General features: G+C 45.3%; 3 protein-coding genes, 1 long non-coding RNA gene, 1 other non-coding gene and 1 pseudogene across 9 annotated transcripts; 5 read left to right on the forward strand and 1 right to left on the reverse strand.

Annotated features, from left to right (window-relative positions):
• Positions 1 to 3,258: 3,258 nt before the first annotated feature.
• On the forward strand, positions 3,259 to 12,370 carry LOC103216850 (coiled-coil domain-containing protein 74B). Of its 5 annotated transcripts, none has more exons than XM_073019571.1 (8): positions 3,299 to 3,770; positions 8,349 to 8,393; positions 9,421 to 9,531; positions 10,330 to 10,468; positions 11,285 to 11,480; positions 11,563 to 11,642; positions 11,718 to 11,774; positions 11,975 to 12,370. In XM_073019571.1, the coding sequence occupies exons 1-8, from the start codon at positions 3,521 to 3,523 to the stop codon at positions 12,108 to 12,110; spliced, it is 1,014 nt and encodes a 337-aa protein (XP_072875672.1). In that variant the 5' UTR covers positions 3,299 to 3,520; the 3' UTR covers positions 12,111 to 12,370. The 5 variants fall into 5 exon arrangements, with proteins under 5 accessions (XP_072875675.1, XP_072875672.1, XP_007962758.3 ...); XM_007964567.3 differs by having other exon boundaries at positions 3,304 to 3,770; positions 9,481 to 9,531; XM_073019572.1 differs by lacking the exons at positions 3,299 to 3,770; positions 8,349 to 8,393 and adding an exon at positions 8,408 to 9,329.
• Positions 12,371 to 17,357: 4,987 nt separating this feature from the next.
• LOC103216847 (uncharacterized) lies at positions 17,358 to 26,030 on the reverse strand. Its single transcript, XM_073019575.1, has 5 exons — positions 25,677 to 26,030; positions 20,585 to 20,676; positions 19,977 to 20,107; positions 18,888 to 19,062; positions 17,358 to 18,142 (listed from the first exon to the last, which is right to left on the reverse strand). The coding sequence occupies exons 1-5, from the start codon at positions 25,782 to 25,784 to the stop codon at positions 18,037 to 18,039; spliced, it is 612 nt and encodes a 203-aa protein (XP_072875676.1). The 5' UTR covers positions 25,785 to 26,030; the 3' UTR covers positions 17,358 to 18,036.
• Positions 26,031 to 26,204: 174 nt separating this feature from the next.
• LOC103216852 (uncharacterized) lies at positions 26,205 to 58,481 on the forward strand. Its single transcript, XR_012094152.1, has 9 exons — positions 26,205 to 26,495; positions 27,654 to 27,746; positions 30,957 to 31,105; positions 33,319 to 33,423; positions 35,592 to 35,704; positions 41,348 to 41,454; positions 44,751 to 44,935; positions 58,191 to 58,301; positions 58,390 to 58,481. It is a non-coding gene; the product is annotated as an uncharacterized lncRNA (long non-coding RNA).
• A 5,984-nt stretch (positions 58,482 to 64,465) lies between these two features.
• Positions 64,466 to 109,859, forward strand: LOC119620157 (POTE ankyrin domain family member G-like). The gene is made up of 9 exons (XM_073020241.1): positions 64,466 to 73,535; positions 73,568 to 74,048; positions 78,423 to 78,537; positions 78,696 to 78,867; positions 81,692 to 81,800; positions 83,135 to 83,272; positions 85,757 to 85,827; positions 108,196 to 108,365; positions 109,610 to 109,859. Exons 1-9 carry the CDS (start codon positions 73,265 to 73,267, stop codon positions 109,640 to 109,642), a joined length of 1,560 nt encoding a protein of 519 aa, XP_072876342.1. The 5' UTR covers positions 64,466 to 73,264; the 3' UTR covers positions 109,643 to 109,859.
• On the forward strand, positions 84,535 to 84,641 carry LOC119623440 (U6 spliceosomal RNA). The gene has a single exon (XR_005239694.2). It is a non-coding gene; the product is annotated as a U6 spliceosomal RNA (small nuclear RNA).
• A 13,137-nt stretch (positions 109,860 to 122,996) lies between the features above and the next one.
• LOC140712547 (large ribosomal subunit protein uL23 pseudogene) lies at positions 122,997 to 127,488 on the forward strand (annotated as a pseudogene).
• Positions 127,489 to 142,441: the final 14,953 nt, after the last annotated feature.

Genomic DNA, 142,441 nt, shown 5'->3' on the forward strand with positions numbered 1-142,441 from the left:
CCAGCTACTCGGGAGGCTGAGGCAGGAGAATAGCGTGAACCCGGGAGGCACAGCTTGCAGTGAGCTGAGATCCGGCCACTGCACTCCAGCCTGGGCGACAGAGCGAGACTCCGTCTCAAAAAAAAAAAAAAAAAAGAGAAAATGCAGACAGAGGCAGGCAGCCACTGCTGCAATCTCCACGGCTATGTTTGCAACCTCCCCCGTCAACCCTCACCCCCTCCCTGGGGACACACCTTCCAGGAGGTTTTTATGGATCAGCACCTCCTCCTGCCTTCATTTTTCTTTTCTCCTTGGGAACCAGATGTTTAGGACTAGGACATTCAAAAGCAACCATACATCAGGCACAGTGGCTCATACCTGTAATTTCAACACTTTGGGAGGCTGAGGCAGGAAGACTGCCTCAGCCCAGCAGTTTGAGAACAGTCTGGGCAACATAGCAAGACAAAAAAAAAAAAAAAAAAAATTAGCCAGGCATCGTGGTGTGTGCCTGTAATCCCAGTTACTAGGGAAGCTGAGGCAGGAGGATGGCTTGAGTTCAGGAGTTTCAAGCTGCAAGTGAGCTATAATCGTGCCACTGCACTCCTGCCTGGATGACTTTCTCTCCACTCAGGAGATCCTCACTCCCAGCAATAATATTGCTGCCATTCATTCCACTATCAATAAGCCATAATTACTGAATACATGTTGCTATAATTATTTTGAACACCCTGTCATCTGTTAAAAATAAGAACAAGATTATGTTTTATCTTCATTTATTTCTTCTCTAATGCACTTCCCTTTCTTTAGATCCAAATTTCCTATATCATTTTCCTTCTTTTTTTGAGGCAGGGTCTCTCTGTTGCCCAAGCTGGAGTGCAGTGGTGCAATCATGGCTCACTGCAGTCTCAGCCTTCTGAGTAGGTGGGACTGCAGGTGTGCACCACCATGCAGGCAAATTTTTTAGTTTTTTGTGGAGACAGGGTCTGGCTATATTGCCCAGGATGGTCTCCAACTCTCAGGCTCAAGAGATCCTTCTGCTTTGGCCTCTCAAAGTGCTGGGATTACGGGCATGAGCCATGCACCTGACTTCATTTCTGTTGTGTTTTTGACTTCTTACATTTTCTTTTTGTTTATTGAGACAGAGTCTCACTCTGTTGCTTGGGATGGAGTGTAGTGGCAGGATCTCAGCTTGCTTCACCTCCTAGGTTCAAGTAATTCTTTGGCCTCGGCCTCCTGAGTAGCTGGGATTACAGACATGTACCACCATGCCTGGCTAATTTTTTTTTTTTTTTTTTTTTTTTTTAAATGGGAGTCTCACTCTGTTGCCCAGGCTGGAGTGCAGTGGCATGATCTCGGCTCACTGCAAGCTCTGCCTCCCGGGTTCACGCCATTCTCCTGCCTCAGTTTCCCAAGTAACTGGGACCACAGGTGCCCACCACCACGCCTGGCTAATTTTTTGTATTTTTAGTAGAGACTGGGTTTCACCATGTTAGCCAGGATGATGTCGATCTCCTGACCTTGTGATGCACCCGCCTCGGCCTCCCACTAATTTTTGTATTTTTAGTAGAGATGGGTTTTCACCATGTTGCCCAGACTGGTCTTGAACTCCTGACCTCAAGTGAGTTGCCCACCTTGGCCTCCCAAAGTGTTGGGATTAGAGGTGTGAGCCATTGTGCCCAGCCAACTTCATGCATTTTCTTTCTTTTATTTTCTTTTTTTGAGACGGAGTCTTACTCTGTTGCGTAAGCTTGAGGGCAGTGGCATGATCTCGGCTCACTGCAACCTCCACCTCCTGGGTTCAAGTGATCCTCCCACCTCAGCCTCCCAAGTAGCTGGAATTACAGGTGCATGCCACTACACTAGCTAATTTTTGTATTTTTTAGTAGAGATGGGATTTCACCATGTTGGCCAGGCTGGTCTTGACCTCCTAACCTCAAATGATCTGCCCAACTCGGCCTCCCAAAGTGCTGGGATACAGACATGAGCCACTATGCCTGGCCTTCACATTTTCTTTAGATTATTTCTTAGAGTGTCTACCTCTACTGTTCCCATTATCAGTCTGTAATGTCATGTTGTCCACTTTTTTCCATTAAAGCCCTTAGCATATGAATAATAGTTGTATTCCATTTCTTGGTCTGATAATTCCAACATCTCTGCCATATTTAAGTCTGGCTCTGATGTTTGCTGTGTCTTCAAACTGTGTTTTTTGTTTTTTATTATGCCTTACAAGTTTTTGTTGAGGGCTGGTCATGCTGAACCAGGAAGGGGCAAATGGACTTTCTGTGTGAAGTTTTATGTTGGTCTGGTTAGGGGTTGTGCCATGTGTGTTGTTTGTTAACTGTAGGTGTCAGAGGCTTAAATCTCTGGTGTCTTAGTTTTTGTCTCCCTGTTGTCTTTAGGGTTTCCTAGAGATTTCTCAAGCTCTGAGATGAGCAGTTCTTTCGCTTGTATCCCGTTATTATACAGGAGCCCTGTCGATGTGGCAGTAAGATGTGGGAAAGGGGAGCCAGAGCAGGCTGGGGTTAGGTTATGTTCTCTTCCTCCAGGTTTGTTGGTATCTGGTAAAATCACGATTGGCCTGGCTGTGTTTTTTTTTTTTTTTTTTTTTTGAGGGCAGGCCTTGTTAAAAAAAAAAAAAAAAAAAAAGACGTATTTCTTTTTATTTTTATTATTTTTTAATTAATTTAATTAATTTATTGTGAGACAGAGTCTCACCCTGCCGCCCAGGCCGGAGTGCAATGGCGCAATCTTGGCTCACTGCAACCTGCGCCTCCCAGGTTCAAGTGATTCTCCTGCCTCAGCCTCCCGAGGAGCGGGGATTACAGGCGTGAGCCACCGTGCCCGGCCTCTTATTTTTAGGCAGCATCTCACTCTGTCGCCTAGGCTGGAGTTCAGTGGTGCCATCATAGCTCACTGCAGCCTCCACCTCCGGGGTTCCAGCGATCCTCCCGCCTCAGCCTCCCGAGTAGTTGAGACTACAGGGGCCAGCCACCTTGCCCGGTTTTTTTTTTCTTTTAATTTTTACAGAGACGGGGTCTCACTTTCCATCCAGGCTGGAAAGGATGCCTGGGTGCCTTTTTTTTATTATTATTTGCTTAATTATTTTTAGACAGAGTCTCGCTCTGCTTCCAGGTTGGAGGGCTGCGCACCGATCCCGGCTCACTGCAACCTCTGCCTCCCGGTGCACGCGACTCTCCTGCCCCAGCCTCCCGAGCAGCGGGGATTGCGGGCGCCGCCTCCACCCCGCTAAATTTTGTATGTTTAGTAGCGTCGAGGTTTCGCCATGTTGGTCAGGCTGGTCACGAACTCCCGACCTCAAGTGATCCGTCCGCCTCGGCCTCCCCAAGCTCGGGGGTTACGGGCGCGCCCCCGCCGGGCCGGACGCCGCGGAAGTCGCTCCTCAGCCGGGAGGAGCAGCCAAGGCCCCGCCCACGCCAACCGCCTCGTCCGCCGCCGCGCGGTTTCCACGGTGACGGCGCCCGGCGGGGCTGCCGGGCCAAGCCGGGTGCAGCGGCCGCGGGAAGGTCCCGGCGATGGCGAGATGAGCGTTGCGGGGGTGGTGGCGGGGACGCGCCCCCCCAGCTCGCCCACCCCGGGCTCCCGGCGCCGGCGCCAGCGCCCCTCCGTGGGCGTCCAGTCCGGGAGGCCGCAGAGCCCGCAGCTCCGGCCCAGCGACCCGCAGAAGCGGAACCTGGACCTGGAGAAGAGCCTGCAGTTCCTGCAGCAGCAGCACTCGGAGATGCTGGCCAAGCTCCACGAGGAGATCGAGCACCTGAAGCGGGAGAACAAGGGTGAGCCGGGCAGGACCCAGGCCAGCGCTTCCTCCCCAGCACCCCGAACGCCGCCGCCCCCGCAGTGCAGAAACACAGCCGTGAACTCCAGCACAGGCCCGGGCTCGGGGACACGGGACAGACCCCAGCACAGGTCCGGGCTCGGGGACACGGGACAGACCCCAGCACAGGTCCGGGCTCGGGGACACGGGACAGACCCCAGCACAGGCCCGGGCTCGGGGACACGGGACAGACCCCAGCACACGCCCGGGCTCGGGGACACGGGACAGACCCCAGCACAGGTCCGGGCTCGGGGACACGGGACAGACTCCAGCACAGGTCCGGGCTCGGGGACACGGGACAGACTCCAGCACAGGCCCGGGCTCGGGGACACGGGACAGACTCCAGCACACGCCCGGGCTCGGGGGACACGGGACAGACTCCAGCACACGCCCGGGCTACGGGGGACACGGGACAGACTCCAGCACAGGCCCAGGCTCGGGGACACGGGACACACTCCAGCACAGGCCCGGGCTCGGGGACACGGGACAGACTCCAGCACACGCCCGGGCTCGGGGACACGGGACAGACTCCAGCACACGCCCGGGCTCGGGGACACGGGACAGACTCCAGCACAGGCCCGGGCTCGGGGACAAGGACAGTCTCCAGCACACGCCCGGGCTCCGGGGGACACGGGACAGACTCCAGCACACGCCCGGGCTCGGGGACACGGGACAGACTCCAGCACAGGCCTGGGCTCGGGGACACGGGACAGACTCCAGCACAGGCCTGGGCTCGGGGACACGGGACAGACTCCAGCACACGCCCGGGCTCGGGGACAAGGACAGTCTCCAGAACACGCCCGGGCTCCGGGGGACACAGGACTCCAGCACACGCCCGGGCTCGGGGGACACAGGACAGACTCCAGCACAGGCCCGGGCTCGGGGACACGGGACAGATTCCAGCACACGCCCGGGCTCGGGGACACGGGACAGACTCCAGCACACGCCCGGGCTCGGGGACACGGGACAGACCCCAGCACAGGTCCGGGATCGGGGACACGGGACAGACCCCAGCACAGGCCCGGGCTCGGGGACACGGGACAGACTCCAGCACAGGCCCGGGCTCGGGGACACGGGACAGACTGCAGCACAGGCCCGGGCTCGGGGACACGGGACAGACTGCAGCACACGCCCGGGCTCGGGGACACGGGACAGACTCCAGCACAGGCCCGGGCTCGGGGACACGGGACAGACTCCAGCACAGGCCCGGGCTCGGGGACACGGGACAGACTCCAGCACACGCCCGGGCTCCGGGACAAGGACAGTCTCCAGCACACGCCCGGGCTCCGGGGGACACGGGACAGACTCCAGCACACGCCCGGGCTCGGGGGACACGGGACAGACTCCAGCACACGCCCGGGCTCGGGGGACACGGGACAGACTCCAGCACAGGCCCGGGCTCGGGGACACGGGACAGACTCCAGCACACGCCCGGGCTCCGGGACAAGGACAGTCTCCAGCACACGCCCGGGCTCCGGGGGACACGGGACAGACTCCAGCACACGCCCGGGCTCGGGGGACACGGGACAGACTCCAGCACACGCCCGGGCTCGGGGACACGGGACAGACTCCAGCACACGCCCGGGCTCGGGGACACGGGACAGACTCCAGCACACGCCCGGGTTCGGGGGGACACGGGACAGACTCCAGCACACGCCCGGGCTCCGGGGGACAAGGCAGTCTCCAGCACACGCCCGGGCTCCGGGGGACACAGGACTCCAGCACACGCCCGGGCTCGGGGGACACAGGACAGACTCCAGCACAGGCCCGGGCTCGGGGACACGGGACAGACTCCAGCACACGCCCGGGCTCGGGGACACGGGACAGACTCCAGCACACGCCCGGGTTCGGGGGGACACGGGACAGACTCCAGCACACGCCCGGGCTCGGGGACACGGGACAGACTCCAGCACAGGCCTGGGCTCGGGGACACGGGACAGACTCCAGCACAGGCCTGGGCTCGGGGACACGGGACAGACTCCAGCACACGCCCGGGTTCGGGGGGACACGGGAAAGACTCCAGCACACGCCCGGGCTCGGGGACACGGGACAGTCTCCAGCACACGCCCGGGCTTGGGGACACAGGACAGACTCCAGCACACGCCCGGGTTCGGGGGGACACGGGACAGACTCCAGCACAGGTCCGGGCTCGGGGACACACGGGACAGACTCCAGCACAGGTCCGGGCTCGGGGACACAGGACAGACTCCAGCACACGCCCGGGTTCGGGGGGGCACGGGACAGACTCCAGCACAGGCCCGGGCTCGGGGACACAGGACAGTCTCCAGCACACGCCCGGGCTTGGGGACACGGGACAGACTCCAGCACACGCCCGGGTTCAGGGGGACACAGGACAGTCTCCAGCACACGCCCGGGCTCGGGGACACAGGACAGACTCCAGCACACGCCAGGGCTCGGGGGGACACGACAGACTCCAGCACACGCCCGGGCTCGGGGACACACGACAGACTCCAGCACACGCCCGGGCTCGGGGACACACGACAGACTCCAGCACACGCCCGGGCTCGGGGACACACGACAGACTCCAGCACACGCCCGGGCTCGGGGACACACGACAGACTCCAGCACACGCCCGGGCTCCGGGACATGGGACAGACTCCAGCACACGCCCGGGCTCGGGGACACGGGACAGACTCCAGCACACGCCTGGGCTCAGGGACACGGGACAGACCCCAGCACAGGTCCGGGCTCGGGGAGACACAGGACAGACTCCAGCACATGCCCGGGCTCGGGGGGACACAGGACAGACTCCAGCACACGCCCGGGCTCGGGGGATCACAGGACAGCAAGACCGCCCCGGGTCCTGCCATGCCGAGCTGTCCCCTCCTCCCGGAGGGAGACCCGCGTGGCCCTGGGCAGTGCCGACCCTGTCCGCCTGTCTCCTGGGGCAGCATCATTTCAGCTGCTGACTCAGCCAGTCCTCTTCTCTCCAGGCAGGGTCAGACCCACCTGTTAAAAACTTTATAGAGGGGGCTGGGCGCGGTGGCTCAGGCCTTAATCCCAGCACTTTGGGAGGTCGAGGCGGGTGGATCACGAGGTCAGGAGACCGAGACCATCCTGGCAAACACGGTGAAACCCCGTCTCTACTAAAAAAATACAAAAAATTAGCCAGGCGAGGTGGCAGCACCTGTAGTCCCAGCTACTCGGGAGGCTGAGGCAGGAGAATGGCGTGAACCCGGGAGGCGGAGGTTGCAGTGAGCCGAGATCGCGCCACTGCACTCCAGCCTGGGCGACAGAGCGAGACTCCGTCTCAAAAAAACAAAACACAAAACAAAAACAAACAAAAACTTGGGAAACGTGCCCAAGTGTGAGTGCGCAGCTCAGTGAATTTCCTCCAGCTAAACACATCAGATCAGGAGCGGGCATGCCCCCCACCGCTTCGCCTGTGCCCACACTGTCCTCGGGCTAGGCCTTCCCAACTGCACCCTTAGCAGCTCCTCACCCCCATGGACCACCCCCCCCCCCGTCCACCCCACCCACTCCCCCAGCAGAACGAGGGTCTGCCAGGATGTGGCTTCGCTCCTCGCTTCTGCTTCAGGAGGGCTCCAGCAAGGGCAGTAGTGCCCGCAGCTGCCTCTCCCGCTCCGCTCCCTAGTGCTGCTTCACCTGAGTGCCAAGTGTCCCATCACCAGGCGTCTGTTTTGTCAGGACCCCTCTTCCCCATGTCTTCTTGAGCCTGAGGACCCCCCTTCCCCATGTCTTCTTGAGCCTGAGGACCCCCCTTCCCCATGTCTTCTTGAGCCTGAGGACCCCCCTTCCCCATGTCTTCTTGAGCCTGAGGACCCCTCTTCCCCATGTCTTCTTGAGCCTGAGGACCCCTCTTCCCCATGTCTTCTTGAGCCTGAGGACCCCCTTCCCCATGTCTTCTTGAGCCTGAGGACCCCTCTTCCCCATGTCTTCTTGAGCCTGAGGACCCCTCTTCCCCATGTCTTCTTGAGCCTGAGGACCCCTCTTCCCCGTGTCTTCTTGAGCCTGAGGACCCCTCTTCCCCGTGTCTTCTTGAGCCTGAGGACCCCTCTTCCCCGTGTCTTCTTGAGCCTGAGGACCCCTCTTCCCCGTGTCTTCTTGAGCCTGAGGACCCCTCTTCCCCGTGTCTTCTTGAGCCTGAGGACCCCTCTTCCCCGTGTCTTCTTGAGCCTGAGGACCCCTCTTCCTCATGTCTTCTTGAGCTTCCCCCCCAGTCCCTGATGCCCACAGGATCATGACCCCGCCAGGGTCAGGGGTTCTGGAATTCACTTCTGTACCCCTAAAGCCCAGGCCCTGCCTGCTGTGTTGATGCCCTCCAGTCATCTCAGATGGATGAGGCGGGTATGCCGGGTGGACTCTGCCGGGAACAGGCAGGGGCATTCCTGGCCTGATGCCCACGGCAAAGGTGTGGTGGAGCGTGGGACCCATGGGGCAGGGCCCAGCCAGCCAGTGGGGAGCCAGGACTCTGCAGGCTCAGCGGCGAGGCCAGGCTGTTCTCAGAACGGCTGTGGTTTCACAAGCACTGAGCAGAGCCTGTGCTTGCTTCCAGATCTCCATTACAAGCTCATAATGAATCAGACATCACAGAAGAAAGGTGAGAACTGGGCCCTTCAGTGCCTGAGGGGATGCTCCTGCCACCCAGGGAAGTGCCTGCAGACTGTCCTTGCCCACCTGGCTGCACTTGCCCCTGTATGCCAACCCAGTGGGGACAGGTTCTGGGGTACCTGGACAGATGCCGCTACCTCTAGCCGTGGCTGGATGGTGTTATGCAGCCAAACACAGCTCGTGCTGCTCTCAGTAAGCCCAGGGCCTGAGATCATCGCAGTGGGGAGTGGGCACAGGGTGCACTCCAGACCCTCCCTCCTCCAAGCAGAGCTGAAATGGGAGGGACCCCCTGAGACAGCCCTTGCCCTGCTAGGTCTTTAGCTCAGATTGCTGCTGTGGCCAGGCCCAGGATTTCCAGTCCTGTGACTCTGAGTCCTGACATCCTGTGGGAGGGGCTCTGGACACACTCCATCCAGGGATCCCTTCCTGCCGCCTGGGCAGCAACCATGGGGACAAAGGGAGGAAGCAGAGTCCTGTTTCCTTGCCACTTGTCCAAGGCACTTCCCATCCCAACAGTGGCCCCACCCAGCCCAGGATTCTGGGTTGTGGTCTCGAGCACACTCCTGGTTATTTTTGGGACCGGGGATGACACCAGGACATGTGACTGGTGGATGGAACCAGCCTGGGAACATCACAGCTGGGGCAGTGCCTAGGGCTCCCCCTTCCCAGGCAGACACGGAGAATGGGGCCGAGGGAGGGCCCTTCCCTAGCCGCTGCAGCAACTCCAGTGAGCTGTTCTGGGCAAAGTGCGGCCCAGCCAGCAGCCTCAGCCCTGTGGTGCCGGGGGCCGTGACGGGACACAGGAAGGGGACACAGGAAGAGGCCATGCTCTCCCTCGGGACCTGCTGTTCCATGTGTCCCAAGCCCTCCGGCTTTCCAGACGGCCCCTCAGGAAACCACCTTTCCGGGGCCTCTGCTCCCTTGGGTGCGTGCTGGGTCTGCGTCTGTGGAGTGTGGGTAGAGCCGGGAGGACACAGCCCTGCCAGGCTGAAGGAGGGCCCCTCACGGACACACAGGCCAGGAGGCAAGCACGGGCGTCTTGCGGGTGGCAGCACCGACGCTGTGCTCTCCTGCAGACAGCCTCTCCACGTCCAGCTTCCCGTCTGTCAAGTCCATCTCTAACTCAGGTGAGCAGGCTGGCGTCCACGCGCTCACAGGGGTGAGTGTCCCACGGGGACCCCAGCCTGGGTGGCCACTAGGGGTGCTGCCCAGGCCCCCTCTGCTGGGCCAAGCTCAAGGATTTGGGGGTGAAGGGGCAGCGGAAAAGAGCCCTGCGAGTTGAAGCCACCAGGAGGGGATTAAGCGGGGGTGGGCAGGACCGGGGGCCAGACACAGGGCAGTAAGGCCTCACGGCAGGCACCCCAGGCGAGGCAGCAGGCAGGCCGGAGGGGCTTCCCCGGGTGGCCTTCTAGGGAGGATGTACCCTGGCTGCCCAGCAGGAGCCCTGCTTGGCTGTATTCCTGCCACAAGAAGGCAGGACACAGGAAGGATGGCACTGCCCACAGAGCCCTGGGCTCATGGCACCTTCTGCAAAGTGAACCGGGAGCAGAGAGCCTCTTTTCCCCACTGTGCCTCCGCTGGAGGCCAGATGAACCCAGGCGCTAGATGGGCCTTGTCCTTGCCGAGGAAACCCACGCAGGCTGGGCCCAAGCCTCTCGTGCGGTTTCATGTTACCCAAAATGGGGCCAGCCTCCACTATCTTGGTTGTTCTAGTGTTCACAGGCACCACCCATGGGCTTCACCCTCAGCAGCTCATTGATTCCCCCCAGCACCGTCCAAGGCAGGCTCCCTTTACAGAGGAGGAAACTGAGGCAGGGGCAGGGGCTTCTTGGGTACACACAGCTGATCCTGGAAAACTTGGGCAGTGACTGTTGGTGCCTGCAGTGACCGGCCTTGTAGGGTCTGACTTGCAGCCAACTCTCAAGGCCAGGCCAGGCCCCAGCCCGGCTCCTTCAACAAGCAAGATTCGAAAGCTGACGCCCCCCAGAAGGCAGACCTGGAAGAGGAGCCCCTACTTCACAACAGCAAGCTAGACAAGGTTCCTGGGGTGCAGGGGCAGGCCAGGTAAGGCTTGGGTGTTCGGGGGTGCAAGGGCAGGCCAGGTAAGGCTTGGGTGTTCGGGGGTGCAAGGGCAGGCCAGGTAAGGCTTGCCTGCACCCGAAGGGCCCCGTGACTACATTTATGAGGCTCGCGCCCTGCAGTCAGCCAGCTGCTCTGCCCCTAGCTCCAGGGGCCTGTCTCCAGGACTCATGACAGCGGATGGCGGCCACGCTGTACCCATCGGTGGGCGCTGTCTTCCTCCCTCCCCCGGCGGTCCTGTGCTGACCTGAGCCCACAAGAGGGGCCAGTAGCAGCCGCCAAACCACTTTCTCAGAGAAAAGTAATGTTCTCACCAAGAAAAGTGAGTTGCGCTCCTGCTGCCCCTTGGCCACAGCCTGCCTTTGGAGGGCACTAGGCCAGCAGGACAGAGCAGGACCAGGTTCTGATGATCCCTGAGTTTCTGGGACCGCCCTGGGATGCTAGAGTGCACACTTTAGCAGCGCAACCAGCAGGACAGGCTCCTGCGTCTCTGCACAGCCCGAGACCAGGCCTGGAGCAAGATGCCCCGCTGGGTGTGGGGTCACGACCAAGAGCAGCCTGGCAGCTAGCTGGTTACCCACTGAAGCCCATCTGACCCTTAGGGCACCTTCAGAGGGGAGAAAGGGACAGGCCGCAGTCCCAGAGACCCCCACCTGGTGCCCAGAGCACCCTGCCGAGTGGGAGAAGGGAACCAGGCCCTCTTCCCCACATGGGCCTGGACGCTGCCTGGGGAGGTACGCTGGGGGAGTGGTTAGACACACGTGGGCAGGTCACCTCTGGCTGTTGCAATGACTCTTTCAGAAAGGAGAAAGCAGAGGCCTCTACCGCAGGCGCGGCCTGTATGGGGAGCAGCCAGCACCAGGGCAGGCAGATGATGGGGGCGGGGGCACACCCCCCAATGAGCCTGCCCCTTCACCTGCGAAAACCCACCACACTGAAGCAGTGCGAAGTGCTCATCCGCGAACTGTGGAACACCAACCTCCTGCAGACCCAGGAGGTGAGGCCCTGGGTGGTAGGGTTGGCCCTGCGCGGTCTGGCTCTGCCACAGGCCCCACCACGCCCCTGCCCCTGCCTTTCAGCTGCAGCACCTCAGGTCCCTCCTGGAAAGGAGCCAGAGGCCCCAGGCGGCCCCAGAGGAGGCTGGGTCCAGCTCTCCCAGGTGAGTGCCTGGTGCACCCCTGCCCCACCCCCGGGCACCTGTCCACAGCTCACTGCGGACTCTTCCTTCACCCAGGGACCAGGAAGCCATGCATTTTCCTAAGGTCTCCACTAAGGGCCTCTCGAAGAAATGGTGAGTCCCATGGGCATGGGGACAGTGGGGCAGCCCTGCAGCCTGGGCCCCAGGGAGGGAGTGGGGAAGGGACGGTGGCGGTGCAGAAGCAGAGCACGCAGAGGCCTCTCTAGGTCCCGGTGAGGGCCATGCAGGCCCCACTCCACCACCACTCCACTCCCAGGGATGCCCACAGTGACAGTCCCTGTACCCGCCCCCAGCCTGCTTCTGAGCCCCCCTGTGGCGCAGCGTGCCGTCCTGCCTGCCCTGAAGCAGACCCCGAAGAACAACTTTGCCGAGAGGCAGAAGAGGCTGAAAGCAATGCAGACACGGCGCCTGCGCCGCTCAGTGCTTTGAGCCTCCCACATCTGGTCAGTGCCAGGCCCACCGACCTGCAGCTGGAGACTGGTTCTCTATAGCATTTCCTGGTACTTCACTACTTTTAGGCCTGGCTGAATTCCAAGATAGATGACACTTAAAATAGATAAAGTACTTGATCTCTAAACTAACCATTTATTTTCTGTTATTTTGCTATTTAGCATTTACATAAAAAGCACATGATGAAGTAGGTATCGCTTTACCTGTTGAAACTGAAAATAAAGCTTCTTTACTTCCAAGTTGTATGCCTGGTTCCTCACTGGCTATCAGGCGTCGTGTCCCTTCCCATTCCCAGCCCCTGGCTCCTAGCCCAGCCCCTGCTCTCTGCAGAGACCTGCCTGGGCAGCCCAGTCTTGCTCATCCTGGGACCTGCCAGCGGCCCTGGGAGAGGCGCATTGGCAGAGCCGTGCACATCCTCCCTGGAGGTAGGAGGGCATTTCTGGTCCCCTGGCTGGGCTGGAGCTGCGTTCCAAACACATGATCACTCTGGTCTCCTGCCCAGACTCCACGCTCCTGGGGGCGAGAGGCCGTCCTCTCCTGCCCTGACACAGCACCACAAAGAGGTCCAGCCAGGCGGGCCTCCTCCTTGGAGAGCCGTCTCCAGAACAGTGTGGACATGCCCGCACCACCCCTTCCACCACAGCACAGCCATGTCGTCGGGAGTGGGGTGGCCAGCTTAGCGCCCACCCTCACCCAGCCACAGTCTTCCCAAGCCCATGGCCCCACTTCCTTGGCTTTAATCTCAGCCTCTCCCTGCTTCAGGGAGCAGGAACTTTGCCAGGAAGCTGGGGGATGAACCAGGCCAAGGAATGGGATGGTGTGTTAGAAAGGAGAGCTGAGGCTCGGGGCCAGAGTGGACAGTGCCGGCCCCAAGGCTGACAGCATCCTGACAGGACAGCAGGCCCAGGTTCATGGAGAGGGGGACACAGTGACAACTCCTGACACACACAGGAGTCACAAGATTATAACAATCACAGATGATGGGGTAGTTCGCATAAAAAGGGAGGACCTGATCACCAAAGGGCTGCTGGCCGGTGCCCAGGTGAGCGGGCAACACAGGGAGGCACTCGCTGCATGGGGGCCCCGCCCACTGCCAGGCTCTCTCTGGGTGGTGCAGCACGTGGTGTTCTGAGGACGCGGGTCCTGAGGGCCTCGCTCTTCATCCATCACAATGGGGACACGGCCCTTACACAAGTGGCACAGGGGTGCTGGCAGCACGATCCCTGATGGCCCTGCTCCCTGGGGGCCCACAGTGCCCAGCAGGAATTGCCACAAGGGCCGAAGCCCAGCTGGTGCCAGGGAGCTGGCAGCAGCCATTGGCCAGCCCTGCCTCCGACAGGCAGCCTGTGCCCTGGACTCAGGGGCTTCTCCAGGGGGTGCCCCACTTGCCCAAAGCAGTGCAGCCTGAACCCCAAACTGTGAGCAGAGAATCCCATGTGTGTTTGAAGGGCTTCCTATGTCCTCTGTGTTCTCCTATAGAAAGGAGCAGGGGTGTGTCGAGCACACACAAGACGCTCTAACACCCTGAGCGCACCCTGATGCTGCTGAGACAGACCCGGATCCTGGACAGGCCGCGGTGAGAGCAGCCCGAGGACGGTGGCTGGGGACCGTGTCCGGCTTTGTGGAGGAAGTCACATGGAACACCTTCTCCAAGACGACGGCCATCGCCCTGCAGGCAGCCCGCTCCACCGCGCCCGTCTCAGTCTGTGCAAGTGTGGGATTTCACTTGGCAGATCCCCAAGGCAGAAGAGAAAAGGAGGAAAGTTAACCTAACTCCAGGCTCTCCATGGAAGCCAACACCTAGAAGTGTCTGACAGGAGGCGTGTGTCCTTGGCCCCGATGAGGCTGCGGGCCATCCCTGCAGTCCTGGCTAGGTAGCCGGGAGGCAGGCCTGGTGGGTGCTCCGGGCACAGGTGTTGAGCAAGGTGGTAACTGAGCGCTTGTCCGGGAGCTGTGGCAGCCTGGAGGTCACGCAGTGGTGCACCGACCTGAGGAAGGGCTTGGTGCCTGCAACAGAACAGTGGACGTGAGCCTGAGGCAGTCGGCACCGCACCCAGGCCCTGCACACCCACCCTGCAAGCAGGATTGGCTGAAACACCAGGAGCCGCCCTGCACGCTGCCTGCCTGGCTGTAGGGCTCTCCTCCCAGAGCCTCATCATCAGTGAAGAACTGAATCTGAATAGAATTTGGAGCCCAGGGCTTTGCCTCTGACAATCTTGGGGACCTAGCCCTGGCTCTGCTGTATGCCAGCTCTGGGCTCAGGGAGACTGATCCCTGTCAACGTGGCTCTCTGGTGCCATGTCACCTAGATGGGGCCCTGTGTGCCCAAGCTACTAGTAGGACACGTCAGCTGTGCTGAGCTCCCTAGTGGGCTCTGGGAAGAGCAGGGTCTGTCCTTGAGCCGCAGCTTTCTCACCCCTCAGCCACTGAACACAGCCACCCTGGACAGCTGACCTGACACAAGATGAAGGGGCAAAACGACACAGGAGAGAACAGAGACCCTCTCTCTCTGGTGGACAACCTGCTCCTGTCAGCACACGGCGAGCCAGAAAGGGGATGGAAGGGCCTGAGCTGGGAGGGGCTGGAGTGCACAGAGGCTGTCCCTGCTGCACAGGGAGCCTGGTTTTCCCGAACGACCCCTGCCTGCCCTGAGCCCCCAGACAGCTCCTCTGGGTCTGCCCACTGTACAGCCACTGTCGGTCCATCCATCGCGGACTCTGGGCACGGCAGTCGGTGGGCACGTGGTGGCACACTTGGGAGGTCCTTGTCGTCTGCAACACACGAGGCTGTACCTGTGACTGGACAAGCCCCGGCCTGCACTGCCTTACAACTCTGCTTCCGAACAGGACTCTTCACACCCGAGGAGGTTCTGGTGAGGCTTGTGGCAAAGCCTGGAGGTCTCTCTGACTCTCAGATTTCCAAACCTGAAGCCCGGAGTGCCCTGCATTGATGGGTACCCACAGGTCCTGCCCACCACCTCCCTAGGGCCACAGGCAAGCAGAGCCACATCTGTGTTGGGGAGATGAGGGTGCGTGGGCTCTGGCGGCGGGGGCAGGGACACGGCTAGTCTGTCCTGGGCTCGGTGTATGTGAAGACAGGGCAGCCAGCCTGCGGAGCGTGAACACAGGGCGGGGTCTGGGCACGGTGCCCTCTGGCTCAAACGGCAGAGGCCTGGGGCTGCGGTCAAGGTTTGCTAACCAGCGCCAGCCTGACGCTTCTGGACACTCGCCCAACTTGCAGATCAAGTGGACGGCGCCATTGTAGCTGCAGTGAGAAGGGTCCAGGTTTATCATGCACTTGGGGTCCAGCCTGGCCACCTTGCCTTGCAGCACGCTGGGGGTGCTCTGCCGCTGGTCGTCCTCAAGCCTATGCTTCTGGGTGCATACCACGGGACCTTGAGAAGGCAGCATGGTGACCACACTGGGCACATATGGCCCAGGGCTGGCCAGCCGCCCTCCACAAAGCCCAGCCCAGCTGGATGTACGTGATGAGTGGGCCGTGGATGACAGTCTTGGCTGAAGCAAATGCGCGGGGAATGGCTGAAGACAGGTGAGCGGATGTTGGCCAGGATGGCATCCAGGAGCTGCTGGCACAGGTGCTGCTGTTTGGTCAGCGGCACCGGGGCAGTGGGTTGGAGGCAAGATGGGCATGGTCAGCAGCCCAGGACCTGAGGGTTCTCCATTTAGGGGGCCTTCCCACCCCAGGCCCGTCCTCACTCACAGCCTGATTCCCAAGGCCGGCCTCTCAGCCTCCACCCTTGTGCAGACAATGTTGGCCGATCCTGGGTGTAATCCCCCACCCCCACAGCCCCTGACTCCTCTGGGCCGGGTGGCAGAGGCACCCATGGGGGCCGCAGACAGATGGGGACTTCTCCCATGTTCCCACCCAGCACAGCAAACCTGGCCCGGAAGAGGCCTGGTGGGCAGGGTCTCAGGTCAGGCCCAGCCCCCACCCAGCCGCCCTGACCTGGAAGGACCCTCCTGCGGTGCTTCCAGGAGCTCTTGGGGGAGCCAAAGTTCCCCTAGGGGTCCCCAGCATCCCACTCACCACTGCCATGTCATTCTTGAGTTTCTCCAGGGTGATGTCACACTTTGGCAAGGTCTTCAGGGGACCTGCAGAGAGAGGGAACTTAGGCTGAGCTCCGTGCTGGAGGGCTGGGAGACATGGCTGGTCTCAGGCTCAGATGTGGGATCCCAACCACCGCCACTGGGCCTCCGCCCTCAGACACCTCTGCAGGAGCTCCCTTCAGCTGACCAGTTGTTCCCAGACCCAGAGTCTAGGCAGGCGGCCCTCACCCTCAGGAGCTGCCCATCCCTGTTGGCAGTGAGGCAATGGGTCAAGAGAAGGGACAGTGGCCAGGCCCCTGACCAGGCTGGGAAGGCCTCAGTCACATCTAGGCCAATCCCTGTCCCACCCAGTCCTATAACCCTAAGGATCAACTCAGGGAGGCCCGGAGGACCGCCCAATAGTGACTGGCACTCTATCCAGACAAGCAGAACAGAGAGACGCTTCTAGATGGGGGTGCGGGGACAGCCTGAGTTTAGATGAGAGGGAGGTACAGGCCAATGCCCATGCAGTTCTGAGGTGCTGCCTGAGCTCACAGCAGCCTGTGGCCAGTGGCCCTGCCTTCCGCCTGCTTCTCACCAGCACTGTCTTGTTTCATTTTCATGACAGCACACATGGGCTGCAAATGGGGTAACTGAGATGCAGCTGCCTGCCCACAGTCACTGGGAAGTCAGGGGCAGAACTCCAGGTCAGGTTCAGGCCCATCACAGCCAGCTGATGGTCAGGCCACTGCAAGCTGGGCCCCCAGCTACTGGCTGGATGAGGCCTGGCTGTGATGGGCCAGCATGAGGGCCACAGCAGTGGTCAGGAGTAGGGCAAAGGCTGGGCACTGGCCAAGATGAAGCCTGGACTCAAAGGCCCAGCACACACGAGTGGAGCCTTGGAGGCCTCTGTCCAGGGCCCAAAGAGCTGCCTGGTGCCTTTGCTAAACCCACATCACCACCAAGTGCCCGTCCACAGCTGGGCCACCCCTGCCCTTGGGGACCGTCCGTGGGCTGTAGGCAAAGTTCACAGCTTAGAGAGGCCTGTCGCAATGTCTAGATGGCTCTTCATCTTGCTCAGGTCCTTTTTTCTGTCTGGGACAGCAGAGGGGACACTAAGACACGAGCCCAGTGGCATCCCCAGGGCGCTGGCCCCCACCCCGGCCGCAGCCCACCTTCGTTCTTGTCGATCTTGTTGACCATGCGGTGCGGGGGACTGATGCGCTTGGACAGCTGCTTCAGCGTGTCCAGGTACTGCTGCTCCTCGCCCGGCTCGAGCCGGCTGGACTCATGACAGAGGTCACTGCAGGACTATGGGCAGGTGAGGCCACGGCCCTAGACCCTCAGGCGGGGAGCTTGGGCTCTGAGGGCCCCAGAGCTCGCACACCCGGTATAAGCTGAGGCCTCGTAAAGGTGAGGGGCGACCTTAGCACCTCGACCCGCCAGGCTGTGTACAGCTCACATTATGGAGCTGTGGGTCCCGGGCCCGACTTACCAGGTGTGTGTAAAAGTCTAGGGGAGGGGACGCTAGAGTTCTGTGCGGTGTGGGACTGGGCAGGAAGCTACGGGGGACGGAGAAGGGCTGGAGCTGCAGCCAAGCGGGAGAAATATGGGTGCCAGGCCCAGGCAGGACAGCCACTGAACTCACTGTGCAACAAACCACAGTGGTGACCGCTCCCCATCCTCCTTCCCGTGCCAGCTGGGCGGGGATCTCACCCAAAACAAGGGGTTGGGAAACAGGCAAGACCAGCACCCCGAGCACAGGCTCAGCATGGGCCAAGAGCACACACAGCTGGCGGACGTCCTGCTTCTGGAAGGTGATGGGATGCCAGCGAGATTACAGTGGACACTTCCTTCAGCTAGAAGCCTAACGAGCATACTAGCTGGATCTGCACCAGCTGAAAACACCGGCTGCTGAGTCCAGGAGTTTGAGACCAGCCTGGGCCACCTAGGGAGACCTTGTCTCTACCAAAAAAAAAATAAGAAAAAGAAAAAGCTGTTTCATGGCTGTTCACTTTCAAAATACCAAGAAAAGGAAAGAAAACGGAAGTTTGGCCGGGCACAGGGGCTCATGCTTCTAACCCCAGTACTTTGGGAGGCCAAGGCAGATGGATCAGTTGAGGTCAAGGGTTAAAGACTAGGCTGGGTGCGGTGGCTCACGCCTGTAATCCCAGCACTTTGGGAGGCCGAGGCGGGCGGATCACAAGGTCAGGAGTTCAAGACCATCCTGGCTAACACGGTGAAACCCCGTGTCTACTAAAAATACAAAAAATTAGCCGGGTGTGGTGGCGGGCGCCTGTAATCCCAGCTACTCGGGAGGCTGAGGCAGGAGAAAGGCGTGAACCCGGGAGGTGTAGGTTGCAGTGAGCCGAGATCGCACCACTCACTGCACTCCAGCCTGGGTGACAGAGCGAGACTCCGTCTCAGAAGAAAAAAAAAAAAGAAGAGTTAAAGACTAGGTTGGCCTGTCTCTACTAAAAATACAAAAGAAAAATTAGCTGGGCATAGTGGCACGTGCCTGTAGTCCCAGCTACTTGGGAGGCTATGGCAGGAGAATCTCTTGAGCCCTGGAGGTGGAGCTTGCAGTGAGCCAAGATCACACCACTGTACTCCAGCCTGGGCAACAGAGTGAGACTCTGTATTAAAAAAAAAAAAAAAAGAAAAAGAAAGAAAGAAAAAGAGCAGTTCTCATTTTCCTACTGGGCTGAACCTGCAGTGTTTCGATGAAGTGACGTCCTGGACAGGGCAGGGACGGTCCGAAGAGGCAAGAGCAGCAGCTTCCACTGGCTGGGCAGTCACTACGCACCACCGCCAGGCTGGCTGTCCACACACGCCACGTCCTTCCTCTGCAGGAGACACCAGGGCAAGGCAGCCCCCCAGCAGGCCTGAGGACACGTGGAGACACACAGGTAGGTGTGGCAGAGAGGCTCCAACCTTATCACACAAAGTGGGCAGCTTCCCCCAGCTGTAAGTAAATGTGAATTCCGTGGTGTGTTTCACACAAGACTCCAAGTAAGAAGGTGATGGGCAGGCGCGGTGGCTCATGCCTGTAATCCCAGCACTTTGGGAAGCCAAGGAGGGCAGATCACCTGAGGTCAGGAGTTTGAGACCAGCCTGGCAAACATGGTGAAACCCCATCTCCACTAAAAATACAATAACCAGCTGGGTGTGGTGGCACGCACCTGTAATCCCAGCTACTCAGGAGGCTGAGGCAGGAGAATCACTTGAAACTGGGAGGCAGAGGTTGCAGTTAGCAGAGATGTTGCCACTGCACTCCAGCCTGGGCAGCAGAGTAATACTCTGTCTCAAAAAGAAAATTTTAAAAAAATCTAGCCTATTTGTTTAAAGGAGATGTTAATAATTCATGCTCCCTTGAACCTCTTCAGTTTTTTGCTTTTGACAGGAAGGTTCATTAACACACACAATCAATTACTAAAAGAAATATTATCAAGCAGTAAAACCTCACATTCTATTAGCAAACAAAAAAATTCAACTTAACACTATCATTCTCAAACTCAAATATCCAGAAGTCAATTTAAGTAATTCATGTCTCCTTGGCAAGAGTGTATGGATGATACCTTTTCCTGGTGATAGTAAAATCTATTCATTTTCTTACCTCACCCAGTATCAGCTTTTATACTTTTACTGATAAAGCCCACAATACACATACTGTATAGAAATCTTGAGCTCTTAATTAAAAGGAACACACAGAGTTATATCTAAATCATTTGCTACAATGATCTAAACCCACTTTATTTACATCTTAGTATTAATCAGAGGGCAAAAACTCTTACATTACCTTTATTTTCAAAACTGGAGCCAGTGTTGCTCTCTGGCACAGGCAACATGTGTTCATAACCCCATGATACTATGTGTTTATCCCCAAGCAAACAGGAGGGAGATCCAGGCCCTACTTCCAAAAGCAATAGCCTAAGGGAGAGAAGGAAAATCAAAGACACCGAGATGATTCATTTTAGCAAGAATGTACCTGCCACCCCAAAGAGCAGAAACCACAATCTTAAAACTAAGATGTATAATATTTTATATGAGTATTATTCACAAAAGATATTCACTATATTTTTAAACAAAAAATTACAAAGCCATTTTTCTTAAAATGATACAATAAAATTGTATCTGTGTGTAAAATGTATCTATTTTGTGTGTGTGTGTGTGTGTGTGTGAGAGAGAGAGAGAGAGAGACGGAGAGTTATGAATTAGGAAGCATATGTACCAAAACATTAGGAGTAGTTATATTTGGGTAATGAGATTACGAATGATTTTCACTGTCTTCTTTATACCTTATCAATCATCAGCTCAAAATTTACAATCAGAATTCATTATCAGCTATTGTTTGTTTGTTTATTTATTTATCTGTTTTGTGAGACAACGTCTCACTCTGTCACTCACCCAGGCTGGAGAGTGCAGTCGCGCGAGCTCAACCCACTGTAACCTCGGCCTCCAAGGGTCAAGCAATCCTCCCGCCTGAGCCTCCTGGGTAGCTGGGACAAATCAAAGCTGAGTTTTCTTCAGTTCAAAACAACTTGTTACAATTACGTTGTTTAGCCTCATGGTAATCAGAAAACAAAAATCAATAATAGACACCCTAAAATTTAAAGTAAGAAATTAAAACACACTACCAGAAAAAATTACCTCACTACAAATAAAGACAGGAAGGAAGGGAAGGAGGAAAGAAAAGAAGGAAAGAGAGCGAGAGAGATCTGAGAGAAAAGAGGAAGGGAGAAAGAACAAAAGAAAAAAGAGAGAGCAGCAAAACAACCAGAAAACCAGTAAAAAATGGCAGTAGTATGTTTTTACCTGTTAGTAATAACTTTGAATATAAATGAATTAAATTCTCCAATTAACACAGAGTGGCTGAATGGATTAAAAGACAAGACCCAATTACATACTGCCTACAAGAAACTCAGTTCACCTATACGCATACATAGACTGAAAGTGAAGAGGTGATAAAAGATATCCCATACCAGTGGAAACAAAAAAACCAGAAGTAGCTGTACGTAGATTATATATACTTTCAGTCAAAAAAAGAAAAAATGAGATAATTATAAAATGAGAAAGAAGTAAACAGCAGCATAACAATTGCAAGTGCATATGCAACCGGCACTCAAGCAACTAAATACAGAAGCAAATATTAACAGACCTTAAAGGACAGATGGACGGCAATACAGTAACAGAATACCTCAACACTCCACTATAATCAACACCCCACTATCCTCAATGGACAGATCATCTAGACAACAAAACACCATCAGTTAAACTGTACTCTATACCAAATGGACCTAACACTTACACAGCTTTCCACTCTGCAACTGCACAATGCACATTCCACTGAATAGTATATGGATTATTCTCCAGGATAGACTATGCGTTAGGCCAAAAAACAAGTCACAACACATTTTTAAAAACTGAAATCATATCAAGTATCTTTCCTGACCACAGTGGAATAGTACTAGAAATCAGTAGCAGGAGGAAAAACTCTACAAATATATGGAAATTAAAATACATGCTCATGAACAACCAATAAATAAAAAATTTATTGAAAAAAGAATAGAAACACAACATAACAAATCCTGTGGGATGCAGCAAAAGCAGTTGTAAGAGGAAAAGGGCATAGCTATAAACGCCTACATCAGAAAAGTAGAAAGATCTCAAATAGCCAACCTGACAGTACACCTCAAGTAATGAGAAAAACGAGAAAAATAAAATGCTAAAATTAGTAGAAAGAATATCATAAAGATTAGAGAAGAAATTTTAAAAACAGAAACAAAAAGTACAAAAAGTCAATGGAACAAAGAGCTGGATCTTTCAGAAAAAAATCAAAATTGACAAGCTTTAATTAGTCTAAAGAAAAGAAAAAGAAAACAAAATCATAGATGAAAAAGGAGACATTACAATTGATCACACAGAAACATGAAGGATTCTAAGAGAAGACTAAAAACACCTATGTAAAAACAAGTTGAAAAATCTAGGAGAAGTGAATAAATTTCTGGACACATAACAAATTCCCAAGATAGAATGATAAATAAAAAACCTGAGGCTGGGCACAGTGGCTCACGCCTGTAATCCCAGCACTTTGGGAGACTGAGGCGGGTGAATCACAAGGTCAGGAGATTGAGACCATCCTGGCTAACACGGTGAAACCCCCTCTCTACTAAAAATACAAAAAATTAGCCGGGCGTGGTGGCGGGCACCTGTAGTCGCAGCTAATTGGGAGACTGAGGCAGGAGAATGGTGTGAACCCAGGAGGCGGAGCTTGCAGTGAGCTGAGACCATGCCACTGCCCTCTAGCCTGGGCGACAGAGCAAGACTCCATATCAAACAAACAAACAAACAAAAAACAACCTGAACAGACCAATAATGAGTAATGTAATTAAAGCAGTAATAAAAAGTCTTCCGTCAAACAAAACACAATCATGGTTTTACTGCTGAATTTTACCAAACATTTTTAAAAGAGCTAATACCAATTTTACTCAAAATATTCCCCAAAAAAATGAACAGAAAGGAAGTCTTCAAAACTTGTTCTATGAGGACAGCATGACCCTGGTACAAAAACCGGACCAGGAAATAACACAAAAAGAAAACCACAGGCATTTTAAATATCCCTGATGAACACAGATGCAAAAAAATCCTCAGCAAAATACTTGAAAATTGCATTTGACAACACAATAAAAAAATGATCTGCCTTGATCAAGTGGGATTCATCCCAGGAATATGAGGATGATTCAATAAAACACAAATAATTAAATGTGCGACATCACATTCAGCGAATCAAGAGCAAAAACCATATAATCATTTCAGCAGATGCGGAAAAAAATAAAAATCAACATTCCTTCATGACCAAACCCGAACAACATAAGTACAGAAGGAACATATCTCGCGCAATAAAGGCCATATATGACAAACCCACAGCTAACATCGTAATCCACGGGGAAAGGTTAAAAGTGCTTCCTTTAAGACCCGGAACAAGTGTGGCTACTTTTACACCACTTTTATTCGTCACAGTACCGGAAGTCCTAGGTAGGGCAATTAGACAGGAGAATGAAATAAAAGGCATCCAAACTGGAAAAAAGGAAGTCAAACCATCTCTGTTTGCAGGTGACATGATCATGTGCACATATATATACACACATATATATAATCGTAAAGATTCCACAAAATCACCTACTAGAAATAATTTAGTCAAGTTGCAAGATACAATATCAACATATAAAAATGAGTAGCACACCCATGTACCAATAGTGAAATATCTAAGAAAGAAATCAAGAAAGCGATTTCATTACCAAAAAAATTATATTTAGGGATAAACTTAACCAAAGACAAAAGATCCCACAATGAAAACTATAAAACATAGATGAAAGCTATTAAAGCAGACACAAGTAAATGGAAAGATATCCCGTGCCCATGCACTAGAAGAATATTCATAAAATATCTGTATCACCTAATGTGATCTACAGAATCAATGCAATCCATGTTAAATTACAAAAGACATTCTTCATAGAAATAGAAAAAAAAATCCTAAAATTCACATGGAAATGCAAAATACCTCAGATAGACAAAAGAATCTGGAATAAAAAGAAAACCTGGAGGCATCACACCTAACTTCAAAACATACTACAAACCTGTAGTAAGCATGGTACTAACAAAACAGCATGGTACTATCAAAAAAAGGGGTGGGGGAGAAACAGAGAAACGAAGGAATGACAGACAGACATAGACAAGTGAAACAGAATAGAGAAATCAGAAATAAATTCACGCATTTATGGTCAACTCATTTTTAACAAAGGCATCAAGAGCACACATTTAGGAAGGACAATCTGTTCAATAAACTGTGCTAGGATAACCCAACACCCACATATACAAGAATACATCTAGACCGTTATCTTACCATACACAAAAATCTACTCAAAATAAAGATTTAAATGTAGGACCTCAAACTATGAAACTACCAGAGAAGAAAACATAGGATAAATGCTTCACGAAATTGATTAAAACAAGGACTTTTCAGACAGACATCAAAAGCACAAGCAACAAAAGCAAAGATGTCATTATATTAAACTTATCAAAAACACAAGCAACAAAAGCAAAGACGTAGTTACGTAAAACTTAAAAGCTTCTGCAAAGCAGAGGAAGCAATCAGTAGAATGAAGAAACAACTCAGAGAACGGAAGAAGTATCTGCAAACTGTGCATCAGCCAAGGGGTTAACACACAAAATACATAAATAACTGAAACTACTCAAAAGCAAAAATACAAATAATCTGATTTAAAAAATCTACCCCAAACCTTTGTCCCCCACCATTATTTTCCCACTTTCTTTTCTCGACCGTCTTTGCCCCCCTCCCCCTCGCCACCCTTTTTCTTCCTCCATCTACCCCAAAACATTTTCCCCACCATTTTTTCCCCAGCATTTTTTCCCCATTTCGCAAAGCCTTCTCTACTCTCCCGCTCACCACCCTTTTCCCCATCCATCTACCCAAACACTTTCCCCAGTTTTTTCCCACCGTCTTTTCGCCTTCTCCCTAGCCACCTTCTTTTCCCCCGTCCCACTGTCATCACCCTCTTCTGCTCCTTCATCTAAGCAAAAACATTTTCCCCCGCCTTTTCCCAACGCGTTCTCCCCGATCCTGCTGCTCACCACTGTCTTTTCCCCCTTCATCTACCAAAAACTTTTCCAAATTCTTTTCCTCCGCTCCTCCTTCCCTTCTCCATTTACCCGAACACATTTCCCATAGTCTTTTTGAAAGCCGTCTCCCCACTTCTACTCATCTCCCTCTTTTCCCCCTCCATCGACCCCCCAGAATTTTCCCCACCGTCTTTCACAGTCTTCCCCCCTTTCCCACTTGTCGTCTTCTTTGCCCTAGCCTGCCTGCCACTCTCTTTTCTGCCCTCCATCTACCCCCAATTATTTTCCCATTTTTTTCCCAACCCTCTTTCCCGCTCCCTCTCGCCACCCTCTTTCCTCCTCCTCGACACCCTCTTTTCCCCTCCAGCTACCCAAACACTTTTTACCCACCGTCTTTTCTTTCTCCACCATGTTTCTTTGCTGCCCACTATCATTTTGCAAAACCTTGTCTTCCTCCCGCTGGCTACCCTCTTTTTCCTTCCCTCGCTTGTTACCCTCTTTCCCTCCCTCTATCTATCCAAAAACTTTTCTCCCCACTGTCTTTTCACAAAACCTTCTCTCCCTACTGCTCGCCCCCATTTCCCCCTCTACCACCCTCTCTTTCCTCCTCCCACCTGCCACCCTCTTTTCCAACTCCAACTACCCATAAACTTTTTTCCACCGTCTTTCTGTAAAACCTTCCCTCCCTCTGCTCCCCACCCTGTTTTCCCCTCCATCTACCCAAAAACTTTTTTCCCACCACCTTTTCCCCACCGTCTTTTTGCAACGCGTTCTCCTGCTCGCTATCCTCTTTTCCCTTCACACTAATCACCCTCTTTACCTCCCTCCATCTATCCCAAAACTATTTTCCTGGTCTTACCGCTCCAGCCGCGCTGCCGTTTCCAGTAGCCGCCGCCGCCACCAACCTCAGCGATGCGAGCCACGCGGCAGCGGCTCCAGCCTCCAGCACAGGCCTGTGATTACCCATTCCGGGTCCTCTAAGCCGGCACCGAGCAGCTCTACGGGAAAATACGGGAACCTCACAGGCCTGTGATTACCCATTCCGGGTCCCCTAAGCCGGCACCGAGCAGCTCTACGGGAAAATACGGGAACCTGGAAGGGCCTGACTTCCCTTCAGCAGCGGTCATGCACCGAGCTTATATACAGGAGGATTCCTGAACTGCGTGTTCTGATTGGATGAGAGAAAACCTCCAGGCTCACTCGGATTGCACTTTATTATCATGCTCTGATTGGATGAGAGCGAGCCTTAAAACAACCAATCACAGCATGAAAACAAAGTCCAATCAGCGTAGGCCTAGAGGTTTTCCTCTCATCCAATCAGAACATGTAGTCCAGGCACTGCATGTATATAAAGCAGGCTGAGTCTGGCATCAGGTCAGGTCAGGATCTTCGGTGTTGGCGTTCAATACACGGGTTGGAGAACTGGGGAAACCGGCTGCCAGCTGTTTCCACCTGGAGCCCCAGGCGCTGTTTCGCTGGGGTTGGTGAGGGCGACCTGCCGGTAGGAGGGCGACTGGCAGCGGGAGCTTGTCCTGCCCGGCAGGAAGACGAGTAGACGGGAGAGGTATCGATGCATGCTGGAGGCTGGAGCCTGCGCCACTGTGACTCGCCTCGCTGTGATTGGTGGTGACATCGGACACTGCAGCTCGGCCAGAGTGGTAGAAATGTCGTGGGGTAGGTGAGTTTTCCGGGGCTGCACTGGCCGCCTCTGGAGGCGGGGGTTGGGTGTCCTATTGGGGCTCAGTGCCCGAGGCTGCACTGCTTGTGGCTGGGGACTGGTTGGGGGGCGCTCTCCGGGGATGCATTGCTGGCAGAGGGGGGATTGGCTGACTATCGGGGCTACACTGCCTGCAATCGTGGGGGTGGTGGGGGGAGGCAGGTTGTGTGCACTAACGTGTACTGGGGATGGCGGGGGATGGGTTAAGGGCACTATTTTTTGCTGCATTGCCCGGAGCAGTGGGTGGGTTGGGTGGTTATCTGGAGCTATAATGCTGGTAGTGTGGGGTGGTTTAGGGGTGTTGTCAGGTGCTGCATATCCTTACGGTGTACTATCAGGAGCTTCACTGCCCGTGGGGGGTGCGGGGGAGGGGCGATTTTGGGGCACTGTCTTGTGCAGCAATACCTGTGGCTGGGTCAGGTTGTGGGCACTATTGGGTGCTACACTGCCTGTGGAGGGGGTGGTTTGGGGGGTATTGGGGTTACACTGCCTGCAATTGGTATGGAGTGTGTTGGGTGTGCTATCCAGGGGCTACACTGCAGGCGGCAGGGGTCAGCTTAGGGGTGCTATCGGAGGCTAGTGGCATTGGTGGGATGCGGAGGTGGTAGCCACAGCAACAGCTGGGGTCTGCTTACATTCTGGTGACTCTTTTCATTCTCAGATTCTAGACTCTAGAGCGTAATCTCGTGCAATCTGGAGCATGGCAGGGCCCCCACGCCCACCGTGGTTCTCCGGCCAGCACCCCCATGTTCTGTGGGACCCGTAGACCACCTGGGTCTATGGGTAGGGATTAGTGGGCATCACAGGGGATTGTGGGTGGAGGCGTCAGGAACGGGAACCAGCACTTGGGTGGGGAGGGCTGGCTGGGTCTGAGTTTCTCCTACTCCTGCTGCCCTAGGAGTGCAGCTCTGGTGGGCCCAGCAATGTCTGGCCGGCGGTGGTTTGAGCGAAGGCACTCACACCCATTCCAGGCCCCAGTTCCTGGTCAGCTTTTGCCAGAAAGAGGCTGGGTTTTGGAGGGTGGGTGTGAGTGCCTTAGCTGAAACTGGTCCCTGCCACTCAGTGGCCAGCGTGACAAGGTGAGGCTCTAATGCTACCACTGGCTGCGTCCCTTTCTAGGCTTTTCTGGTTTTGCCTGCCCAGCTACTTCAAGCCAGACTGGAGGAGGAGGAGGAGTCGTCATGTGTGGTACACCTAGAGCCTGCATATGGCGTGAGTCTGCAGCTCGCCTCATGCAGTTGGTGGTGGTGACTGGAGACTGCAGTTCGACTGGAGTGGTAGGAGGGTGCCTGCGGGGGCAAGGTGGTAGGAACTTTGTAGGGTGGGCTGCTGCATTGAGGGCAACAGCAGTTGTGTTGGCATCAGTGCTAGTGGTGGTAGTGGCAGCACGTCTGGGGGCTGGGAAGGGGGAGTAGGAGCGCTGCAGGGCCCAGCCCAACCTCAGGTGAGGAGGAATCTGCATGTGCTGTACTGTGGGCCTCAGTGGCAGTGCTGGAGGCACATCTAGGGAAAGGCGTTCTCTCTCCCCCTTCTCTTGTAATCTGTGGAGGGTGTCCTCCTGCTGGTGACTGAGCCAGACGTGAGTGGCAGCATTGTCTCATTCTTAACAAAATTTAGGGAGTGACTCTGTGTATGTGTGTGTGTGTGTGTGTTTTGAGACGGAGTCTTGCTCTGTTGCCCAGGCTGGAGTGCAGTGGCAGACCTTGGCTCACTACAAGCTCCGCCTGCCGGGTTCATGCCCTCCTCCTGCCTCAGTCTCCCGAGTAGTTGGGACTACAGGTGTCCACCACCATGCCCGGCTAATTTTGTGTTTGTATTTTTAGTAGGGACGGGGTTTCACAGTGTTAGCCAGCGTGGTCTTGATCTCCTGACCTCGTGATCTGTCCACCGTGGTCTCCCAAAGTGTTAGGATTACAGGCGTGAGCCACCGCACCTGGCCCTTTTTTCCTTGTTTTTTGTTGTGATAGTCTTGAACTTTTTCAAATTTCATGAATTTGGGAGGGGATAAAAGGTATCATAGGTCTTCTAATTGCTGCGCCTGTTCTTTTTTTTAAGTCTGTATTTTTTTTTTTAATCTTGTTCCTCATTTTTTCTTGCTGCTGTTTCTATTTCATGTTACTATTCTTGTTTCTTCTCGTTTTGTTTTCTTTATGCCAACCCAGTGGCCTTAACAAACAAGCCAAAATTGTCACTGTGTTGTGTTTTAAAATAACTGGTGCCTTACTGTGTTTTAGGGATGAGGAAAATAATCAGTTGTACAATTAGTTACTTGAATAGCTATGCTTTCATGATCGTGTTAAACTCTTTATGCCTAGCGTTCCATTATTGGAATGCTAAGCATGAGGGAGTTACTTACATCCTACTGGTGAAGGTCATTGACAAGGTCTGATTTTTCACTCATGCAAAAATACAACTGTATACACTGTATACAGTTTGTAGTCTTTTATTCCTCCCCTCCTCCCACTCTTTCTCCCAAGTCCCCAAAGTCCGTTGTAGTATTCTAATGCCTTTGCATCCTCATAGCTTGGCTTCCAGTTACAAGCGAGAGCATACGATGTTTGCTTTTCCATTCTTAACGTTACTTCACTTAGAATAATAGTCTCTGATCCCATCCAGGTTGCCATGAATGCCATTATTTTTTTCGTTTTGATGGCTGAATAGTATTCCATAAGATACATATATATATGTGTGTATATGTATGTATATCACAATTTCTTAATCTACTCACTGATGGGTATTTGGGCTGGTTACATACTTTTGCTATTGTGAATTGTGCTGTTACAAACATATGAGTGCAAGCATCTTTTCTTTTCTCCTTTGGGTAGATACCCAGTAATGGAATTGCTGAATTAAATGGTAGTTCTACTTTTAGTTCTTTAAGAAATGTCCACACTGTTTACCGTGGTGGCTGTACTAGTTTACATTCCAACCAGCAATATAAAAGTGTTCCCTTTTCACCAAACGCCCACCAATATTTTTTATTTTTTGATGTTTTGATTATGGCCATTCTTGTAGGAGTAAGGTGGCATGGCATTGTGGGTTTTCTTTTTTCTTTTTTTTGAGATGGAGTCCGCTCTGTCGCCAGGCTGGAATGCAGTGGTACAACCTTGGCTTACTTAGCAGCTTCCGCCTCCCAGATTCGAGTGATTCTCCTGGCTCAGCCTCCTGAGTAGCTGGGACTAAGGTGCCCGCCACCATGCCCGGCTAATTTTTGTATTTTTAGTACAGACGGGGTTTCACCATGTTGGCCAGCGTGGTCTCGATCTCTTGACCTCGTGATCCACCTGCCTCAGTCTCCCAAAGTGCTGGGATTTCAGGCGTGAGCCACCACTCCCGACCCGACATTGTGGTTTTGATTTATGCTTCCCTGATCATTAGTGATGATGACTATTTTTTCATGTTTGTTGGACATTTTTTATGTCTCCTTTCAGAATTTCTATTCAAGTCCTTAGTTCCTTACTTGAAGGGATTAGTTTTTTTCCTGCTAATTTGAGTACCTTGTAGATTCTGGATATTAGTCCTTTCTCAGATGTATAGATTGTGAAGATTTTCTCCCTTTCTGTGGGTTGTCTGTATACTCTGCTAATTGTTTCTTTTGCTGTGCCGAAACTTGTTGGTTTAATTCTTACCTATTTATCTTCATTTTGTTGTCGTGCTTGCTTTTGGGTTCTTCGTCATGAAGTCTCTGCCTAAGCCAATGTGTAGAAGGGTTTTTCCAATGTTATCTTCTAGAATTTTTATGGTTTCAGGTCTCAGATTTTTTTTTTTTTTTTTGAGACGGAGTCTTGCTCTGTGCCCCGGACTGGAGTGCAGTGGTGCGATCTCGGCTCACTGCAAGCTCCGCCTCCCGGGTTTACACCATTCTCCTGCCTCAGCCTCCCGAGTAGCTGGGACTACAGGCGCCTGCCACCAGGCCCGGCTAATTTTCTTGTATTTTTAGTAGAGACGGGGTTTCACCGTGTTAGCCAGGATGGTCTCGATCTGACCTTGTGATCCGCCCGTCTTGGCCTCCCAAAGTGCTGGGATTATAGGCTTGAGCCACTGCGCCCGGCCCCAGGTCTCAGATTTAAGTTGACTTTCGTATAAGGTTCGAGATGGGGACCCAGTTTCATTTCTTGGCATGTGGCTTGCCAATTATCCAAGCACCGTATGTTGAATAGGGTGTCCTATCCCCAGTTTTGTGTTTTTGCTTGCTTTGTTAAAGACCAGTTGGCTGTAAGTATTTGGATTTCTGAGTTCTCTATTCTGTTCAATTGGTCTATGTGCTTATTTTTATACCAGTACCATGCTGTTTTGCTGACTATGACTTTATAGTAGATTGAAGCCAGGTAATGCAGTGCCTCCAGATATGTTCTTTCTGCTTAGTCTTGCTTTGGCTATGTGGTCTCTTTTTTGATTCCACATGAATTTTATAATTATCAGGAGCCACTGGGTGCTGCGACAGCTTCAGGATAACTTGAGGGCACATCCTGGGGAAGAAGCATCTCCTGTCCATGGCGCTGACTGCTGAGGATAGCAGTTCGGTGTGGCTTCTCCATGGCCCAGCTTCTTTAGGGTATTTTTCTTTCATGGTGAGTATAGAAGCTTTCATTTTCTGGAATGTTCTGTGTATTTCTGCTAGATTCTCCTTTTTTTTCTCTCTTGATACCTTAGCATTAATTTTACAGTAGTACTTATTCCCTGAGCGCTTTTGAGGTTGGAATGTGTAGGCGGCTTTAGGGCTGTTTTTGAGGGAGACTCCCCATGTAGATGGAGAGAGAGGAAGGCGCTGGCTGTGGGAGGAAGGGGGAGCCCGGCCCAGGTGGGGCGTTGGGGCCAGGCCACAGTTTGGCTGCCTCGCTTTCAAGCCTCAGGTGGAAGGAAAGGATCCAACTTAAACTCCAGGGTTTGCTGATTTTTAAATTATTTTTATTTTTTTGGAGACACGGTCTTGCCTTGTTGCCCAGGCTGGAGTGCAGTGGTGGATCTCAGCTCACTGCAACCTCCATTTACTGGGCTCAAGGGATTCTCCAGCCTCAGCCTCTCCAGTATCTGGGCCTATGCCCCATGCCCACCTATTTTTTTTTTTTTATTTTTTTTGTAGTTTTGGTAGCGACGGGGTTTCACCACATTGCCTAGGCTTGTCTCAAACTTCTGAGCTCAAAGTAATCCTCCCACCTCAACTTGCCCAAATGCTGGGATTACAGGCATTAACGACTATGCCCGGTTTGCTGAATTTTAAAATCTGTGTCCCTGTTGTTGGGACATAGCGGTCACTTTTCTCCACTCCCTGTAGTTCCTGCCTAACTCTGTCCCTCTAGTCATGGCCACCTGACTGGGGGAAGGGACCTTGCATGTAGTTTAGTGTCCTCTTTGCAGAAATGTCTATTCAGGGTCTCTGCTCAGTTTTGGGTGAATCACTGTTTTTTTTGTTGCTACTTAGTACTGTTAATGTGTTGCATATTTTCTATAACAACCCCCGTTAGCCAATATGTGATTCCTCAAAACGTTCTCCCAGCCTTTCTCTTTTTTTTTTTTTTTTTGAGACAGAGTCTTGCTCTGTCACCCGGGCTGGAGTGCAGTGGCCGGATCTCAGCTCACTGCAAGCTCCGCCTCCCGGGTTTACGCCATTCTCTTGCCTCAGCCTCCCGAGTAGCTGGGACTACAGGCGCCCGCCACCTCGCCCGGCTAATTTTTTGTATTTTTAGTAGAGACGGGGTTTCACCGTGTTAGCCAGGATGGTCTCAATCTCCTGACCTTGTGATCCGCCCATCTCGGCCTCCCAAAGTGCTGGGATTACAGGCTTGAGCCACCGCGCCCGGCCCCAGCCTTTCTCTTTGGGCTCATTGCTTCCTTTTCCTTGCAAAAACTTCTCACTTTGATACAGCCATGCATGTTTTCTTATGGCCAGGCATGAAGGCTCATGCCTGTAATCCAAGCACTTTGCAAGGCCGAGGTGGGATCACTGGAGCCAAAGAATTTGAGACCAGCCTAGGCAACGTGGCAAAATTTCATCTCTACAAAAAATACAAAAAAATTAGCCAGGCGTGGTGGTATGTGCCTATTCAGGAGGCAGAGGTAGGAGGATCACTTGTGCCGGGGAGGTCAAGGCTGCAGTGAGCCATGATCATGCCACCGCACTCCAGCCTAAGTGACAGAGTCCCGTGTAGTTATCACTTCTATGATTCCCTCCAATTTTCTAACGATTTTTTTTTGAGACAGTCTCATACTCCTACCCAGGCTGGAGCACAGCGGCATATCAGGGATTGTGAGTCCTCCAACTTAGTTTCTGTTTCTCAGGATTCCTTAGACATTCCGGGCCATTTGTGGTTTTATATGACCATTAGCATTGTGTATTCACATTTCTTAAATTTCTGTGCATAATAAAGTATATAATTACAGAGTATGCTGGGACTGTTTTTACTCTGGTATATTTTGATTCATGTATATTTTTAGTAATGATCAAATCAGGGTGCTTGCCACATCTGTTCTCTCACACAGGTATTCTTCTTTTGTGAGAACATTGGAATTGCTCCATTATAGCTTTTTTGAAAAATACAGTATTTTGTTAACCACACTTAGCCAGCTGCGAGCTGTGGTATAGAGAACAAGAATGTATCTGTCCCAACTAACTGCAACTTTGTTTCCATAAGCAATCCTCCCATTCCCTCCTTTCCCTCTCCTCAGAAAACCACTACTGTGCCTTCTACTTATGGAAGGCAAAGTTTTCTGGATTCCATATAACTGAGATGAATCTGTGCTTGTTTTTCTATGCCTGGCTTATTTTATTTAACATATTTTCCAGTTCATCCATATGGCTCCAAATGAAAATTACGTTGTTGTGGATGAAGAGTATTGCGTTGTACAGATATACTGCAGTGTCTTCATTCCTTCATCTGTGGATGGAAAGGTAGGTTGATTCCATACCTTCTGTATTGTAAATAGTGTCATGAAACATGGGAAGGCAGGTAACTTCTTAAGGTACTGCTTTCCTTGGCTTTAGATGCATATGCAGTGTGAGGAATACCTCAACTTTTTCACAGTATATTCACTAATTCACATTGGCATCAATAGCGTATCAGAGTTTCCCTTTCTGTAAGTCTGCACTGGCTGCTACCTTCCAAAAATGCTATTGCTGTTTTGGTGATATTCATTCTCAGTGGAGTTTGATGGTATCTGATACCGGGGTGTGATTCTGACTTACATGTTTGGAGTGATTAGTGATGTGGAGAATCTTTAGTTTCACCTGTGGATCAGTTTCGTGTCCTTTGCAGAAGTGGTTGTGCAGGTCCTTTGCATATTTTTAGCTTGTGTATTAATCTTTTCCCCACTTGGTAGCTTTAGTGCTTGAATATGTTAAATAACAACCCCTTCCAAAATTACAATTTCCCACAATTTTAACCCAATCATTCTTTCCACTAAGGTAAGATGCTTTTTCTTTGGGTTCATTGTTTTCTCCCCAGTGGAGAAGCTCTAAAGTGTTTGTCTCACAGGTTTATATTTGCTTTTGTCAGCAGGGATTTCTGTGTCCAATCAGAGAAAAAAAGAGATCACAAAGTCATTGTATTGTCTAGAGGTATTTTCACCATAAGTGAGAGCATGTGGTGTTTGGTTTTCTGTTCTTTCCTTAGTTTGCTTATCGTAGTGACCTGCAGGTCCATCCTTGTTGCTGTCAAGGACATGAATTTTTTTAAACTATGTAGGATGTTGTGGTATCTATGTACAGCACTTTTAAAACATCTAATCAACTGTTAAGGGGGAACATAGATGGATGTTATTTTATATTTCCATGTGAATAGCACTTCCAAGAACATACCCATGCCTGTGTCATTTTGAAAGAAGGATTTATGATTAATTCTTTATGTGTAGATACCCAGTTATGCGATTGCTCATTTGGATGGTAGTTCTAAGTTCTTTGAGGAATCTCTAAACCACTTCTCATAGCGTGAGAACTAGTTTTTATTCCCACCAAGAGAGTAGCAGTATTTGCTTTCCTCCGCTGCTTTGTTACCATGTAAATGTTTGGACTTAGGACAAGTGGCCATTCTGACCGACGTGAGACGGTATCTCCGTGTGCATGTGAGTTACATTTCTCTGATGATGAGTGATGTCGAGGTGTTTGTTCATGTTCTCTACCCATTGCTTGAATGGTTTATTTGTTTTTCTGCCTCTTGATTTTTTTCAAGGTCATGTTAGAGTCTGACTATTAGACCTTGCTGAGAAGCATAGTTGGGGAACATTTTCTCCCATTCCGTAGGCTGTGTGTTTACTGTGCTGGTGATTTATTTTGCTATCTGGCAGTGTTACAGTTTCCTAGGCCCAACTTGTCCTTTTGGTTTTTCTTGCTGTTGCATTTTGTCTAAATGCTTTCCAAAGCCTGTATTGAGAAAGATATGTCCAAAGTTTCCTTGTAGGGACTTTCATAGTTTGAGATCTTGTACTGAAATCTTTCATTCACCTTGGGTTAGTTTTTGCATCTGATGAGAGTTAAGGCTCCAGTGTTACTCATCTGCATGTGGCTAGGCACCTAGCCCAGTGCCCTTCATTGCAGAGTGAGCCTTTTGTCTATCTGAGCTTTGGAGTTTCAGGGCATTTTGTGGTCCCATGGGAATTTTAGCATTGTTTCTCTATGTTGCTTTCAAGAAACAAGATTAGCTCTGTCCTAAAGATGTACAACTAGAGGGCAGAGTGGGACATTTGGGGCCGCGCATGCATCGTATAGGGATGAAATCAGGGTATTTAGTGTCATTTTTTGCCTTGTAGAGTTTTCATATATTTGAGTGAGGAGAGCGAGAACCCTCCTTTCTGGCTGTCTTGAAAACTACCCTTTGGTAAAGTTTTCCCTAATCATCCTGCTGAGGAATAGAACAGCAAGTTTCATTCCTCTTAATGCAACGTGTCACTTTGTACCTGTTTCCTATGCCCACCCATGCCCAGCCTTCTGTTCCAACCCTGGCAAGTCCTATGGTGCTTTGTAGGTCTGTGTGAGATAAAGTTTCCTAGATTCTTCATGAAGGAGGTGATGCGAGGTTTGTCTTTCCCTGCCTAGGGTGTTTCATTTACCATGATGTCTTCCAGGTTCCACCATGTTGGTGCGGATTACCTGATTGCAGTACCCGTGTCTGGGTGAAGAGGATCCGGTTGTGACTGGATGCTGCAGTTTCTGAATCCCATCCTCTGTGGGTGGACAGGTAGGTTGATTCCTTATCTTGGCTATTGTGACTGGTGCCACAGTCAGCGTGGGAAGGCAGATACGTCTTCCGTGTACTGATTTTGTATGATTCCAGTAGCAGCACAGCTCAGTGAGAAATGGTCGTTGTATTTTTAGTTTTCTGAGGAACCTCCAAGTGCTCTGTAGTGTGAGTACTAATTTACCTGTTAACAGCTGTGGATAAGAGAGCTCCCTCTTCTCTGGAAATTGACAGCAGCATTTGTGGTTTCCCTTCTTTGGAGATACATGAAGGGCTTTGTAATACTCCCTGCATCGAGGGGGACACAGTATCAGAGTCTTGTTCTGATTTTCATTTTTGCCATGATTAATGATGTTAACCAGGCATTCACAGACAGACTTGTTTTCAGTTTTATATGTTCTTTGCAGAAAAGTGTCTCTGTCCAGTTTTGGTTTGGTAGTTAATTTCTGTTTTCTGGTGTTTTTTGCTGGTTAATAATGTTACTTACACCTTTTCCAAGAAATGCCTCATGGGCAGTGTTTTTCTCCAAACCCTTATTGTCATCCTTCGTATGTTTCTTTCTTTTTATTCATATTTTTCATTCTTTCTTGCCCAGAAGCCACGTGGTCTGGTGCAGTTTCAGGTGTGTGCAGCATTCTGGTTTTCCCTTAACACTGGTGACTGATGAAGTTAAAGAAATTCACTAGCATGTCAATCTGTTGCCAGTGAGTTTTGGTTGTTGGTTGTTTGTATTCTTTTTTGTCTTTATTTATTTATTTTTTTTATTTTCCTTTTTGCAAACCATGAGCACAGATCCAGGTTGACCCTGGTATCTGCACACTATATGCTTTCTTCCTAGAGAGTGACTTTTTCAAGTTCTGGGTGTAGGTCTTTCATTCGTGTTGAATGAATTACTGTGAATTTTGCACAATAAGGACCCTATGTTGTTACTTGCGTAGGGATATCCAGTTCCCCAAATGCTGTGTTGGGCAGACTCTCCCTTTCCAGGGTGACTTTTGTGGTTCTTTTCAAACATGTGCTTATTCTATGTTGTGAAAGGAAGATATCTTGGTCCCTCAAAATCACTAAGGAAAACTCAGGCTGGAAACTGCTTAGGGCTATCTTGCCTCCCATTCTATTCAGAGTCACTCCTCTGCTCACTGAGATAGACGCACGCATATCTGATTGCCTCCTTTGGAGAAGCTAACCAAAAACTCTAAGTAATGTAATTATTTGTGTATCACTTATCCGTGACCTTGAAGCTCCCTCCCTGCTTCCAGTCTTCCTGTCTTTGCTTAAAGTTGTTCAGCCTTTCCAGAACGAACCTATGTACTTCTTAACGTATATTGATTGATGTCTCATGTCTCTCTAAAATGTATAAAATGAAACTGCCCTGGCCACGTTGGGCACATGTTGTCATGACTTTCTGATGCTTTGTCGCGAATGTGTCCTCAACCTTGGCAAAATAAACTTTCTAAAATTAACAGACCTGTTTCAGATTTTCTGGGTTCACTTTTTGGTAACCACGAGGGGATTCTGAGTGGAGATTCTCCTGACCTTTGGCAAGTCTCCTGTCAGTGCTTTGGGACCAGCGTGAGCTCACTTTATGACCCAAACCAATAGGACAATTTGCTGAGGTCTGAGAGCACCCCCTCCAGAGAATTCCTCATCTCCCAAAATTTGGTCAAGATCTAAAGTTTATTTTGCTGTACAACTCCTTTTTTTTTCTTTTTTTTTTTTGGAATTTTGCTTGCGTCCATCAAGAAGACAAGTTTTCATACTTCCGTGACGTTGGAAGGCAGGCGCCTCCTTTGTGGAGTTTGAGTTCACTTCTTCTAATAGGCAAGTTTTTTTTCTCCTGCTTCTAGGATGGTAGAGAGCAGTTTACAGCCTGAGACCCATTACTAAGTAAGAAACTGGTTTTGGATTCTGTCTTGCAAATTCCTTTTAAAGAATAAAGTTAACATTTAACAACCAGCCGGTGTTAATTTCTGCTTACCCTTAGAGTGCTCAGGTACCATAATTTGTGTGACCATTGGCAGTTTAGCAGCATTTTGTCCTAGCTGAAATATGGTGATGAGATTAAAAGAGTTTTGTTTAAAGGAACACAATTGTGTAGAAGTCACCTTAATTAAAAGGGTAACATCCAGATGTGTGTGCAAGTGTGTATTTGAAAGGCCTTCATGTTTTTGGTTTTTCTGTTTGTTTCACTCTCCTAAGACCTTGTCTTTTTTTTTGTTGTTGAGCAAACGTGTTTGTTTTTGTCTTGTCAGTTGACTGAATTTTGTTTTCACCTGTTTTTTTTTTGACTGAAATAGTTATTGCAACAGAGACCACTCTTGGGTTTTGAAGGAAGAATGTAGTTTAATTTTATGTTTAATTTGACTCAGAAAAATATTAGTGTCTCCCTCTAGCACCACTAGACTTTTTCTTTCTGTACTTTATGAAGTAAATTTGGCTATTTGATTTTCACCTGAGTTGTTTCCTTTAATGTTCAAATTTCAGGCTATTAGTTGACAACTGCCTAGGGTTGTGAAACAAGTTATCAAGAATCTGAAAGTCTAAGACAGAAAAAAAAAAAAGGAGGGGAGTCTTTAAATCTATAAAATGTACTGTAACAGCCCAATGGGTTTACCTTGCCTGCTGCCTAGACAGAACCGATTCATCAAGAGGAATTGCAGTGGAGAAAGAGTAATTCACACAGAGCTGGCTGTGTGGCACAACAAAGCTTATTATGCAACTCGGTCTCCCTGAGCATTCGGGGATCAGAGTTTTTAAAGATAACTAGGTGGGTAGGGGCTTGGGACATGAGGAGTGCTGATGAGTCAGGTTGGAGATGGAATCATAGGGGGTTGAAGTTGGGTTTTCTTGCTGTCTTCCATTTATGGGTGTGATGGCACAACTGGTTGGGCCAGATTACCGGCCTGGGCAGGGTCTGCAACACATATCAAGCCCTGATCTTAGGTTTTACAATAGTGATGTGATGTTACCCGCAGGAGCAATTTGGGGAGGTTCAGACTTTTGGAGCCGGAGACTGCATGACCCCTAAACTGTAAATGCTAATCTTGAAGCTAATACGTTAGTCCAGCAAAGGCAGACTACTCCCCTGGCAAGGAGGGGTTCTTTTCAGGAAAGGGCTGTTACCAATTTGCTTTCAGAGTCAAACTGTGAACTAAATTCCTTCCCAAAGTTAGTTCAGCTTACACCAAGGAATGAACAAGGACAGCTTACGGGTTAGAAGCAAGATAGAGAGTTGGTTATCTCTGATTTCTTTCTTTTTTTTTTTTTTTTTGGAGACGGAGTCTCGCTCTATCACCCAGGCTGGAGTGCAGTGGCCGGATCTCGGCTCACTGCAAGCTCCGCCTCCCGGGTTCCCGCCATTCTCCCGCCTCAGCCTCCCGAGTAGCCGGGACTACAGGCGCCCGCCACCTCGCCCGGCTAATTTTTTGTATTTTTAGTAGAGACGGGGTTTCACCGTGTTAGCCAGGATGGTCTCGATCTCCTGACCTCATGATCCGCCCGTCTCGGCCTCCCAAAGTGCTGGGATTACAGGCTTGAGCCACCGCGCCCGGCCTCTCTGATTTCTTTTACTGTCATAATTTCCTTAATTATAATTTTGTAAAGGCGGTTTCAGTACTTCCATCAATGTGCCTAATAGATTTTTATATGTATTTGTGTGTTGTGTACAGAATGTTCCAGTACTAAAAATACATAAAAGAGCTCTAATTGGCTTAAAGAAAAATAAAAACGCTTAATTAAGTTAGATACTAAAAAAGACTAGTCCAATGCTTTTTCAACTTTATGTAACTTAAGTGAAATCTTTAATAAATAAGCTAGCTTTAAAATTATTGGTAAAATAATATTAGAAATGTCTTAAGAATTGGCAGCATACATTTTTGTTTACATTTAGTAATAAACCAATTTCAAACGTATTCCTGCCAAATACTATAAGGTGTCAAAATTTGGCATTGGGGTTTCAAAACTATAAACCCAGCCCAAAACAGAATGATCTTTACTTGAGTAATTTTTAATAAGACGTTGATATGGGTTTAATAAAAATAGCTGCATGTTGAATTTAGTAAGATTACTAGCACTTCTAGTCCTGTGGTGAAAATAGATTTAGAAACTTAGAAGCCTTTAGAAACTTAGAAACCTTTAGACTTTTAGACTTAGAAACTTATAGACTTAGAAACTTAGAGACTTAGAAACTTAGAAGCTTAGAAACTTATAGACTTAGAAGCTTAGAAACTTATAGACTTAGAAGCTCAGAGACTTAGAGACTTAGAAACTTAGAAGCTTAGAAAAGCCACACCAGGTGGCTATCTAAAAGCACCCACCCAACAACCAGGTGGCCATCTAAAGCACCCGCCTGATGTCCGTGTGGCTATCTAAAACACCCACCCATATTCCTGGAACTCAAACAGAAGAACAAGTCCGGGGAATACCCCGCGCGGGTTCAAACCAGGTTCAAACCAACCAATTAGAGTAAGACATCTTGCTCAGGCCATAACCTGCTCCAATCATCTTGCGCCTCAAGCTTTGTGAATTTTTGAGGTTTTTGCCTTTATAAACTGTCTGTAACAAGCATTTGGGGTCCTGTGGCCAACTTCGGACATAGGACCCTAGCGCGCTAGCAATAAATCTCTCCGCTGTGACTTCCGTGTCGAGTGGTCTCTCGCGGCGACCCCTGCCCAGGAAGGAATCTAAAAACTAGGTTCCTACAGTGGCTTTTGGTTGTCTAGTCCACAGACAATAAGGAAAGGACTGCTACTGCCTTTGTTTCAAAGCTAAATTAGAAACCAGGTTCCTCCCAGTGTTAGTGCAGCCTATGGCCAGGAATGGACAAGGACAGCTTGGAGATTATGAGCAAGATGGAGCCAGTTAGGTAAAATCTTTTTTTCACTGTCTCAGTTATAATTTTGCATTGGTGGTTTTATAACTTTAAATCATGACTATCACAGATTTCATAAATCAAGGTAAACAGGTAAATATAATGGGATAAATACTTGTAGACAAACTGGTCATGATTTAGAATATAAAGTTAAATTAAATAATAGATATTTCATTATTTGAGTATTTTCCAATACACATATCTTGTAGGAAAACATTCTTGCCAAAAGAAGTGTGTCTTTTCTAAAAAGAAGAAGAAAAAAGAAAAGATCAACAAGTTTTGTCTAATTCAAACCTTACATTATATATAAAACAAGGTAAAATGAACCAGGGAATAAAAAACAGATGTAAAGAAAGTTGTCAAGAGGTTGTTTTTGAGGTAAAAAGAGGTTAAAGAGAGATACTATTGTATAAGAAAGATTCCTATATAGTAAGTTTAGTCCTAAAATAACTGGTTGTTTAAAAAGAAGGGATGTTCAGAACACATCAGAAAGTCTGACCATGTAATGAACAGTCAGTGTAAGCCACAACAAGGATTTATGTATTTAAAATCCCCAAAATTTTTATATAATAAAGTTGTCATATTAAGTTTTGGTTTGCTTAGGAAAAACTGAGATTTTTAAAAATCTAGGTTATTACGTCTGTGTATCTTCCTGTATATGCTTTCAAAATCCTTGCAACATTGAGTTACAGGCTTTTACCTCCTAGGTCTAAAAAGGACACTAAGTCCTGCTAAATTTTAAACACTCACAGCAATTAAAGCCTCATTTTCAGGACCCATAGAAGATGCCGATTTAAATAAACTGCTGCCTTCCTGAGATACAGGGCAAGAAATGATGAAAGCTGTTCAACTCCTCGAGACCCAGAGACCAGTGAAAGAGGTAGGAGCGTAAGATTGTAAGCGCCGATTTTGAAAGGTAAGGTAAGTTCAGTTTCTCTGCACATTAATTACTAATGTCAAAGGCACACTGATGCAAAACCAGTGCACGGACCCCTGTGTCAGATGAACAAGGTTTTCTTGAAGCATTAACCAGCTCCTTATTACAGGTTACAAAAGGCTTATGGAAGTTATATTTTATAATCAGGATTACATTTTATAGATTGTTTACAAAAATTTTAAAACCAAATTGAGTTGACTTTATGCTGTTTTTATTATGGCCTCTTGTTTAGAAAATTAAGTCTCCTGTCTCAAAAAATGAAGGTTTTCACTTTTTAAAAAATCCTTGAATTATCACTTTGGTTAAATAAATGACTTTACAATGACCTGTAATCCTATTTTTTAATATCAAGTGTTTTAGTTTTAAATATTTTATATTTGACAGACTTTCCAAAATCAAATTATATATTATGTCTTTTTCTATCCTGAATAATCCTTTAAGACATTAGGTTCTCTAAAGTCTAAAAATAGCATAATTTGGCTTATCTGGTATAAAATTTATACAGGAGACACTGTCAAATATGAGATGGTGTTTGGCTTTCTTTCGGATCCATTTGTATAAATACGTTATTGGTATGTTTCCAAAATGATGGGAAACTCCTGTAATTCTGATATAACTTAGTGTACATTGTTTGTAATAATCATAATTGTTATGTTAAAATTATTGTGTGCCTCAGAGGTAATAAATTCACTTGTCAGTTGTGTCTTTTAACTATGGCTGCCTTAACTTTTTTTTCATCCACAGATAGTTGTCTTCTTTTAAACCCTCTTTGTAAGGTGGGTTTATAATCAGCTATAGGACTCTAATAGGTGCACTTAAGTTCAGGTTTTCTGATAATTTTGGAAATTGTTACATTGGAATAAAGCAAAAGATTTCGGAACTCTCATGGAGAGCTGAAATGTTCATGACTATCAAACAGAACAGGAGTTAACTGAAATAACTGAGTCAATAGAACACTGAAGTAATTTTTTTTGACTTTTCGCTTAAAACATTGCTGATCCTTTGTTTTTCAGAGTTAAGAAACTTTTAAAGTTATTTACAGCTTTTAACAATAAATTATTGTATATTCCTGTGCACAAAATTTGGAGCGTATTTGTTGCTCTCTACCTAATTTCTCCAGAATTTGGAGACTGTGAGTATTGTAAATTTATGGCAATATAGTTATTTGCATAAGTGCAATAAAAATCTGTTTTATTTTGCAGTAAGACACAGTTGGAGAATTTGGTTATTTTATCAAGGGTTGGACTGAAATGGTGTGCTTTCCTTTAAGGAATCAGACTTAGGAAGCCAATAAAGCCCTTCGAAAAGCTGACCTCATATTTTGTGTGCGCAGTCCCTGCATAGGGTTTTGACCTGTGGTAAATAATGTCACTTGCTGACAGGTGCAGAAGCCCCGGTTTATCTTGGAACCTCAAGAGAAGAGGAAATTCACTGAAATCATAGGTATTCGATGGCACAAATCCATGGTTGGGCTTGGCTTTAAAAAAGTCTTATCTAAGATTCCTCCTATGGAGCAAAGTTCTGTCAAAGCCAATTTAAAAGCCCAGGTAAAAAATAATTATTGTTGCACTGTATGCAAATTATTAGGCCAAGTATAATAAAGCAAATCAATTCTAACATGATTTATCTTTAGTAAAAATGGAAAACTGGAGGGAAAAAATTATGTTTCAAAACTACAGTAGACCTGTTTTTAGATTCTAGTCTTGCCTAATTTTTTTTTCAACTTTTATTATTTTCTACAGTTTGGACCGAATTCTAAGTTTTCTTGGCTACAAGTCTTTAAAATAGTGTGTTCAATTTTTTTTTTTCAATTAGTCCTAAACTAAGCTATGCTTTCTTAAAACCCTGAGAACTGAAGCCAAACAACTTAAACTTCAGAAGAAAATAACAGCAACTTGTTTATATACATAAGCCACTTTCATACCTGCCTACTGATGTATGGACTGCAGAGTAATGTGGCTTATGTTTATTTTTCCAGGATTGTTCTTTTGTTGTTTTTTCTCCCTTCCTCCCGCCTGTTTTAACTTCACAGGATGTGAGACTTCACAACCTGCTAAAAATGAGCTTTTGGCAGCTTTCTAGGAATAAACCCTCCTAGCCATGAGAGATCAGATGAAACCCGAGACCAGAGACTCATTTTCTTGTAAAATGCTTTTTCCAAAAGATTTTTTTTAACAAGAAAAGGGGGGAAATGTGAAAGGAAAAGATCTTGGGCCCCTAAAATCACAAAGGAAAACTCAGGCTGGAAACTGCTTAGGGCCAGCCTGCCTCCCATTCTATTCAAAGTCACCCCTCTGCTCACTGAGATAGATGTGTGTCTGATTGGCTCCTTTGGAGAATCATCAGAAACTCAAGAGAATGTAATCATTTGTGTATCACTGATCTGTGACCTGGAAGCTCCCTCCCTGCTTCCAGTCTTCCTGTGTTTGCTTCAAGTTGTCACACCTTTCTAGACCAAAGCAATGTACTTCTTAACATATATTGATTGATGTCTCATGTCTCCCTAAAATGTGTAAAACCAAGCTGTGCCCTGACCGCCTTGGGCACATGTTGTCATGACCCTGAGACTGGGTCATGAGTGTGTCCTCAATCTTGGCAAAATAAACTTTCTAAATTAACTGAGACCTTCTTTTGAGTTTGCTGCTGGGCATCCTTATATTCATTGGCCTCTCTGTTAATGCCTATCGCGAATTGCTTGGGTAACTAAAGCTTTCGGAAGTAATTTAAAATGGAAGAGTGTGATTCTACTCTAGACTTTGTATGTGTAGGAACTGCTTTGGGAATGCGTGACACTTCATTGTCCTATGGGATTTTTAGTAGTGTGTTGTGATCCTGTTTGGAAAACAAAAATATCACATGGTCTGTGTTTTTACATAAAGGGTGCAAGGGACCTTTTTACATGAATCAATGAAACTGCAGGACCTAGCATCTCTGTTTCATGCTACAGTGAGGATTTCTTGATGGAGAGAGCATTCTGAATACTTTTCAGCAATATCGAATGTTATGCTTCAATATTGTTAAGCCTAGTCACCCTGCTGTGCCGTAGAACACCAGAGTACCTGCATGTCATCTGAGCATCCCTTTGTAGCCATTTCCAATTCTCCCCTCAGCCTCTGGTACCCACTGTTGACACTGTTGTTCTATGAGATTCACTGTTAGATTCCATGTGCATGAGATTATGCAGTATTTGTGTTTGTCTTCCTCTCCCTCTCTCATTTTTTAAATTTAATGTCCTCCAGGTTTCTCCATCTTGCTGGTAGTGAACTGATGTCCAGAATTTTGATGGCTGAAGAGTATACCATTGTGCATAAATCCTTCAATTCCTGCATTTTTTCAGCTGTGGAAAGACAAGTGGGTTGATTCTACACCTTGGTTATTGTCCAGAGTACTTCATGAAACACGGGAAGGGAGATCCCTCCTTAAGGTAGGTTTCCTTGGCTTTGCGGGTGTAGCCAGTGTTGGGATGGCTAGAGGAACTGGTAGTTGTGGTGGTGTTTCAGAAACCTCCAGCTGTCTCTCCCAGTGAGTATAAGAATTTGCATTCTCACTAGTAGTACGTAGGAGTTCCTGTGTCAGCAAATCTACACTGCCCTTATCTTCACAAAGTTTTACTGCTGTTCCTGGTCATACTCGTTCTCTGGGGAGTTTGATAGTATCTGAGTGTGGTTGAGATTTACAATTTGGGGGATGATTACTGATATGGAGAAACTTTTCTGTTACCCGAGAGTCTGTTTCAGGTTTTTTCAGAAATGCCTACGCCAGTCCTCTGGGCGTTTTTAGCGTGTGTATTGGTTTTTATGTTTTTGTCCACTTAGGACCATTAGTTTCTTGAATATGTTAGGTAAGAAGCCCTTCCAGATCACAGTTTTCCATAATTTTCTTCCAGTCTGCAGGATGCCTTTTATTTGGGTTCTCTATTTTCTCTCCTTTGTTGAAGCTGTGTGAAGCTCTGAAGTTGTCCTTAGTCTCACATGGTTGCATTAGCTTTTGTTAGCAGTGATTTCTGTGTCCCTTTGAGAAGAAAAGCAAGATGGTGAAGCCATTGTATGGTCTATGGGTATTTGGTTCCTATGTCTTCCTTTTCTGTTTGTAGCTTAGGTTCACAGGTTCAAGTTTCCCCACAGTGGACATGCACCCTGTGCGTTTTCCTTGGAGATTTTTGGTTTCAGAATTGCAGTTAGGTGTTCAGTGGATTTCGTGTCGCTTTTTGTGTCTTGTGTAGAGGAAGGGTTTATTTCAGTCCTTTGCATGTGACCCCCCAGTTTCCTCAACCATTGCGCCTTTGGTGTGCTTTTGGGGGAAAACAAGAATCCCATGGGTTCAGTGTTCATAATTTTGGGTTCATTATTTGGCTCCTTCATTGTGTCCATCCGGTTGTCTTTCTGTGTTCATGCTGCTAATGGGTGGATTGGGCTTTTTGTTTTGTGTGTTTTCTTCCTTTTTTCTATTTCTATTTCTAAAGCTTGGTTTTCTAAAATGATAGCTACTTTTATTGTGATCGAGGGGTACACCTGCAGATTCAGTTCCCTACATGGTTATGCGGTAGAATTTTGATGCTTGGGGTCCTAACGTACCCGTCACCCAGGTAGTGAACATAACACCAGTTGGGTCTTTCTTCCTCCAAGGCTCCCTGTCTCCCTTCTTTTTTTGTCTGGTATACCCAGCATCTGTTGATTTCATGTCTATGTTGATGTGTATTGGGTGTTGAGCTTCCACTTACATATGAGAACCTCAGTGTTTGATCTTCTGTTCTTGCCTCAGTTGCTTAGCAGAGTGGCCTCCAGTTCCACCCATGTTCCTACTGAGGGCATGATTTTGTTTCTGTGTTTGATTTTCCTTAGTGGCTTTTTAGCATTCTGTGATGTATAGGTACCACGTTTTTAAAAAGCAGATTTTCTGTTGGTGTGCATCTAGGTCAGTTCCACGTCTTTATTCCTGTCAGTAACACTCCTGTGGACATGTGAGTGTCAGTGTCTCTTTGATAGATGCATGTATTTTTCCCTTGGGTAGATGCACGGGGTGGGATTGCTGGGTCAAAGCGTAAGCTCTGCTTTCTATCCTTTTTTTTCCCAGAAATCTTCAGATTGGTTTCCACAGTTTGAGATCTAGTTTGCATTACCTCCAAGAGAATAGCCGTGTTTGATTTTCTCTGCTGCAACAACAGCATGTTATGTTTTGACAGGACAAATGGCCACTCTGACCAGTGTGTGATGGCACTGGTACCTCATCTCTGATAATTAGTGATCTGGAGCATCCCCCAGGCCTGTTGGAATAGCAATCCCTTGGAAATGTCTTCTCAGTTACTACCCATATGTATGTTGCTCAGGCCACTGTGTGGCCCCAGCACTGTTGGTTTGCACTGGGACTTGGGGATTGTTTGTCATTGTTACCCAGGACAAATGTTACACTGCGCTTCCTACAGTGAGTAGTGGGAGTGGCGTATGGGGACATATGCTTATGCCCACAGTTCCGTCAGAAATCCCACTGCCTTAAAACAGTCTCACGGCAACCCAGTCCCAGCCTTGCAGCACCGGGTAGTCCTGTGGCATTTTGACATTGGGTGTGTCTGCATTGTTAAAGTCACTCAGCACGTTGCCATGCATTTATCCACTTCGGTCAATGTTAAGGGAAGTTCATCGTCTCTGCTTCTTCAGTAACTGTCTGGTGCATCAACTGAATGCATTTCAGGCTTATAAGGAGTTCACCTGGATCTATGGGTAAAAAAGCTTTTCACCATGCCCCACCACCCCAGTGAGTGACCAGTGTCTCATTATTAATGCGTCTGATGGCACACAGTTTTAGTGGTCTGAGGGAGGTCAGTCGCCTAGCAGAGACTGAAATCACGTTTGTATTTACGTTATTACTTTGCTACAGCTTGGTTTCTTGCAGGGTTTCTCACTATTTAGTCTGGACTGAATCTTTGAATTACTTTACTTTGTCTACCAACTATTTCAAAGAACGTGATAAACTTGTTCTAATTAGCCAACATATTCATCCATAATGTCCGTATACCAGGTCTAATAATAAAACATTTCTTAATGCACACAGGGCATGGAAGACAGTCTACACATTTTCAAGTGTAGACTTTGCCTGTGACTCTTTTGTGAGGAATAGTCATTACTACTTTAGGAAAACCCTGAGTTTATCCAACTCTTGTTAGAATTGGATAAGTGTGAATCCCTACAATAGAATGCAAGTGTGAGAGCCAAGTCTTCTGGTAAAATAAACTCATATTATTATTTATATATGTCTGGTCATTGTATTAATAAAATCAGTTTGTTTTGGCTGAAATACACGGTTGGACTTTACAATAGATGTGAAAATGGGATTATAGATCATTGCTCTTAAGTGTGAATATTAGGTTGTGTTTATTTGCCAAACTCAATAGCGTCTAAGGAGTGAATTTCCTGTGCATTGCTGTTCTCCAAGTACAAGCAGTCACTTCAGTTTTACCACATTCACCTTTCACACGATATGGAGACAGCAGGAATTGAAGTGGAACCAGAGGGAGTAGCTAGGACAGACATTCCGATTCATTCATTTTGATTCTCACTGTTGTCAGACAAGTGAGTAAAGGTTCACTGAATTTTCCTTTCGACGAGTAAAATGGACAGTTTCTCAGTGCAGTGGCTTTAGTTTTGGAAGAGCAGCCATGAAGACTTTACTACTGGTTAGTGAAGTCTAAACTGGTTTCTGTGTCTTCTTTTTATTTATTTATTTATTTATTTATTTATTTATTTATGAGACGGAGTCTCGCTCTGTCGCCCGGGCTGGAGTGCAGTGGCCGGATCTCGGCTCACTGCAAGCTCCGCCTCCCGGGTTCCCGCCATTCTCCTGCCTCAGCCTCCCGAGTAGCCGGGACTATAGGCGCCGCCACCTCGCCCGGCTAGTTTTTTGTATTTTTAGTAGAGACGGGGTTTCACCGTGTTCGCCAGGATGGTCTCGATCTCCTGACCTCATGATCCGCCCGTCTCGGCCTCCCAAAGTGCTGGGATTACAGGCTTGAGCCACCACGCCCGGCCTCTGTGTCTTCTTTTTAAATTCAGCTTTTATTTTAGATTGAATAAAAATGTGCAGGTTTATTGTGTGATACTGGGTTTGGGGTACGATTGAAGCCATCACTAAGGTAGTGAGCATCTCACCTTCTCCTTCTCTTCACTCTATTACGGAGAACAGACCCTCCCAGTCTTCAGTGCCCTCTAAATACTGGCTAATTCTGGCCAATGGAAGGCATCTGTGGAAGAAAAAAAGCCTCCGGTCATGTGGTATCTGTCTTTATTCTCTGTGACATATTAGGTAATGGTCACAGCCACTCACCATGGCCGTTTTTAATAATGACCCTGCTTTTGTGTTCCAGTAACTGCTGTTGTTTTCCCAATCCTAAATATGATAGAAACTTCCTGCTGCTGCTAATCTCTGGGTTCCATTTAAAATCCTTCCGTCACATGAACACTATGTGCTGTACTAAATTTTTCCATAATTAAATACCTAGAATCATTTTTGCCTACTTACTTCAGCCCTTAGTGATATGTTTTAAAAACGCTTATTTTTTTTTTTTTTTTTTTGAGATGGAGTCTCGCTCTGTCTCCCAGGCTGGAGTGCAGTGGCGCGATCTCCGCTGACTGCAAGCTCTGTCGCTTCCTGGGTTCACGCCATTCTCCTGCCTCAGCCTCCCGAGAAGCTGGGACTACAGGTGCCCGCCACCACGCCTGGCTAATTTTTCTGTATTTTTAGTAGAGATGGAGTTTCACTGTGTTCGCCAGGGTGGTCTCGATCTCCTGACCTTGTGATCCGCACGCCTCGGCCTCCCAAGGTGCTGGGATTACAGGCGTGAGCCACTGCGCCCGGCCAAAAACACTTACAATGTGTTACAATATATTTAGCAAATGTAGGGAATGACATTTTTACTTCCGTCAGCATTTACACTAGCATTTATGTAGTAATGCTATCTCAAGTATTTTTAGTCATTTAAACATTATCTAATAGATCACGCTTTTGATTCGTTTCTATGTAAATATACTTGAGATATTCAGTAAATAGTACTTAATACATGTTTCTTTTATGTAATATAAAATTATGATTTTTTTTAAACAGTGCGTCATATTTACTTGTTGGCTTTTTGATAACTTAGAAATAATATTCTGGATTAACTGTGACTCATGAGAGTTGGTGCAACTATGATGTTTCCAAATTTACTTGATTTTCAAGACTTACACTAGAACTGTGAGAACAAGATATTAAGCATATGTATTAATATCACCTTTGGTCAACTCTTGTGTGGCCCCAGTGGTAGTGTAGGAATTAACATAATTTTTCCTACTAAAAGTATTGGATTTGTTTTGAGAGACCACAGTTTAAAGTCATTGTCATACAAAGTTGTTGGATTAAAAATTTTTAATACATTTGAAGTGGTTTTATAGAAAAATAATTATCTAATGTGGTTTACATTGATAGGTTGTTTTCTTGGATAAGAACTAGACGAAGAGAAAGGGAGAGTAGTGATAAATGTCCAGGTTTTCAAGTTGAAAAATAACAATCAGTGTATTACAACGGATGTGATGTCAAATTACAAATGCTGAAAATGTTATATGTAATCACGTAGCCAGAGTAATTATATAAGGTAAAGAACTGAAAGGCATCCAAATAGGAAAGAGGCTGGAGTGCAGTGACGCCATCTCAGCTCACTGCAACCTCTGCCTCCTGGGTTCAAGCGATTCTTCTGCCTCAGCCTCCCAAGTAGCTGGGATTACAGGCGCGTGCCAGCACACCCGGCTAATTTTTGTATTTTTTTTTAGTAGAGACGGGGTTTCATCATATAGGCCAGGCTGGTCTCTAACCCCTGACCTCGTGATCCACCTGCCTCACCCTCCCAAAGTACTGGGATTAGAGGGACGAGCCACCGCGCCCTCCAACATAGAGATAATCTTTAAGACTCCATCAAAAAAAAAAAAAAAAAAAAAGCTGTTAAAGCTGATAAACACATTCAAAGTTGAGAGTTACAAAATTAACATATAAATAGTATTATTGTTTCTATACACCAATGACAAACTATTAACTGAAAAACAATAAAGTACTTCCATTTATAATAGCATCATAACAAATATGTAAGTTAAAAGACTAATTTTGAAGAAGGATGTGAAATATTTGTAAACTGAAAATTTATAGCACTGTTGAAAGAAATTGAAAGTGACATAAATAGAAAAAAATCCCATATTTATGCATTTGAAAAAATTAATACTGTCAAGATTTCAGTGCTACCCAAAGCAGTCTACAGATTAAATGCAAGCACTATCAAAATCCAATGCCATTCTTCACAGAAGGAGAAAAATTAGTCCTAAAATCTGAATGGAACCGCAGAAGATGCTGAAAAACCAAAGCAATCTTGAGCAAAAAGGACAAAACTAGAGGCATCAGACTACTTGATTTCAAATGATATTAAAAAGTTACAGTACTTAAAACAGCACAGCACTGGCATGAAAACAGACTTCTAGACCAGTGTGAGGGAATATAGAACCTATGAATAAATCCATGTGTCTGTGGCCAATTGATTTTTGATAAAAGGGCAAAGAATACACAATGGAGAAAGAAAACTCTCTTCAATAGATAATGTAGAGAAAAACTGACTATTCACATACAGAAGAATAAAATTGGATCGTTATTTCACTCTTTATACCAACATCAAATAGCAATGGATGCAAGACTGAAATATAAACCTGAAACCATAAAACCGATGCAAGCAAAGATAGGAGAAAACCGTATGACAATGGCCTGAGCTATGATTTTCTGCAGGTGACCCCAAAAGTACAGGCAATGGAAGCAAAAACATACAAATGAAATTCCATAAAACTAAGACGCTTCTCTGCACAGCAGAAGAAACAGTAATAAAGAGACAACCCACAAATGGGAAGAGAGAATTTTTAAACCATACATCAGATAAGGGGTTTATATCAATAATATGTAAGGAACTCAACCCAGAAATGAGAAAGCAAGCTTACTAAATAAGCAAAGGACTTGAGTAGACATTTTCTAAAAACAGACATACAAAAAACCAGGTTTTTATCAAAAATACTGATAAAAGACAGCATTCCTAATTATCAGAGAAATACAAGTCAAAACCACAAAGATACTACCTCACAGATGTTACTGAGGCTATTATCAAAAAGATGTGGCCAGAAACGGTGGCTCACACCTGAAATCCGAGCACTTTGGGAGTCTGAGGCAGGTGGATCGCCTGAGGTCAGGAGTTCGAGACCAGCCTGGCCAACATGGTGAATCCCCGTCTCTTAAAAATACAAAAAATTAGCTGGGCATGGTGGCACACACCTGTAATTCCAGCTACTCGGGAGGCTGAGGCAGAAGAATTGCTTGAACCTGGGAGGTGGAGGTTGCAGTGAGCCAAGATCGTGCCACCACCCTCCAGCCTGGGTGACAGAGCAAGACTCCATCTCAATAAATAAATTAAAAAAATAAAAATTAAAAAATGTTGGAAGATAATTGTTGATTAGAATGTGGAGAAAACCCTTGTATACTGTTGGTAGGAATTGAAATAGTACCACCATCTTGGAAAACAGTATGAAGCTTTTTCAAGACATTATAAATATATTTGTATTATGATTCATCAATGCCACTTCTGGATATGTGTCTAAAGAACTTAAAATCAGTATGTCAAAGAGACATCTACAATTTCGTGTTCATTGCAGCATTATTCATAATAACTATGATTTAGAAACTAAGTGTTTATCAACTGAAGAATGGATAAATAGGTGAAAAATTGAAACCCTTATACACTGCTGATGATACTTGAAAAGAGTCTGACAGTTCTTCAAAAGGATAAATACAGAATTACCACATGACTCAGTAAATTCACTCATATGTATACACCAAAAAAAAAAAAAAAAAAAAGCCTACACAAAAAGTAGCATACAAGTATTTATAGCAACAAGAGGTAGGAAACAATAGAAGTGTCCATGAATTGTGGAGTAGATTAATAAAATGTGGTCTGTCCATAAAATATAATAGTATTTGGCAATAAAAAAGAAAAAGGTATTAATACATATTCCAAAAAGGATGAACATGTTGAAAACATAAGTGAAAGCAGTGAGTCACATGTAACTATATATTATTATGATTCCATTTATATGAAATGTCAAGAATAGGTAAATCCTTCCAGAATAGGCAAATTCTTAGGAAGTAGATGGATGGTTGCCTAGGGCTGGGAGGAGTTTAAAGGAAGAGTGGGGAAAATGGGGAAAGATTGCTAATGGGTGCAAGGTTTCTTTTAAGGAGCATAAAAATGTTCTAAAATTATATTGTGGTGATTGTTTATCCACCCAGTTAATACACTAAAAAATTGAAGTTTACACTTTAAATGAGTGAATTAAATAATATATAAATTATATTTCAATGAACCTATGAAAAAAGTTAAAAATGTGATATGCATACACACATACACAAAACATTCTTTTCATTTTATTTTTTTATTTCCATAGGTATTTGGGGAACAGGTGGTGTTTGATTATATGAGTAAGTTCTTTAGAGGTGAGATTTTGGTGCACCCAACACCTGTGCAGCATATGCTGTATCCAGTTTGTAGTCTTTTATTTCTCACCCACCTCCCACTTTTTCCCCCCAGTCCCCAAAGTCGGTTGTGGTATTCTAATGCCTTTGCATCCTCATAGCTTAGCTCCCACTTGCGAGTGAGAGCATACTGTGCTTGGTTTTCCATTCTTAAGTTACTTCACTTACAATAGTAGTCTCTGATCTCAACCAGGTTGCTGTGAATGCCATTTTTTTTTATGGCTGAATAGTATTCCATGGGGGGTGTGTGTGTGTGTGTGTATTATGTCTATTACACACACACACACACACACATATATATCATAATTCCTTAATCTCTTTGATTGATGGGCATTTGGGGTGGTTACATATTTTTGCAGTTGTGAATGGTGCTGCTGTAAACATGCATGTGCCAAGTATCTTTTTCATATACTGACTGCTTTTTCTCTGGGGAGATACCCAGTAATGGAATTGCTGGATTAAATGGTAGTTCTACTTTTAGTTCTTTAAGAAATTTCCACACAGTTTATCATAGTGGTTGTACTAGTTCACGTTCCCACCAGCAGTGTAGAAGTGTTCTTTTTTTCACCATATCCCCACCCACATTTATTATTTTTTGATGTTTTGATTATGGCCATTCTTGCCAGGAGTAAGGTGGCTTGGCATTGTGGTTTTAATTTCCGTCCCTGATCATTAGTGATGGATGAGCACGTTTTCATGTTTGTTGACCATTTTTATATCTTCTTTTGAGTCATTAGCCCATTATTCGAAGGGATTGGTTTTTTTTCTGCTGAGTTTTTTGTAGGTTGTGGATATTAGTCCTTTGTCAGATGTATAGATGGTGAAGATTTTCTCCCTTTCTGTGCGTTATCTGTTTACTCTGCTAATTGTTTCTTTTGTTGTGTGGAAACTTCGGCTTAATTAAGTCTCACCTGTTTATCTTCATTTTGTTGTCGCACTTGCGTTCGTTCTTGGTCATGAAGTGTCTCCCTAAGCCAATGTGTAGAAGGGTTTTCCAATGTTATTTTCTAGAATTTTTATGGTTTCAGGTCTTAGATTGAAGTTGACTTTTGTGTGAAGTAAGAGATGGGGATCCAGTTTGATTTTTTGGCACGTGGCTTGCCAATTATCCAAGCACCATATGTTGAATAGGGTGTCCTTTCCCCACCTTATGTTTTTGTTTACTTTATCAAAAATCAGTTGACTAAGTATTTGGGTTTATTTCTGGGTTCTCTATTCTGTTTCATTGGTCTATGTACCTATTTTTATACCAGTATCATGCTGTTTTGCTGACTGTGGCCTTGTAGTAGAGATTGAAGCCAGGTAATGTGATGCCTCCAGATTTGTTCTTTCTGCTTAGTCTTGCTTTGGTTATGTGGACACTTTTTTGGTTTCATATGAATTTTTGAATTATCTTTTCTAGTTCTGTGAAGAATGATGGTGATATTTTGATGGAAATTGCTTTGAATTTGTAAATCGCTTTTGGCATTATGGTCATTTTTACAATGTTGATTTTACCCATCCATGAGCATGAAAGGTGTTTCCATTTGTTTGTGTCATCTGTGATTTCTTTCAGCAGAGTTTTGTAGTTTTCCTCGTAGAGGTCTTTTACTTCCTCGTTAGGTATGTTCCTATGTATTGTATTTTCTTTTTGCAGCTGTTGTAAAGGGGTGAGGTCTCGATCTGGTTCTCAGCTTGCACATTGTCGGTGTATGGCAGATCTATTGATTTGGATACATTAATTTTGTGTCCTGAATTTTTGCTGAAATTATCAGTTTTAGGAGCTTTTTGGAGGAGTGTTTAGGGTTTTCTAGGTATACAATCATAATCAACAGCAAACAGTGATGATTTGACTTCCTCTTTACCGATCTGGATGCCCCTTATTTCTTTCTCTCATTTGATTGCTCTGGCTGGGACTGTCAGTGCTGTGTTGAATAAAAGTGGTGAGAGTGGGCATCCTTGTACTTATTGTTTCAGTTCTCAGAGGAAATGTTTTTAACTTTTCCCTATTTAGTATTATGCTGGCTGTGGGTTTGTCATAGATGGTTTTTATTACCTTAAGGTATGTCCCTTCTATGCATGTTTTGCTGAGGGTTTTAATTATAAACGGATGCTGGATTTTGTCAAATGCCTTTTCTGTGTCTATTGAGATGATTATGTGACTTTGCTTTTAATTCTGTTTATGTGATGTGTCACATTTATTGACTTGCCTGTGTTAAACCCGAAGAGCTAGGGTGTTCTCAGGAGCCGCCGGGTGCCACAGCAGCTTTGGGATAACTTGAGGCCGCATCCTGTGGAAGAAACACCTCCTGTCCTGGCGCTGACAGCTGAGGACAGAGCTTTGGTGTGGCTTCTCTGCGGCCGGCTTCTTTGGGGGGTTTGGCTTCTTCGGGCAGTTCTTCCTTCGTGGTGAGTACGGAAGCTTTCATTTTCTGGAATGTTCTGTGCATTCCTGCTGGGTTCTCCTTTTCTTTTTTCTCTCTTGCCATCTTAGTATGAAGTTTACAGTAGTGCTCATTCCCTGAGGGCTGTCTAGGTTGGAAAGAGTAGGAGGCTTTAGGGCTGTTTCTGAGGGAGACTCCCTGTGTAGATGGAGAGAGAGGAAAGCTCCGGCTGTGAGAGGAAGGGGAAGCCCGGCCCAGGTGGGGTTTTGGGGCCAGGCCTCAGGTGGAAGGAAAGGATCCCGGCTACCTCTAGGATTTGCTGATTTTTAAATTGTTTTTATTTTTTTGGAGATAGGGTCTGGCCCTGTTGCCCATGCTGGAGTGCAGTGGCAGATCTCGGTTCACTGCATCCTCCACTTCCTGGGCTCAAGGGATTCTCCAGCCTCAGCCTCCCCAGTAGCTGGGCCTGTGCCACCATGCCCAGCTATTTTTTTTTTTTTTGTATTTTTGGTAGCCACGGGGTTTTGCCATGTTGCCCAGGCTTGTCTGAAACTTCTGAGCTCAAAGCAATCCTCCCGCCTTGGCTTCCCTAAGTGCTGTGATTACAGGCATGAACTACTGTGCCCGGTCTGCAGAATTTTGTTTTTCTTGTATTTTTGGTAGAGACAGGGTTTTGCCATGTTGCCCAGACTGGTCTCAAACTTCTGAGCTCAAAGCAATCCTCCCGCTTTGGCTTCCCTAAGTGCTGTGATTACAGGCATGAACTACTGTGCCCGGTCTGCAGAATTTTGTTTTTCTTGTATTTTTGGTAGAGACAGGGTTTCGCCATGTTGCCCAGGCTGGTCTCAATCTTCTGAGCTCAAAGCAATCCTCCCGCTTTTGCTTCCCAAAGTGCCGGGATTGCAGGTATGAACTACTGTGGGTGGTCTACTGAATTTTTACATTTGTTTCACAGCCATTGGGACATAGGGTGACTTTTCTCAGTGTCCCCGCAGCGTATGCCTAATTCTGTCCCTCTAGTCATGGCCACCTGCCTCGGGGGAAGCTCCCTTCCGTGTGGTTTAATGTCGTCTCTGTGGAAATGTCTATTCAGGTTCCGTGCTCAGTTTTGGATGGATCATTTTTTTGTTGTTGCTACTTAGTACTGTTAATGTGTTGCATATTTTCCATAACAACCCCTTAGCCGATGTGTGATTCCTCAAAACGTTCCCCCAGCCTTTCTCTTTGGGTTCATTGTTTCCTTTTCCTTGCAAAAACTTCTCACTTTGATGTAGCCTGCATGTTGTTTTTATGGCCAGGCATGATGGTTCATGCCTGTAATCCAAGCACTTTGGGAGGCCAAGGTGGGCAGATCACTTGAGCCAAAGAATTTGAGACCAGCCTAGGCGACATGGCAAAACTTCATCTCTACAAAAAGTACGAAAAATTAGGCGTGATGGTGTGTGCTTGTAGCTCCAGCTATTCAGGAGGCAGAGGTGGGAGGATCACTTGTGCCAGAGAGGTCAGGGCTGCAGTGAGCCATGATCATGCCACTGCACTCCAGCCTGAGTGACAGAGTCCCTGTCTCAAAACAATTTTTTAAATCTTTTTAGTAACGTTCATTTCGGTAAGAGTGAAATGACGTCTGAGTGTGGCTTTGAAGTACTTTTTTTTGATGAATAGTGATGTTGAGGACCTTTTCTCTTACCTGTTAATTTTGTGTCATCTTTGCAGGTATCTCTAAGTTCTTTGCTCAGTATGAGTTTGGATTTGTATTTTTATGCTACTTAGTATTCCTTTTTTCTGTGTACATGTTTGGTAACAACAGTTTATCACTTCTATGATTCCCTCAAATTTTCTAACAATTTTTTTTTGAGACAGAGTCTCATTGTCTTACCCAGGCTGGAGCACAGCGGCGTATCAGGGATTATGAGTCCTCCCACTTAGTTTCTATTTCTCAGGGTTCCTTAGACATACAGGGCCATTTCCATGTGATCATTAGCGTTGTATTTTCACGTTTCTTAAATTTTTGTGCATAAAAAAGTACATAATTAGTATGCTGGAACTTTTTCCTCTGGGACTTTTTGGTACATGTATATTTTTAGTAATGATCAAATTGGGGTACTTGGTATATCTGTTCTCATACAGTTGTTATTTCTCTGTTGTTATAACATTCAAATCGCTCCCTTCTAGCTTTTTTGGAAAATGTACTATTTTGTTAACCAGAGTCACCCAGCTGTGGCATAGAACACAAGAAGGTTTTTTTTTTTTTTTTTTTTTTTGAGACGGAGTCTTGCTCTGTGCCCCAGGCTGGAGTGCAGTGGCGCGATATCGGCTCACTGCAAGCTCCGCCCCCCGGGTTCACGCCATTCTCCTGCCTCAGCCTCCCGAGTAGCTGGGACTACAGGCGCCCGCCACCACGCCCGGCTAGTTTTTTGTATTTTTTAGTAGAGACGGGGTTTCACTGTGTTAGCCAGGATGGTCTCGATCTCCTGACCTTGTGATCCGCCCGCCTCGGCCTCCCAAAGTGCTGGGATTACAGACTTGAGCCACCGCGCCTGGCCAAGAATGTTTTTTTCCCAACTAACTGCAACTTTGTTTCCATAACCAATCCTCCCATTTCCTCCTTCCCCTCTCCTCGGAAAACCACTACTGTGCCTTCTACTTACTGAAGGCAGAGTTTTTGGATTCCATATAAGTGAGATGAATCTGCTTGTTTTTCTACGCCTGGCTTATTTTATTTAACATTCTATTTTCCAGGTTCATCCATGTGGCTCCAAATGAAAATCACATTATTTTGTTACGGATGAAGAGTATTGCGTTGTGCAGATATACTGCAGTGTCTTTATCTCTTCATGTGTGGTTGGATAGGTAGGTTGATTCCATATCTTCTGTATGGTGAATAGCGCTTCATGAAGCATGGGAAGGCAGATAAATATATATATATATATTTTTTCAGACGGAGTCTTGCTCTGTTGCCCAGCCTGGAGTGCAGTGGCGCGATCTCGGCTTGCTGCAAGCTCCGCCTCCCTTGTCCACGCCATTCTCCTGCCTCAGCCTCTGGAGTAGCTGGGACCACAGGCGCCCGCCACCTCGCTTGGCTATTTTTGTGTGTGTGTATATTTAATAGAGATGGGGTTTCACCGTGTTAGCTGGGATGGTCTCGATCTGACCTCGTGATCCACCCGCCTCGGCCTCCCAAAGTGCTGGGATTACAGGCCTGAGCCATTGCGCCCGGCCTGGCAGATAATTTTTATGGTACCAGTTTCCTTTGCTTTAAATGCATACCCAGGCCGGGCGCGGTGGCTCAAGCGTGTAATCCTAGCACTTTGGGAGGACGAGATGGGTGGATCACGAGGTCAGGAGATCGAGACCATCCTGGCCTACACGGTGAAACCCCGTCTCTACTAAAAAATATATAAAACTAGCCGGGCGAGGTGGTGGCGCCTGTAGTCCCAGCTACTCGGGAGGCTGAGGCAGGAGAATGGTGTGAACCCGGGAGGCGGAGCTTGCAGTGAGCCGAGATACGGCCACTGCACTCCAGGCTGGGCGACAGAGCGAGACTCCGTCTCAAAAGAAAAAAAAAAAAAATATGCGTACCCAGTGTGAGGAACATCCCAACTTTTTTTCAAAGTATATACACTAATTTACATTGACATCAATAGCATAGACGAGCTTCCCTTTCTGTAAGTCTACGATGGTTGCTGCCGTCCAAAATTTTTATTGCTGTTTTGGTGATATTCATTCTCAGTGGAGTTTGATGGTGTCTGATACCGGGTGTGATTCTGACTTACATGTTTGGAGTGATTAGTGATGTGGAGAATCTTTAGTTTCACCTGTGGATCAGTTTCGTGTCCTTTGCAGAAGAGGTGGTGCAGGTCCTTTGCATATTTTTAGCTTGTGTATTTTTTAAAATCTTTTTCCCCACTTAGTAGCTTTAGTACTTGAATATGTTAGATAACAACCCCTTCCAAAATTATGATTTTCCAGTTTTCCCCCAATCATCCTTTCCGCCAAGGTAGGATGCTTTCTCTTTGGGGTCATTGTTTTCTCCCCCATGCAGAATCTCTAAAGTGTTGGTCTCAGAGATTTATATTTGCTTTTGTCAGCGGGGATTTCTGTGAGAGATTTTGTCAGCAGGGATTTCATGAGAGAGAGAGAAGAAAAAAGAGAGAGAGATGGCAAAGTCATTGTATTGTCTATGGGTATTTTCCCCTAAGTGAGACCATGTGGTATTTGGTTTTCTGTTCTTTCCTTAGTTCGCTTAGCATAGCGGCCTGCAGGTCCATCCTTCTTGCTGCTGAGAGCGTGAATATTTTTTTAAGCTGTGTAGGATTTTGCAGTATCTTTTTACAACACTTTAAAACATCGAATCAACTGTTAAAGGGAACATAGGTTAATTTTATTTTATTTTTTCTTGTGAATGGCACTTCTAAGAACATACCCATGCCTGTGTCATTTTGAAAGAAGGATTTATTTTTCTTTTATGTGTAGATACCCAGTTATGCGATTGTTCATTTGGATGGTAGTTCTAAGTTCTTTGAGGAACCTCTAAGAACTTACAGCGTGAGAACTAGTTTTTATTCCCACCAAGAGAGTAGCAGTATTTGCTTTCCTCCGCTGCCTTGCCACCATGTAAATGTTTGGACTTAGGACAAGTGGCCATTCTGACTGACGTGAGAAGGTATCTCCATGTGCGTGTGAGTTACATTTCTCTGATGATGAGTGATGTTGAGGGTTTTTCTTGTCTGTTGGTCACTTGTACATCTTGTTTTTACAAGTACGTGTTCATGTCTTTTTGCCCATTGTTTGGCTTATTCGTTTTTCTGCCTCTTGATTTTTTTAAGGTCATGTTAGAGTCTAGCTATTAGACCTTGGTCAAAAGCGTAGTTTGGGAACATTTTCTCCCATCCTGTAGGCTGTGTGTTTACTGTGCTGGTGATTGATTTTGCTATCTGGCAGTGTTTTAGTTTCTTCGGCCCAACTTGTCCATTTTAGTTTTTCTTGTCATTGCTTTAGCGACTAAGTCATCTAAATTCTTTACCAAAGCCCGTGCTGAGAAAGGTATTTCCTAGGTTTTCTTGTAGGACTTGTATAGTTTGAGGTCTTCTACTGAAATATTTCATTCACCTTGAGTTACTTTTCACATCTTGTGAGAGGTAAGGCTCCAGTGTTATTCATCTGCAAGTGGCTAGACACTATCCCAGTGCCATTCATTGCATAGTGAGCCCTTTCTACATTTGAATGTTGGTGTTTCAAAGGTCAGATGGTTGCAGGTATGTGGGGTTACTTCTGGGTTTCCTATTCTGTCTAGGTGGAGGTGGGTCTGTAGCTTTTCTATGAAATTTGAAATTGGAGAGTGTGGTCCATCTGACACGGTCTGGATCTCCCAGCATGGCTTTGGAGTTTCAGAGCATTCTGTGGTCCCATGGGAATTTTAGCCTTCATTGTTTCTTTACATCACTTTCAAAGAACAAAATTGACCCCATCCTAAAGGTGTACAAGTAGAAGGTAGAGTGGAACATTTGGGTCCATGCATGCATCACATAGTGATGAAATCAGGGAAATATAGTGTCATTTTTTGCCTTGTAGAGTGTTCCTGTCTTTTAGTTGAGGAGCCAGAACCCTTCTTTCTGGCTGTCTTGAAAACTATCCTCTGGTAAAGTTTTTTCTAGTCACCCTGCTGAGGAATAGAACAGCAGGTTTCATTCCTCTTACGGAACGTGTCACTTCGTGCCTATTTCCTATCCCCCCCCATGCTCAGTCTTCTGTTCCAACCCTGGCAAGCACTGGTGCTTTGTAGGTCTATGTGAGATAAAGGGTCTTAGATTCCTCATCAGTGAGGTAACGTGAGGGTTGTCTTCTCTGCCTAGTGTGTTTCATTTACCATAACGTCCTCCAGGTTCCACCATGTTGCCGCAGATGACGTGATTTCAGTACCTGTTCTGGCTTAAAAGTATATGTTTGTGAATGGATATTGTGCTTTCTGGATCCCATCCTCTGCGGGTGGACAGGCAGGTTGGTTCCTTATCTTGGCTATTGCGACTGGTTGCACAGTCAGCATGGGAAGGCAATTATGTCTTCCGTGTACTGATTTCATATGATTCCAGCAGCAGCACAGCTCAGTGAAATGGTCGTTGTATATTTAGTTTTCAGAGGAACCTCCAGATGGCCTCTGTAGTGTGCGTACTAATTTACCTGTTAACAGTTGTGGATAAGAGAGCTCTCTCCTCTCTGGAAATTCACAGCAGTGTTTGTGGTTTCCCTTCTTTTAAGATACATGAAGTTCTTTGTAATACTCCTTCCACCGAGAGGGTCACGGTAACTGAGTCTTGTTCTGATTTTCGTTTTTCTTATGATTAGTGATATTAACTAGGTGTTACCAAGTACATTTGTTTTCAGTTTTACATGTTCTTTGCAGAAAAGACTCTTTGATTTCTTTGCCCAATTTTGGTTTGCTAATTATCTTCTCTTTCTGCTGTTTTCTGCTAGTTAGTAGGGTTAGTTATTTACACCTTTTCCAGAAAAAGTCTCCTCCGCTGTGTTTTCCCCGATACCTTTCTTACCATTCTTTGGATGTTTGTTTCTTTTTTTTTTTTTTTTTTTTTTTTGAGACGGAGTCTCGCTCTGTCGCCCAGGCTGGAGTGCAGTGGCTGGATCTCTGCTCACTGCAAGCCTCCCGGGTTGACGTCATTCTCCTGCCTCAGCCTCCCGAGTAGCTGGGACTACAGGCGCCCGCCACCTCGCCCGGCTAGTTTTTTGTATTTTTTTAGTAGAGACGGGGTTTCACCGGGTTAGCCAGGATGGTCTCGATCTCCTGACCTCGTGATCCGCCCATCTCGGCCTCCCAAAGTGCTGGGATTACAGGCTTGAGCCACCGCGCCCGGCCGGATGTTTGTTTCTTTTTGTTCATTGTTTTCATTCTTTCTTGCCCCCAGGCCTTACAGTCTGAAGCAGATTCAGGGGTGTGCAGTGTTCTGGTTTTCCACTACGTTGGTTACTGATGAAGTAAAGAAAATTCACCAGCATACTCATCTGTTGTGAGTTTTGCTTGTTTGTTTGTAATCTTTTCTTTCCCCTATATTTTTTCATTTTCCTTTTTGCAGACTGTAAGCATAGATCAGGGTTGACTGAGGTATTTGCACACCATAGTCTTTCTTCTCAGAGAGTGACAGTTTCAAGTTTTGGGTGTAGGTCTTTCATTCATGTTGAATAGATTATTGTGAATTTCACACAGTAAGGACCCTTGGTTGGTTGTTATTTGCCTAGGGATATCCAGTTCTCAGAACGCTGTATTGGACAGACTCTCCCTTTCTGTGCTACTTTTGTGGTTCTATTTAAACACGTGCTTATGCTGTGTCAATTTGAATTTACTCCTGGGCACCCTCATGGTGTCCATTGGCCTGTGTTTCTCTGCTAATGCCTATCACAAATCATCTGGGTAACTAAAGCTTTGGGAAGTAATTTAAAATGGAAGAGTGTGACGGCACTCCACCGACTTTGTGTATGTAGGAACTGCTTTGGGAATGTGGGGCACTTCATTGTCCCACAGGACTTTCAGAAATGTGTTGTGATCCTGTTTGGAGACAGAAATTTCACATGGTCTATGCCTTTACTTTAAGGGTGCAAGGGACCTTTGGACATATGGATCAGTGCTGTTGTGATCAAATTGCAGGACCTCGCGTCTCTGTTTCAGGCTATAGTGAGGATTTCTTGGTGGAGAGAGCATCCTGATCACTCCTTCCCGCTATGTTGAATATGATGCTAGGAAACTCTTAAGCCTAGTCACCCTGCTATGCCGTAGAACACCAGAATTCTTGCCATTCATCTGAGCGTCACTTTGTAGCTGTTTCCAAGCCTCCCCTCAGCCTCTGGTAGCCACCATTGACGTTGCTACTCTATGAGATTCACTTCGTTAGATTCCACGTGCGTGAGTTCGTGCTGTGTTTGAATTTCTCTTCCTCTGCCTGACTCATTTCCTTTAACCTAATGTCCTTCAGGTTTCTCCATCTTGCTGGAAGTGACCTGATGTCCAGAAGTTGGATGGCTGAGGAGTATACCATCGTGCACGCATCCTTCATTTACTGCATTTCTTCCTCTGTGGATGGACAGGTAGGTTCCCTCCATACCCTGGTTATTGTCCAGAGTACTTCCTCAAACATGGGAAGGCAAATACCTCCTTAAGGTCCAAGTTTCCTTGGCTTTGCCGGCATACCCAATGTTGGGATGCCTGGAGGAACTGGTGGTTGTACTGTTGTTTCAGAAAGCTCCTGCTGTCTCTCCCAGTGGGTATACAGATTTTCATTCCTACCAATAATGTGTGAGAGTTTCTCTGTCTGCAAATCTACACTGCCCTTATCTGCAAAAAGTTGTATTGCTGTTCCTGGTCGTACTCGTTCTCTGGGGAGTTTGACAGTATCTGAGTGTGGTTGGGATTTACATTTGGGGGGATGATTACTGATGTGGAGAAACTTATTACCCATGAGTCAGTCTCAGGTCTTTTCAGAAACGTCTATGCCAGTCCTTTGGGCATTTCTAGCGTGTGTATTGGTTTTTATGGTTTTTTCCACTTAGGAAACCGTTAGTTTCTTGAATATGTTAGAGAAGAAGCCCTTCCAGATCCACAGTTTTCTATAATTTTCTCCCAGTCTGTGGGATGTTTTCTGTTGGGTTCACTATTTTCTCTCCTTTGTTGAAGCTCTGTGAAGCTCTGAAGTTGTCCTTAGTCTCACATGGTTACATTAGTTTTTGTTAGCATGGATTTCTGTGTCCCTTTGAGAAGAAAAGTGAGATGGCGAAGCCATTATATTCTATGGGTATTTGGTTCCTATGTCTTCCTTTTCTGTTTGTAGCTTAGGTTCACAGGTTCAAGTTTCCCCACAATAGACACGCAACCTATGTGTTTTCCTTGGAGATTTTGGTTTCAGAATTACCCTTTGGTGTTCAGTGGATTTTGTGTTGCTTTGTGTGTCTTGTGTAGAGGAAGGGTTTATTTCAGTCCTTCGCACGTGACCCCCCAGTTTCCTCAACCATTGCGCCTTTGGTGTGCTTTTAGGGGAAAAACAAGAATCCTTTGGGTTCAGTGTTTATAATTTTGGGTTGATTATTTGACTCCATTGTGTCCATTCGGTTGTCTTTCTGTGTTCATGCTACTAATGGGTGGATTGGGTCACTGTAGGCTTTTTGTTTTGTTTTGTGTGTTTTCTTGTATTTTATTCCTTTTTTTCTATTTCTGTTTCCAAAGCTGGGTTTTCTAGAATGATAGCTACTTGGATTGTGATCGAGGGGTACGCCTGCAGGTTAGCTTCACTGCGTGGCATACAGCAGACTTGGGGTCCCAATGTATCGGTCACCCAGGAGGTGAACACAGCATCAGTTGGGTCTTTCTTCCTCCAAGGCTTCCTGTTTCCCTCCTGTTTCTGTCTGGTAGTGTAGTACCCAGTGTCTTTTGATTTCATCTTTATGTTCATGTGTATTCAGTGTTGAGTTTCTGCTTATAAGTGAAAATCTGCAGTGTTTGGTCTTCTGTTCTTGCCTGAGTTCACTTAGCAGAGTGGCCTGCAGTTCCATCCATGTTGCTGCTGCGGGCATGATTTTGTTTCTGCGTTTGATTTTCCTTGGTGTCTTTTTAGTATTCTGTGGTGTATAGGTATCACGTTTAAAAACCTCTCATTTTCTGTTGGTAGGCATTTAGGTCAGGTCCATGTCTTTATTCCTGTGATGAGCACTCCTGTGAACATGCAAATGTCTGTGTCTTTTTGATAGACACATGTATTTTTCCCTTGGGTCGATACGCAGGGTTGGATTGCTGGGCCGAAGGGTAGTTCTGCTTCCTTTCCCTCTTTGTTGTTGTTGAGAAATCTTCAAATTGCTCTCCACAGTTTGAGACCTAGTTTGCATTACCGCCAAGAGTGTAGCCGTGTTCATTTTTATCTGCTGCTACACAAGTATGTTTTGAGTTTGGACAGATGGCCATTCTGACTGTGTGTGACGGCACTGGTACCTCCTCTCTAATGATTAGTGATGTTGAGCATTTTCCCGTGTCTGTTGATCTTTTTTAGGTCTTCTTTTTGCTAGTGTGTTTCTGTCATTTGCGCATTTTTTACTTGGGTTATTTTTCTGCTTCTTGATTTAGGTAAGGTCCTCTAGATTCTGGCTGTTACAAGTTGGTCAGATGCTTGGTTTGGGGACGTTTTCTCCCATCATATGGGCTGTGTCTTTACTGTCTTGGCAGTTTCTTTGCTGTGCAGCAGATCTGTAGTTTCTTAGGCCAGACTTGTACTTTTTGGTTTTTCTTGCATTTCTTTTGGGTACTAAATCGTCTAGTGGTTTGCAAAAGCCTATGTTGAGAAAGGTGTTTGATAGGTTGTCTCTTAGGACTTTTATATTTGAAGTCTTCTGTGTCAATCTTTGGTTCATCTTGAGTTAACTTTCCATATGGTGAGAAGCAGGGCTGCAGGGTTAATTCTCCTGCACGTGGCTAGTCATGTATTCCAGCGCCGTTCATCGCATAGCGAACCTTTTCTTTATTTCTTATTTCTGTGGTTTTGTCAAAAGTCAGATGGTGGTAGTTGTGCCAGGCTGCTTCTGCATTTTCTGTTTTGTCTAGGTGAAAGCTAGGTCGTTTTTTTCTGTTATGATCTGTTCTGATTTCTTGGGTTCAAGAACTGATAGATACATTTTAGAAACTGAAGAACCCACTTACATCCTCAAGGTTAGAAGCCATCACCATCATCCTATTCTGGGATGCTATGGACACTTTTCCCTCAAGTCTCACCTCTGGATTTATTTTGTGAAATTAGATTCTGAATCACATTTTGTTGCACAAACTGCTTGGGCAAAAAAGTTTTTTTTTCTTTAAAAGCATTCTTAGTATACATGGGGTGAAGAACAACAAACATGGCTCCTCTTTCCACTAGTCACACCATTACACTCCCTTCCAGCCTCTTTGCTGCTACGTTTAGCCATTCAAATGAGCCCTGGCCAAGTACATGTGGGTAGAAGTTAATGTTTGCTCCTTGCAAGCCTGACCTGTGATTCTATGTTGTGATTTAGAACATTAAAAAGAAGTGAGACTTGCTGAATGAGACAAAAAGCATTCTTGAACGCTTCCTCTGACAAGCTCCAAGGCACACTAGTTGTCTTGCACTCTTCTGGACAGCTACTCATTTGTTGGACAATAATTTGCCAACATGGGGACAATCCAGAGCATTTTCCATATGCATCTTCTGCTGCAGTTGCTCATGGTTTTGATCAAAGCTAGACAGTGACTGATCCAGGAGGCTCAGACCCCAGGCCAGCATAGAGTCCTGTGGTTGAAGACAGGCTGGACCATCAGAGGAAGAAAACAAGTAGGCCTTTCTTCTGGATTTTTACCTTCTCTTTTTTCAGGAAACCTGAAGCTGGTTATATTATTCAGACATGATTAAAAAGAGATGATTTTGAGTTGTTTTGGTGGCACCAAGAAATGCGCCAGTGTGACAGCCGAAAAAGCAGAGACACCAAGGCATTGAGAGTGGGAAAGCCACTGATGATTCTGGGTCTGGTAGGGTTTTCGAGATTTCCCAGCCCCAAAACAGCCAAGCAGCTGTGTCCTGGGTTGAGTGGGCTCAGCCCCTGTGCACACTCATGCTTGGATTCTGGCACACATGGCACCCACAGGAGGCAGCGCCCCCTCCAGGAGACGGTTGGCAGGACCCTGTCTCCACATGTGAAGGCAGCACCCACACGTCCTCTACTGCTCCCAGTGTCAGTTGCCCACAGAGGTTCACAATGAGACCCAACCTGTAGGCAGAGTTGCCACCCCAACCTGAGGCAAAGTGGACCTTTTTCTGCCAGAGGGGTCTGCTTTCCCATTGGCCAAAATGGCCTCAAATGACAGGGACAGAAGGCAGCACAAGTTCCCATTAGAGTGTCTGACCCGCCCGGTTCTGCTGCCACACATCTCCGGGGACGTCCCAGCAGGCACCCAGGCCTGTGCCACAGCTCACCCTACACTCAGAGGTGGGTAGCACAGCTGCCCGTGCAGGCCTCAGGGAGGAAAGGGAGAAATAGAGATGACAAAAGCAAGACACAATAAATGCAGCAAAAGCACACAGACACACACTGACACTCATCTGGGGCAGGCCATCCTCTCACCCATGACCAGCAGTGCAGGCAGCCGAGAGCCGGGCAGGAGTTGGTGCCGCCATCCCCTGAGTTAGGGCCTGGATCTAAGGCAGAATATAGAGTCAAGGGCCACTGACCTCAGGACCTGCAGGTTGCAGGGAGGGGATGCTGTGAGGAGAACTGTCCAGGTCACAGCTAAGTATGTCTGACTTCAGGAAAATATTTCAAACAAAAGTACATTGTGGAAGACTCCTGATGATATAAAAAAGTATGGTTTAGAAAATGTGAAAGCAATCACCGAACATATTCATATATTTTCATCTAAATTTAGATACAGAGTTTTTCTAAAACTGGGATCAGGCCAGGTGTGGTGGCTCAGGCCTGTAATCCTAGCCCTGTGGGAGCCTGAGGCAGGAGGATCGCTTGAGGCCAGGAGTGGAAGACCAGCCTGGGCAACATGGTGAGACCCCTCATCTCTACCAAAAATACAGAACTTAGCCAGGCATGACAGCGCACCCCTGTAGTCCCAGCTGCTCAGAAGGCTGAGGCAGGAGGATTGCTTGAGCCTGCAAGGTTGAGGCTGCAGTTAGCCAAGATTGCACTGCTGCATTCCAGCCTGGGTGATACACCATCTCAAAAAATAGTAACAGTAATTCCCGATTTTAATAACTTCTGGAGTTGTGTAAAAGAATACCTTTATTCTTAGGAAATGCACACTTTGGGGTAATTATGTCTATAGTTTACACTGAAATCATTAAAAAACATGTTAACGGACAAAGTAAATGGGACAAAATGGAAAAAATTTCTCAATTTTAGAAATTGGTAAGTCTTGGTTAAGAGAAGGAGTCTTGGTACTATTCCTGTGACAACATTTGAAATTATATAAAAATTTTAAGTTCCTAAAACTGGCTGTAGAACTGTATGCTCTGAGTGAGCGTTCATTTTGTAAAAGAGCGATTAAGACCAAAACTTTAATCAGTTGAAAATCTGATGAAATAAAAGTAGTAATATATTAGTGTGTTTGACATCAAATCATGGTAGAAGGGTGGTAACTTTTACAAGTTTTTCTCCAAGCACAGTACATTTCTGTGAATTTTTAAAGAATTCAACTTCCTGTAATTCTTACCTTCCTCCACCTAAAGTGACAGTTTACCAAATACTTTTGAGTAATGGTTAGATTGGGTTAGATTCTCAAGGCTTCCTCTTTAAAAGTCATACATTTAATTCGGGTAGTGAATTACTTGGCTGCTTTGTTCCTGTGAAAGTAGTATATAAAAATGTGCCCTTAGTAACACACAATGGGTTTCTCCTGACAGTTATTTCTAGTTATGCAGTTGTCTTACTATCTCAGCAAAGTCATTCTTAACTTCCTCCATGTCTCAGGTTGGAAATAGGAGCCAATTCAAGATCGATTAAAGACTTTAGGGCCAGGTGCGGTGGCTCATACCTGTAATCCCAACACTTTGGGAGGCCAAGGTGAGTGGATCATGAGGTCAAGAGATCGAGACCATCCTGGCCAACATGGTGAAACCCCATCTCTACTAAAAATACAAAAATTAGCCAGGCATGGTGGTGGGCGCCTGTAGTCCCAGCTACTCGGGAGGCAGGAGAACCACTTGAACCTGAGAGGCAGAGGTTGCAGTGAGCAGAGCTTGCACCACTGCTCTCCAGCGTGGAGACAGAGCCAGACTCCGTCTCAAAAAAAGAAAAAAAGACTTAAACGTCAGACCAGAAACTATAAAACTGCCAGAAAAAACAGGAAAAAGTTTTGAGAATATTGGCTTAGGCAAATAATTTATGAATGAGATCTCAAAAGCATAGGCACCAAAAGCAAGAACAGATAAGTGGGCTATAACTTCTGCACAGCAAAAGAAACAACACAGTGAAGAGACAGCCCCTGGAGTGGGAGAAAATACTTGCAAGTTACTCACCTGACAGGGAACTAATATGCAGAGTATACAAGGAACTCAGACTCCTGAAAAGTTAACAAAACAATGCCCTTAAAAATTGGCAAAGGACAGGAATAGAGACATACAAATGGCTAAGATGTATATGAGAAAATGCTCAACATCATTGATCAGGGAAATGTAAATCAAAACCACAGCGAGATATTATCTCACCTCACTTAGAATGGGTATTATTAATAAAAAATAACAGATGCTGGTGAGAATACAGAGAAATGAAAACTGCTACACTGTCAGTAGGAATGCAAATCAGTACAAGCATGATGGAAACCAGTATAGAGAATTCTAAAAAAAAAAAAAAAAAAAATAGAGCTACTCTATGGTCCAGCAGTCTCACTAGGGGGGAGGTATTCATCCAAAAGAAAAAGTTCAGTGTAACAAAGGGTAACTTGCATGCTTGTGTTTATCACAGCATTATTCACAATAGTAAAGATACAGAGTCAATGCAAGTATTCATCAACAGATGAATGGATAAGATGTGCTCAATATACACAGTAGAATATTTGGCATAACAAATAATGAAGTTGTCATTTTCAGAAATGAGTAGCTCTGAAAGTCATTAAGTAAAATAAGCCAGGTACAGAAGGACAAATACCGCAGGTTCTCACATGTGGGAGCTAAAACTTGATCTCATGGACACAGAGAATATGATGGCAGTTACCAGAGGCCAGGAAGATGGGGTGTGGGAGGGAGAATGAAGAGAAGTTGGCAATTGGGTACAGACCTACAGTTAGAAGAAATAAGCTATAATGTTTGATAGTAGACTATAGTGACTAACAATATTATGTGCAAATATTCAAAGTAACCAGAATACACATTTTATGCATGTAACAAGCATTTGTATGTACCCTACAAAGAGGTAAAATATTATGCGTCAATAAGATGGAGAGGTTATGCCCCAGCCTCGAGAGGGGCGCCTTGGATCCGCACAGCACATCCTGCCCAGCTGCATCCTCTGCTCCACTGTGCTGCTCGTATCTGGGCCTTCATGCTCCGGTCCCCAAGGCAGGTGGTGCTGACTCAGGTGGCCACACTGTGGATCTGGGTGTTGGTGGCCCGGAGGGTGGGTGCTAGAGGCTTCCTGCTCTTCTTGTTCCACTGGGACCAGGTGGAGCCCGGCAGTGATAGGGTACCTTCTTTGTTTTTTTTTTGTTTTTTTTTTTTTTTTGAGACAGAGTCTGGCTCTGTCGCCCAGGCTGGAGTGCAGTGGCCGGATCTCAGCTCACTGCAAGCTCCGCCTCCCGGGTTTACGCCATTCTCCTGCCTCAGCCCCCGGAGTAGCTGGGACTACAGGCGCCCGCCACCTCGCCCGGCTAGTTTTTTGTATTTTTAGTAGAGACGGGGTTTCACCGTGTTCGCCAGGATGGTCTCGATCTCCTGACCTCGTGATCCGCCCGTCTCGGCCTCCCAAAGTGCTGGGATTACAGGCTTGAGCCACCGCGCCCGGCCGATAGGGTACCTTCTTGACCAGATCCTGGAACACAGGAGTGTCACCTGGCCCCTCCTCATCCCAACTTAGTGCCCAAAGTACCCCTGGGCCCGGCATGGCTGGGCTGGAACTCGGGATGCAGCTCAAGCCTTGTGGCATCTCTGGGTTCTCTGTCCACTGAGGGTGCCCTGGGACCCAAAGCTGCCGGGAAGAGATTGGCTTATCCTTGTGCCTAGCACCCCAGACTGTGCTTCCTGGTCCATCGCCCTGGTCACATTCCCCAGGGCAGCTCAGGGCTTTGTTTAGGGATTTACTGTAGTCAGGTGCCTAATAAGTGCTGAGACCTGCAAGGCCATGTGGGCAGATGGGAGGTGCTCTTCGGTGAGCACCCCCAGCAGCCGGCAGGGCAGTCCCCCACCCAGGCGTCTCGTGCTCCGCTTGTGTTTGACTGTTAATAGGACTTCATGTCAGGGACAGCACCTCCCGTCCCTCCTGTCAGGAAGGACACAGACAGCAGGTGCCTGAGGGCAAGGCATTTGCCAGGTAACTCAGGCTGCGAGTGCTGGAGCCAGGATTTGAACCCGGATCATGGCACTCTGTATGGGGCAATGGAAGATGTGGGGATGTCCATGCAGGAAGGAAGGGCAGCTCGGTCCCACTGAGCCCAGCTGCTCCTTGTTACCCTGGAGGAAACTGCTCAGCCCGCAGCTGGGGGGAGATCCCAGGAGGCCAGGCTTCCCCTTGCTTCCTGGCTCGGGATCACAGAGGGACAAGGGAAAAATTGTGTGTGTGTCTTTTTTCTTTTTGTTTCGTTCAAAATTTAGTTTATTATCAAGCAAGAGGAGCTTAACCCTGCATGTTAGGCAAGACTTCAGTTACAAAATAGTCTTTTTTTTTTTTTCACTTGTGATTGGCTTCCCCTCTACTTTTTTTGGCAAGTGCAGGTTGGTGTCTGGGCTCAGAATCCATTTTTCCTCCCACACCAAAGCACCTCTGGTTTGGGTGAAGCAGCCTGGTTGGAGCCTGGCTGCATAAGGAGGAGGGTTGGGGTGCCACTGCCCTGGTCCAGCTCAGAGGCCAGCACCAGGGAGGCTCAGTGTCCTGTTCCCAGGATCTGCACAGGGGGGTGACTTTCTGCATCTCCCCATCCGTGGGAGGTGCTCCTCCAAGCCGCCTCTTGCCAGCCTGCACCCAGCAGCCTGCACCGTGACCCTATTGCATGCCCCCCAGGAGCAGAGCCCCCCAGGCCAGAAGCCCCACAGCTGTTGGCTCTGGTTTGGACACCGGGCAGGAGGCACTGGGGCAGGAGCTGGCCGTGATCCTGTGACCGCAAGTGCCCCCTCACTGATGGCCTCGTGTTCTGGGTGCGGACCAAAGAGGAGCAAGTGTGGAAGGCGCCTCAGGCAGGCGCTGGGCTGGGTGGGTGTTTTGTGGTCCGCAATTCTGAGGCCATTTGCAGCCAGCTCCCTCCGCCCGAGTACCGAGCTGCAGCCGCTGCCACGCACAGCGGCACGGCCAGGAGTGTCTTGGGGGCTTTCTTCATACGAGGCTGTCAGCATCCTCAGGTTCCAGGCGCTCAGCCCCAGTCCTGCTTCAAGAGGCTTTTTTCCCCCACCGGAGGCTTCTCAACGGCCTGAAAGCTCCGCTGACTCCCGCGAAGTTTGCTGGGAACACAAGGCTGTCAGTGACATTCGTGGCGCCAAGACTTAACCATGCGGGTTGCACGGATCCGCCACGGTCTGTGCCACGTGCACTGGCGCCACCTGAGATGCACATGCACGCGCACGCCGTAACGGTTTGGCTGGCCTGTAACGGCTTGCACGCGCACGCCGCCCGCGCGGCTCGTAACTGGCTGGTTTGTAGAGGCTTGCACGCGCAGGGCACACGTGTAACTGCTTGGCTGGCCTGTAGCGGCTTGCACGCGCAGGGCACACGCGCGTAGCGGCTTGGCTTGGCTTTGCGTTTTTGGCTTGGCGTCGGTCGCTTGGCCTGCTGTTCCTCCTTGGACCTCCTTGGATTGACGTTTTCTCCTTTGGGTTGACGTTTCCTCCCTAGTTCCTTTGCTGGGCTTGACCTTTTCTCTGCTGGGTTTGGCATTCCCTTGGGTGGGCTGGGTGTTTTATTGCGGGGGGGTTGGCCCTTCCTGGGGTGGGCGTGGGGTCGCCCCGGGTGGGTGTGGGCTGGGCTCCCCCGCTGGGGTTGGCAGGTTTTGGCTGGGATTGATCTTTCTCTTCAAACAGATCGGAAACCCGGAGTTACCTGCTAGTTGGTGAAACTGGTTGGTAGACGGGATCTGCTCGCTACCATCAGTCTCCCCTGGCTGTTAAAAGCAGATGGTGGCTGAAGTTGGTTCCATGCCGGCTGCGTCCTCTGTGAAGAAGCTTTTTGGTTTCAGGAGGAAGATGGGCAAATGGGGCTGCCACTGCCTCCATTGCTGCAGGGGGAGCAGGAAGAGCAACGTGGGTGCTTCTGGAGACCAGGACGACTCCGCTGTGAAGACACTCAGGAGCAAGATGGCCAAGTGGTGCTGCCATTGCCTCCCCTGCCGCAGGGGGAGTGGCAAGAGCAACCTGCGCGCTTCTGGAGACGCCGCACGCCGTAACTGTTTGGCTGGCCTGTAACGGCTTGGCTGGCTTGTAGCGGTTTGCACACGCACGCCGCCCGCGCGACTGGTAACTGGCTGGTTTGTAGAGGCTTGCACGCGCAGGGCACACGTGTAACTGCTTGGCTGGCCTGTAGCGGCTTGCACGCGCAGGGCACGCGCGTAGCGGCTTGGCTTGGCTTTGCGTTCTTGGCTTGGCATCGGTCGCTTGGCCTGCTGTTCCTCCTTGGACCTCCTTGGATTGACGTTTTCTCCTTTGGGAGAAAACCTGGGCGCAACCTGGGCGCTTCTGGAGACCAGGACGACTCTGCTATGAAGACACCCAGGAGCAGCAAGAGCGATGTGGGCGCTTGGGAAGAATACGACGACAGCGCCTTCATGGAGCCGAGGTACCACGTCCGTCGAGAAGATCTGGACAAGCTCCACAGAGCTGCCTGGTGGGGTAAAGTCCCCAGAAAGGATCTCATCGTCATGCTCAGGGACACTGACGTGAACAAGACGGACAAGCAAAAGAGGTAACCGGGCCTGGGCTGGGAGGAGGAGGGACGGGGGCGGGGGGGGGGGGGGTGATGGAGGAGGGACGGGGGCGGGGGGGGGGGCGGTGATGGGGACAAACCCTCCTGGCGGGGGAGGAGGGGGCCTGGCTTTCTTGTCTCCGCAGGCCCCACACCACCCTGGGTGTGGAAACCTCAGCGAGGTCAGAGGTCAGGGCACAGGTCCCTTTGTGAGCAGCAACACAAAACAAAACTTGAGCTGATTTCCAATCCAATTATAATCTCCCTCACAGAACACTAATAGATTGTTTTAAAGTGATTTAACTCGAAAAATTAAGTTGATGCAGCAGATTATTTTTAATGTACACATTTTAAAGCAATGTTCTATATATTATAAAAAAGTATATTGAGAACTAAGAACGGAGCCCCAAAACATATTAACTTCAAGGCTAAATATTCTTCAAATAAAATCCAGTATGGATTTTTTATCAATGTACCCTATGTAAATATGTTCTTTACTGGGGAACCTTAGAAGGAAACTGAAATGGGAAGAAGGTTCATGTGCTTGAAAAGGAAGATTGAATTTTCTGAAGATGTGAGCTTTTTCTATTTATCACTTTTACCTAAGCCAAATAAAAATAGCAAAGTTTTAGAGTTTTTACACATGCTGTCTTTTATTATTGTGATAAATTATTTTTTTGTGACAGAATGGAAAAAGACTTGCTTTTCCAGATATCAAAATGTGCATGTGCTATTTCCACAAATTGTTTACTAACAGCTGAAAAGATCAATGAGTAGAACAGAATAGGAAATCCAGAAATGCCCAAATATATGTAAGAATTTAGCACTTGATAATGGTGATGTTTTGTATTATTTTAAAAAGGTGGATTGTTCATAATTCATTTTTGGAGAAAACTAGCTAGATTTTTATGTCACAAAAATAAGAGTATAGATTAAAAATTTTAAATATACAAAAGCAGAAACATACCAGAAGAAAACACAAATGCTTATTTATATATGCAGATATATATATATATATTTTTTTTTTGATGGAGTCTCACTCTGTTGCCCAGGCTGGAGTGTAGTGGTACGATCTTGGCTCACTGCAGTCTCTGCCTGTTAGGTTCAAGCAATTCTCTGCTTCAGCCTACTGAGTAGTAGGGATTACAGGCGCCTGCCACTATGCCTGGCTAATTTTTTTTTTATTTTTAGTAGAGATGGAGTTTCACTATCTTGGCCAGGCTGGTCTTGATTCCTGTCCTTGTGATCCATGCACCTTGGCCTCCCAAAGTGCTGGGATTACAGGCGTGAGTCACCGTGCCCGGCCTATATATGCAGATATAATAAAATAAGCTCATTAAAATAAGCATTTTAAAATTGGGCATAGTACTTTTTAGCGTATCTACCAGTGACCTGCGTATGTAGGAAAACAGTGTTCCTGGTAGGAGAAGGAATTTGAGTTAGAGAAATGAAATACTGTTTTCTACTTAAGTTAGAAGAGGAGTGAAAGGCCGGGTGCAGTGGCTCACGCCTGTTATCCCAGCACTTTAGGAGGCTGAGGCAGGCGGATCACAAAGTCAGAAGTTTGAGATGAGCCTGGCCAGTGTGGTGAAACCCCATCTCCTAAAAATACAGAAAATTAGCTGGGCATGGTGGCATGCACCTGTAATCCCAGCTACTCAGGAGGGTGAGGCAAGAGAATTGCTTGAATCAGGGAGGTGGAGGTTGCAGTGAGTCGAGATCACGCCACTACACTCCAGCCTGGGCGATGGAGTGAGAGTCCATCTCAAAAGAAAAAAAAAAGGAATGAAATACTGTTTTCTATCCACAAAGTTTGTGAGGATGAAGAACAGTGGTACATATATAGTTGTTCAAAGTTTAAGTTGCTGCAGCTTTTCAAACAGACACTTTAGTGGTAAGAACCACATTTTTAAAATACAGATACTTTTTACTTATCAATTCCATTATACTGAAATATCTTTACGAAACAGATACATCTGTTTTTCTTAGTATTGCTTAAAACAGCAGTGTATTTAGAAGAATTCATAGATTTTATGAACAAATTTCAGTGTATCCATAGGATGGAATAATAAGTAACTATTGAGGGTGTCAGTACATACAGAGATATGTTGACATGCAAAGATGTACTTTGCTATATCAAGTGAGAAAAAAATCTGTTATACATATACACAAATAATCTGCTCTTGTGTTAGCTGAAAATATGTAGAAAATATAACCAAACTTATGTCTGGGGATTTGTAAGTGAAGTTTTTCCCTTTCTCTTATCTGTGATTTCTGCAATGAACATCTGAAGTTTAGTTAAGGTTCATTAGTAATGAAATAATCCTTGGAAAGAGAAGGAATATGCTGCTTGCATAGATACAACTAATTTCTCACATTCTATTATTTATTTTTATTTCTGTGGATGACTGTCTTCTGTGAACTTCTATCCTCTTCAGATGTGGAGAGGTTCTGTTTACCTGTTCCTGTAGATTTTATTGTATATACATTTTATTATATAATTATCTTTTCATTATATATAGGTTAACATGTGTAAAAAGTATGACTCATTTTAGTTGAGTTATATACTTGTGAAAATTAAAATAGCAAATACAAATGATTATTACTATTGCACATGTATTTTCCTACTCTACAGCAGTTTTCTTTAAAAATATTGAACTCCCAAGCTGCGTTTATCCATTCTTTCAGTCCATTTAGTCATCAGACATAAGCCAGACACCGATTATGTGGCCGGCGTATTCTACTATCTCAGGATCCTTCCATCTTTGAAAACTTCATGTTTACCTGCTGGGCATGAGCAAGCTGAGAGATTTAAAGTTGGAGTATTAGGACTTAATCTCAATTGAAGCTTTTTCTCCCTCCTTTCAAACAAAAACATTTCTGAAGGTAGAAAATAGTAAAAGATAATCTTTAATTGCCTTTTTGAACATTTATAAGTCTTGGATAAAGACTGTTTCAGTTGTTTTAAGAACTAAAATGTGGTAGATAAACAGCAGGGACTACTATGCAGCCATAAAAGAAACAACGAGAGCATGTCCTTTGCAGGGACATGATGGTGTTGAAAGCCATTATTCTGAGGAAACTAACATAGGAAGAGAAAACCAAATACTGCGTGTTCTTACTTATAGGTGGGAGCTAAATGATAACACACAGATACCTAGAGGGAAGGAACATGCACTGGGGCCTATCGGAGGTGGAGGGTGGGAGGAGGGAAAGAAGCAGGAAATAGAGTGAACGGATACTGGCTTAACGCCTGGGTAATGAAATCATCTGTCCAACCCACCCCCTTGGCGCACGTTTACCTGTGTAACAGACCGGCACATCTGCACCTGTACCCCGAATGTAAACATTGAAAAAAGCTCCACAAATAGTTTCATAAATCCATTTTAAAAAAAGAAAATTTATAACAGTCTCAAATCCTAATATGAAAGATTGGAAATATCTGATGTACATACATTGATAAATCTAAAGATTGAAAAAAATGAGCCCATGGTATTTATTTGAATTTCCAGGTATTCTTTGGCTTAAAGTTTTTTGAAAACCAAAGTAAGAATTAGTTTATTTTAGAAATTTGTTTTTGTTTTCACCTCAGCCCTCTTATTCCATAGGTTTTTTAAGAACTAAAATTTATTTAAATGCTGGTCATCTGCCTGGAACCGCCCCAGACCTGTTATAACATATTCTACTTAATGTAAGGCACCAGGGGTTGTATGATGCCCCATTATTTTATGTCTCAATAAGAGAATTATTTAAATGCCGCCAATTATAGTAAATCATGAATTATAAGTGGTGTTTCAGTGGAGACAACATGGAGACAATGATCATCTTAGAATCACTGAAATACAACGTTACCTGTAGTCTTTAAAACGTACCTGAAAGTGTAGGTATAATTGTATCATCTCACTTAATTCAAAAGTCGTTAGGGTATTAGTAAAAATTATAATATCTAGCAATTATTGAGCTGTTCTTTTTGTTAGGAACTATTCTATATCTTTTTTGCGTAGAGTCTCATTTAAGCATTACAGTGGTTTCCTGTGAGAAAGCTACTATTTTCATTCCCATTTTATTGATGAGGAAACTGAGACACCAAAAGGCTAAGCAACAGCTGGGAAGCGACAGAGCTTCAAGTAGGGTTCCAGCCCAAGCTGAAAGTCATCCAAGGGCTGTGCTCTTTCTATTCAAATAGGCTGCTCTTTCATTAATACAGCGAGTAATGAGAAGTATTAAATAGTGTGCTTTCTTCATGGGAAAATTAAATGTTTGTTTTGAAGGCAGAGTAATAGCAGGCTATTCAGTGCTTGCAATTACACGAATCATTGATGTGCCTGTAGCTAGTGCACTACAATTTCCTAAAACGTCTTCTCACTCTCCTAGGACTGCTCTACATCTGGCCTCTGCCAGTGGAAATTCAGAAGTAGTAAAACTCCTGCTGGACAGACAATGTCAACTTAATGTCCTTGACAACAAAAACAGGACAGCTCTGACAAAGGTATGAGCAGCCAACTGTATCAGCGTGAGATGGGTTTGATTTCAATACATAGCATAAAAATGAGTTTTCTCCTCTAAATGTAACTAGTTGGTGAAAGCTGTGGAATGTTACTTTGAATTCCTAGCATTTATGATTTGTTTTTGGTCTAACACTGACAGGCCGTACAATGCCAAGAAGATGAATGTGCGTTAATGTTGCTAGAACATGGCACTGGTCCAAATACTCCAGATGAGTATGGAAATACCACTCTACACTATGCTATCTACAATGAAGATAAATTAATGGCCAAAGCACTACTTTTACATGGTGCTGCTATTGAATCAAAAAACAAGGTATAGATCTACCAGTTTTCTTTTCAAAATACTGAAATGCATTCATTTTAACAGTGACCTGTGTAAGGGCCAGTTTTCCGTATTTGGAAGCTCAAGCATAACCTGAATGAAAATATTTTGAAATGACTTAATTATCTAAGATTTTATTTTAAATATTGTTACTTTCAAAGAAGCATTTGAGGGTACAGTTTTTTTTAATGCACTTGTGGTAAATACTTTTTTTGAAAACACTGAATTGGTAAAAGGTAATACTGTTTTTCAATTTTTCCCTCCTAGGTTTTTTTTTTCCCTAATGAATGTAAAATTGCAAAATTTGCCTTGAAATAGGTTTTACACGAAAACTCCAAGAACACTTAAACATGTTTCAGTGAATAGAAATCCTGCTGCTTTGGCAAGTTCCTAAAAAACAGTAATAGATATGAGGTGATGCACCTCTCAGTGGCAAGGCTTAAGATATTTCTGATTGCTCATGAGGCAGAAGTGGAAAGGGAAAAAGAGCAATCAGAAATATCAAGGCCAGTTTGGAAATTAGGTAATAGAGGGAAAAGACCATGAAGAGGTTGTGTGTGTGTGTGTGTGTGTGTGTGTGTGTGTGTGTCTCTATCTGTGTGTGGTTCATTTATTTGTTTCCCTTGTATGGTGAGACAAGGTTCTCTTGAATTTTAGAGAATGACAGTTTTCATTTTGGGAGAGGGGGTTAGTGAGTTGTGAACTGCCTAGAGATCAATTTTAGGAGGCCTCTGAAGAACCAAATTGGCAGTGAATAGGTGGTCATGTAATGGGAAACCCTTGAGCAGAGGGAATAACAAGTAATTAACTGACTTAGTATCCTATTCTGGTAGAAATGGCCAGTTAGAGTCTCAACTCTGCTTTCAAACCTAGCATGTCTGGATGGGAAGGTGGGAGATAAGGAGCTTTAAGTAACAAGATCAAGTTGGATTTTGAGTTTACTAGACCTTGTTCTTCTCTTACCGGGAAAATTATGTGGTGTTTTCAGCAAATGAGTCTGTTTCCTACTCTTTCCTCTTTTTGGCCAAATCTTCAAATGAGAAAGGGAATTGGTCACGTGGGTGAGAAATGAGACTGAAGTAACTGTTGTATTAGCTTCCAGCTAGAATTTTGCATCCCAGTAACCTGAGGAAAATTTTTAAATAATCAATGAGTCTAGGCTTTTTCCTAAAGATTTTGATAGAGTAAGTCCAGTAAAGCCTAGATACGTATGTTTAAAAATGTTTCCTTGAAGCCAGGCATGGTGGTGCATGGCTGTAGTCCCAGCTGCTAGGGAGGCTGAGGGGGAGGATTGCTTGAGCTCAGGAGTTCGAGTCTAGCCTGGTTAACATAATGAGACCCTGTCTCTAACAACAACAATAACAACAACAACAACAATTTTCTCAAAATCTGGATACACTCCTGCTTAAGAAACACTGAATACATAAATGTAATATGTAAATTCTTATATCTCAGAAACTTAAGATATCTGTAGAAGAGTTGGAGTTGGATATGTGCTGATTTCTTTAAATCTTTCCTATCCAATTACATTAATCTGACTTTTTTTTTTTTTTTTTTTTGAGATGTGGTCTCACTCTGTTTCCCAGTCTGGAGTGCAGTGGTGCAATCACAGCTCACTGCAGCCCTGACCTCCCCAAGCTCAGATGGTTCTCCAACCTCAGTTTTTGTATTTCTTTTTTTTTTTTTTTTTTTAGTAGAGATGAGGTTTTTGCCATGTTTCTCAGGCTGGTCTTAAACTCCTGGGCTCAAGTGATTCACCTGCTTCAGCCTCCCAAAATGCTAGGATTACGGGTGTGAGCCACCGTTCCTGGCCTAGTCTGACTTTTATCTCTGTGGTGAGACATTAAAATGAATATTATTGGCAGTATCTATCAGCTTACAGAGTAATACCCTTTCCTTCCTACCGTCAGTTATTCGCTGCCATTCAGAAGGTCTTTAGAAATGTGCGGTGAGTAGTCTTTGAGTCAGTAGAGGATGATCCTCTCGGGATTTTGTGTCTCTTTGTTATCATTCAAGTGCTTAGGTCAGTAAGTCGTCGTTAAGAGCAGAGTTTTCTCAGTTAGAATTGTAGCAAATTGTAAACTGTTTTTTTGTCAATTGAAGCTGTGTTATGGACTATCCAGTGTGTCTCGGAAGTATGTAGAGCTTTGGCATAATCAGCATGGCAGTTCTAAACACTAGAAACCATGGAGTCATTAAGAATACAGCTAGGAATTCTGTAATTTAGTTTCAGTAGTCCTATGAACTGGTTATCTATTAACAATCTGGAAAAATTAAATATAAATAGATTTTCAATAAATAAATGTTGGGAAATTTTTTCAAATGGGCAGTATGAGTATTAATAGCAATTTTTATTACCTGTTGGAGCTTGAACTTTTGGTAAAACATGTGAAACTAAAGAAATATTTTACATGCAAATTATTGCTTTATACACAACAATTTTTCTTAGGGTGGAGGATATAGAGACAAAAGATACAGCCCCTGCCCTCAAGAAGCTCTTTGTTTAGATGGGGAAAATATTATCATCCAATAATAGCTTGCCAAATGGTGGGTTAGAAGCAAAGAGTCTTGGAAGCAGTGAATGTTGAAAGTGAGTTTTTCAGATGATCAGCGTTGATGTGGTGAGGGAGAGAAGGGGTGTTTCCAAGGGAAGGAGCAGCATGTGGGAAAACACAGAAGATTGAGGAGGAAGCAGCTACATTTTATTTACTTTGTATGCATGTAAGTCCTAGGATCTTATATAAAGTTTCCGCTTCAGTTGAGGAGTATGTACTTTTTTGAATTACGTTCGTTTTTGCTTTATATTGTTTTACAACATGGCCTCACACCGCTGTTACTTGGTGTACATGAACAAAAACAGCAAGTGGTGAAATTTTTAATCAAGAAAAAAGCTAATTTAAATGCACTTGATGGATATGGAAGGTGTAGTTATTTCTTTTAATCTGTGTGTTGTTAACTAGATTGATAGCAGTCACTCAAGTCATAAATATTAAATTAATAAGATTAATGTGTACTTATTGGGACATAGTGGTCAGTATCAACACAAATCCGTCAGGTAGAAAAACAGTTATTTGGACTGGGCAACATAAAGAACAGTTTTTGTAGGATTCATCTTCTCTTATTGTATTGACTGATGTTCTTTGTTGTATGATGTTTTGGTTACATGATCTTATGTTAACTAGAGGGATTTCGTATTGATTTTATGAAGTGTGAACTTTAACTTTCAGTTTACTTTATGACTCAGTATTGAACTTCTTAACCCTTTCTACCAGTTTTTAACCTCTGTGTCTTATATGCTTTTCCACTAAATATGCTATATTAAACATAAGTAGGGGTTGAAAATTCTTTTGTCTTTTCAATGACTCTGCTTTAAGTTGCTTTCTTTGAAGAATATTAATGTTAGCTTATCCCTACATGACAATTAATTGCTATTCCCACATACTATGGGTTCAACAGCTTTCTTTTTTTATTTCCAGTGTATTTTGATGTTTTTATTTTTAATTGGTATGGAAAGAGGGAGTGAAAATAGTTTTAAGTGGATACACTTTTCCTTTCATGAAGGCAAGCTGTAGGTGGGTGATAAAGAGAAAAGAACTAGGCTTTGGATTCACACAAGTCTGAGTTTAATTCCTAGCTTTCTTACCTGCTAGGTGTGTGACCTTGGGAATGTTACTTACCACCAAATATGTTGTCATATATGAAAAGTAGGAGAGCATATGCTTCAAAGTTGACTGTGCATAATAAGTAAGAGAGATATATATGGCACTTAATTCAGTGCCTAGTACATGCTTATTGGCATCATTAACTGACACTCCTGTGACTACTATTCTTACCATTATTATTATTACTGCTTTCAGCATGCAGAGAGCTCTTGTTTATGTTACCCTCTAGCTGATTTTCTATTACAGCGTATCAGTCTAGGGAAGCTATGATGAAATCTTCACTTAAATCTTTGTCCACTTCAGATAAGTGGTCCAAACATTGTTTCTTGCCCATCAAAGGACTTTAAATTAGTAGCTTCTACTATGCAATGCCCCAGTGAGATAAGAGGTTTCCTTTTTGTCCCTTCCTTTTAACCTTGGTGGTATTTTACAAAGATGAACACTTGAGCACCCAAGATGCTATGTCTTTTGGTGCATGTAAATGTTTGATTCTGCACGGAGAGACAAGATGTTAAATTGGTAAAATATATCAAATTAGCTTTAAAAATAACTTTATTGCAGTTCCTAAGGGAGAAATTATCTCTGTCATTTTAGAACTGCTCTCATACTTGCAGTATGTTGTGGATCAGCAAGTCTAGTCAGCCTTCTACTTGAGCAAAATATTGATGTATCTTCTCAAGATCTATCTGGACAGACGGCCAGAGAGTATGCTGTTTCTAGTCATCATAATGTGTAAGTGTTTACATTAAAAAGCAAGTTAATGCTAAATTGAGGTTTAAAATAATTGTAACAATTGCATCTTACGTATCAGGTGAGATGTCATAGTTCGGTTCAGATAGTTTTAGAATGACAGTGAGTTAGTTCCTTGCATCAGCCAGAAATCACAAAAAAAGCAAGACAAGTTAGAAGTACCAGTGGGTGGAGGATTCTTTATCTCGGGACTTTTAAGACCTTTATCCTTAGAGATCCCAACATTGTTCATTTCATCCAAGTATAACACCTATGCATGGGATAAAAAATGGTGTCGTATCTTTGATTTTTCTGATTAGTTATTTGGGTCTTGAAATGTCCAGTTTAGCAGAAAGCCTTGTACTGTCTTCTGGGGACTGTCTCCTACATACTCCATGAATTTTTCAAGAACCGAAGGGGTTCACTAAATCCAAGGAAGACAGTCCCTTTTATCAAGTCAGAAGGAGGAGGAAAAAAAGGACATTCCAGTCATTCTGTTGTTCCATTGTTTCTGTCGCTGCATTGTTGCCACTCAAACTGGTCCTGCTGCCTGGTAATGGTTGACCTTTGACACCAAGATGCCCTTACTGATTCAGATCCCTCAAGCCTTCCTGGCAATTCATATGGTGACTTTGAAGTTACAGCGTATTTTAGTTCCCATACCTATGCTTATATGCTCAGCCATTGTTCCCAAAGCACCAGCACCCTGCTCTGGCTGCTGGGCATCCTGACTTTATCCGCAGACAAAGTGAGCAGGTTGACCCTTCCCCCCATATTCAGAACCTAATGTGGAACCCACATCTTAGCCAAGAGTGAGCTGAGACCTTCATGGTCAGAGATCCTTTGGGGCAGTTGTTGGTCTTTTCTCTAGCAGATATCAGGTGGGCTTGTTCTGAAGGGTCAGAGGGGTTCAAATAATGTGGAGAAAGAGATCAGTGTTTGTTTCTTCTTCTTTGCTACCAGATCTGTGCTGTGAGGCACCTTTATATCCTGTATAGAACCTTAGGCAGGAGAAAGTCCTATATGAACCTTCCCCGAGCAGGGGCTCCCGGTTGTGGTTGGCCCTTGAGTGATCTGTTTTACATGATAATGAAAATCTTCCAAGCTACTTCTATCTCTAGCTCAAGATTTTAAAATATTTTCAAATTCTACCTCACAGGAAGCCATTGAAGAGAATTCTCAGAATCTCAAGTAGGTTAGTTGGACTTAACAGAGCCAAGCCTCGTCCATGACTCATCATTAATCATGTGTAAAAGTAGGGCTTTGTGCTTGCTTCGGCGGCACATATCCTAAAATTAGAACAATACAGAGAAAATTAGCGTGGCTTCTGCATAAGGAGGCAGCACAAATTTTTGAAGCATTCCATATTCTGTGCAGTCACTGGAAGGTCATTTGACTATTTGCTGACTAGCTGTAAGGAAACACTGTGAAGCAAAGCAAAAGATGGGTGCCACCAAAATACTGCAATAGTGATTTGCGCTGCAAAAATAGTCATGTAAGATGGTCTATGAGATGACTTAGAGCTGAATAACATGTTCAGTGCAAAATTATATTGTTAGTATGTATGTCAAAAACTAGAAAATGTCAACTTGCAACTTCTTCATGGAAACTAAAAAAAATAAAAAGAGTTTTGGTCTCCCCTGCCAGCTGGCATTGAACGTCAATATAAAGCATTATCCTAACAAACATCTAGCTCAGAGTTGGAGTCTGTAGAGAAGGATCATTGGTCCAAGCCAGGTCTTAACATCCATTGGTTTTTCTGCCCTTAGTATGATTGGTCAACTCCATAATAGTGGACAATCACATTAGCTACTTTAATGAGATATTTATGAATAAATTTAGTTACAAACTATGACATAGTTGAGATGCCCTGAATTATAAGCCATAAGGAGTAGGACAACTGAAAAGCAAAATTAGGACTTAATAACATTTTCTGAAAACTACATTTGCATATTAGAACCTACGAACAAAATACACGTTGGGTTTCATTTGGGATTCCAAGATACTTTTAGTCATAAAGTTTAGAAACAGATTATTCCATTGCTTTACTATTTCTCTGAGCATTTAAAAAATATCTTGTTAAATCTTTATAGCAACCTAGTGAAATGTGAAATAAGGCAGCAAAGTCCTCACTTTGTTGAAGAAGGCATTGAGCCTAAGAGAAGCAAATTGTCCAAGAACAAATAGCTGTTCATTATGGAGCTAGGACTTATGCAGAGCTGGGACACTTTCTATTATGTCATGATAATGTAAGCTAATTTACTGGGTCACCATGCCCTTGATTTATGAGCATTTCACCTTACATTGTTTTCTTCTTTAATTAGAAGCTTAAAGAGAAGTTTGTAGAATGTACTCATAAGTGAATGGGATGATACTGTTAAGTTCTGATATTATGATATTAGAAATACTCTAAGAATTTTACATTTGGTAAGTATTTTTTATATCAGTATTAAAATAGTAATTTGGTTTATTGCATTTTATACATAGAATTTACCAGTTATTTTCTGACTACAAAGAAAAACGGATGCTAAAAATCTCTTCTGAAAATAACAATCCAGGTAAGACTTGTGATAGTGAATTACTTTAGGTCAGTTGTCCCCAACCTTTTTGGCACCAGGGACTGGTTTTGTGGAAGACAATCTTTCCATGGGCTGAGGGAAGGTGGGAGTGGTTTCAGGATTATTCAATCATGTTACATTTATTGTGCTACTTTATATTATTATTACATTGTAATATATAATGAAATAATTATACAACTTAGCATCATGTAGAATCCGTGGAAGCTCTGAGCTTATTTTTCTGCAACTAGACGGTCTCATCTGGGGGCAAAGTGAGACAGTGACAGATCATCAGGCATTAGATTTTCATACGAAGCACAGAACGTAGATCCCTCAGACGGGCAGTTCACGACAGGGTTCATGCTCCAATGAGTATCTAATTCTCTGACTGGTCTGACTGGAGGCAGAGTTCAGGCGGTAATATGAGCCTTGGGATGTGGCTGTAAACACAGGCGAAGCTTCCCTGGCTTGCCTGCTGCTCACCTCCTTCTGTGTGGTGTGGCTCATAATAGTCCATGGATGGGTCCCACTCTGTGGCCTGGGAGTTGTGGACCCCTGCTCTGGGTGGTCCTACCATAGATAAAAAAGTAAAAGTAAGGAATTTTTGATCACAAAATGCTGAAGCACAAGTCATGTTACATACGCTTGTCCCAACAAGGTTTCACTGTTACTGACTTCGTTCCTCCTCATTTGAAGTTGGAAAGAGATACATTTACTTTGTTGGAACAAGAAGTGTTCTACCTGCTGGTTAATTGTCATGATAACAGTAATTTTGTTAGAAGATGCTCTGCTACCATTTGCCAAAAGATTGCCATAATAAATATACAAATTGCCCCCTCTAGGCTCAGCAGGTTATAATAAAAGTAGAAAAATGTTTCACAATAACAAAAAGGCTAGTATGCTACTGGTTTGTGGACACCTGATACATTGTATAATCCAAACTGTACGAGGACACCTTTAGCTGTCTGTCTATCACAGCTTCTGTAAGTTAGGTTTCATAAGTTGCAGGAGACAAAGATGGAACAGATGTAGTTTTGATCTTTAAGGTGCTCATAATAGAGCTGTCTCCATTTCTGTGCTTTTTCAACAGAATTTTCAAAGAATACATTTCTATTTATGTTTTCACTTGTCCACTTAACAAATAACTATCAAATATCTTTTAGATTCTAACCATTTTTGTAATGCTACAGAACACAAACAAAAATACAGACAGGAGCTTGTTATTATCATTGTCATTTTTATTATTTTACTACTTTATTCAGTGCTCACTCTGTGCTAGATGCCCACTGGAAGCTTATAATTATGATTTATTATGTATTGATTATGTGCCAGACATATGTGATGAGGAATAAAAGTTTTGGAAAAAAAGCAGGTGTGATTTAAGGTAAACATACAGAGTGAGAAGAATTTTTCTAGGTAAAGAAGCAGAAGAATAATGTTTGGCAGAAGGAACATGGAACGAGTTGGTGTGTTTGCCAGAAGGAACGTCTAACGAGAATGCCTGTTTGGCAGGAAGAGCAGCAAGTGCAAAAGACAAGATGCTTGAGTGAACTTTGCAGGGTTTCCGAGCAGTTCACTTTTGCTAGTACCAAAAGTGTGAGATACCAGAGGTTGGGAATGAGGTGAATACTTAGCTAAGGCAAGTTTATGGTAGACGTTTTAATACTGTAGAAATGAGTAGGGCTTATCCTGCGGGCCATGGGAAGTTTACCAGATAGAATGCTTTGGACTGCAAATACTGATGAGCAGTGGCTAAAACAGTAGGAACCAGATTTGTTTTGGTTGTTCGGTGATATCTTAGGTATCCCACTTGTTCCTCTTTCAGCTGTGCTGTTGGCAGTGTTTTATTCACGTCTCCTTTCATGGTTGGCTAATCGCAGCAGCTCCAAACATCTTGTTCTCACAGCACAACATCACAAGAGCTGCTTTTCTTCACATGTGTCTTTTAAACAGGGAGAAAACTTAGAAGCATGCAAGGGGCTTCCTGTAACATTTCATTGGCTGGGTCACACCACATGCTCATTCCCAAACCAGGCACTGGGAAGGCAAATATGTGATTAGCTTAGAATAAACATTTCTGTTTCTGAGGCTGAGGAGGGGGATTGGGATAATAAATATCCCAATAGACTTGTGTTTCTTCTGCAAGAAAGAATAAGGCGTGGCTATTGCGAGGGAGCCCACAGTGTTTGCTGCAGAGGCTCATTGGAGACGTTTGAGCAGGGGAATCGCAAGATTAAATTTGAGTACTAAGGCCTTCTGGTCATGGTGTAAAACGGGTTAGCAAGCTTTTTCTGTAAAGGACCAGGTGGGTAATATTTGAGGTTATGTGGTCTCTGTCATATCTATTTACCCTGCTGTTGTTTGCTGTTGTAGTGTGAAAGCCATGATGATTCTATGTAAGCAAACAGGCATGATAGAGCTCCTATAAAACTTTATTTACAAAGCCATAAGGCAGATTAGATTTGGCCTGTGGCCTATAGTTTGCTGGAACTGATGGAAGGGAACCAGGTAAAGAAACCAGGAGACAAAGAAAGCTTTTGCAGTAGTGAACTATAGTTTTCTTCTCTCACATCCTTGGACTAGTATCAATGTATTAGAAGGTTTTCACCCATCCATGGTGAAATAAAGTTCAGAATCTCAGTTACTCATTTTAATATGTTGGCCTTTTTTTAGTGTTATGCTTTTTTCATTTGCTTAATTTTTTTCATGTAAAAAATGCATTAATAGTTGGCATTTTCTTTTAAATAAAAACCATTTTGTAAATGTTTATGTTCCCAGTGGTAGTGGGAATATAAAACAGAGGCAGAAAAGAGGTATAGTCAATATGATTTAGTGATAATTGAATGAGAAAGGTTTGGGGCACAGAGAGAAGTGTTCACTTCTGATTTTCCAGTGACTAGCACGAGACAGTTTGAAACGTGATTTTTTTCTCTTGGCCCCACCCCCCCCCCCCAAAAAAAAAGGCTTTTTTACCTTCTCATCCTTGGAGCCATTGGCATTAGCTATGGGCCTGATAGTTTAAGAAAACTTTATTCTCCAAAGTAACATTTTGATAAATTGTGTAATTCTTTATTACAGCAAAACCATTGCTTAAGTGGGCAAAACTCTAGAGGATAGGAAAAGACCCTCTTGAAAAAAGGTGGTGATGCCCTGAAATTCAGCAAACTGCAGGGGCACGTGTTGTTCTACCCCAGGTCAGAGTGTGTCAGTCATCACTCAATGCCACTCACAGACCACCAACTTCAGAATATCTAGGTGTAAAGGTCTGTACAATAGTCGTAACATAATGTAAACAATTTTACGTTATTAATAATTATTATTTATATTATACAATTACACAACGTAAATACTATTAAAACATGTTTGTCTTCAAAGAATGGCCTTAGTTTCTGTGGGCAGTGTCTCCTCATGGAAAGGTAGTGCATTCCTGCTAAATCACGGACAAAACGGGCCCCCAGGAGCTCCAGGCTGCAGCAGCAGCTTCTCATCTATGTCTTTCACTGCATGATGTTGTTGACTTTGAAAGCTCCTTTTCGTCTAGTTTTATCAACAGAGCTGGTATTTCATGAGGATCTACTGCATGCCAGGGCTCCTATGGCACTGCGGTCTTATTGGTTGCCAGAAGGCAGACCACAGGCCATCTTGAACATAAAGTGCAGAAAGCAGGCAGGATTACCACCCATGGACCTCGGCCTTCTGTGGCCCTGGCCAGATTTAGAATTTGGGACAAGGCAGGACAAGCTCACTCGGAGCAGCATGTCGGTGGCTGGGGCCTGTGCATTGCAGGCAAAGCCAAGGTGGCTCAAGGAGCAACCAGCCACTTCTGCTAGGCTGGGCCTGGGGTCCGGAGGGTGGTGGCCCTCTGCCTGGGGCCTGCAAGCCTGTATTTTCCTTCTGCAGTGCCCTAGCAGAGGTTTCCCAAGAGGCTCTGTGTTTTATTTAATTTAAGAGACCAGAATAACTAAAACACAAAACTGAATTGAATAAGAAAGTGGCAGCCTTTAATTGCAAATATGCACACACACATGGGTGAGGTTTTCCGGTCCTCAAGTGTGGGGCCAGAGAAGTCGCACCAGCTGCTGCCGGTGGCGGACTTTTATACATTGCTACCGGAAAGGGGAGGGCAGTGGGCAGGATAGGGGCGTCTCCATAGGCGTGGTCGGGTAAGTTTCGGTTTCTTCAGATTGGTATCACGTGGCGCATGCTCAGTTGATCCGCACTTTCCCAGGCACGGGCAGGTTGGTGGTGAAGAACCCGGAAGCAACAGGGACTGCGCCATTTTGCTCACCTTTTTCCATCTTGTCCCTTTTCCCTCACCCAAACACTCTGCCTCTGCAGCATGCTGCTTCCTGGAAACGGTGGGAGGTGGTTTTCCAGGGTGGAAGCCTCACCAGTGGTTAAGCACTGTCTTCTTGATGCTGACCTCGTGATAGTGAGTTCTCATGAGATCTGGTTTTATAGCAGGGTGTGGCACCTCCTCCTTCTCAGTCGTCTGCTTCTCCTGCCACGTGAAACATCTCCTTGCCCCTTGGCCTTCTGGTGTGATCAGGAGGCACCTGAGTCCTCCCAGAAGCAGAAGCCACTGTGTTTCCTTTGCAGCCTGCAGAACCGTGAGCCAATTAAACTTTCTTTATGATCATACAGACAGTTAGTACTGTGAACTCAAGCCATGAAATGCCTTCAAGGCCTTTTCCCCATTGTCTTGGCAATCAGTGCTCAGCTTCTTTTCATGCAAATATCTGAAGCCTGCGTGAATTTTTTCCCTGAAATTGGACTTTTCTTTTACCACATTGCCAGACTGTGACAAAGATAGCTGACAGTGTAGAAGCAGGTTCACAAGTGGGTAAAAGACAGAGGTCGGGAGAGTTGGGAGAGCTTAGAAGACAGCAAGGTGAGGAAAAGTTTGGAGCACTGTAGAGAATTGTGAAATGCTTGTGATGAGAAGTCTGACAGAACAATGGACAGTGAAGGCCAGACTTAAAAGGTCTCAGATGAAAATGAGGAATTTCCTGTGAACAAGAGCCAAGGTTCCATTTGCTTGGCCTGACAGAGAACGTGGCTGCACAGTGACCCTGCCCTGGAGATCTGTGAAACTATGAGCTTGGGGGTGATGATTTAGAATGTATCTTGTGGAATGAACATCTAGGCAGCATAGCTCAAGAGGTGTCCTGTCTGCGTCGAACAGCCTGTGTTATGTGTGAGCCTAAGGAATGACCTCAAGTTGGAACTTCTATTTATACGAGAAGCGGAGCTCAAAAGTTTGGAAAATTTGCATCCTGGCCAAGTGGTCAAAAAGAAAAGCTATTTTCTTTTTGAAAATAGGATAGCTAACAGCTAATAGCTAATAAAATAGAAAATAGCTAATGGGGAAAATTCAAGAAGGCTCAGGGTATTTGCATAAAAAGGAGCTTAGTGCAAGCAGCCAAGACAAAGGGTAAAAGGCCTTGAAGGCATTTCAGAGACCTTTGCAGTGGCCCTTGCTGTCACAGGTCCGGGGGCCTAGCAGAGATGAATGGTTTCCTGGGCCAGCTGCATGACCCCGCTTCTGTGTGCATCCTCAGGACACTGCTGCCTGCATCCCTGCAGCTCAAGCTCAGCCATGACTGAAGGATGCACAGATAGAGCTTGGGTCACTGCTTCAGAGGTGGCTCCAAGCCTTGATGGCTTCCACATGGTGTTAAGCCATTAGGTGCACAGAGCAAGAGACCAGAGGCTCGGGAGCCTCCGTCTAGACTCCAGAGGATGTACAGAAAAACCTGGGTGTGCAGGCAGGAGCCTTTCCAAGAGCCAGAGCCTCATGGGAAAACCTCTACTAGGGCAGCAAAGCAAAGAAAGGACATAGAGGGTTGAGGCCCCCACACAGGGAGGCTCCATTCTCCAAACCCCAGATTCATACACCCACCAACAGCTTGCACCCTGAGTGTGGAAAAGCCACACGCACACTAAACATCAGCCCTGTCCATGAGAGGCAGCCTTGGGTGCTGAACGCTGCAAAGCCACAGGTGCAGATCTGCCCAAGGCCTTGGGAGCCCAGCCCCCACACCCCTGTGCCCCGGATGTGGGACAAGGATTCAGAAAGGATGATTTTGGAGCTGTCGGATTGAGTGACTGGCCTCCTGTTTAATGGATGTTCATGTATCCTGTGAGTCCCATCTGTGTTTCGTTTTTCTTTCTGGCAATTTTTTTTTCTGTTGCCTGGAATGCTTACCCATTGGCTGTACAATCATTGTACCTTGGAAGTTAACTAACTTGCTTTATAATTCAGAAACTCAGGGGCAGAAAGGACTGTAACCTTGTCTCAGATGAGACTTTGAGGTTTGGACATTTGAGTAAATGCTGGAATTATTTAAGATTTGGGGGAGTGTAGGGAAGGCATCATTGTATTTTGCAGTGTGAGAAAGATAGGAGATTTGGGAGACCAGGGACAGAATAATATGATTTGGCTCTGTGTCCCTACCAAAACTCCTGTGGAATTGTAACGGGAAAAGTTAAATGTGGGGACTGGTGGATGGTGATTTAATCATGGTGGACAGTGGAGGTTGGAAGGTGGGGGTGGTGAGGAGCGTTGCAGGGATTGTGGTCGGGTTCTTGGGAAAGGCAGGAGTAGGAGGCAGATCCTTCACAAATGGTTAAACACCATCTTTTTAATGCTGTCCTTCTGATAGTTTGCTTCATGATTTAGGGGCTTTGAGATTCAATGAATACTGGCCTGCTGGGTTTTGGATGTGCATTGGGCCTGTGGTCCCATTTGTATTATTTTTCTGGGAAATTTCTTCCCTTTGGGTTGAGAAAGCTTACCCAATGTCTGTACCATCATTGTACCTTAAAAGAACTCCATTTGGAATTCAGGGACTCATAGGCAGAAGAGACTGTAGCCTTGTATCAGATAAGACTTTGAACTTTTTACATTTGAGTTAATGCTGGAATGAGTTAAGGCTTTTGGAAACATTTGAAGAGGCATGGCTGTATTTTACTCTGTGAGAGTGACATGAGATTCAGGGGGAGGGGGTCAAGGGCAGAATAATATGGTTTGGCTATATTTCCCTAGAAAACTCATGTGGAATTGCAATCCCGAATGTTGGAGGTGGAGCTTGGTGGGAGGTGATTTAATCATGGATGGGGGGGGGGTTGGAGGGAAAAAGGGGTGGGTAGGGTGGTGAGGAGTAAGCTGGCTGTAGGGTGGTGGGAAGGTGGGGGTAGTAGGAAGGAGGAGTAGCCTGCTGCAGAGGCAGAGGCTCGTGGAAAACCTCTACTAGGACAGTGCACCTGTGGCTTTGCAGGGTGTAGCCCCATGGCTGCTCTCATGGGCTGGGCTGATGTTGAGTGCCAGTAGCTTTACCATATCGAAGGTGTGAGCTGTTGGTGGGGCTATGAACCTGGGGTGTGGAGGATGGTGGCCTCCTGCATAGGGGTTCCAAGCCCATGTTTTTCTTCTGCACTGGTATAGTACAGGTTTTCCAAGAGGCTCTGCCTCTGCCTCAGGCTTCTGCCTGGAAACAGTAGGGGGTGGAGGTGGGTTGGGGGGCGGATCCTTCACCAGTGATTAAGCACCATCTTCTTGATGCTCACCTTGTGATAGTGAGTTGTCATGGACTTCCTCATAGTGTTAAGCCACTGGTTGGATGGAGCATGAGACTAGAGGCTTGGGAGCCTCTGTATAGATTTTGGAGGATGTATGGAAATGTGTGGGTGTCCAGGCAAAAGCCTTCCAAAAAGGCAGCACCTCATAAGAAACCTCTACCAGGGCAGTGCAGAAGGAAAATACGGAGTTGGAGCCCCCACACTGGAGGCCACCATCATGCAGACCCCAGATTCATAGACCCCAGAACAGCTTGTACCGTCAGTGGGGAAAAGCTACAGGCACTCAACACCAGCCCAGCCCATGAAGGCAGCCCTGGGGCATAAACCCTGCAAAGCCACAGGTGCAGAGCTGCCCAAGGCCTTGGGAGCCCAGCCCTTACATCCGTGTGCCCTGGATGTGGGACAAGGTTTCAAAAAGGGTAATTTTGGAGTTGTAGGATTGAATGACTGGTCTTTTGGGTTTGGAGTTTCATGGGGCCTGTAAGTCCTTTCTGTGTTTTGTTCTTACTGGCAAAAAATTACTCCTTTTGGCTGGGAATGCTTACCCATTGCCTGTATAAGCATTGTACCTTGGAAGTAGTTAACTTGCTTTATATTTCAGAGGTTCATGAGTCTAAGGATCTGCAGCCTTGTGTTGGATGAGACTTTAAGCTTTGAACATTTGTATAAATGATGAAATGATGTAAGACTTTGGGGGATTGTAGGGAAGGTATCATTGTAGTTGGCAATGTGAGAAGGACATGAGATTTGGGCCAAGGACAGAATAATAAAATTTAGCTCTGTGTCCCTACCAAAACTCATGTGGAATTGTAATGGGGAATGTTAAAGGTGGGGCCTGGTGGAAGATGATTTAATCATGGTGGAGAGTGGGGGTTGGAAGGTGGGGGTTAGGGAGAATAGGGGGATTATGTTGGGGGTGAGGGGTGAAAAATGATGGTGGCAGGTGGATCGTTCACAAATGATTAAACACAATCTCCTTATTTCTGTCATTGTGATAATGAGTTCTCTTCATGATTTTGGAGCTGTGAGACTGAATGGATACTGGCCTCTTGGGTTTTGGACTTGCATTGGGCCTGTGGTCCCATCTGTGTTATTTTGCTGGGAAATTTCTTCCCTTTGGATTGAGAAAGCTTACCCAATGGTTGTACCATCTTGTATCTTGAAAGAAAAGAATGCCCTTTTAAATTCAGGGACTCATAGGCAAATGGGACTGTAGGCTTGTCTCAGATGAGACATTGAACGTTTTACATTTGAGTGAATGCTGGAATGAGTTAAGACTTTTGGCAACTTTTGAAAAGGTATGATTGTATTTTGCCCTGTAAGAAGGACATGAGATTCGGAGGGGTCAGGGTCAGAATAATATGGATTGGCTGTGTTTCCCTACAAAATCTCATGTGAATTGTCATCCTGAATGTTGGAGATGGGGCCTGGTGGTAGGTGATTTAATCGTGGATGGAAGGGGGCTGGGGTTGGAAAGAAAAAAATGTGAGTAGTATCAGTAGGAGTGGGTTGTCGGTAGGGTGGTGAGAGGGTGGTGGGTAGTAGGAAGGGGGAGTAGCCTGCTGCAGAGGCACAGCCTCATGGAAAACCTCTACTAGGGCAGTGCACTGTGGCTTTGCAGGCTTTAGCCCCCATGGCTGCTGTCATGGGCTGAGCTGGTGTTGAGTGCCTGTAGCTTTTCCATACTGAGGGTGCAGACTGTTGGTGGGCTTATGAGTCTGGGGTCTGGAAGATGGTGGCCTCCTGTGTGGGGGCTCCAAGCCCATATTTTCCTTCCGCACTGCCATAGTAGAAGTTTCCCAAGCGGCTCTGCCTCTGCAGGAGGCTTCTGCCTGGAAACAGTAGGCGGTGGCGTGTGTGGTGGATCCTTCACCAATGGTTAATCTTCTTGGTGCTGATCTCCTGATAGTGAGTTCTCATGTGATCCGGTTGTATAACGGGCTGTGGCACCTCTTTCCTCTCTCTGTCTTACTCCTACTTCTGCCATATGAAACACTTCATTGCAGCTTGGCCTTCTGGTGTGGTTAAGAGGGTCCTGATCAGTGTGCACCTGCTCAGTGGACCTAGTCAGTTGGGACTTGGTCAGTGAGGCTTATTTAGTGGCAGCGTGGTCAGCAGGGGTCTGCTTACAGAGGGTCTCAGGGGGATCTAGTAGTGGGGGTTTTGATGAGTGAGGACCTATTGACAGCCAGTTGTTTGGTGTCTGGTCAGTGCAAACCTGGGCTGTGGGGCTTGACTAGTGGAGACCTGCTTAGCTGGGGCTTAGTGGTAGCCTGGTCAGCATGGGCTGGGTCACTTGTGAGCAGGTCAAGGGGTGCTATTCAGTGGAGGACTGGTCACATGGGACCTAGTCAGCAGGGCCTGGGGGGTGTGTCCTCATCACTGAGGCCCTGGTCAGGGCAACCTGGTCAGTGGAACCTAATCAGAGGGGGCCTGGTCAGAGAGGAATTGGTCAGTGGTGGCTTTTGTGGCACCGGTCTATGGGGTGACCTGGTCATCAGGGACCTGAGCAGTCGGTGCCTGTTCAGTGGGGCCTACTTATTAGGGTTCCAATCGGGGCATCTGGTCATCAGGCCTGGTTAGGAGGGGCCTGATCAGTGGCAGCGTGTTCCCTAGAGGCCTGGTCAGTGGGGCCTCATCTGTGGGGTCAGGCAGTGGGGTCATGATCGGTGGAACCTGATAAGTGAGGCCTTGTCAGTAATGACCTAGTCAGTGAGAACTTGTCAGTAAGGACCTGGTCAGTGAGGCCTTGTCAGTGAGGTCCTGGTCAGTGGAGTCCTGGTCATTGTGTGCCTGGTAGCAGGGGCATGGTTAGTGGGGCCTGGTGATGGGGGGTCTAATCAGTGGGGGTGTGGTCAGGGAAGACCTGATGTGTGGAGTCTGGTCAGTAAGAACCTGGTCAGTGGGGACTGCTGAGCACTGCTTGGAGAAGCCAGGTGTATTGTGCGTTATCAAGGGTCCTGTGGACAGCTGGGATGGCCCAGTGGTGCCCAACGGCCCAGTCAAAAGTGGACAAAGCAGGTGTGCGGATGGACCTGGGAGATCTTGCTCAGAGATTCTGACAGGACAAAGGTAAAGAAAGGGCCAGAGTGGCCAGAGAGATGGTCACAGTCTATGGGCTGCACAGGATGGAGAAAGCCAGGGAACAGGCAGTGTGGGCAGCTGGGGTGCAGGGAGAGGCAGGTGCATGCTGGGAGGTCAGATCCTGTGAGGGCTATGAGGGGTCAGGTGGGGTGGGCTCCAGGTGCACCCTCAGTGCACTGGTGGGTCTCACCCCAGGCTCCCTGAACCCCAGCCAGGTGATATGGTCACTCCCTGAGGGACTGCTCTCAGGCCCCGGCTACCCACCCTGGGCAGTACTGTCCCATGTCAGGACTGTCAGGACTGGACTTTCTCAGATCCTGTAGAGGGCACAGCCTCCAGCCTAGGAGGGGCGGCCCCATGGTGCAGCCTGAGCTCTCCGTGGGCCTGGAGCATCCCCTGCCAGCCTTGTGCTCCCTCTTCTCCCAGATCCCACTTTTCCAGTGTCAGCCAGCAGGGAGGCCCCATCCTCCCTTCCCTGTGTGTCTCCTGGGCTGAAACTTGTGGCAGATGGGGTCAGGGATGGGCTTCCCTCAGGCCCATCTGGGGAGGGGACTGGCTCCCAGCCTGGTGCAGGTCCTCAGCTCTGCCTTGGTTGCCTTAGAGTGAGATGGACCAGTCAGTGCCCTGAAGGTGAAGATAAGCGACTGTCCCTGCTGTTGGGAGGCTGGTCTAGGGATGGAGGACTTAACAGGTCCCCCCAGTCTGTCAGGCCTGGGCAGCACTGTCTTGTCTTAGGACTCGTAAAGGCCAGTCCTGAGATGAGGCAGTGCTGCCCAGGGTGGGTGGCCAGGACCTGACAGAAGTCCCCCAGGGAGTGACCACATCACACATCTAGGGTCCGGGGAGCCTGGCCTGTGACATGCCCAGTGCACTGAAGGTGCACCTGGAGCCCACTCCACCTGATGCCTCCACAGCCCTCACAGGGTCTGACCTCCCAGCATGTTCTTGCCTCTCCCTGCACCCCAGCTGCCCACCTTGCCTGTTCCCTGAGTTCCTCCATCCTGTCCAGCAGGATGGGATGGACAGGGGGACAGCCTGTGTGCATATTTTGTGGCAAGTGGGAGTGACACACCATCTCTGGGAGGCACCATGTTTCCTGCCAAATCTGACCCCAGGACTCTGTCCTTGAGGTGGTTTTACCAAACCCCAAACCCAGAACTGCATTTGTGGCTTAGGATTTAGCATCTGCTAGTGCCAGGACACTACTGGGAGGCTAGGACCTGACCAAAGCCCATGGTGTCTCTGACCTGAGGACAGGGTGTCTTGGGACTATAAGGCCGGGCAACCAATGGCCATTGGGTCATAGGGGTTCAGCCCCAATGTTTGTCCTTCCCTGGCTTCTTCTGATTCAGTGCCATCAGGGCCCTGGAGCCCAAGACTCAGCATCCAAGGTCCCCTCCAGGAATCCTGGCAGCTCAGCATACTTTATCGCGTGTCATCTGAGAGCAAACGTGTAAAATCAGATGCACAGAAAAATGACTCAAAGTGCTTACTGACTAGAAGAAATCTAGGAGCAGCAAGAAGGTAATGGGGAAAGGGAGGTACCTCCATGACCCGTGTCTGCAGAGCCAGGGGTACAGGTGCCCAGTGCTGTGGCCTGGCATGGCACCAGCTGCCTCTCAGAGGGTGGGTGGCACACTGTCCTTACCCAGAGGACAGCAGGCCTGGTCACCAGCTTTTCTACCTATTCCTGTAAGCATCACATTGCTGGAGGAGAATTTCATCCCAGAGCTTAGACCATCCCTAACTCAGGGGTTAGGGGTTGTCTCTTGGTGATGTAAATGAAAAAACAGGTCCAGATCAGAGTTCCTGACGTTGAACTCTCATCCATTCTTTGAATCATGGGAGGGGAGGCCTGGTACTAGGTAGACCTAACCTCTTTGAGGAACCACAGAGCCCAAGGCTGGAAACCTCCAGCATCCTCCACCCCCGATCCTCCCTGGGACCCCTGTGGCCTGTCTCACTGAGTACTCTTCCGTCCGTAGATGTCTCGGCTGCTCTATGAAGGAGTTCCTTTTCAGGTGTGGGGCTGGGCATGGCCACTCCTGCTGGATGTCTAGATGGTGGAAACCAAGGACCTAGGGAAATACTAGGTACAGCCTTTCCACGTTCATCCAGCGCAGGACAAACAGGCCAGGTGATGTCAGGAGCCCAGGTCTCCAGCTGGAGGGAACGTCAACCCTGCAGTGGGAACAGGGGCCCATTGTACATCCTAGGCACAGACACCACAGGTAAGCTGGGCTTGATACCTACCCCTCCCCGGATTCAGAAAGAAGCCAAACAGGGAGCTTTGTGCAGAATGAAGCCTCCTTCCTTCCAGAAGCACTGCTGTTTGGCGGTTGCCATTTGTGGCAGCCTTTTGTTTATTCTCAGGTTGCACTGGTTTCTCCTCTTGGCCCTGACCTACAGATTATAAAGCAGAACAGCAAGAGGTCCGCAGGAAACATCCACAGATGGCATTGGAAATAACTCACCTTCTGGGAAGCATGTCATGTTCTGGGAGGGCTAAGGCATCAAGTAAGGCCTATGGGGTTGGAGGATCCCTGGGCAGGTGGAGTAATCCACAGCCTTGGGGTCTTCCCATGGGAATCGGGAGGTCCCGAGGCAGAGGCAGTGGTCCCACAGGAAGAGTCACAGAGCCACCAAGGGCTCTCCTGGCCCAGGGAGCAGTCAACACCATGGACTGAACACCTGCTGAGCTCAAAGTCCTGGTCCAGACTGGGGCATGTGGGGCCAGGAGGGAACTCGGAGTGGGAGACAGAGAGACAAGTGTGCTCAGAGGGCACCCGTTTCTGGAAGTCGTGTGGTCCAGAGATTTTGGCTGGGAAGGGCTTCCAGGGTTTCATATGTGTTGTGGAGCTGCTTCCTTTCCCCAGCCTCACCCTGCAGGAATGCCAGTGAATATGTTGCCACCATCTTGGAGCTCAGTGCCCTCATAGCGTAACGGCACCAGCAGATCTGGCTGTGCATGGACTTCGTATACTACCTCATTCCTTAGGAGCAATGCTTCTGTAGGGCCTCTGACTTAGTGCACAACTTCAGATACCATCATCCTGGAGCAGTACCGCACCCTCACTAGCCAGGGTGTTGATGACTTCCTCAAGGCCAAGGCCACGTGCAAGGCTTCGGACTTCATTGATGCACTTGTGCTGAGCAAGGCAGGCTTCTCCGGGACCTTAATTCAGGAGGTAGAATGGAGCTTGGGATCAAGCATCTGGTGAAAGAACTTGCACTTGATCTGGAAGGCTCTGGGGAGCCATGGAAGGTACTGGATAAAGGAGTGACGGTCAGATTCGTTTTAGAGATGACTGTAGAAGGCTGCTTAGGAGTGAACAAAAGCCAGGAGACCAGGGAGGGAGCTTGTGGGGCAGGTCTGGAGATGGCAAGGGAGGGATCCTGCTTGGATGAAAGGTCTTCAGGCACTGTCTCAGGTTACACTCAGGTGCCCTCAGAGCTAGTATGTTCAGAGTCTTGCCTCCAGGATGAAAATGGGAAGGAGTTGTCAGACGAGGACATAGAAATGGAGGCTGGCATATTCATGAGTGCCAGTGGTGGTCCCAGTGTGGGACTACTGTGGCAACAAGGGTCTTTCCTTTCAGGGATGTGGTGGATGGACCCTACATCACTCCATTCTGCCCTTCCTTTCGCTCCTCCCATTCTCCCAAAAGCCTTAGTGCATGGGCGCTGTTCATCCTGTGGTACTGAAGCAGCCAAGAGTCACAAGCCTGCCTGGCTGCCTCTTAGGATATGACAGCAGAGCCAGTGGCCTCTACTGGATCCTGTACAACTTCACAAAACACCCAGACACCGGGAGTGCTGCCAGCACGTGGTGCAACAGTCCTGAGGGACCACAGTTCTGAAGACATTGAATGGTGGGTGCAGGGCCTCATGGCCTGTTCCCCAGTCCCTCTCATTGGCTCTGGTCCGGGTGGTGAAGGGGGAAAATGTTTTTGTCAGTTCTGCCATGATTGCCCAGGAAGAAAAGGAGCAGAGCCCAGAAGCAGTAAAATGAATTAGTAAAGTCAGTTTTCTTTTCTGAACTACATTTCTGCCATCTGTAAGTTGAAGGGAATTCCTTCTACCCCACGAGGCTGCTTGGGGAATGACTGACAGTGTGTGTAGAGCAGGTGCCACCCAGCAGGCATTTGGTGTCTAGACCACTCGTCTTCCCTCTTGATTTTCTGACCGCATTTGCATTTTGTTCCCAAGACCTTCACTCCCCTTAATTTTGCTCTTCCGTCTGATTCCCAAACCTTATCTTCTATCCCATGGATTCACCAGGATCTAAGTGGGTAACAGTCATGTATGCATGTATGTGTATGTACATATGCCTTGTGCTGGTGTTGGAGTGTGGTGTGTGTGTGTGTGAGAGAGAGAGAGAGAGAAAGAATGTGTGTGTGTGAGAGAGGAGGAGAGAATGTGTGTGTGTGAGAGAGAGGAGGAGAGAAAGAATGTGTGTGCGCGTGAGAGAGAGAGAGGGAGTGTGTGTGTGTGTGTATGTGTGTGTGTTGGGGTCACTGAGGGACTGAAATTCTCCACGCCAGGCTGTGGTCCTGCTCATTGCTGGAGGTGCTGTCAGGGCCCTTGCCACTGACCCTCCAGGTCTCATTCTTGCAGTGCAGGCAGGGCATTCTGGAGGAATCATGCCCTTGGAAGAAGCCCTGAGAAGTGACTGGTAGGTATGAGTGGATAAATACCCGAACTCCCTGCTCTGGGTGGAATGACTCTGAGACACATCTTCTATGCTATCTCTCAGAGGTACCCGGCAGGGCTGAGTCCTGGCTGCCCACAGTGGAAACTTTCTTGATGAAGGTCCCTTTAACTGCTGCATTCCATTCCTGTCTCAGTTCCCCACTCCTGTACTGGTGTTTCCTGCAATTAGTACCCTAAGGAAGAACTGGCAGTATAATTGCTGTCCTAGAGTCACCTCCAGATAAAATTTTTATACTTGAATCTTTGCCTCAGGATCTACTTCCAGGAAACTCCAATTAAGACACACATTTTTATTTTGGCTCCTCCAATCTTCATAGACCTGTCATTGTTTTTACCAAAAATGATCATTAGGATCAAAGAGGGAAAGTCACTTGGCCAAAGTCACACAGCTGAACAGTGGTGGAGTTCAACTTTGACCGTGGGCTGTCTGACCTCAAGTTGTATACTTGCTTCTCTCCCAAGAGACTCCTCTCTTATCAAGCTCAAATGAATGAAAGGAGGATGTTAAAGGTAGGATCTCTGAAGCCTGTGCCAGAGGAACCCCAGCTCATTGCTGGCACCTGTGTTCTCATTCTTACTTCATTAAGAGTAAAGTAAAGTTTATTGAGTTTATTAAGTATCTTTAGTGAGAACTGGGACCAAACAGATTTTCTGACTCTAAAAGAGATATTTTTACAGGAACAGATATATACCTACAAGTATAAAGACAAGCATACACATATTTCTTTACTGCTCATAATTCATGTCAATTAGTCCTTATTAGAATGTGGGATGTATAAATGTAAGAGAATTTTCATGTTAAAATTGACAGATACATATTTAGTCTTAAAGGAATTTAATTATTTTTCTTTTAGAATTTTCCATTTTTAATGTTATTTTTATGAGAAACTATATAACTTTATTGATAATACATACAATAACCCTTTGTTTTTCACGTTGAAAATACAATGTATTCTGCAAATAACTAAAGCCTAATTTTGTATTAGCATTTTAAATTTTCAATCTTTGTTATTATTATTATACTTTTAAGTTCTGGGACACATGTGGAGAATGTGCAGGTTTGTTACATAGGTATACACAGGACAGGGTAGTTTGCTGCACCCATCAACCTGTCATCGACATTCAGTGCTACATTAGGATGTGGAGAAATAGGAACGCTTTCACACTGTTGGTGGGAGTGTGAATGAGTTCAACCGTTGCGGAAGACAGTGTGGCGATTCCCCAAGGATCTAGAACCAGAAATACAATTTGACCCAACAATCCCATTACTGGGTATATACCCAAAGGATTATAAATCATTCTACTAAAAGACACATGTGCATGTATGTTTATTGCAGCACTGTTCCCAATAGCAAAGACTTGGAACCAACCCAAATCCCCATCAGTGATAGACTGGGTAAAGAAAATGTGGCACATATACACCATGGAATACTATGCAGCCATACAAAAGCATGAGTTCATGTCCTTTGCAGGGACATGGATGAAGCTGGAAGCCATCATTCTCAGCAAACTAACACAGGAACAGAAAACCAAACACCGCATGTTCTCACTCGTAAGTGGGAGTTGAACAATGAGAACAAATGGACACAGGGAGGGGAACATCACACACTGGAACCTGTCGGTGGGGCGCTAGAGGAGGGATAGCATTAGGGGATTTAATAATTTTAAAATTCAATTCTATTGAAATTTTTACTCCAAGAAGCCATGTGTTTTTGAGAGCTAATCCTGATATGTTCAGATCTTAATGACTTAAGTTGATGGAGCGAACTTCTTTTAAATTAGTGATTCCCCAATTTGCCTGACTGTTGGAATTTCCAGGGCATGTTGAAAACACAGATTATCCAGACTCTTACCTCTGCAGATGTATTTAGTGGTTCTAAAATGGCACCAAGGGACCTGGATTTTTCCCAGAGTCCCTGTGTAATTCACACTCATGAACAGGCAAGTTTGGGAAATAGTGCCTTAAGGAGATTTTTCACTGAGCAGTCTTCATTTGAAATGAAGATCATTTATCTTCTAATACCCATGATTCCTCTGTGGTGCTGTCTTTGTCTCCTGCTGTCTTTTAGTTCCTAGAAGCTTTAATTGAATGACAGATCCTAGTATATCTGTACCTACTAAAAACCACACTTCTGAAGCGACATGGCCACCAGAAGCCACAGCTAGTCTGCCATGTAAAAAAGGAAAGGTCCATGTGCCCTGAGGGTGCGGGGGTGAGAGGCAGGGGAATGGAGACCCCCACAGCCAGCAGCAGTGGCCCTCATCACAGCCCTCTGGGAGATATGAAAGGAGGTCAGACGGTGGACAGTAGTCTTGCTTCCGTGCTAGAGAACACGTTAACACCAAAAAAGCTGATCTCTTCCAGGGGAATGGTGTAAGCTGATGCTAGCACTTGTGCTTTTTGTTTGTTTGTTTGAGATGGAGTCTTACTCTTGTTGCCCAGGCTGGAGTGCAATGCATGATCTCGGCTCACTGCAACCTCTGCCTCCTGGGTTCAAGTGATTCTCCTGCCTCAGCCTCCTGAGTAGCTGGGATTACAGGTGCCCGCCACCATGCCTGACTAATTTTTTATTTTTAGTAGAGATGGGATTTCGCCCGGCCTGTGATTTAATTTAATCATTGCACAGCTTCAAAATGACAGCTAAGTAGCTGACATAAAAATGAAAATTCTGTGTACTTTGATGTTAGCAGGCTTCATATACAAACCAGAATGTGATTAAATTTTTTCTTAAACTGAATAATTTTCACATAGGCCATTGGCAGGCCATTCTGCATCTGGCTTATGTTTGGGCCAGGCTGGGTGCTTCATAAAAGTTTGGAGGGAAATACAGAGGCCAATTCTCCATAGGCATTAGACTCAGAAATACCTTGCTTCCCAGTGAAAAGTTTAAATTGACTTTCACGCCACCTTCATCAAACCGAGGTTGGTCAACACTTATCACCACTGCCACTGGACACTTCGACTTCCAATTTTGCTACCTGCTCTACAAAGATACCCCTTTCCTTCCTTTCCCGCATTCTCCCTACAGCCTTGTTTTCTTTTGAGTTCATCCACACACACTCATCATTGTCCATCTCTGCTTCCCAAAACCTTATATAGTACAGAAATTGATCAATCAAGATTACCATGTCAAAGAGCATCCATTTACTGAATAAGGCAGCTGGCTTCTGGGGGCAGAAAAGTGATTAGACACAGATAAAAATCATAATCCCTACTCTCCTGGACTCACTGTCCGATGGGGAGACAGACACATAAGCAAATGCAACTTGATAACTACAACAGTCAAGTGAATTATATAATCCTGACTGGAGAAAGAGCGAGCTAATGTTGTTATAAGACAGTGCGTCCAGTATTTACTCTCTAACAGATTTCCTGATGAACGTCTAGGCTTGCCAACTTGTTGCGTAAGTAAATTGGAATGTGGGGGAGGGGAAATACGTATGCTTCTTAGTATTTCAATCCGTAAATGCATAAATAATGTAACTATTAATGATATCATGTTGATTCAATAAGTTTGAAACCAAAATTGAGAGTCATCTTTAGAAGAAACTGTGTATATGTCTATGTGTGTACACACGTAGACATACACATACTGCTTTCTGAAATTTTCAATGACTTTATGCTTCTTCTGAAGCAATTCAAGTTTAGAATTTGACACCCATGGGTCAAAGTATCTTCCTGAGTGTACTGAAGAACATTTAGATTAATTTCAGACATGTATTTTGGTTTACATAGTGTTTTTTATCCCTGCAAATTTATTTACTGTTTTTAAAATAAATTGAGAATAACAGCAGCAACCCTGAATTGAGAGAAAGTCCTGAGAAGGGCATTGTCCAACCAGTGCATGTGCATGTTTACACTAATCTCCTGTCTGAACCTCGGAAGTGGCTGAATGAGCTAGCAGATGATCTCTTTGGCTGTATTACAAATGATAATTTATTTTTATTTGTTTCATTCATTCATTCATTCATTCACTCATTCATTTTGAGTTGGTCTCACTCTTGTCACCCGGGCTGGAGTATGGTGACATAATTATGGCTCCCTGCAGCCTTCAACTCCCAGGCTCAAGCAATCCTCCTCCCTCAGCCTCCTGAGTAACTGGGACTACAGGTGCACACCACCATGCCCAGCTAATTTTTAAAACTTTTTTTGTAGAGACTGGGTCTTATTATGCTTCCCAGGCTGGTCTCAAACTCTTGGACTCAAGCGATCCTCCTTCCTTGGCCTCTCAAACTGCTGGAATTACAGGTTTGAGCTACTACATGTGGCCAGAAATGACATTTTAAAACCAACTATTACCTAGGCAGATATATGATGCTCTCCGGTTGTTTTATTTAAAAATAGTAATGCCTTAGGTTTATTGGCTCATTTTGTTTTATCAAAGAGCTTAAATGCAGTTGTGAATATTTCTGTTTACCCTCATAATAGCCTGAGAATTTACAATGAATATAATTATTGCCATTTTCACAAGTAGAATTAGAATGAGAAGATAAAACAGTGGAATACAGGTGTAGCTAAGAGTAGCAGAGGTAAGCCATCTATAGAATATTAAAATTTCTTCCATGTGCGTTGTTAGAAATCTATAAAACCAAAATTTTTTCGTGCCTGTAATCCCAGCACTTTGGGAGGCCAAGGTGGGCAGCTTACCTAAGGTCAGGAGTTCGAGACTAGCCTGGCCAACATGGTGAAACCCCGTCTCTACTAAAAGTACAAAAATTAGCTGGGTGTGCTGGTGGGCGCCTGTAATCCCAGCTGCTCAGGAGGCTGAGGCAGGAGAATTGCTTGAACATGGGAAGTGGAGATCACAGTGAGACGAGATTTTGCCACTGTGCTCCAGCCTGGGTGACAAGACTGAGGCTTCGTTTCAAAACAGCCACAACAACAACAAACAACAAACAACAAGAACAACAACAAAACCCAACATTTTCTAATACAAGCCAACTCACTAAGCTTTATGAGGCTCCCGTCCCTGCAAGTATTATCCTTTCCATGTATCCCAACATTAATGACAGCAACTGATACTAGCCATGTGACATACAATCCCAGCACACTGTTGGGCTCTGATGTTTTCTAGGAATTTTTTCTTTAAAGCTGTATTGAAATGAAGCTGTAATCCCTCAAGACCTGGTTTTTATAAACTCTATTTTTGCAGTTGAGGGAAAATAGTCTTAGGTCAGTCAATCCACTGTTGACCCAGAAATGGAATGAGGTAGGATTATTGTGAAGATGGAGAGGTGTCTGCAGCATCCTACACTCTTTCCCAGCCACTAGGTGACCATATAATTAAAATATCCTTGATACTTGTGCAGTTTAAGTTGTTTTTAATTCTAGAACCTCTCAATCTTTCTCTATTCAATTTAAATGAAAAGGCGTTGGAGTATCCAGAACACACTCAGCACTCAGAAGCAAAGCAAGAAAAATGGAAACATAACGGTCAATGCCCAAGTTCTCCCCCAGGATCAAATGAGGATTAATATTGAGAGTTGTGATTCTGAATAAGTCTTAACCTCATGAACATCTTAGTTGTTCAAAAATTTGTCATGTCAGCAAGGTGGTAACACTGAAGATTTTCTACAGTGGAAATAGTATAGTAATATAGAAATAAATGTACCACATTGATCAGAAAAAGCACACTAGCATATTCCATCAGCTTAATTTTTAAAAAGCTATGTTATGTTAATAATTTAACCACATAAATCTGAGCTAGAATAAATGTTACATATTTAATTGACAATAATTGTTTTGCTCTCTTAGCTGTAGAGAGATTTTGGGATTATCAATCAAATGGTTCTGACTTTTTTTTTTTTTTTTTTTTTTTGAGATGGAGTCTTGCTCTGTCACCAGGTTGGAGTGCAGTGGCACAATCTCAGCTCACTGCAACCTCTGCTCCCTGGTTCAAGTGATTCTCCTGGCTCAGCCTCCTGAATAGCTGGGATTACGGGCACACACCACCATGCCCAGCTAATTTTTGTATTTTTAGTAGAGACGGGGTTTCACCATGTTGGCTAGAATGGTCTCAATCTTCCGACCTCGTGATCTGCCCGCCGCGGCCTCCCAAAGTGCTGGGATTACAGGTGTGAGCCACTGTGCCCAGCTGGTTCTGACATATTTTTAAGAAAGATTAGGCTGATGCTATGGTAACTCAGTTATTCATGATACATGTCATCTTGTAAGTAGGGGTATTCAATATTGATGGTTTTGAAGCTGTTCCAGAGTGCTATAATCACCCCCCTTGACAGACTTCAGAGTTCGTTGAAAATCTCTGGAAATAATTAGCAAGTTATTATCAGGCTGTAAACAGACCTTCAAAATGCATTACATAGTGTAAAACAGATTGTCAGTCTGCCAAAAGTAGTCACTTTGATTTGATTTGCCTTGAATGAAATTTTTAAAATATAAAGCTAAAGTCTTCAGGATCACTGCCCTGGGTTTCTGTGGGATAACACTGAACAGGGCTGCCACTGAAACACCTTGGATGAGAGCCTCAAGCTCCCTGAACACAGCATCCAGCACACTACTGGGAGAATGACTGGGACTCAAAAATGTGTACAATGAATGTACTTATGAGCTTGTTGGAGAGGAAGTAAAGAGGTTGTATGTAATTACCTCAAATTAGTACTACTACAGAATAATCAGTACTGGTAAAGTAAAAGTAGTGCTAAAGTAGTACTAATAAAGCAGTACTAATAGCCCTACACTAGTAGTAGTAATAAAGTGGCATTGCTATTGATTCTATCCGTCTACCTAACTACCTGTCTGGATGGGAGGGCACAGGATTTGACTGATAAAATTGGGCTTAGTAGTGAAAAGCGCTCATGCATACTTTGAGCAGGTATGCACTCAAAATTGGTATCGTGACTGTTCTGAATTCCCGAACCATGGCTAAAGGGTGGAAGTTTTGTTTGACTGCGTCTCACATTTTCCTTTTGGTCTGTTGTCTAACACATGTTGCTAGAATTCTTTTTACTCTGACTACCTTTTATGTACAGACAACGCTGTTATTGACGAGATCACACCCAAGCGGATCGGAGATTGGCCCAATACTTACACGTACACCAAGGCCTTGGGAGAAATGGTGGTGCAGCAGGAGAGCAGGAACCTAACCATAGCCATCATAAGGCCCTCCATTGTGGGAGCAACGTGGCATAAGCCTTTCCCAGTAAGGCCACTTACCTGGATTCTGTGTTTTGCTTTCAAACTAAGGTTTTTCTAGCCCAATTATTTTCTGATGTCTTTCTTCTTCTTCTCCTCAGGATTTATAGCTAAGTGCAGCCAATCAAACATGAACCATTATACTAAGGCAAAATCTGGCTTTGGAATCATGAGGCTTTTCTGGCAGTTACCCTGACTATCTTAGAGTTGGATGGAGATCTTAAATTGGCTTCTAACTACTCTAGTCTCAAAATTCCCATGGGTGATGTTTTTATATCTTGGCTTTCCCACTATAGCTTAAACAGACCAGAATGTTCTTGATGGCCAACTTGATAGTATTGCAACTAACTGCCAGGGTAAACAAGAGTTACAAAGCTCACAGAAGGATCTCAGTTTGGGAATAGTAATTTTTTTTAACCTCAGTATATACTGCTGTGTCCTTCTGAAAGTACTTTGAATTATACTGTCTTCTTCAAACCAGGTCTGTGAAGCTTTGGGGGCAGATAAATTCCAGCTCCACCACTTACTGGCAATGCAACATTTTTGAGTTGTTCTTTCCATAAAACAGGACAGATACTACTTTGGAGAGTTGGTTTAATGAGACAATGTATGAGGAGAGGAGTGCTCAGACTCTAGTAAAAGGCGGGTCCCTACTAAAAAGGCTCAATTAATATTAGTTCCTTCTTCTTCTCCTCCCATATCTCTTGTCTCCCATTATACACATTTCGACTTTTATACTGTAAGGTAAAGGCACATAATAAGGTCAGCTGAATGGCTTGGGGCTTAGGAAACAAACTCAAAAAGACATTTCCCTCTAACTACTCTTAAGCATAATCTTTCCTGTAACATCTTTAAGTAAGTCAACACACATTACTACCAATCATGTTTTCAGTGTTCTCCTAAGGAGGCTAAAATCAGGACTGAGGTGGAGAAGTATGGTTGGTGAATTGCTTAGCAGATCATGATATAAGGACAAGGTCCACTGTAGCCCTTAAGATGTCACAAAATGCCGCAAAACCATTCATGGCTTCTGCTATGAACAACAATCCTGGTCAAATTTTAATTATTGGACAAAGTGCAGAAAATAGCCAATGCTTTGGCATTGATCTTTGGGATCTTAATAATACTGAATTAGATAGTTCTATTAGCTGGGGTCTCAGTGCCCTTGTTTGAAATTTATTGAGATTAGACTGCAGATGTTCCAAGATAACAATTTTCTAAAATGTGTAACCAATGGAAATCTTCTTTTAGGGTTGGGTTGATAATCTAAATGGACCTAGCTGACTCATTATCGCGGTATGTATAGGGATGAAGAAATAACTCTGAAACGTAGTGGAGGAATAGTAACAGAATTCTTAGTGCTGGCTTAGCTTCATTGATCCAAAAACGTAAATGCTACTTTACTATCAATTGAAGCATATTATTTCAACGATTCTGGTTATAATATGAAGGCAGGATGAAACTATTTTTATTCTTTTAGAATTTTTTTTATCAGGAAAACATGTAAAGTTCCATCAATTACTATTTAAGAGTTCTATTTTGAAAAGTCTTTGAGAATTAAGAATTTCTCTTTTTTAAAAAAAGAAAAAACTTTTTTAAACTTAAAAATAAAACCAGCAAAAGTCTTATAAAAATGAAGCAAGTAGCCCAAAAAATGGTTAGGGTTAGGGCTAGGATTAGGGTTAGGGCTAGGGCTAGGGTTAGGGTTAGGGCTAGCGGCTAGGACTAGGGCTAGGGGCTAGGGCTAGGGCTAGGGGCTAGGGCTAGGGGCTAGGGCGATTGCAGATTCGGCTGCTCATTGTATAGTGTTGTGTTTATTAGCTTTCAACAATGCTAATCCCGAGTGCCGGGCTGCTCTGCGGCCTTTTAGAGGGAAAGCACATTTTGTTGATTATATCAAGGCCTGTGATGGTATCAGAGGTAATCTGCTTAAGACTACTTTGTTGGCACAGACAATGGCAGGACTGAGAGTGGATAAAGGAAATACTCTGTTTCCTGGAGCTTGTATTAACTGTGGGAAGCATGGTCATACTGAAACAGAATGTGGAAAAAGTCAGTGAATCAGCCCACCAGATAGAGGAAGAAAGAAAACTGCTGATCCTGAAATATGTCCAGATTGTGAAAAAGGAAAACATTGGGCTAATCAGTGTCAGAAGATGGGAACCCGATTTTGGGAAATGCTGTGAGGAGACCGTCCCAGGCCCCATTCCAAACCAGGGCATTTCCAGCTCAGATCCCTCATCCCTGTACAATGTCTGTCCCCCACCACAGCCGGTAGTGCCACAGTAGATTTATGCTGCACAAAAGCTCTGAGCCTTCTGCCTGGGGAACTCCCGCAAAAAGTTCCAATAGGGTTCTGTGGACCCTTGCGACTGGGGATGATAGGATTACTTCTAGGAAGGTCTAGTTTAAATTTAAAAGGAGTACAAATACATACAGGAGTCATTGATTTAGGTTACAATGGGGAAATTCGAACTGTTATATCTATGTCTGTTCCCTGGAAACAGAGCCAGGAGAGCGTATAGCACAGCTCCTGATTATGCCATATGGGAAGTGGGGAAAAGTGAAATTAAATGAACAGGAGGATTTGGAAGCACAAATAAACAAGGCACAGCAGCTTATTGGGTGAATCAAGTTACTGTTAAACGTCTTACCTGTGAAATAACTATTCAGGGAAAGAAATTTAAAGGTGTGGTAGATACAGGAGCAGAAATTTCAATCATTTCTCTGTAACATTGGTGATCCGCATGGCCAATTCAATTTAACATAGTTTAATTTAACATAGTTGGAGTTGGTAAATCCCCTGAAGTATATCAAAGTAGTTACGTTTTGCATTGTGAAGGGTCTGATGTACAACTTGGGACTATTCAGCCGATTATAACTTCTATACCTATAAATTTATGGGGGAGAGATTTATTACAACAATAGGGAGCACAAGTTCTAATTCCAGAACAATTATATAGCCCCCAAAGTCAACATATGATGCATTAAAAGGGGGTATGTCCCTGGTATGGGACTAGGAAAAAATTTGCAAGGTTTGAAAGAACTGCTTAAGTGGAAAGACAAAGTTCCCGTCAGAGTTTAGGATGTCATTTTTGATGGTGGCCATCATTAAGCCTCCAGAACCTATACCTTTAAAATGCTAGAACAATGGCCGCTGAATAAAGAGAAACTGCAGGCTTTAGAGGACTTGGTTACTAAATAATTTTCGATAAGCATTTTCCTAAAACAAAACTGTTTCAATTTTTGAAATCAACGAATTGGATTCTCACTAAAATAACTAAATTTAAACCAATTGAAGGTGTGAGAATGTTTTTACAGACGGGTCTAGTAATGTTAAAGCTTCTTATTCTGGCTCAAAATATAAAGATTTTCAGACGCCCTATACTTCAGCTCAAAAAGCAGAGCTTTTAGCTGTATTTGAGGTATTGAATGATTTTGATATGCCTATTAATGTGGTTTCTGTTCTTCATATGTGGTTCATTCCACAGAATTAAATGAAAATGCTCAGTTACAATTTCATACAGATGAACAACTGATGACTTTATTTATCCAATTGCAAACAGCAGTTAGGAGTAGAATGCCCCCTTTTTACATCACTCACATTAGGGCTCATACACCTCTTCTAGGACCTTTGACTGCAGGGAATGAAATGGCTGATCGCCTAGTTGCTACTGCCATATCTAATGCTAGACAGTTTCACAATTTAACCCATGTTAATGCCTCTGGTCTCAAATACAGATGCAGCATTACCTGGAAAGAAGCTAAAGCTGGGCGGTTCCAAGATGGCCGAATAGGAACAGCTCTAGGCTACAACTCCCAGCATGAGCGACACAGAAAACGGGTGATTTCTGCATTTCCAACTGAGGTAGCAGGTTCATCTCACTGGGGCACATTGGATAGTGGATGCTGGACAGTGGGTGCAGTCTTCCAAGCGAGAGCCGAAGCAGGGTGAGGTGTTGCCTCACCCAGGAAGTGCAAGGGGTAAGGGAATTCCCTTTTCTAGCCAAGGGAAACCCTGACACACAACACCTGGAAATTTGGGTCACTCCCACCCTAATACTGTGCTTTTCCAAGGGTCTTAGCAAGCTGCACACTAGGAGATTATATCCCGCACCTATCTTGGAGGGTTCCATGCCCACAGAGCTTCGCTCATTGCTAGCACAGCAGTCTGAGATCTAACTGCAAGGTGGCAGTGAGGCTGGGGGAACGGTGCCCACCATTGCTGAGGCTTGAGTAGGTAAACAAAGCGACCGGGGAGCTCGAACTGGGTAGAGCCCACTGAAGCTCAAGGAGGCCTGTCTGCCTCTGTAGACTCCACCTCTGGGGATAAGGTATAGCCAAACAAAAGTCTACCAAAATCTCTGCAGATTTAAATGTCCCTGTCTGACAGCTTTGAAGAGAGTAGTGGTTCTCCCAGCACGGAGTTTGAGATCTGAGAACGGATAGAATGCTTCCTCAAGTGGGTCCCTGACCCCCGAGTAGCCTCACTGGGAGGCATCCCCCAGTAGGGGCTGACTGACTCCTCACACAGCCAGGTGCCCCCCTGAGATGAAGTGTCCAGAGGAGCGATCAGGCAGCAACATTTGCTGTTCAGCAATATTCACCATTCTGCAGCCTCCGCGGCTGATACCCAGGCAAACAGGGTCTGGAGTGGACCTCCAGCAAAATCCAACAGACCTGCAGCTGAGGATCCTGACTGTTAGAAGGAAAACTAACAAACCGAAAGGACATCCACACCAAAGCCCCATCTGTACGTCACCATCATCAAAGACCAAAGGGTAGATAAAACCGCCAAGATGGGGGAAAAACAGAGCAGAAAAGCTGAAAATTCTAAAAATCAGAGCACCTCTCCCCCTCCAAAGGATTGCAGTTCCTCACCAGCAATGGAACAAAGCTGGATGGAGAATGACTTTGATGAGTTGAGAGAAGAAGGCTTCAGATGATCAAACTTCTCCGAGCTAAAGGAGGAAGTTCGAACCCATTGCAAAGAAGCTTAAAACCTTGAAAAAAGATTAAATGAATGGCCAACTAGAATAACCAATGTAGAGAAGTCCTTAAATGACCTGATAGAGCTGAAAACCATGGCATGAGAACTACGTGACAAATGTACAAACTTCAATAACCGATTCGATCAACTGGAAGAAAGGGTATCAGTGATTGAAGATCAAATGAATGAAGTGAGAAGAGAAGTTTAGAGAAAAAAGAGTAAAAAGAAATGAACAAAGCCTCCAAGAAATATGGGAGTATATGAAAAGACCAAATCTATGTCTGATTGGTATACCTGAAAGTGACGGGGAGAATGGAACCAAGTTGGAAAGCACTCTGCAGGATATTATCCAGGAGAACCTCCCCAACCTAGCAAGGCAGGCCAACATTCAAATTCAGGAAATACAGAGAACGCCACAAAGATACTCCTCAAGAAGAGCAACTCCAAGACACATAATTGTCAGATTCACCAAAGTTGAAATGAAGGAAAAAATGTTAAGGGCAGCCAGAGAGCAAGGTCGGGTTACCCACAAAGGGAAGCCCATCAGACTAACAGCAGATCTCTCAGCAGAAAGTCTACAAGCCAGAAGAGAGTGGGGGCCAATATTCAACATTCTTAAAGAAAAGAATTTTCAACCCAGAATTTCATATACAGCCAAACTAAGTTTCATAAGTGAAGGAGAAATAAAATCCTTTACAGACAAGCAAATGCTGAGAGATTTTGTCACCACCAGGCCTGCCCTACAAGAGCTCCTGAAGGAAGCACTAAACATGGAAAGGAACAACTGGTACCACCCACTGTAAAAACATGCCAAAATGTAAAGACTGTCAATGCTAGGAAGAAATTGCATCAACTAATGAGCAAAATAACCAGCTAACATCATAATGACAGCATCAAATTCACACATAACAATATTAACCTTAAATGTAAATGGGTTAAATGCTCCAATTAAAAGACACAGACTGGCAAATTGGATAAAGTGTCAAGACCCATCAGTGTGCTGTATTCAGGAGACCCATCTTATGTGCAGAGACACACATAGGCTCAGAATAAAGGGATGGAGGAAGATCTATCAAGCAAAAGGAAAACAAAAAAAGGCAGGGGTTGCAATCCTAGTCTCTGATAAAACAAACTTTAAACCAACAAAGATCAAAAGAGACAAGGCCATTACATAATGGTAAAAGGATCAATAAGAAGAGCTAACTCTCCTAAATATATATGCACCCAATACAGGAGCATCCAGATTCATAATTCCTAAACAGTATAATTGTGAATTAGTGATGATCATATTTTTGTAAGTTATTTAAGAGATTCAAGCAAGCACCCAGGTTTGAGAGCCATTGACACAAGGCAATCCTGTCACTCACAGATGAAGCCGTTGAGACATCCAGATCAGTCAGACTGCACACTGGCGGATGTGCCAGGGGTACTGCTGGTTGTTATGACCACCATCTTTTCTCATTGGTCAGTGGCCATCCTTTGTCCACAGTGATGGTTAGTGTCTATGATGAAAATTTCAAATACAATTATATTTTGCAGCTAATAAGTGGTAACATTGAATTAGCACTAAGAATCTTCCTGCCATGAAGTCAGTTGTGTGTTGTCTGCATTCTCTGACCCTCACTTTTTGTGTAGAGTTTTCTTTATTACCTGATGAATAGAACAAAACTTGTTTGTGCTCATTAAACAGGTAATTCATATTTTTAAAAGATAAGCATTATCTTTCCTTTATCAGTTCTAATAATTCAACTCTGTAGTCCTGATCAGTGTGGCTTACAAACTGGAAGACAAAAGACATTTTTAAAAACCTAATAGCGAAGTTACTTTTTGAAGCTATTAATATTGCTAAAATTATTGCTATAGAAAAGAGAGAAAAACATGCTGAACAGAATTCTGTGCTTAGAGATTTCTCCTGAAAAAGTCACGTGTTATTTCTTCTCACCTCCATATGCGGAAAAAAAGAGGAAAAAAAAAGCTATGTGGTCTTGCAAAAATTAAGTAGGTGGGTTGGAATAGTCAGAGTGCATTCATAAAAGCTGAACTGAAAATATTTGGACAACAGCACCAATGACTATCGTGAATGCCAACATGATGCATCCCTAACAACCCCGTGCTGTTACTCTCCAAACTTTTTATGTCTTGCAAAGTATTAGAACTTCCTATCTGAAGCCATACCACTCAGAGGGACTGTAAAATACATAATGACATCTCCTTTAGGATGTCCGTAGAGAATTCAAGGAAAAAAAGTTAAATAATTTAAAAAGTGCTTTTGGGTACAGCTATTTAGCAGTAGGGGGTAAGATTAGAGATAGATCGTAAAGATAATAGTACGGTTAGGGTTAGGAGTAGGGTCTGGGTCAGAGTCAGGGCCGGAAGTATGGTTAGAGGTGGGGTCATGGTCAGGGTCAAGATCAGAGTCAGGGTCAAAGTCAGGGTCAGAATTAGGGACCAGGGTAGGGATCAGGGTTTAGGGTCAGGGTTAAAGTCTAGAGACAGGATTGGGGTTAGGATTAGAACCAGAGCTTTGTTCTCCTCAGGACCCACCCAAGAAGAGGCCATGGCTTTGGAGCACCTGGTAGTGTGTTCACAGTGAAGACCAGAGTTTCGTTGTCCTCAAGACTGACCTGGGGAGATGTGGCTGCGGGCCAGTGAGGAAGGTGAGGCAAAAGCTTCCTGTTTGTTCCCCGGGTGCTAAAGGGAGATCTGCCATGGGCTTTACTTCACACGTTATATTCTGCAAGTCTTGTTTTACAAAAGCATCCCTTCCTCGAGGCTTTGGTTGCTCATCATCACAGCGTGTCATAACACATGATAAGATTTGGTTGTGCTTCAGCAGGGAGATCTTGGTATAGAGAAAGGAGAAATGCTTAGAGCCACTATCAGGACAGTTGGGATAAAAGCTGGAGATGGACAGAGGCTGGAGGAAACATGTGCACCCCCTGTGAACACTTTTATTCATGTTTTCATTGCTCATTTTTCTTACAGTGTTAAATTAGTAAAAATAGTATTGAAAAATTGAAAAGTAGGCATATTAAAACTTGCAACATTATTATTATTATTATTATTATTATTATTATTATTATTGTTTTTGAGATGGAGTCTCGCTCTGTCACCTGGGCTGAAGTGCAGTGGCCGGATCTCAGCTCACTGCAAGTTTCGCCTCCCGGGTTTACACCATTCTGCTGCCTCAGCCTCCCGAGTAGCTGGGACTACAGGCGCCTGTCACCTCGCCTGGCTGGTTTTTTTTTGTATTTTTTAGTAGAGTCGGGGTTTCACCGTGTTAGCCAGGATGGTCTCGATCTCCTGACCTCGTGATCCGTCCGTCTCGGCCTCCCAAAGTGCTGGGATTACAGGCTTGAGCCACCACGCCCGTCTAACTTGCAACATCATTTAAGTTTAAATATATTATTTGTACCTCATCAACATTTTTTGTTTTGTTGAGAAAGTCTAAGGTTAATTGGCAGCATATTTTTAATAGTATATAGAATAATGTCTGTTTTATAAACATTGATATCGTACATTACATGTGTGAACCCTGAAAATCTGAGACCGGTCTGAGATTTTTTAGAAAGTTTATTTTGCCATGTTTGAGGATGCGCCCGTGATGCCTCCGCAGGAGGTCCCGACGACATGGGCCCAAGGTAGTCGGGGCCCAGCTTGGTTTTACACACTTTAGGGAGACATGAAACATCAATCAATATGTGAAAGATGTACCTTGGTTCAGTCCAGAAAGGTGAGACAACTTGAAGAGAAGGCCAGACAGGGAGCTTCCAGGTCATAGGTAGGTAAGAGACAAATGGTTTCATTCTTTTGAGTTGCTGGTTACCCTCTCCCGATGAGGCACTCAGATACGCATTTCTCTCGGTGAGCAGACGGGTGACTTTGGACAGAATGGGAGGCAGGTTTGCCCCCAGCAGCCCCAGCTTGACTTTTCGTTTTAGCTTAGTGATTTTGGGTCCCCAAGGTTGATTTTCCTTTCATAAGGTCTAACATGTTTTCCTATGAGCATTGAGTATTCATTGCGTATTTTATTACACAAGGCACGAATTTTTAAAAAATCATCAACTTCATGACTAGCTATATAGACATAACTACATAGAGGTTCAACTAAATTTGGAAACATTCCAGAGTTTTGGTTTCTAATACTTCTTTGTGATTCTTTAAAAAGGTAAAGTATTTTTTTTTCCATAAAGCATAGTAACATCTAAAATCACCCTTTAAATCACCTGCCATTTTTTTTCTCTAGTTTCCCCATTTTCTGCAAAGCCTCATTGAGGAAATTGACTTTGAATATCCTTTTACACTCTTCTGTTTTAGAAAGCTTTGTGGTAAAACATTGAATCTTCATGGTCACAAGTTCTGTTCACATTCTTTCTTTCTTTGAATTTTTTTTTTCCAGTGGCCAATATTTGATTCTGTTGTATTATGGCTAAAAGGTAGGCATGGAACAAAATAAAGACAAGAAGTCTTTGGAAGAAGTGATCCAGTCACAATGAATCAATTTGCCTTTGGAACATATTTTTAGAAAGTCACTCTTTTGAAAATATTTAGTCATGAATTGAAACAGAGTCTGGTAGGTTTTTTTTTTTTTCCTGGTCTAAGGTGAACAGCATTTTAGAGAATGAACCCAGGACACAACCACAGCACAAGAAAAAAAATGATAAGTTTACACATATGTGTTACCACTGTAACAGAAAACATGTAAAGAACATTTATTTTGATTTATGTATCAGTCTGCATTGTTTAATTTTTTTGTGTCATAAATGATCTTATTTAAAAAACAGGACTAGTTAACAGTGTCAATTACTAGCAATTCATGGTATAAATAATTAAAGAAGTGTTTGAAAAATATAACAATGTTTTAAATAGTTATATTTTATAGCAGTTTTTGACTTACACAGAAATTGCAAAAAAGAAAAATTGCAGAGTAGCTTCAACCTACTTTCCTCTCTTATTAACATCTTCTGTCAGTGTGTCTCACATGGCTTATTCATATCTTACATAATGTCTCACAGTTGATGAACAAATACTGATAGACTATCATTAACTAAAATTCATATTTCATTTGGATTCCCTTAGTTCCATCTTACCCTGACCCATCCAGGATCCCGCATGACATGTAGTCATCACGTAGGTGGCTCCTGGATGTGACAGTGTGTCCGGCTTTCCATCTCATGATGACCTTGACAATATTGAGGAGGATTGGTCAGGAATTTTGTAGAATGTGTCCCCCATTGTGATTAAACATGGAATTTTTCTTATAATTAGACTGAGGTTCTGGGTCTGGAAAAAGTAGATCACAGAGGTGAAGTGCTACTCTTGTCACTTCATTTTCTCAAGGTGAACTGTCGCCTTTGATGTTCACTTGGATTGTTCGGCGGAGCTAGTTTGTCAGGTTTCTCCACTGTGACGTTATTTTTCCTCCTTGTCCATACTGCATGTGTTCTTTCGGAGCAAGTCACTATGCGGAGCCCACACTTACAGAGTGAGGAGCTCCACCTTCTTGATGGCTGTCTACCTCAATTATTTGGAATTCTTTTGCAAAGGAGATTTCTATTCAACTCCATTTGCTTATTTACCTATGTATACAAACACAGACACCTAGATAATTACTTAAAGCTTTAGTTACTATTCAGCACTACAGCATTATGTTGCACAATTCATTCCTGTGTTGGTCATGGGTAGCTCTTTTTATTGGCTCCTGTTTTCTTTTAATAAAAGAATTTTTATTTATTTTTATTACATATTTTAATTTTTTTTCGTACATACTTACTTTCTGATACTTCAGGATTATCCTGGCTCATATATTTACTGTCCCGGTTCTAGCACCAGACATTTCTTAAAAGAGCCTGATTCCTTTGAGAATGGTAGGAAAACTTACATCTGACTGCTGAATGAGCACATTGTATCTTGTCCCTCCTTAGCAATGCTAGGAAGAATATGTGTGCATCTAACAGACCTATACACCCCTAATTATAAAGGTTTCTATGTAGAACTGTATGTATCTATATTAAACCAAATGTAAGTTTATGTTGATGTCTCAACCTCTGATCTACTATCACATGAATCATTCTAGCCTTCTCCCCTTGCTAATTTGTAATCTCCCACTTCAACAGTGAGAGACCTGGTTCCTACCATCTGCAACTTATGTAAGTCATTGTTTTATTCCAGATACAGATTCTGTGGTTTTACAATTGTTCACAATTACTTTTTTTTTAAAATTTATTTATTATTATTATACTTTATCACAATTACTCTTGTTGGAAAGAACTTTATAAAATGGAATCCAGTGATGAAGTGTAGTCCATTTGCCTTCAGCCTACAGAATCTACTCATTTTTGAAGTGTCTTAGGTCAACACCATTTTCCCTACACCTTCATCGAGTTTTTTCCTACATTTGTGTCTTAGTCCGTTTTGTGCTTCTGTAACAGAATACCTGAGGCTGGGTAATTTATAAGTAAGAAAGGTCCATTTGGCTCACAATACTGGTGGCTGGAACGTCCGAGATTAGACAGTTGCATCTGGTGGGGCCTCAGTCTTTTTCACCTTATGGTGGAAAGTGGAAGGGGAGCAACGGGTACACCAGAGATCACATAGCAAGAGCGACAGCAGGAGGGAAGCCAAGGAACCCAGACTCTTGTTAACTCCTACTCCTGCAGGAATTAATCCATTCCTGTGAGAGCAGAACTCACTCATCCCCATGGAGGACATTAACCTATTCATGAGGGATCCGTCCTCATGACCCAAACACCTTCCACTGGGCCCCACCGCCCCACACTGCCACACTGGGGGGTCAAATTTCAACACGAGTTTTTGCAGGGACAAACCACATCCAAACCATAGTAATTTGTAGCATAGTTAATTTCTTTTTCACATGATGCATTCTGTGTTGGGATACTCCACATCCTGAATAATTTTATTTAATTTGAATAGAGTTTGGCTTACTTGTTTGGCTGTAAAATTCTGCGTGTTTTGACAAATGCGTAGTGGCCGGTATCCACTATTAAAGTATGTGAAATGCTTCAAACCCCCACCCCATGGAGCCAATGGCTTCCCATCTGTGTAGTTTGCCTTCTCCAGAGTCTCATTAAATGAAGTCACACTGTGTGTATTCTCCTCAGACTGTCTTCTTCCAGTTAGCAGAGTGCATGCAAGATTCACTCATGTCTTTGTGTGAGTTGATAGCTTCTTCCTTTCTATGGCTAAATAGTATTCCATTGCATGAATGTACCACAGTTTGGTTATGCATTTGGGGAGCAAAACCTTCCTCTTCTAACTTTGTTCCAGGGTTGGAGACCTTCAAATTAACTGACAATAGATACATTAATAGGAGAGGCAGTATTTGGCTTCTTATTCCACAAGTATCATTGTAGGACAAAATTCATCAGATGGCAGGATCCAGTTTACAAACAGGTAAAACTAGCCCAAAGACAAGAAACTAGACTAGAATCTGATAACCCACAAGGGCTATAGATTTCCTCTTATTTAAATTTTTTATTATACTTTAAGTTCTAGGGTACATGTGCACAACGTGCAGGTTTGTTACGTAGGTATACATGTGCCATGTTGGTTTGCTGCACCCATCTACTCATCATTTACATTACGTATAGTTTTCCTCAAAAAAGTTTTTTTTTGAGACAGGGTCTGGCTCTGTCTCCTAGGCTGGAGTGCAAAGGTGCAATCTCAGCTCACTACAACCTCTACCTCCTGGGTGCAAGCCATCCTCCCTCCTCAGCCTCCTGATTAGCTGGGACTACAGGCACATGCCATCATGCCCATCTGATTTTTCTATTTTTAGTAGACATGAGGTTTCACCATGTTGCCCAGGCTGGTCTTGAACTCCTGGCCTCCCAAAGTGCTGGAATTATAGGCATGTGCCCCCATGCCCGTCCGACTTATAGTTTTCCATTGAAACATAAAATTTATCTCTGTAGTAACCATCATTTTTGATCATAGATAATCAAAGTAAGATTATTCTTGTTTCAAAAATAAGTCTAGCCTTGTTAGATTTTGCCTGATCATTTATGTAAGTTTAGTAAGAACAAGAGCTGACCACATAGATACTTTCAAGCTTCCTTGCTGCAAGTTTTCATACAGAATCTCAGATTGGACTTTTAAAGGCCTTATTGAGGCTAAAAGCCAAGCCAAGAACATACTATCAAATTTCAGCTGCAGACCTTATAGCTTTGTGTGAATTCCTCTCTACTTGAGGCCCTCAAAATAGCCCCAAATTCCTGGGCCTACAAGGAAATGACCTTCCTTACTAATCTGTAAGGCTGTGAACCCCATAATCTAGATATCAGACTGGCTTTTCTCAGAGTGCTTTGTAAGCGTTGACTCCATAAAAGTCAACCTTACTTCCTTACAATTGCTGGTCATAACTGGTCTGAGGTACATTTCCTAAATATGATATTTCAGTAAAAGCCTTGATAATATAGCCAAAGTTTCCAATTATGTCCTGTTACAAAGTGAACAGAATCTTTTTTTTTTTTTTTTTTTTTTTTTTTTTTTTTTTTTTTTGAGCTGGAGTCTCACTCTGTAGCCCGGGCTGGAGTGCAGTGGCCGGATCTCAGCTCACTGCAAGCTCCACCTCCCGAGTTCAGGCCATTCTCCTGCCTCAGCCTCCTGAGTAGCTGGGACTACAGGCGCTCACCACCTCGCCCGGCTAGTTTTTTGTATTTTTTTTTAGTAGAGACGGGGTTTCACCGTGTTAGCCAGGATGGTCTCGATCTCCTGACCTCGTGATCCGCCCATCTCGGCCTCCCAAAGTACTGGGATTACAGGCTTGAGCCACCGCGCCCGGCCAAGATGAACAGATTCTTACTGGACTTTTGCTAACAACTATATTGTCATGAAAGTAAGAGTATTCAGCAAGAATTTCAAAATTCTAGAGAAATCAGGTGGGGAAAAAAAGATAAATGCTCCTTTTCTGTTTACAAAAGCATAATCTACTAAAATTGTTGTGAGTTAGCTTGAGAGTGGCCAGGTGTGGTGTGTAATCCCTGCACTTTGGGAGTCTGAGATAGGCGGATCACGAGGTCAGGAGATCAAGACCATCCTGGCTAACACGGTGAAACCTCGTCTCTACTAAAAAATACAAGAAATTAGCCGGCGTGGTGGTGGCAGCGCCTATAGTTCCAGCTACTCGGGAGGCTGAGGCAGGAGAATGGCATAAACCTGGGAGGTGGAGCTTGCAGTGAGCTGAGAACGGGCCACTGCACTCCAGCCTGGGCGACAGAGCGAGACTCCATCTCAAAAAAAAACAAAAAAACAAACAAAAAAAAAAACACAAGAGTTAAGAGAAAGGGATTTCTTTTTTTTCTTTTTCTTTTTTTTTGAGACTGTGTCGCTCCGTCTCAATTTCTCAGTGTGGTAGGCAAAAACATGTTTATTAACAGGCCAAAATACCTAGTTTCTCTGTAAAAATAAGCCAAAAGTATATAAACTTGAATTACTTATGTTCAGCAATTAATGTTTTAGTATTGTATCTTATTTATAAATGATGTAGACATTTAATGGAAATATTTTACTTAGCTTACTTTAAGGTTAAAAATTACCAAAAGTATTTTGGAAACTACTGTTAGGCAGATTTACTGTAAAAAACTTATTATACTTATTATTGAAATAATGTTTTTCGCTTTTCACAAGATGGCACCAAAAATGAAGGAAGCTCCTGCCCCTCCTAAAGCCCAAGCCAAAGCAGAGGCTTTAAAGGTCAAGAAGGCAGGTGTTGAAATGTGTCCACAGCCTCCCAAAAAAAGAAGATCCGCACCTCACCCACTTTCCAGCGTCGCAAGACACTGCGATTCCCGAGGCAGCCCAGATATCCTGGGAAGAGCGCCCCCCGGAGAAACAAGCTTGACCACCATGCTATCATCAAGTTTCCACTGACCACTGAGTCAGCCATGAAGAAGAAAGAAGACGACAACACGCTTGTGTTCACTGTCGATGTTAAAACCAACAAGCACCAGATCAAACAGACTGTGAAGAATCTCTGGGATGTGGATGTGGCCATGGTCAACATCCTGATTCGGTCTGATGGAGAGAAGAAGGCATATGTTCAACTGGCTTCTGATTACGATGCTTTGGATGTTGCCTACAAGCTTGGGATCATCTAAACTGAGTCCAGCTGGCTGATTCTAAGTAGATGTGTATCTTTTCACCATAAAAAAAGGAAATAATGTTTTTCATAAGAATGACAACTTAAAATCTTAAAGCTTATAGATTTGATTCTAATTATCTAGTAAGTATAATATTAGCTTCTTGTAAGCACTCAAGCAGAATAGAAACTTGTTTGTTGGCCGGGCATGGTGACTCACACCTGTAATCCCAGCACTTTGGGAGGCCGAGGCAGGCGGATCACGAGGTCAGGAGATGAAGACCATCCTTGCTAACACTGTGGAACCCTGTCTCTACTAAAAATACAAAATTAGCTGGGCGTGGTGGCAGGTGCCTGTAGTCCTGGTTACTCGGGAGGCTGAGGCAGGAGAATGGCCTGAACCCAGGAGGCGGAACTTGCAGTGAGCCGAGATCGCACTACTGTACCCCAGCCTGGGTGACAGAGAGAGACTACATCTCAAAAAAAAAAAAAAAAAAAAGGAACTTGTTTGTTTTATATTTAATAATGGTAACTCCTCTGAAAACATAGTTGTTTTATTACACAGAAAATGTGAAATATATCTTATTTAACTAAGTTGTATCCAAATCGTGTTAACTTGAAAACCATTTGGATCGGTTCTTATATTTCTAGGAGTTTGGGGAATATTTATCAATGATTTTTTTTTCCAATCTAAGTTAGAATAGAACACTTTTAGAGGATTTTATAAATGAATTTTGCAGTGCTATTTAGAGTTAAGAAAAGTCACATATACAGAACATACATTAATAGACATACAAACACAAATAGAGATCTCATAACTTTCATCTTGAAATTTTAGCCACGAATCAGGCGTAAATATTCTGATGGTTAATTTTGGATGTCTGCTTGATTGGATTAAGAGATACTAACATAGCTGGTAAAGCACAGTTTCTGGGCATAAGTGTGAGGGTGTTTCTGGAAGACACTGATATAAGGAAGATCCACCCTGACCCAATGTGGATGGGCACTGATACGGTTTGACTGCGTCGCCACCCAGATCTCATCTTGAATTGTAGTTCCTATAATCCTTACATGTTGTGGGAGGGACCCGGTGGGGACGATTGAATCATGGTGGTGGTTACTGCCATGCTGCTGTCATGATAGTGAGTTCTCATGATCCGATGGTTTTATAAGGGGCTTTTCCCCTTTGGCTTAGCACTTCTTGCCGCTGCCATGTGAAGAAAGATATCTTTGCTTCCCCTTCCGTCATGATTGTGAGGCCCCTCCAGCCATGTGGAACTGTCAGCCCATTAAACCTCTTTGTTCTTTATAAATTGCTCAGAGTCAGGTACTTCTTCATAGCGGTATAAAAATAGACTAATACAGGCACCATCCAATTGCTTGAGAGCCCAGATAGAACAAAAAGGAAGAGGAAAGGTGAATTATCTACTTCTGAAACTGAAACATCCTTCTCTTGCCTTTGACATCAGAACTTCAGGGTCTCAGGCCTTTGGCCTCAGAATGAGAGTTACAGCATTGGCTTAACTGATCCTGAGTCCTTTGGACATGGACTGAGCAATGCTACCAGCTTTCCTGGTTCCCCAACTTGGAGACAGCCTATCGTGGACTTTCTCAGCCTTCATAATTATGTGAACCTTCTCTCATCTGTCTATCTACATATATCCTACGGATTGTGCCTTTCTGGGGAACCCTGACTAATGTGATGACAATAATACAAAATACAAAATTCACTAGTTTATATAGAAGACTTGGTTTTTGTCTTTACCCCATTTTATGTTTGTATTAGAACTGTGTTTCTGGAAAATGGAACAAGTTTTTATTTTCTTCATATGAGGGCTAAAGCTTTTTTTCACCAATGTTTTTGGAGATTTTTAAGATTTTCAAGATTTTCTTTTGACATATAATCGTATGAAGCTGAGGAATTTTGTTTTATTGTTTCTATTTTATTTTTCAGCGTTAGGTGTTTGCTTTTGCAGATCCTTGAGCATATTGAGAGGCTCCAAGGCATGGAGTGGGGTGCCTAAAGTTTCAGTGATTATAGGGAGTTGAGAGACTCAATTAGGAAAGGAAAGGTCTAAAGGAAGCAATTTGGAAGATCAAAATTTTCTCAAAAGAACTATTAAAGTTCTAAATAATTCTTGGTAAAGTCATGCAAACAGGAAAGGAAGTAGACAGAATTAGTTCCATATTGGTGGAACACACAGTCAGCAGAGGTTTGAGAAGGGAGAATTTAGTCAACTGAGAAGTTCCTCTGAAAGGAGCAAAACCAAGATCACAGACACACCATGAAACAAAAAGCCAGGAATAACTGCCAACCCAAGAGGAGAACAGAGAGGCCTCAAAACCAAAGCTAGGATAAGAAAATTCTAGCCCAAGGATTTTCAGACAAAGAAGCCTGAGATTCCAACCCAGCTTCAGAGAGTACTCACTCAAAATGTTACTCAAACTGTAGGCTTTTTAATGACTTATCCATGCATGCAAAAGGCATTTCCTAAGGTGGCACAGAAGATGGAGCCCCCATATCCAAAGATAGCCAAGGAGAAAGAAAGACTCCAGTTGCCAGAGCCAGTGGACAAAGGCAACAGAGAAAGAGACAAGGGTCCTTATGGGATGAGACCCTTGCAGATTTAGACTTATACAAACTCCTGAGAACTGGCAGGATGACAGCTATAAATGGGGTACCAACATTTCTACTCATTGGATTACAAGTTTTCAGGCATCCAAAATGATTAACAAAATAGAGATTTCTAGGGCTTCTGTGGGAGAGTATGGAAGGTCTTTTTGAACTTTTTAGTGCTGTCAACTGAAGAATGATGAGCTTCATAAATTCGGAAAGGAGAGATTTCATTATGTTTTTGTTTCTTTGAGTCGGAGTTTCACTCTTGTTGCCAAGGCTGGAGTGCAGTGGAGTGATCTTGGCTCACTGCAAGCTGCACCTCCCAGGTTCAAGCGATTATCCTGCCTCATCCTCGCAAGTAGCTGGGACTACAGGCATGCGCCACCATGCCCAGCTAATTTTTGTATTTTTAGTAGAGACAGGGTTTCACCATGTTGGCCAGGATGGTCTTGATCTCTTGGTCTCAAGTGATCCATCCGCCTCAGCTTCCCAAAGTGCTTTGATTATAGGCATGAGCCACTGCACCCAGTGAGAGATTTATTTCCTGTAAAGGGTTGCAGCCTGCAGGATAGTCCTGACAGGCTAGGAAGCATAACCTCCAGCCAGAAGTCAGAAACAAACACTTCAAGGGAGAGGTAAAGGAAATAGTAATTTATACTGAGTGGCATGGCCAAATACACATATTTAATAAGCTCTAGGAGGAGTCATGCATATTTCTGAAAGGAGAAATGCATGCATGCTCAATTGAGTTTCTTGCTCCTTCATGGGTCCAATGTACAAAAAAACGGCAGTGTTAACATGATCCCAGGGTGGAGTTTTCAGCCCTCTGACATTAAAAGTTGAAGCAGAGGATATGAAAACTCACTCTGTGCATCCTGTGTACGCTGTCCAGAACCTCTCCATCATGGGTGGTCTCTTATTAGGCAAGAGAGGAGAGGCAGCTTCAGGCAGTTGGTTGAAATCAGTGGTGGAGTCTTTTGAAAGGCTTGTTTCTGTTAAATCCTTAGGGAAGAAAGCCTCATCATGGTTAGCAAAGGAGGGGATATAATGAGGTGTATCTGACCCCTGTCATCCTATCGTGCCCAACTTGTAATAGGGGAGGAAAAATAATTTTCTCTCTACCTTTACAGAATTCTAAGATGGGACCCTCTGTAAATCTGAGAACTCAGTTTTGAAAGTTACTCTGGGATCCCCTCAGCCAAGAGTGGGTCTGTTCAGTCAGTTGGGAGCTTAGGATTTCATTTTCATTTATCAGTGCTAATGGGAATGTGTAGGCTGTCTTCCTGGCAGCTGAATTTGAAAGAAACTCTTTGGATGGGGTTAATGGCAGCTGTATTTTCTGGGAGCTCTGCTTTAATTAGATAAAGTAAGTTCTGGTAAGATTTCTTTATCTTCGGTATCTCAAATATTTTCATTTAAATAATCTTTAGAACAACCTTTTTTTTTTTTTTTTTTTTTTTTTTTTTGGAGACAGAGTCTTGCTCTGTTACCCAGGCTGGAGTGCAGTGGCACAATCTTGGCTCACTGCAAGCTCCGCCTCCCAGGTTTATGCCATTCTGCCTCAGCCTCCCAAGTAGCTGGGACTACAGGTGCTCACCACCACACCCGGCTAATTTTTTTTGTATTTTTTTTAGTAGAGACGAGGTTTCACCATGTTAGCCAGTATGGTCTCGATCTCCTGACCTCGTGATCCACTTGCCTCGGCCTCCCAAAGTGCTGGGATTACAGGCATGAGCTACCGTGCCCGGCCCCTATAACAACTCTTGATGTCTGAGTGGGTTCCCACACAGTCATTTGTTGTAAGACTTTCTGATTCCTTTTTTTCCTTTGGTCATTATGAATAGGGCTTCTGTACATAATTGCATGGTAGCTTTTGTTTGGAAATAATATCAAAGTAGCTGTCAAAATACTTATGAATGTGATTTTTGGATAGTAAGGTGAGACTTGTTTAGCTTTGGGAAAAACTGCCCAACTTGTAATAGGGGAGGAAAAATAATTTTTCTCTCTACCTTTACGGAATTCTTAGATGGGACCCTCTGTAACAAATTACAGATTAAAATGAGAAAAAAGTAGGCAAGTTTAAAAACATGGGTAAATCCCCAACAGGTGGCTTTCAATTCAAGTGTAAATGCTATCTTCAACTTAAAGAAAGAAGAGTTGAGGCTCAGTAGTGGGGAGGTAACAAGCAAAAGCACAGTAGACAAGGGTAAGTTTTCTTATACAGACTTAACTCCATGCGTTCTCTGTTGATAAGACTCTTTAATGATTTAGTCATCCTTCTCTTCTTGGTTGGTGCCGAGAGAGAGAGAGAGAGAGAGAGAGAGATCTTTTAAATGGGGATTTCGTTTATAGATGTAAATTTTCCTTACACAAGGGTAACTTCTACTCTGTTTTCAGAACTTCCTTTTTTAGCATTTTTTCAGAGTCATCAGCTCAGAATAGTTCTTATGCCAAAGGGACATATTTTGGGGTGGCATATTCTGGTTTCCTACCATCATATTTTGGGGTGGCATATTCTGGTTTCCTACTATCATATTTTGGGGTGGCATATTCTGGTCTTACACACTGTCTTCCACCAGCAATGAAAAGAGTTCTTGTTTTTCCTCCAGCAATTTGTCATTTTTTTTAGAGTTTAGCAGTTCTAACAGATATAGACCAGCTGTGCTATCTCATTGTGGTTTTCAGTTCTCTAGTATGTTGAGCATCTTTTTGTATGTTCACTTGCCATCTGTAGATCGTCTTTGGTGAGGTGTCTGTTCAGAACTGTGTGCATTTTTAATTGAGCTGTTTAACTTGTTGCTTAGTTTTAAGAATTTTGTATATATTTTGAATACAAATTATTTCTCAGACCTGTATTTTGCAATTTTTTTTTCAATATGTGGCTTGTCTTTTTGTTCCATTAACAAGGTCTTTTCCAGAGTATAAACTGTAAATATTAAGAAATCCACATTGTCATTTCTTCTGTGTATATCAACCTTTTGTGTCATTTGTTAAAATTCATTACCAAACCCAAAGGCACATAGCTTTTCTTCCATAGTTTCTTCTAAAAATTGTATAGTTTTGCATTTTTAGTGTAAGGATGATTTTGAGTGATTATTTGTGTAAGTTGTAAAGTTTTCGTGTACATGCATATCATTTCCTATGGTTTCCAATAATCGTCCCCTCACTATTTTTGGGAAAGACACAGGATAGTGGGCTCTGTTAGAGCAGATAAATAGTTAGACATGAACAGGAGGGGGAGCTCCTGGAAAAGGGAAAGTCTGGGAAGGCTCACCTGGAGGGACCACCAAAAATTCACATTTAGTGGCATCTGTAATGCTGGAGTGGATGGGCACTTGTCAATTGTGGGTAGGAGGGAGAAGAGATACCTATGCAGAAAGAAACACCCTAGAAATCCTCTTAAGATGCCCCAGTCATCATTCACTCTGCAGTAATAATGTCACAATATTGGTAGCTACATGCTGATAAGGACAAAGCGGACATTCTTAAAAGAAACCTGGCACCATAAGTACAGATTAGGGCAGAGAAGCACATTCAAAAGAGATGCAGTAGGTCCAAATGTGACCGCTGTCAGCCTGCCTGGGATGGCGGGAAGGAGCCTGGTACCAGAATGGCTTTGGATCGATCACCACACAAGTGCCTGAACCAACAGTGAGGAGGTCCCACAAGCCTAAGTGGGGCAAGTTGGGGACCTAAGGCAGTAGCAGGAAAACCAGACAAAGAAAACAGGCGGAGACTTGAGACAGAGGCAGGAATGTGAAGAAGTCCAAAATAAAATTCCCTGCACAGGACTCATATGCTGCTTTCCTGCACGATCAGTCTACTCCTCCCTATTTTTCTACAATAAGCTCTTCACACTGTATTTTTTTCAATGAAGTTATCTGCCATCTTTGTATTGCCCCTTGGTGAAAATCTTCCAAGTTAGACAAGAACTGGGACATCAAGTTCCAGAACTGATGGCTTAATAATTGGCACTCCGACTTTAAGTGGTGTAGAAGGCGGCCTTTAGGGGGCGCCAGCCGTCACACTTGGAGCAAGAGGGCCCTGCACAGTCCCCATCTGTCTGCAGGTGTTGTGCTGCGACAACACTGCCAGCAAGAGGGCCCGGCAGTGTCCCCAGCTTCCAGCAGGGGGCGTACCACGACTATACTGTGAGCAAGAGGACCCCGCAGTGTCCTGGTTGGCAGCAGGGGGCGTGCTGCCACCACACTGAGCAAGAGGATCCTGTAGTGCCCTCAGCGGCCAGAAGGGAGCGTGTCCCCACTACGAGGCAAGCAAGACGGCCCGGCAGAGTCCCCAGCTGCCACTTCACTTGGAACAAGAGGGCCGGGCAGTGTCCCCAGCTGCCAGCATCGGGAGTGCTGCTACTACACTGTGAGCAAGAGAGCCTTGCAATGTCCCCAACTGCCAGCAGGCGGCGTGCCGTCACTATACTGCGAGCAAGAGGGCCCCGTAGTGCCCCGGCGCCAGCAAGGGGCGCTGGTCACCACTGTAAGAAAGAGGGCCCTGTAGTTGCTCTAGTCGCCAGCAGGGGGCGCACTGGCACAGCACCGTGAGCAAGAGGGCCCTGTAGTGCGCGGCTGCAAGCAGGGGGCACCTGAACCCGGCTTTTCAGATTACTGATGTTCCCTCCTTTCTGTGCGCTCCCCCGGCTGCGTGCGTCTCTGCGCCTGCACCGCGCCCCTTCAGGCCCACGCGGCGTGCGTCTCTGCGCCTGCGCGGAGACCCTCCCCCTCCACCGCGGGTGTGCAACTCTGCGCCTGCGCCGCGCCGGCCTGCGACTCTGCGCCTGCGACGCGCCGGCCTGTGACTGTGCGCCTTCGCCTGTCTGCGACTCTGCGCCAGCGCCAGCGCTGTACGTTTGTGAGGGCGGAGCTGCATTCTCCTCAGCCCAGACACTGAGAGCATCGCCAGGGCAGATCTGTGTTCTCCTCTGCACCGACCTCGGGGTACCGTGAAGGCGGAGCAGCGTTCTACTCAACCCAGACCCTGGCGTGGATGGCACCGCGAGGGCGGAGCTGTGTTCTCCTCAGCACACATGTTGGCGGCACCGCCTCGCTTTGCGACAACTGGGGGCCGCATCCACAGTGAATAAAATCCTTCCTGTTTCTAGCCCTGAATAACGAAGGTCAGAGACTACTTAGAATGGTTCCGTGTGGAAAACGGGATACCGAAATCCCCTCTGAATCCTGCGAACAGAGGTTCTCTCCACCCAAGGGTTAGGGTTTTAGGGTTAGGGTTTTAGGGTTAGTGATAGGGCGAGGGCGAGGGTGAGGGTGAGGGTTAGAGGGTAGAGATAGGGTTAGGGTTAGGGGTTAGGTTAGGACTAGGGTTAGGGCTAGGGCCAGGGTTAGGGGTTAGGGTAAGGGATTAGGGTTAGGGTTTTAGGGTTAGGGCTAGGGTTTTAGGGTTAGGGTTCGGGTTTGGGTTAGGGTTCGGGTTTGGGTTAGGGATTAGGGTTAGGGGTTAGGGTTGGGGTTAGGGTTTAGGGTTAGGGTTTTAGGGTTAGGGTTAGGGTTTTAGGGTTTTAGTGTTAGGGTTAGGGGTTAGCGTTAGGGGTTAGGATTAGGGTTTTAGGGTTAGGGTTAGGGTTTAGGGTTAGGGTTTAGGGTTATGGTTAGGGTAGAGTTAGGGTTAGGGTTTTAGGGTTAGGGTTTAGGGTTAGGGTTTAGGGGTTAGGGTTAGGGTTTAGTGTTAGGGTTAGGGTTTTAGAGTTAGGGTTAGGGTAGGGTTAGGGTAGGGTGAGGGTGAGGGTTATAGGGTTAGGGTTAGGTTAGGGTTAGGGGTTACAAGTTAGGGTTGTGGTTGGGCTTGGGGTTGGGGGTTGGGATTAGGTTTAGGGGTTAGAGTTAGCATTAGGGTTAGGGTTAGCGTTAGGGTCAGCGTCAGAGTGAGGGTGAGGGTCAGGGTGAGGGTGAGGTTGAGGGTGAGGGTGAGGGGTTAGGATTAGGGGTTAGGGTTAGGATTTTAGGGTTAAGGGTTAGGGTTAGGGGGTAGGGGTTGGATTAGTGGTAGTGTTAGTTTTAGGGTTGGGGTAGGGGAAGGGGTAGGAGTAGAGTTAAGGTTAGGGTTAGGTTTGGAGGTTAGGGTTAGGGTTAGAGGGTTAGGGTTAGGGTGGTTAGTGTTAGGGTTTAGGGTTTAGGGATTAGGGTTAGCGGTTAGGGTTAAGTTTTTAGGGTTAGGGTTGGGGGTTAAGGTTAGTGTTAGCGTTAGAGGATTAGGGTTAAGGGTTAGGGTTAAGTGTTAAGGGTTAGTTTTAGGTTTAGGGTTAGGGGTTAGGGTTAGCGTTTGGGTTAGGGTTGGGTTAGGGTTAGGGGTTAGGGTTAGGATCAGGGTCAGGTATTAGGGTTGGAGTTAGGGTTAGGGTCAGTGTTAGGGGTTAGGCTTAGGGTCAGGGTTAGGGTGAGGTTGATGGTCAGGGTTTAGGGTTAGGGTTTGGTTTAGGGTTAGGGTTAGGGTTTGGACTAGGGTTAGGGTTAGGGTTAGGGTTAGGGGTGGGACAGGGCGTCATCCCTCAGCTCACCTGAGACAAATACCTATACGATTGCTTCCTCTGCCCTGTGTAAAATGCAGCTTCACTGAGCCACACTAAGGTATAAGTCACTATTCCTCTACCCCCACTCACAAGTCAATTGTGTATCCACCGAAAGGCTTATGAAAGACTCAAAACAATGCAATCCTTTGTCTCTTGTCCACCTATAACCTGGAAGGCCCCCACCTTTGTGTTTTCCTGCCTTTCCAGATGGAACTCTGTCTCCGAAAACAAACAAACAAACAAACAAAATGTGGTTTTGAGACATTTGGATGTGGGAGTTCTTCTTGCAGGCCAGATGTCAGACCCTTGCCTGAAACAGTGGTGGTGCCATCTTGGAGATGGTGGCCCTCATGCTGCCCCAGTCTCACTCCTACAGGCTCACCCCCAATCTGGCCCACGATGCAATGCGACTACAGAGAAGTGGGACGTACTCACTTTAGGTACTGCTGATACTCACGCGCATTCTTCCCATGAACAGCATGAACGTTGGCCAACTCCAGCGTAATGAGGAACAGAATCAGGCTGAGCACAGGGGACAGTAGTCTGATACTGAAAACAGATGAAAGTAAATTCAAACGTGAGGAATGTTGGTATTTTCCACCTTCATCAGGAAAAAGATGTTTCACCTCATCAACATCCTTAAGTCCCAACTTCTCAAAAAATAATTTTCCTAATCCTCAGAGCCCAATGCCTGCTTCCAGCCCCCAGGCCCGTGGCTGGCGGGAGTGCCCAGTGTAGCCCTTGCTCCCGGCCCATCCTCCACATCCGCATTCCTTGCTCATCATCAGTCATCATCTGAGACTCTCAGACATCTGACGGTCTACGTCAGGGCTGCCAGGGGCTCTGCACACTCACAGGGCACCAGGCAGGCCCAGTCTGCGCCCAGCAGCCCCACTGCTCCCTGCCCTCTGACATCTAGGGAAGAACTCTCACCAGAGGAAAACAAATGGCCTCAATACGAAAACAGGCTCAATGCCACCAGATTAAAGAAATCCCAACTAAAGTAAGATCTTATTTTTCCCATGAAACTAGTTGAGGCATTTAAAAATATTCTGGTTTTGGAGAGTGTTAATAAGAGAATGACCTTGTCTTATAAACTGCTGGTAAGAGTGTAAATTGAGTAGCACCCTTCTGGAGGGGAATCCAGTGATATCTATTTAAAGCTTTAAAAACACAGATACCACTCAATCCAAAAGTTCTAGAAATGTATCCAAAATGGTCATTTCTTAAGGATGTAGCACATTCTAAAATATACACTGTAAGTGAAGGAACCATAATGCTGTTAATCTGCTAGTAAGTTAATCTGCTGTTATATTTTAAATCCAAATCCAGTTAATCTGCTGTTATACTTTAAATCCAAATATTCATTTAGGTAGATAGAACCCACATTTCCATAGGCCAAATTACAAACACTATTTAAAATAGTATGTACTATAACTTTCTATGAAATTCAGCATGGGGAGTCCTCACAGTCCTCAGATAACATCATTTCATTCAACACTGTTTCATCACAACATCAGTGAGAAAAGAAATCAATATACCGTGAGGGCCACGGTCTGTGTGGAGAAGCACATTCTGCATGGGTTTTCTCCCATCCCCCAGTTTCCTCCCACATTCCAAAGCCGTGCACATTAGGTGAACTGGTGCATCTCCGTGGTCCCAGAGTGAGTGTGGGTGTGTAACTGGTACTGCGAAGGAACCACGTCCTGTCCAGGGTGGGTCCTGCCTTGTACCCGGAGCTGCCGGGATAGGCTCCAGCCACCCGCAACTCTGAACTGGAATGAACAGGTTGGAAAATGAATGAATGAATGAATGAATGAATGAATGAATGAATACAAATTATAAGAACTTGTCTACCATCATCATACAAGTGCTCGACAGTGCGTGTCGGTACAAAAGTGCTCAGTGACCCACACATTTGTTCCTGTTGGTGCTGGAGCTGTGGGTGGGGGGAAGGGGGCAGGCCTGGGGAGGTCTCGCTCTGAAAACATTTACTGCCTCATTTAACCACCACAGGACTGCCGGACTGCCGTCACTCACTGCTTCACCAAACACTGAGTAGTTCTCACTTGTTTTTATTCATCTTTCTTAAATGTCCATAGAGCTCATATGTGCCTCAATGTTTAACACTGTAAGTGTTTTGGGTCTTTCTTTAGAAGTTTGGCAATATTTTTATGACCAGAAACATGCTGTGAGAACTTAACTTTTGTTTCCACCGTGCAAGGAAAATAAATCTCAGTACCCCAAACTTACGTAGCCAAAGAGAAAAGTCAAGCTGGGAACTGCCTCAGGCAAACCTGCCTCCCATTTTATTCCTAAATAAGGTGGCTACAAGAGAAAAAAGCTACATACAGACCTCCCTCACAGTTTGTCCACAAGGAAATGCCTCATGGGCCTCAAGATCTCTACCCGGAAAGACTTCTGCTGAATTTCACCCTGGCAATGCAGTTGCCAGCTGATCTTCTCAGGGGTGGGACAGGGCGTCATCCCTCAGCTCACCTGAGACAAATACCTATATGATTGCTTCCTCTGCCCTGTGTAAAATGCAGCTTCACTGGGCCACACTAATGTGTATGTCACTATTCCTCTACCCCCACTCACAAGTCAATTGTGTATTCACCGAAAGGCTTATGAAAGACTCAAAACAATGCAATCCTTTGTCTCTTGTCCACCTATAACCTGGAAGGCCCCCACCTTTGTGTTTTCCTGCCTTTCCAGATGGAACCAATGTACACCTCACACCTACTGACTGATGTCTTCTGTCTCCTTAAAATGTATAAAAGCAAGCTGCGCCCCAAGTACCTGGGGCACATGCTGTCAGGACCTCCTGAGGCTGTCACAGCACGTCCTTAACCCTGGGAAAGTAAACTTTCTAAAAGGATTGAGACCTGTCTCAGATACGTTGGGTTCATACTATCAGTTGTGAACTCCAAGTATATCAACACCTGTCGATGGGTTCAGTGAGGGGCTTACTGTGTGTGTCTTCAGTGGGGACTGGGACTGCATCTGTGACAACTTCCTGTCCCACAGTGCCCCTCCAAAACAGGAAAGTGAGCGCACACCTACTCCATATATGCACGTAGTTCTGCTGCTGGTGAGACCGCAGCATCCTCTCCACCCACCGCCTGTGTCTCAGCTCCGAGGCAATGGTGATCTGGCCAGACACATGGTGACACTGCTTGCCGATGCTTTGGAGCACAACCAGCACTTCCAGCACAATCCTGGGGCAGAAGAGGATAGGAAAGGGTGTGCTGCAGAGCTCACGGAACAGCTAGGGCCACCTGCAAACAGAGCCAGACTTGGAGCAGGCATTGTGATCCTCACCTGTACCTCACTTTCCTTGTGTACCTGCAAGGCTGCGACTTTCTGGGAGCCAGGGCTAGCTGCGTATCACTGGTGGGTCTGCAGGGACAACCGTGACATGCGGCAAGTGTTAATTAAATACACTGAATTATGGCAAACAGAATGTGACATTCACAGCCTCATCAGATGTGCCACGCTTGGACAGAGATAGTCAAAACTGATCTCATAATTCCTCTTGGAGTAGTAACAGTGGGGTTCTAAGACTACTTTATAAAATCTAAAACATAGAAAATGTCTAAGTTTGCTATGCTAATCAGCAGAATCAATGTTTCAACAGTTGTCAGGATGTCCTGGAACTTACTTCTCAGTAGGATGATGATCCAAGTCCTTTAAAACACAATGATTCTCAGGCACATGGTGATACAGCTCATCCGTCATTTTTGTAATTAAAGAGTGGCTGGCATTTGTTTCAGAATTATCTTGTAATCTGAAAAATAGAAAATATTTAAAGATACATGACAATTAAAATGCCTACATTAGTGCCCATGGTCCCAGAGTGAGTGTGGGCACAATAATGGTTAATGGTTCACTGAGCAGCAACCTGACTGTGAATTTTAGTTTCCCCAAATATAAAATGTAAAAAGCCACCATCACGGGACAGTGGAGAAAGAAATGATGCCCTATGCCAAAAGCAAAGTCCAATGATGACTGATGATGAGACGATGAACCACCTGCGTATTCCTCCTGCTGAACAAGTATGTCTGCTGCTGTCTACGATTCCAGAATGCATGCCTTCATCCCCACTTCTCTCCTGAGCTTCAGACCCATCTTTCTTTCTGCCTACTCAGTAGTTCTCATGGACGCCATTGTCTACCCACAAAACCTGCCTCTCGTTCCATGTTCAGTCTCCACCAGGGCCCCAGGCCAGCTGGAAGATCGCATTCATCATCACTTGCAGCTCCTCACAGCCACCAAGGCCCAGAAATTCCTCCTTACCCTTTTATCTTCCAACAGCCTCGCTAAAGAAGAAATGCTGCTGACACTAACAGTACCAGACAAGCTTGATGTCAGCCAGGCCCCAGGATGCCACGTACCTGACTGCTTCCCAAGTGAGTTCTTCGGGGAAAGGCAGCAGAACCCAAACCCTGATACTCTCCTCACAGCTCAGCACCTGGGGTGAAATGTTTTATTGACTTTGTAGATTTCACGGTAACTTCCTAGAAAATCTGTTTTTAGATTGTTATGGATGTTACATCACTCTCTAGAAAATATGTATCTATAAAATTATTAGAAATTCTAACCATTTTAAAACCAGAGGGCGGGTGTCAGTTCTTCAGTACAGATGGGGGAAGGCTGGGAAACTACCAGGGGATTGGTAGGGAGTGAACGTCTGGGGTGGCTATGACCATATCCGCAGGTTCTTTCGACACCTGCCATTGAGAGGGAGGACCCCACCAAATCTGCACGAGCTCTGGCGACTGGCCTGGAACCAGCAGAACACAGCAGGTGTGAAGATGCTGCACGTTATGAAAAGCCATGTCAGAGGCGCAGGTGCCTCTCCAGTTCAGGCCGCGCTCGGAGTGCAGCCGCTGTCACCTTGAGACTGTCCCTGCAGGACCCCCATGAGGCCTCTGGCCAACTTCCAGTCTTCTCAGACACAACATCCATGAAGCCCTGGGGGACCACAGCCGTCCACACCCAGGCCAGGCCACAGGACAGATCCCTCGGCAGATGCTCCCCATTTCTAACCCACTAGCACATGAGCAAGTCAAACGGTGGCTGCTGACACCACGGAGCGTGAGTGGTCTCAACAGCAGGAATAACTGAAGCCCAGGATGCAAAGCTGCCTGAATACCTGTGAGATGCCAGGAGGGGGACAGGAAGTGGTAAGGACCCAAAATAGCCACCGTGGGGCGCAGGAGAGGATGGTCTGGAGCCTCAGTAGCTCTGGTTGGAAGACAAAAGCTGCCTTCTTGAAGCTCCTCTTCCTTCCTAAATCTTCCTTTCTCCCTACCTGCCCACCTCTACCTTCCTAAGGGCTTGCGCTTGGAAAGCACGGCAATCCCCACTGGTAAAGCTGGTCTGTGGCGCCAACGGGGAATGGCATCCGACCAGTGCAGCCTGATGCTCTACCTCCAAGCCACACCTCCAGGAGGCTGTTTTCCCAACTTCACTGCTGACAACCCCCTTCTGACAGTATTTTCCTGAAGGCATTCTCAAGGAGGCCTCCGACTTCTCAAGGCACCATTTCTTTAAAGCGCCTTTGCAAATCTCTCGTGACCCGCTGTGTGTTGATTTTACAGCTTCCTTTTAGAGGTAATCTCATTTATGAATTTTCACCTGCACAGCTGTCACGATGCTTATATTCTTGGGGACTGTCTTTTTCATCCCCTTGCACTACCCTTGTATCCTCCCGTATGTAGAATAAAGCACCTTCGCTGCTTGCCAAATTGGAACTTCCTGGCAGAAATGCTTAAGAAATTGTTTGTTTCAGTAAGTTAACAAAAGCTAGTCCGTGTAGGAGAAGAAAAACTGACATTACTCACCACTGACAAATAAAAACTGCTCCCAGCTCTGCGTTACTGCCTACAGTAATAAAATCCTGCCAGGGGATTCAGCAAAAACACTTCCCAGTGCTCATCCATTTAACACTAAAAACCTCAGTGCCATCAGCCCTGCATTACTGCGAGACACGGAACTGCATTACTGCGAGACACGGAACTTGAGGCTCAGAAGACTGAACAACCAGGCTAGGGCCACAGCAAGCACCACGCTGGCTAGAAAGCTGGATCTGCCCAACTCAAAGTCTGACTCAGCAGGCAAACTGCACCCTTCCAGCATCTCTGCAAAAGACAGGTGGTTTCAGAGACGTACACACCCCTCCCAGCACCCTGCATTCGGCATACCTGTTTTTTAGGCTGAAAAACCGGATGGCAGCGAACTATAGCCTTCTGCAAGACTAATCAACAATTCTACTGCTGCTTTTTCCTAGTTTAGAGAAAACAGTGGTTACTATCGTGTTTGGGTAGACTTTTAGTTTTCTTCTATCGAACTGTAGGCCAATTAGAGTCCCCATTTCTCATTATCTTTCTTCAAACAATTTTTTGCAGCTAGAAAAGCAAACACTTCACTAAAATAGGTTTCACATGGCAAGGAAATCACAGCCAATAAAATGATTTTAAATAGAGGCCATTAACAATAATAGATCACAAATGCCACACCCACCGTCTGTGCACAAAACTGGAGATGAATAAGAAAAAAAGGATTCCAAACAATTGGAAATTTAACTAGGAAATAGTTACTTAAACACTAAAAAACAATACAACTAAAAAAAAAATCACATAATCATTTAATTGCTAAGCACATACATATTTTTACAAGCATAAAAATTACATCATTTGAAGCTGATATAACCACATAACTTAAAAATCCAAGTCAGTCAACTGAAACCTATGAGAAACAAAGTCAGTGAATTGATAGTTGACAAATTAAAAAATCTGTAACTACCTACAATTCTTTTTTCTTTTCTTTTTTTTTCTCTTTTCTTGAGATGGAGTCTTACTCTTTTTGCCCAGGCTGGAGTGCACTGGTGCGATCTCAGCTCACTGCAACCTCTGCCTCCCAGGTTCAAGTGATTCTCCAGCTTCAGCCTCCTGAGTAGCTAGGATTACAGGCACCCACCACCACGTCTGGCTAATTTTTTTGTATTTTTATTAGAGACAGGGTTTCACCACGTTTGGCCACACTGGTCTTGAACTCCTGACCTCAGGTGAACCACCTGCCTCGGCCTCCCAAAGTGCTGGGATTAGAGGTGTTAGCCACTGCACCCGGCCCGCTACCTACAATTCTTAAAAGCACAAAACAAACAACTCAAGTAGCTAGATGTTAACTACGGAAGAAATGTGCTGGCCTTCCCTTCACTCAGATGTGTGAGAGCCTGGAGTGCACCAGGGAGTGTGCTGGGCGGAACACGGGAGGCACACACATGTGCCTGCACGGGTGATGTCCCCACAGGGCAGACCCACACGCAGCATACGTGTGCCACTGCAGAGCAGCGTATGTATCCCACTGCAGAGCGGCATATGTGTGCCACTGCAGAGCACCTGGCTTCTGTTCCAAGACGTGAACCCATCTGAGGGCTTCTGAGGAGAGGATGACATGTTGGGGAAGGATCAGTCTGGCTGCTGTGTTATGACAAGGGGAAGGGTTCCCAGAAGTCGGTGGGCAGACCAGTCAGTGCCAGTGACATTCCAGGGAGGGACCAAGGCGGTATGGCCAGGTGGTGGCACAGGAGGGACAGGAAGAAGCAGATGTGGAACATATTTCTTTTTTTTCTTTTTCTTTTTTTGAGATGGAGTCTTGCTCTGTCATTCAGGCTGGAAAGCAGTGGCACAATCTCGGTTCACTATAACATCTGCCTTCCGTGTTCAAGCTATTCTCAGGACTACAGGCACCCACCACCATACCCAGCTAGTTTTTGTATTTTTATTAGAGACAGGGTTTCACCATGTTGGCCAGGCTGGTCTCGAACTTCTGACCTCAGGTGATCCACCCGCCTTGACCTCCCAAAGTGCTGGGATTACAGGCATGAGCCACCGTGCCCGGACTGTGGAACATATTTCTAAAACCTGTTCTGAGGACGGAGTATGAAGAGAGGAGAGGAATCTGAGGCTTCCAACCTGAGCAGCCACCTGGGAGGCTGGAGGTGCCACGTAGATGGAAGGACTTGAGGAATGAAGATGGGGAGACACTGTGTCCCTGAATAAGCTTCAATATTGTGAAAAATGTCAATTATCCCTAACTCAATCCATGAGGTGTTCTTATTTGTTTTTGGGGTTTTATGTTTGTCCAAGTTTACATAGAATAATAACTATTAATTTTTTTTAAAGTAAAGCTAGACTCTGTACCTTACTCTCAAGATGAAATAAATTCCAGTTGGATCCAAAGATGTAAATGGAAAATAAAGAAAAAACAGGTAGGGCACGTTGGCTCATGCCTGTAATCCCAGCACTTTGGGAGGCTGAGGCGGGTGGAACATAAGGTCAGGAGTTCAAGACCAGTCTGACCAACATGATGATACCCCGCCGCTATTAAAAATACAAAAAAACTAGCCGGGCGTGGTGGCGGGCACCTGTAATCTCAGCTACTCGGGAGGCTGAGGCAGAGAACTGCTCGAACCCAGGAGGCAGAGGTTGCAGTGAGCTGAGATTGTGCTACTGCACTCCAGCCTGGGTGACAGAGTGAGATTTTGTCTCAAAAAAAATAAAAAAAAGAAAGAAAGAAAAAGAAAAAATAGAAGTACCAGAGAAAATGTATACCTATATTTTTAATTTTGAAAAGCAAAGATTCTTTTCAGAATGACTCCAAATGTGAAGCCAGAGGAAAAAAAAAATCAAAACCTATGAACAAATAACAAAGCAATATGTACACAAATAAGGCTAATGAACCAGTGGGAAAAATGAAACTGAAATAAATGGAGAAAATACATTAATAGGCAATTAATGAAATAATTATAAACATCTAGTAAACATCAAAAAGAATGAAAATAAAAACATAATCTTGGCTGGATACGATGGCTCACGCCTGTGGTCCTAGCTACTCGGGAGTCTGAGGCAAGAGGATAGCTTGAGCCCAGGAGGTCGAGGCTATCATAAGCCATGACTGCACCACTGCACTCTAGCCTGGGCAACAGAGCAAGATCCTGTCTCATAAAAAATAAATAAATAAATAAAAGAAAAGAATTTAAAAAACCTTATTGATATCTTTTGTCTTAGAACTTTACTTTTTAAGAGTATTTACATAAGTGCCCAAATGAACAAAGATGTTCATTTCAGCATAATAATTAGGAATTTTATACATCAGGAACATTACCACTCATCTATCAATGAAAGACTGCTTAGGTAAATAATAACATATTGATAAACTGGAATATCAAACAACTGACAAAAAGAATAAGGCAGAACAAAGATGCCAAAAACACACTGTTAATGAAAAATGCTAGCTATAAAACACAACGTACCTTCCTACGAACTCACTTTGGTACACTCATAGCAAAAATGTGGTAGCAACACTACCTAATTATTAACAGTAGTTATTTCTGGGAGATGGAATTCTTGAGGGCTGTTACTTTTCACATTAGTTTTTCTATTTCTAGTAATTTTTCTTTGAACATTTAAACATTTTTAAAATAACTGTCAAATGTATAATCTGAAAAAAAGATTAAAATATCAATAACAAATATTCTAACCTAAATTATTTACTTTGAAATAATAAAAGAATTAGTTTATTGATGATGCAAATATCCTACCCCATCGATGCAGCAAACATCTGTAAAAATTTCCTAATATTTGGTTAATCCTGTTTTATAATTTGCTCTTTGATTTTCAATACTTAGCTGCTGTTACATACAAAAGCAAATGTGTTTTTAAGAAACAAGTTAAATTATTTTAGCTAAGATTAATATTGATTGATCTGTGATAGAGAATATAAACTTATGCGTAATCCAGTCACTTTTTTTTCTGATGAAGGATACTGTAACT

The sequence above is a fragment of the Chlorocebus sabaeus genome, chromosome 10, assembly GCF_047675955.1.
Source record: "Chlorocebus sabaeus isolate Y175 chromosome 10, mChlSab1.0.hap1, whole genome shotgun sequence".
NCBI classification, from domain to species: domain Eukaryota; kingdom Metazoa; phylum Chordata; class Mammalia; order Primates; family Cercopithecidae; genus Chlorocebus; species Chlorocebus sabaeus.

What these genes read in the sequence shown, in the direction of transcription:
- LOC103216850 (XM_073019572.1), top strand. Translation starts at nt 8,990, where the DNA reads ATGACACCAGGACATGTGACTGGTGGATGGAACCAGCCTGGGAACATC. An exon ending in CGGGGCCTCTGCTCCCTTGG is followed by an intron (nt 9,330 to 9,420) that starts GTGCGTGCTGGG and finishes ACGGACACACAG; the next exon opens with GCCAGGAGGCAAGCACGGGC. An exon ending in GCTGGGTCCAGCTCTCCCAG is followed by an intron (nt 11,643 to 11,717) that starts GTGAGTGCCTGG and finishes TCCTTCACCCAG; the next exon opens with GGACCAGGAAGCCATGCATT.
- LOC103216847 (XM_073019575.1), bottom strand. Translation starts at nt 25,784, where the DNA reads ATGGGTAATCACAGGCCTGTGCTGGAGGCTGGAGCCGCTGCCGCGTGG. An exon ending in ACGGCAGCGCGGCTGGAGCG is followed by an intron (nt 20,677 to 25,676) that starts GTAAGACCAGGA and finishes GATTTGTCCCAG; the next exon opens with CTACCCAGGAGGCTCAGGCG. An exon ending in GACTGCACTCTCCAGCCTGG is followed by an intron (nt 20,108 to 20,584) that starts GTGAGTGACAGA and finishes TCTCTCCCTTAG; the next exon opens with GCTATTGCTTTTGGAAGTAG.
- LOC119620157 (XM_073020241.1), top strand. Translation starts at nt 73,265, where the DNA reads ATGGTGGCTGAAGTTGGTTCCATGCCGGCTGCGTCCTCTGTGAAGAAG. An exon ending in AGACGCCGCACGCCGTAACT is followed by an intron (nt 73,536 to 73,567) that starts GTTTGGCTGGCC and finishes CTTGGCTGGCTT; the next exon opens with GTAGCGGTTTGCACACGCAC. An exon ending in TGCTATTGAATCAAAAAACA is followed by an intron (nt 78,868 to 81,691) that starts AGGTATAGATCT and finishes ATATTGTTTTAC; the next exon opens with AACATGGCCTCACACCGCTG.